Source organism: Chelmon rostratus, chromosome 7, assembly GCF_017976325.1.
Source record: "Chelmon rostratus isolate fCheRos1 chromosome 7, fCheRos1.pri, whole genome shotgun sequence".
Lineage (NCBI taxonomy): Eukaryota > Metazoa > Chordata > Actinopteri > Chaetodontiformes > Chaetodontidae > Chelmon > Chelmon rostratus.
In genome coordinates this window covers 18,757,462-18,889,198 of record NC_055664.1, presented here as the reverse complement: position 1 = coordinate 18,889,198, position 131,737 = coordinate 18,757,462, and the positions used below count along the sequence as shown (strand labels likewise).

Below are 131,737 nucleotides of genomic sequence, written 5' to 3'. Positions count from 1 at the left end.
GAAGTTAATGTGGCTGAATTCAAGTTTCAGAAGATCTAGAGAAACCAAACACATTAAGATAAGACAAGTTAACTGTGGATTTCATTCTTTGGTCCCAGTTTTATAATCTGTAAATGTTGTGACATCATTAGGGAAATAAGTATTGGGCTTGTGCATCTTCTTGTACTGGCCTTCTGGTTGATAAGACTGTATATTACATTGTATTAATTTCTGACATTTTCAATATGCTATGTCAGAAATGAAATCACTGGAAAAAATACATGAGTACAATGCAATAATTAAAAAAAAAAAAATCCAGATAGATCTCTTCTTGTAGGTCTGGTAATGAAATGGTCACGTACAATTTACAGAAGCACTAGAATGCCATTATTTTAAGCTTTCAGAATGATTTTGAGAGCCCTTCCCCATCATGTTCTTTTTTGTATTCCTCTCTGGTTTCAGTAGGATAATATAACATTTTGGGATAAAAATACAAATCAGCAGTCCAAAACTTGAAGCCAGAATAGCAAATACCTCCACAGCAACACTGAACTTCCCAGGAGAACTGACATATGCTGGAATGAAGGAGATCCATACTGCGCAGAATATCAACATGCTGAAGGTGATAAATTTGGCTTCATTGAAATTGTCAGGCAGTTTCCGAGCCAGAAAAGCAAGATTGAAACATAACATGGCCAGAAGTCCTATGTACCCAAGTACAGCCCAAAAGCCTACGGCTGAGCCCAGAGCACACTCCAAGATGATTTTGTCATTAAACGTCTTAAAATTCTTAAATAGAAAAGGAGGAGAAATTGTCAACCAGAGGATACATATGACAACTTGTATAAGAGTGAAACCCAGAACGCTGAGTTTCTGCTGTGCAGGCCCAAACCATTTCATCACATTACTACCTGGAAGTGTGGCCCTGAAGGCCATTAACACCACGATTGTTTTCCCCAGAACACAAGAGATGCACAGGACAAAGGTGATGCCGAATGCTGTGTGTCGAAGCATGCAGGACCACTCAGAAGGCTGGCCGATGAAGGTCAGAGAACACAGGAAACACAGAACCAGGGAGAAGAGCAGCAGGAAGCTCAGCTCAGAGTTGTTGGCCCTGACAATAGGAGTCTGCCTGTATCTGACGAAAATGAACGCCACAACAGCAGTCATAAATGTTCCAGAGAGGGAGGCTGCAGTGAGCAGTGCTCCCATAATCTCTTCATATGACAGAAACTCTGCCTCCTTCTTTACACAGGCATCTCTTCTTTCATTTGACCAGAACTCAGGGTCACATCTCACACATGTGATGGAATCTGAAAAATATTAAAGCAGGTGTTAGACTTTTTCATTACATTTGTCTTTTTTGTCTCCATGTTGCATCTTCTCCATGCCGACAAGATAGACAATACATTATTATCACATGAAAAATGGGTAAGCTCATGACCTGGTATCATCTTGAATGATCTGGGTCTAAACACGAGATAGAGTTTTGTGCAGTTTCAGAGAAGCAGATGTTAAAACCTCTGCATACAAGACCGAAAGCATTTTGCATGTTATTGTTGTGAACTGATTGGAGCATTTGTGGTTTGACATTAATTAGATATTTCTAATACTGTTATAATTATAATAATATAGTTATAATAGGAATGAATAATTACAGGGCACCATCTTGGAACCACAATCAAACTGTGGATGCAGGTTTACGAGGGATATTCACTTTAAATGTCAACATTTGAGGACTATTTTCGATTTCTAAAGCTTACAGTGAAGGTTTGAATCTGAGCACTGACTGTCACAACCAACTGTTATCACAATGCAAATAAACAAATAATCATAAACAACTGGTCCTTAATCGGACAATAAAGCTGTCCTATTGAGCTGAGTCATGCTAGCACGCTATCTGTGGATTTCAGGTGCGTGTGGATGAGAGCCAGCTCAGGCTGTTCAGCCATGGCACTGGTCTTTTAACCGTTAAACTGCAGCCTACTGGCTTTACATGTGGTGGAAGAAACCAACATAAGTGCAGCCCTACTGTGGGACAACACAATCAATGTAATGTATTAGGTACACAGAAACAAGCAACAAGCACAATGAATGAGGCATCTCAAACAGCAAGAACAGGACAGGAAGGCCCAGTAATTTTACAACAATACTGTGACGCTTAAACTACATTCAAGCTCACATTAGCATACTACTATTAACCTGTCAATGCTCAGACAATTGCGTCCTTGCTTCAAGGAGTGCTTCGCATGTGTTTAGTCGTTTAGTTTTAGTGTTGTCTCAATTCATTGGTGAATTCAACAGCAGGTTGGCCCTCATGTGGCAGTGGAGGAAACAGTGAGAGTTGACTTGATTGAAAGAGAGGAGGGCATAGAAGTTATCGTTATCTGTCTTAAAGAGAATGTGTTATGTGCAATGTTATTTTCCTTCTGCAGGCAAGGTGAGACCACTGGTTACACTGCAATCTTCCTGAGCATCCGAACATGTTCAGTGACTGCTACACATGCAAGGAGTTGGGGGACTGTTGCCTAGGCTCGTTGAAGAATAAATGTGCATTTAGGAACGGGACACCTCCTGTAGCAGCTTGACATTGCAGGAGTATAGTGCTGTGGACAATGGCTTGTAGATTATTGTATCCTCTGTGATGTGATGGCCATGTCACAGGAACTCCCCTGAGCTTCAGTGGGTCTTGTTTCTCTAATGGGAAACCAGGATTTTGATTCAAACTCAATCTCTCAGTAAGGTTCTTTGTTTCGCCAGTGTTAATATCAACTTTTTAGAACTTTTTACAGATGACTTTTTTTAAGTATTTTGCAATGTTGATTTAAGGATCAAGAACAATATGGCAACACATTAACTGTGTCTCTCCTGGTTCTGAAACTTTAGTTATCTGCCTATTGATAGTCCGTTTACCAGGAATAGTTTTGCTTACATATCATACAGTCAACAAGATATTTTGGACATTGTATGCCCAAGTAACTTTGTCAGCAATCTCTGGCCAGGACAGCGGAGGAACCCAAACCTGGCTCTTCTGGCTAGAAGAGCTTGCAGGTGCCAACAAGACTGTAAACAAAGACAGGGGAAGAGGTTATGGCTAAGTGTTAATCTTAACTTAAGCTCCTGGCAAACATCGGTAAACAAAAAGGATGAGCTATAGCTGTGGATCATCACTCATAAAAGGATTGTGGACTGCACCATCACGATTTTTCTGGAAATGTGGCTGAACAGCTGCATTCCTGACAGTGCCATTGCGCTAACGGGGGGCTAGACACTGCGATAATTAATAGTCACTGCTTTGCTAACCTTGAATATTAAATGGTTAAGTGTTAACTCGTGGATAAGTGTTTGTCAATGCAGGATGTATTGCACGGATGCTAATGCTAAGCTTGCAATCAAAGAACAACATGGTACCATAAGAAGAAAAGAGACTATGCATCCTGAGTCATCCCTCATTGTTGTAGGTGACTTCAACCACTCAAACCTGAAGACTTCATTCCCCAAATTCTGTTGACATGTCTCCTGTACCCGTAGAGGAGACAAGACCCTGGACCATGTTGACAACAACATGTCTCAGGCAGTAAGAACCATTCCCTTCCTGCTTATTCCAGTCCAGCCACTTCTCTTTGTTTCTACTTTGCAAGTGCACACCACTTATAAAACATGTGAAACCTTCCAGGAGAACAGTGTGGCCAGAGGCAACAGACTCAGCACAAACAGTCTGAACACAAACACTAGGATAACTTGCAGGTGGCCATCAAGGCAGACCACCAGCCCCTTACACTCTTCCCAACTGATGTGAGGGTTGCACGGAGCAGAATTAATGCACATAAGGTTGCTGGCCCTGACAGCATCCCTGGATGCATGCACAGGGCCTGTGCTGGGAAAATGACTGAGATCTTGACTGACATCTGTCACTGGCCCAAGCAAATGTCTCCATGTGCTTCAAACCCACCTTCAACATCCATCCATCCATCCATCTATTTTCTTCGGGGCCGGGTCGTATGGGCAGCAGTTCTAAGCAGGGATGCCCAGACTTCCCTCTCCCCTGACACCACCTCCAGCTCTCGACATACATGCCCCATACATACATCTCGTTCTTTTGGTCATGACCCAAAGTTCATGACCATGGGTGAGGATAGGAACATAGATTGACTGGTAAATCGAGAGCTTTGCCTTTCGGCTCAGCTCTTTCTTCTCCACGACGGACCGGTACAATGCGGTACAACTATTGCATTACTGCTGCCGCCACACCGTTCCCCCTGTCAATCTCACGCTCCATCCTTCCCTCATTCGTGAACAAGACCCATAGATACTGGAGTTCAAGAGAGTCCCACGAACCAACCATGCTCGAAAGGATTCCTTCCTCAGCTTGACGGCATCCCTTACTTACTTATCCCTTACTTATCCCTTACTACGCTGCGTTCGGCGATTGCCGCCACGACAGGCACCAGAGACCTTATGGCCACAGCTCCGAACAGCTGCATCAACAATGGAGGTGGAGAACATGGTCTATTCCGACTCAATATCTCCAACCTCCCTCGGGATCTGGTCAAAGCTCTCCCAGAGGTGCGAGTTGAAAACCCCTCTGACAGATGGTTCCGCCAGACATTCCCAACAGACCCTCACTACCCGTTTAGGCCTGCCAAGTCTGTCCAGCTTTCTCCTCCGAGAGCGGATCCAACTCACCACCAGGTGGTGATCAGTTGACAGCTTAGCCCCTCTCTTCACCCGAGTGTTCAAGACATACGGCCGAAGGTCAGATGACACGACCACGAAGTCGATCATTGACCTCCGGCCTTGAGTGACCTGGTGCCACGTGCACTGATGGACACTCTTATACTTGAACATGGTGTTCGTTATGAACAAACTGTGATGAGCACAGAAGTCCAATAACAGAACACCGCTCGGGTTCAGATCGGGGAGGCCGTTCCTCCCAATCACGCCCCTCCAGGTAACACTGTCGCTGCCGTGAGGTGACGTGAACGTTGAAGTCCCCCAGTAGAACGATGGAGTCCCCAGTCGGAGCACTTTCCAGTGCCCCTCCCACGGACTCCAAGAAGGGCGGTTACTCTACACTGTTGTTCGGCCCGTAGGCTGAAAAAATAGAGAGGCACCTGTCCCCAACCTGAAGTCGTAGGGCAGCGACCCTCTCGTTCACCGAGGAAAACACCAACACATGGCGGCTAAGGTGGGTAGCTATAAGCAAGCCCACACCAGCCCGCCGCCTCTCACCGCGGGCAACTCCAGAGTAGAAGAGAGTCCAGCCTCTCCGAGTCTAGGGATTGGGCCATTGGGGCCCCCGTCCATGACTACTACCCAAATCCCACCACATTGGCCCCTTCTGATCCCTCCTGCGGGTGATGGGCCTGCTGGATGGCGGGCCCATGCCACTCCTTCGGGCAATGTCCGGCCGGGCCCTGGCTCCAGTGTGGGGCCCCGGTAACGCCAGTCCGGGCGACGTAGTCTTCCTTGTTTTCTTTTCTTTCATCGGGGGCTATGGGACCACTCTTAGTCTGACCCATCGCCTAGGACCTGTTTGCCTTGGGAGACCCTACCAGGGGCAATAAGCCCCAGACAACATAGCTCCTAGGATCATTTGAGTATTCAAACCCCTCCACCACAATAAGGTAGCTGTTCAAGGAGGGGCAACCTTCAACATGCTGCTGCCAAAACACTCAACTGCAGCAAGCCTTAGCAACTTCTGCCTAATGAACTCACCCCCACCATTGTAAAGTGCTTTGACGAGCCAGGCTGGTCCTGGATAACCTCAAAATCTGCCACCCACAGTAGAACCCCTCCAATTCACCTACCACAACAGGTGTACAGAGAACACAATCTCCACGGATTAACACTCTACCCTACCCTCTCCCACCTGGACAATACCAAAATCTATGTGAGAATGCTGCTCATTGACTTCAGCTCAGTAGTCGACATCATCATCCCCTCCAAACTGATCGCCAAAATCTGTGACCTTGGCATCAACACCTCCCTCTTGAACTGGGTACTGGATATCCTGATCAGCAGACCCCAGTATGATGTTGTAGAACCACAGCCAGCCCATGTCAAAGAATGAATGGGCTGGCTGCAATAACCCAACTTTCCTCGCATTTTTCTCACATTTTTTGAAACAATGAAACTGGAGTTATTTTGAATACACTTGACTTGCATACATGTTTCACATTGCATCTTTAATCCTGTTGTGCATTTTGAAAACTGCATAAATTTAGACAGCTAATGTCAGACTTGTGTATCAGTATGTAAAATATGTGATCTATCTATCTTTGGTTTGCTTAAAAGATGACATAAAAACTGTGTAATCCATGCATTTGAAATTAGTTTGCAAAGTAATGCAATTGGCAGGGGCACATGACAACTTTTAGATTTTTGTTTTCTCTTGCATTTAATGTAACTACACCTGTGATGTTGCTTATTTCTCCCTCTGCACATCTTAAACAGTCATAGCAGCAGACAGGCTTTCCTTTCTGCAGAATCTTGCGAGTTCCTGGAGGACATGTCTCACTGCACAGTGATCGAGGCACCTGCATGAACAAAACGAAAAATGTACGAGCATTTACCTTTACAAAGTTTTTTTCTCTGTAACTGTTGATTATACATTTTGATGCATCAACACAATCAACACGACACAACAACTATTAACTTACACAAGTATAACAATTCAAATCGATTTTCTAAAAAATTGCAGTGATCACATGGCAGCTTACCTGTTGCGAGTTCTGTGCCCAAATTAATAACTTATTTTGCAGATTCAGCTGTTTGTCTGCAGGAAACGATGCATCATAAAGACCAACTGTGACAAAGTCCACAATGCCATTTTCTGTTGGCTGCCAGTTTATAATTTCATACTTTGCTGCTGGGTCTCCATTCTCATTGAAGTAAACATCATCTCCTTCCTTTGTTTTGAACTGAATCTTCCTTATATTTTGTAAAATCTACAATAATATGCATCAAGCTTAATGTACAGCATAATATACTGGCTGTAACAATTTACTTTTGAAACTTTAAACTATTTTTTCAATTTTTTACATGTGTTAATGTAAAAATTATAATTTAATACTCTGCTGGTCAGCTCACCGTGAATGAATCCAGCTGTACCTTGGTGTTACATGTTTGATCACAGCCGAGGATACGATGAAGTGCATGGGCCACAGCATACACTCCTTTATACACATTGTAAAAGATAGGCATGAGTGACATATCAGTGAAGCTGTTTTGTACTCCAGTCAGATCTTCATGTCCAGTACATTCACTCTGATTCACTGCTGATGACTTTGACTGCTGGAACTTACAATTAAATAATGTCTCCCAAAACTCTGTAAACAATTTGTTACTAGATGAATTGAACGGCTTCACATCCAACATGAAATCTCTCATGCCACTGACATGTGCTTTGGGGATGGACAGGCCTATGGCACCATCCAAAATGTGATGTCTATCCATGGCTGCAGTTTGGGAATCAAAGATCCAGCCTTCACTTCCTATCCACTGATACCCAGTCAAGTTGTGGTGAGACAATGCATGTATTAGCACATCCATATCCATGTGGGAGAGAAATGCAACAATCACCTTGGAAGTGGAAGCTTTGATAATGTCAACTATCTTTTTTATTTTATCTGGTGAATCTGTTCTAAAGAAAGATACAGAGTACTCCAGACAGATGCCAAGCTGCTGGGCTGTTTCTGTGAATGTGAACATGCCATTATTGCCATAATCATCATTTGTTCGAATGGCTCCAACCCAAGTCCACCCAAAGTGCTTGACCAACTGGGCCAGGGCTCTGCTCTGGTAGTAGTCACTGGGTATTGTTCTGAGGAAGGATGGGTACTTGGTTTTATCACTGAGACAAGCACAAGTGGCAAAGTGGCTGATCTAAAAGACAAAAAAAAAAAAAAAAAGAAAAAGAAAAAAGAAATAGCATCCTGGGATCAAGATGTAAATATACAACATTTACATAGAGCACTGCAATTATTTTGACACTTTGTGCTATAACCAGCTGGAATAATTCCAGACTAATATGTTTGTAAACCTTGAATTTTATATTCATCAATCTTACCCACCAGTGGGATATGAAAGGGTCCGATGACAGTAGCTATAGCCATGCAAGGAGACGAAGAGCTCTCTCCCATAATTGCCTGCACTTGGGCAGGTCTGGCACATGGTGTCTCAGAGGGTGAAGATACAACTTCATTACCGTTAGCCAAGGCCATTGCCACTCGTACTCCTCTGGAAATGGACCCACAGACATCATGAATCTTATAGCCCAGAGAGATGCCGGGCAGTAGATCAGTGCTGTTATTAATCTCCTCTATAGCAAAGAGCATAGCCTGAGCAAACTGGAACCCTCTGAAATTCAAACTTGATGTGGAAAGACACAAACAGATGAAATTAATGGTATCAATATAAACAACGTAGTTTTTTTTTTCTGATTTGAATACTTAGTTTGACTACCTTTCTTGCCTCTCTTGTATCAATACTCACTTTCTCTTGCATATTTTTCATCTATATTGATTTCCAACATATTTTTTACCTTGTACATTGCAGTGGCAGTGGTTTGTGCATGTAGGTATCCTGTCTGTCTTTCCACCTGCTGTGGAAAGAGAACATTCCCCCCAGCATAATGTCTCCATCCTTTGATAGCTGGGGGCTCTCAGGATCCACTCTCCGCCTGCAAACCAGCTCCTCAGCCTGACAGAAGGACATCACCAACATCAGCTGTAAGAGTGCCCAACCCTGCTCTGGCCAACTCTGTGTGGACGTCATACTGTCTAAGAGAGCTCAACCACTGGGTGGCATCACATGTACTTTAATGTAAATGATAAGCTGGCACTGGCATTTATACATTTTCCAGCACCGTAAAATATATTAATAGAACAGTGATGTTGGATCTCTATGGACCTACATGGTGGACAAGAGGAGGGAGGTGCCCAAACAGGAAAAAGAGTTTTAAGTCTTGGTCTATTTTCTATATCGTAACCCCCAAACTGGGACACTAATGCATACAGTTAGTTCATGCAAGTGCACACATATGCGTTTTTACACACACCATAGGGGTTTTCATCAGGATGAGGGACGGCTATTTTCATGCTGTCATGAATGGACCATTTTCTTTGCCAAGTACTTTTCAAAGGAAGGAGCAAGCATCTTGGAAAAGACAGACTTTCTCTTGGGCATGACAGCTAACCATTAGCTGGCAAGTTCCGTTGGCAAGAGCCACAAATGTCATAGCTTACTGCTTACCTATAACTCATAGGCTAGCAATTGATTGACACACATAAAGACAAATCAGTGTTGAGTCGAGACATGTTGTGAATCGTTTTTGTTTTTATGTTGGGTTAGATAAAAGTTAGTTGTTTTTTCTCGACGGGTGTGTTGAGGTGCTGTTCACTGTATGGCATCTGGTCTTTGTCATGCACTTCCTGTCTTATTGTGAAATCTAATTCTCTTTTCGTTTCAGGCCCTCGACTTCCTGGTGTTTTCGCCTGTCTGATTGTCTGCTCCGCCCTGATTGTCTCCACCTGTTCCTTGTTACCTTGTGTATATATTGTCTGTGTTTCCCCTGTCCTGTGCTGGATTGTCTTGTGTTCCCCAGTGATCCATGTCAGTCCAGCATTCTTGCCTTGCCTACCTTGCCTCAGAGAAGAGAGTCTTTTGTTTGTTATTTGAGAATACTATCCTTTGCGCTTTTTGTTTGTATTCTGCATTTTGAACACCTTGAATTATCATTTTTGTATTGAGAGATCTTTTTGTTATTGAACTGGCCTGGAGCCTTTTTGTTTTCACTCCTGTGTAAGTGTCGTGCAATTGAGTCCAGAACCTTGTGCCTGAGCGCGCGTAATATAAGTTTGACAGAACATAATAAACACCTGCATAACTGCTGAAAACAAATTTCATGATTTAAAACAGTACAGTTGCGGGTATCAAAACCAAACAACAGAAGCAGGCTTGAGTGGTGAAAGATAGAATGAAACAATATATTAATGTCTCAAATATATTACATTTATGGGCTACACATAAACCACTAAAACTATACCGGCCTATATGCCTAATATGTGCTTGTCACATTTTCATTGTTGAACTGTCTGAAATAATCCTGTCCTGTGTGACATTAAAAGTTAATTTAAACACAAGATACTTGTGCTCAAAAAGAGGATTCATTCTCAGTGAAGAACCTTGGAGCTCTAATCTGCCTCTATACATGCCAAAGAGCAGTGATTCCTAACACGTCTCTGGGGGTCATCAGGTGGAAACCTCCCTTCAACAGTGTTTCGCCTACTTAGTCCCACTACACCTCCAGGAGGTTAGGCAGTGAACTCCGGCGTCCCAGAGTCACCCCCCCTAGTGCCAGTTCACACTGCTCCTACACAATCCAAACAGCACCGCCACGTTCAACTGACCCAGAGATGCTCCAGGTAGTGGCCAGTACTGATGCTACCGTTTAACTATTGCTAATGCTAATGCTAACCGCTAGGAAGAACAGAAGAAGACAATACAGTTCCGATGCTACCATTTAGCTAATGTTACGTGCTAACCGCTACCTGCTAAGAGGAACAGAAGAAGACAATAAAGCTAGATTCACCTATACTGTTAATGTTAATTGCTAGCTACCAATACTAGATACTATCATACTCTCACCGCTTCAGCTATTGTTAGCTGCTACAATGCTACCACAGGCCTAGATGCCACATGTAACTGCCGATTGCCACACTACCATCATCTACACCTGCCTCTCACCAACTGCACCAAAAGCGGGGTGGGAATACAAACCCTGGTTTGGGTAGGGGGTAGAAAATAAAGAGGTAGAGTCAAAAGATGAAAGTAGGGATTGGATACAGACCCTTGTTCGGGTAGGGGGTGGAAAATTTAGAGGGTGCTGAAGGTGGAGGCCTAAACCTAGATTTAACAGCCTCTTCTAACATTTCCTTCAAGAAGCAACAAACCCTACCATTTCCTTCATAAAGCAAACAAAGCAGGAAAACAAACCCTAACATTTCCTTCAAGAAGCAAACAAAACAGGAAAACAACCAAAAAGATCAAAAAAACAAGCCAACTCTGTATCTTACAACGTAAACTCACCTGAACAGGCCGCATGGTCCCAAAGAGAGACTCTAGCTGGCCACACCCCCACCTTATCTAAACTTCCTCTTCCTGGTTCTCTTCCTATTGGCAGAGCGAGAAGATGGGGCGGGGAAAGCAGAGCAGAGGAGAGGTGTCTTGTTCAGACTTTAACCTCTTCTCCCGCCGGGTTAGGCATGCATGTCCTCTGCCCCCCCCCCCTCCCTCACTGTCCCTATTTCACCCCCCAACTACTATTATTTCTCCTGATCCATATCCACTGACTAGACCTAGCAGCCTCATCTGACATCTCCCTCACTGTCTTCCTTAAATTTTGCCCATGCACTCCCAGCTCCCTCAACAGTGAAACAGCTGACCCTGCAACAAAACCTCTACACCCCACTTCAACCGGACAGACCCTGGTCTTCCATCCCCTCCCCCTCCGCTCAGATTCTGTCTTTAAATCTGCATACTTAAAAAAGTCAGCTCAAAGTCACATGGCAAGGCATGTACACGTTCACTAACAAGGGGAAAGTTATCGTGGCTGAATTCAAGTTTCAAGAGACCGGGAGAAACCACACAAGTTAAGATACACATGTTTATGTGTATCACTGTGGAATTTATTCTTTGACTGTATATAACATTGTATTAATTTCTGTCATTTTCAATATGCTATATCACAAATAAAATCATTGAAAAAATACAGGGGTGCAAAGCAAGACTTTAAAACAAAAATAAAATGTAGATAGACGTCTTCTTGACAGTCTGGTAATGAAATTGTCATGTACAATTTACAGAAGCACTAGAATGCCATTATTTTAAGCTTTCAGAATTATTTTGAGAGCCCTTCCCCATCATGTTCTTTTTTGTGTTCTTCTCTGGTTTCAGTAAGATTATATAACATTTTGGAATAAAGATACAAATCAGCAGTGCAAAACTTGATGCCAGAATAGCAAACACCTCCACAGCAACACTGAACTTCCCAGGAGAACTGACATATGCTGGAATAAAGGAGAGCCATACTGCGCAGAATATCAACATGCTGAAGGTGATAAATTTGGCTTCATTGAAATTGTCAGGCAGTTTCCGAGCCAGAAAGGCAAGAATGAAACATAACATGGCCAGAAGTCCTATGTACCCAAGTACAGCCCAAAAGCCTACAGCTGAGCCCAGAGCACACTCCAAGATGATTTTGTCATTAAACGTCTTCAAATTCTTAAATGGAAAAGGAGGAGAAATTGACAACCAGAGGACACATATGACAACTTGTATAAGAGTGAATCCCAGAACGCTGAGTCTCTGCTGTGCAGGCCCAAACCATTTCATCACATTACTACCTGGAAGTGTGGCCCTGAAGGCCATTAACACCACAATTGTTTTCCCCAGAACACAAGAGATGCAGAGGACAAAGGTGATGCCGAATGCTGTGTGTCGCAGCATGCAGGACCACTCAGAGGGCCGGCCGATGAAGGTCAGAGAGCACAGGAAACACAGAGTCAAGGAGAAGAGCAGCAGGAAGCTCAGCTCAGAGTTGTTGGCCCTGACAATAGGAGTCTGCCTGTATCTGAAGAAAATGAACGCCACAACAGCAGTCATAAATGTTCCAGAGAGGGAGGCTGCAGTGAGCAGTGCTCCCATAATCTCTTCATATGACAGAAACTCTGCCTCCTTCTTTACACAGGCATCTCTTCTCTCATTTGACCAGAACTCAGGGTCACATCTCACACATGTGATGGAATCTGAAAAATATTAAGGCAGGTGTTAGACTTATTCACTACACTTATCATGTTTTTTTTTGTGTGTGTGTGTTGCATTTTTCTATGCCTGCAAGACAGACACAACACGGTTATCAGATAATAAATGGATAACCTTTTAATAATAAACTTCATTGACACAGCACTTTTCAAAACAAAGTTAATGTAACATTGTAGAACTAGGATTAAAACATATCAGGACTGAGGCAAATATATTGTTTATTTCCATTTGTTGACAGGAAGCCAAGATGTTTCCCTAAAATAGGGATGGTCTTTGAAGGACCAAAAATAATGATTTCAGATTTGTTTTCATTTCGCTGGAGAAAGTTTTGGTGCATCCGGCACTTTATTTATGACAGAGAAGAAAATAACTGACTTCTTTCATTGTTTTTACAGCCCATCCCCACCATGAAAACGACCGTATAGGTTGAGTGTGCAAATAGGTTATCACGACCCCTATTTTAATTTATTGTTCAGCGGCAACTTCTAGTTTCGAGTAATTATGACGAGAACAAAGGAGGAGGTCAGGTGACGAAGTATAAAGAGCAAGAAAGTCCGCATATGGAGCAAAGTGGGGCGGATGGGTCAAACAAACACAGCGCTTTCACCCAGGAGACGGCTTTTGGTGTCCCGTGTTGAACCCACAGTCAATTTGACCTATTTTTAACTCAAATCACATGGTTAAGTTACGTCACATATGTAACAGTAACATGTTTTTATTTTAACCCATGAGCTTTTCCAATACCTAACAAGTAGATTTTTTTATTTATATATTTATTTTTTTGCCTAACCCTGATTAATTAGTTTTAGTGCTTAAACCAAAGCAAACTGTGAATGTACTGATAGAGACTTTGGGCCTATGCATGATACCCTGTGGCAACAAGCATGCACTAAGCAACAGGGGAATGGGGATGGAGCCTTGGGGGACACCACAGGTCAGAGGGGCCACAGAAGAGCAGGCACCACCAACCACCAATGACAAAAAACTTTGTTTGAGAAATATAATTTGGACCAGTCGAGAGCCGCATCCTTCATGTCAACCCACTTTTCAAGGTGATTCAATATAAATGAAATGATCAACTGTGTGAAATGTTGAGCTGACGAGGAAAAGATTTTAAAGTGAGCAATCTCCAGAATCATCAACATAAAACATTGCTTGTAACTTTAGTCAGGGCAGTTTAGTTTAGTTTAGTTCTTAAAACTAAGCTAAAATAAACGGTATCATGCTGTTGCATTTATAAATGATCAAACTTCCTTTCATTCACTCTGAATGCATTTATTGCAGTTTGCAGAGAAAGATAAACGTCAGTAGATAAGACTAAAACTATGTGCATGCTCAGGCACCTCTAGAAAATATTGTTGCATTTATTTTTGCCACAGTGCTTCCCTTCTACCTTGGATTTGACCTAAGAAGTCTGTAATAGGCTTTTCTCATATTTATATACATGTGAAAATTTGAGTTATTTCAAATGCAATTGTGTCCATAGTATAAATATGAGTGTCCGAGAATGTGCGTGACTTTATGTCGCAGATTTCAGGATTTGCTGCAGTATTTATTGTCTGATATATTAATATTTCATGCAGAAAATTGATTTTTGGTTTCCTTAAAATACTTACTTAATATTGGCATGTGAACATGGCAAATTGTAGATTATTGTATTGTCTTGCATTTAATACTACAACACCTGTAATGTTGCTTATTTCTCCCTCTGCACATCTTAAACAGTCATAGCAGCAGACTGGCTTTCCTTTCTGCAGAACCTTGCGAGTTCCTGGTGGACATTTCTCACTGCAAAGTGACAGAGGCACCTGCATAAACAAGACAAATATGAAACAACAAATATGTTTTTGCAATCATCTTTAATTCATTTTGATGCATTGAAGCCAACATTTGGATGAACAGCAGCAACAAATAACTTTCACCGTTATAACAATCCAAACAGACTTCCATGAACAATAACAGGGATCAGATGGTAGCTTACCTGTTGTGAGTTCTGTGCCCAAGTTAAAGACTTATTTTGCAGATTTAGCTGTTTGTCTGCAGGTAAAGATGCATCATAAAGACCAACTGTGACAAAGTCCACAATGCCATTTTCTGTTGGCTGCCAGTTTATAACTTCATACTTTGCTGCTGGGTCTCCATTCTCATTGAAGTAAACATCATCTCCTTCCTTTGTTTTGAATTGAATCTTTCTTGTGTGCTGTAAAATCTGAAACGATATGCAGCAATTCAGATCATTATCTGACAAACTGTCTCTATTGTCTCAACAGCATGATAGACAAGGTGTAACAATTTATTTTTCAAAATTGATACATTTTTTGTGTTTATGTGACTTAAATTGATGTTTAACTCACCGTGAATGGGTCGAGCTGCACCTTGTTGTTACATGTTTGATTACAGCGGAGGATACGATGAAGTGCATGGGCCACAGCATACACTCCTTTATAGACATTGTAAAAAAGAGGCATGAGTGACATATCAGTGAAGCTGTTTTGTACTCCAGTCAGATCTTCATGTCCAGTACATTCACTTTGATTCACTGCTGATGACTTTGACTGCTCGAACTTACACTTAAATAATGTCTCCCAAAGCTCTGTAAACAATTTTTTGCTAGATGCCTTGAGCGGCTTCACATCCAACATGAACTCTCTCATGCCACTGACATGTGCTTTGGGGATGGACAGGCCTATGGCACCATTCAGAATATGATGTCTATCCATGGCTGCAGTGTGGGAATCAAAAATCCAGGCCTCACTGCCTACCCACTGATACCCAGTCAAGTTGTAGTGAGACAACTCGTGTATTATCAAATACAACTCCGTGGGTGAGAGGAAAGCAACAATGACCTTGGAAGTGGAAGCTTTGATAATGTCAACTATCTTTTGTATTTTGTCTGGTGGATCTGCTCTAAAGACAGACACAGAGTACTCCAGACAGATGCCAAGCTGCTGGGCAGTTTCTGTAAATATGGCCATGCCATTATTGCCGTAGTCATCATTTGTTCTAATGGCTCCAACCCAAGTCCATCCAAAGTGCTTGACCAACTGGGCCAGGGCTCTGCTCTGGTAGTAGTCACTGGGTATTGTTCTGAGGAAGGATGGGTACTTGGTTTTATCACTGAGGCAAGCACAAGTAGCAAGGTGGCTGATCTAGAAAAAAAAAGAAAAAAGGAGAAAGAATATCTTGAGATAATTTTACAGTCCACTACAATTATTTCAAAAACATATTTGCTATGAAAAATTTGAAGAATTACAGAATAATAACATTTTTTTACAAATTAATTTTTACCAATCTTACCCACCAGTGGGACATGAAAAGGTCCGATGACAGTGGATATAGCCATGCAAGGAGAGGAAAAGGTCCCTCCCAAAATGGCCTGTACTTGGGCAGGTCTGGTACATGGTGCCTCGGAGGGTGCAAATACCAGTTCATTTCCATTAGCCAAGGCCAGTGCCACTGTCAAACCTCTGGCAATGAAGACACAAGCATCATAGATCTTATAGCCCAGAGAGATGCCAGGCAGTAGGTCAGTGCTGTTATTAATCTCCTCAATGGCAAAAAGCATAGCCTGAGCATACTGGATCCCCCTGAAATTCAAACTTGATGCAGGCAGATACAAACAGTTGAAATGGCAACCACTTTGTCTTAAAATTGAAAAAATAGCAATGTCAAATCAACCATTTGATGATATTCATACACACAACATGGACTGTTTCTTATTTTAATACTTTTTTGTATCTACTTTGTAGGTGTAGATACTTCCTCTTAGATATTTGAAATCTAAATACATTGTTATGTTATAATTTACCTGATGCATTGCAGTGGCAGTGGTTTGTGCATGTAGGTGTCCTGTCTGTGTTTCCATTTGTTGTGGAAAGAGAAGATTCCCCCCAACAAAATGTCCCCATCCTTAGATAGCTGGGGGCTCTCAGGATCCCCTCTCCGCCTGCACACCAGCTCCTCAGCCTGAGAGAAAGACACCAACAACAACAACTGTAAGAGTGCCCAACCCTTCACTGGCCAACTCTGTGTGGACATCATACTAATTAAGAGAGCCAAACCACTGGGTGGCATCACACATACAGTAATAGAACCTAGATCATAGATCAAAACCTTGCACTGGTATTTGTACATTTTGGAGCACCATAAAATTAATAATTAATGTGTGTTGAGAGAAGGGAGGTGCTAAAACAGAAAAAGAGCTTGGGGTCTGACCTTATTTCATACATATGAACTGTATATTCAATTGTGCTGTACACAAAGTATCCCTTCTTGAATTCATATTGTAAGATTCTGGAACATAAATGCATTTCAGCATTTCATTCATTTCAGTCTTGTTAAAAACGGATTAACTGTTTGTTTGTTTTTTTTGTTGTTGTTTTGTTTTTTTGGGCCACTTGGGGGCAGTGCAACAATGTGTCATCACAATCATCATCACAATTAATAACATTGATTTGGTTATTAAGTAAGCAATTACGTGTGTTTGCTTATTTACACATAAGTCAGACACAGAAAAATATATTTACTTTTCTTATAGCTCTTTGTGTCTCGATGAGCTCTAGATTTACTATGTTCAGCAGCTAGTTTATCTCACTGACATTTGGTGATGGGTAGGTAGCACATACTGGGTTTTGTATTTTACATCAGCATTATATTTTCTTTGTAAATGTATGCATGTTCTGAATGTTCTCGATGCCAGCACCAGTTTTTAAACAAGTTGGGAAAACAAAAGACTGGGAAAGTTCTGGAGTACCGCTTTGACATTCTCCAGGTAAACAGGTTCATTGGTAACAGGTGATAGTATCATGATTGGGTATGAGAGGGGCATCCTCTGAAGGCTCACTTGTTCACAAGCAAGGGTGGAGTGAGGTTTACCACTTTGTTCAACACATTACTGTATAAAGGATTTTACTATGTAGGGTAAATGCTCCACTGAGTTCAAGTCGCAGACCCGTCTCAATGTCGACAGTTTGAGGCAATTGCATGAATCAGGCCTTTATGGTGGAATGGCTGAAAAAAAAAAAAAACGCAAATAAGGGAGACAAAAAGGAGAGGAGAATTGCTTGGGCCAAGAAACAAAAGGAATGGACATGAAGTCTGAAGACACCTGAGTCGAAATTTGAGATTTTTGGTTCTAACCACTCTGTCTTTATGAGACGCACAGAAGGTGAACAGATATGAATGTGCTGTTCCCTCTGAGAAGCATAGAGGGGGAGTGACGGTGTGGGGTGCTTTGTTGGTGACAATGTTCATAATTCAATGCAAACTTTACCACCATTGCCACAGCAGCATCCTGTAGCATCATGTCGTCCCAAATGGTTTGCACCATGTCGGTTTGTTTTAAACAGGACAACAACCCAAACCACATTTTCAGGCTGTGTGAGGGCCATTTGACCAAGAAGGAGAGTGACAGAGTATTGCATCAGATGACCTGGCCTCCACAATCACCCAGCCTGAACCGAAATGTGATGGCTTGGCATGAGCTGGACTGCAGAGTGAGGAAAAGCAGCCAACAAAAATTCAACATATATGGGAACTCCTTCAAGATTCCAATTCTACACTTCCAGGCGACAACCTTCTGAAGCTGGCTGAGAGGCTGGCAAGCTGACGTTAAAACAAAAGTTGGCTACTTTGAAGAATCTGAAGCACAAAAAACATTTTGCTTGGTTGACACTTTATTGTTTTCCACTTAATTCCATTTGTGTCGTGTAATAATTTTAATGTCTACAGTATTGATCAACAAAGCAGAAAGTAATAAAAGAAAGAAAAAACAATTTAATGAGAAGGCGTGTCAGATCCTTCAACGGGTACTGGAAATTGGTTGATATGATTGTACATTACATTGGAGTAAATACAGTCATCTCAACATGCTGTGTCACAGAGAAAATGATGGATACAATGCTAAGTACCACAGTAAAACAATGCAAGTCTTGAATGAAATGAAGGCAGATATCAACTTAAGAGTCTTTTTGACAAAATTTTGAATACAAATTAAGAAGGCACTAGAATGATGTGGCAAAAATATTATTGTGAGTTTTCAGAATTATTTTAGTGCCTCCTTCCCCATCATATTCTTCTTTGTATTCCTCTCTGGTTTCAGTAGGATAATATAACATTTTGGGATAAAAATACAAATCAGCAGTCCAAAACTTGAAGCCAGAATAGCAAATATCTCCACAGCAACACTGAACTTCCCAGGAGAGCTGACATATGCTGGGATGAAAGTGATCCATACTGCGCAGAATATCAACATGCTAAAGGTGATCAATTTGGCTTCATTGAAATTGTCAGGCAGTTTCCGCGCCAGAAAAGCAAGAATGAAGCATAACATGGCCAGAAGTCCTATGTACCCAAGTACAGCCCAAAAGCCTACAGCTGAGCCCAGAGCACACTCCAAGATGATTTTGTCATTAAATGTTTCAAAATTCTTAAATGGAAAAGAAGGAGAAATTGTCAACCAGAGGACACATATGACAACTTGTATAAGAGTGAAACCCAGAACACTGAGTCTCTGCTGTGCAGGCCCAAACCATTTCATCACATTACTACCTGGAAGGGTTGCCCTGAAGGCCATTAACACCACGATTGTTTTCCCCAGAACACAAGAGATGCAGAGGACAAAGGTGATGCCGAATGCTGTGTGTCGCAGCATGCAGGACCACTCAGAGGGCCGGCCGATGAAGGTCAGAGAGCACAGGAAACACAGAGTCAAGGAGAAGAGCAGCAGGAAGCTCAGCTCAGAGTTGTTGGCTCTGACAATAGGAGTCTGTCTGTATCTGAAGAAAATGAACGCCACAACAGCAGTCATAAATGTTCCAGAGAGGGTGGCTGCAGTGAGCAGTGCTCCCATAATCTCTTCATATGACAGAAACTCTGCCTCCTTCTTTACACAGGCATCTCTTCTCTCATTTGACCAGAACTCAGGGTCACATCTCACACATGTGATGGAATCTGAAAAAATATTTTCAAGCAGGTGTGAAACTTACTCTGTACGTTTTTCTTATTTCTTGTCTATGTTGAACTTTTCTGTGCCTACAAGACATAAACTACATGATTACCAGATTTAAAAAAATAGATAATATATAATAAGCTTTATTTCTACTGCACTTTTTTAAATAAAATGATTGCACCAGGATTAGAACATATAGAAATTAGGCAAGTAAAATCAGACAAACTGAATAGTGCAAACATGAAATTGAATAAAATAACCCACAAAAAGACCAAGACAACACCAGTAATTAAAGTTGCAAACAGAGATGAGTTCAATGGAAGAGTTCAGTATCCCTTCCTCTGGCCACTATTTTGCACTAGAGAACACCCACTAGTTATACACTGTGTTCCAGTATATCAAGTTTAGACCACACCATGAAAAATGTATGTAAAGCAAATGTAGATTATCACAAAACAGAAACTTGTCTGACAGGACACATGTGTCCTTGGGTCTCTCCAAGGCTCTGAGATTACTGTTTGGTCCACCTTCCTTCTCCATACTGGCAGAAATTGATCTGCTAAGGCTGTAGCCCAGACTGTGAAAAGATGGACCAAGAACACAATGCTGGAACTACAGGCCTGCTCTGACTGTGGTGATTGGAGAGTTTTTGAGGCTGCTGCTCCAGATCAGGATGAACTCACTGACACTGTGACACCTCACACTAGTTTTTGAAAGGACTTGTGCTTGCCAGCTAAAATCTTCTGCGCATACAACAGCAATAAACCATGGGTTTCAGCTCACACAGCTCAAAAAGCAAACAAGGCAAACAACCACTCACACCCCCTGCTCCACAGCCCCTATGAAAATAAATAAAACAAGGACCATTACGTCACCCGGATTGGCGTTACTGGGGCCCCACCCTGGAGCCAGGCCTGGGGTTGAGGCTCGCAGGCGAGCACCTGGTGGCCGGGCCTTTGCTCACGGGGCCCGGCCGGGCAAAGCCCAAAGGAGTGACGTGGGCCCGCCCTCCAGTAGGCCCATCGCCCGCAGGAGGGATCAGAAGGGGTCGATGCGGTGGGATTTGGGTAGCAGTCGTGGGCGGGGGCCCCGACGGCCCAATCCCTGGACTCAGAATCTGGCAATGGGGACATGGAATGTCACCTCGCTGGGGGGGAAGGAGCCCGAGCTAGTGCGGGAGGTTGAGCGGTACCGGCTAGAGATAGTTGGGCTCACCTCCACGCACAGTCTGGGTTCTGGAACCCAACTCCTTGAGAGAGGCTGGACTCTCTTCTACTCTGGAGTTGCCCGCGGTGAGAGGCGGCAGGCTGGTGTGGGCTTGCTTATAGCTCCCCACCTTAGCCGCCATGTGTTGGAGTTTTCCCCGGTGAACGAGAGGGTTGCTGTCTTACGACTTCGGGTTGGGGACAGGTGCCTCACCATTGTTTCGGCCTACGGGCCGAACAACAGTGTAGAGTACCCACCCTTCTTGGAGTCTGTGGGAGGGGTGCTGGAAAGTGCTCCGACTGGGGACTCTGTCGTTCTACTGGGGGACTTCAACACTCACGTTAGCAGCGACAGTGTAACCTGGAGGGGAGTGATTGGGAGGAACGGCCTCCCCGATCTGAACCCGAGCGGTGTTCTGTTATTGGACTTCTGTGCTAGTCACAGTTTGTCCATAACGAACACCATGTTCAAGCATAAGAGTGTCCATCAGTGCACGTGGCACCAGGACACTCTAGGCCGAAGGTCAATGATCGACTTCGTGGTCGTGTCATCTGACCTTCGGCTGTATGTCTTGGACACTTGGGTGAAGAGAGGGGCTGAGCTGTCAACTGATCACCACCTGGTGTTGAGTTGGATCCGCTGGCAGAGGAGAAAGCTGGACAGACTTGGCAGGCCCAAATGGGTAGTGAGGGTCTGTTGGGAACGTCTGGCGGAACCCTCTGTCAGAGGGGTTTTCAACTCGCACCTCCGGGAGAGCTTTGACCAAATCCCGAGGGAGGTTGGAGACATTGAGTCCGAATGGACCATGTTCTCCACCTCCATTGTTGACGCAGCTGTTCGGAGCTGTGGCCGTAAGGTTTCTGGTGCCTGTCGTGGCGGCAGGCACCAGAAGAAGGAGTCCTATCGAGCGTGGTTGGTTCGTGGGACTCCTGAGGCAGCTGACGGGTACTGGCAGGCCAAGCGTGCTGCGGCACAGGCAGTTGTTGAAGCAAAAACTCGGGTATGGGAAAAGTTCGGGGAGGCCATGGAGGAGGACTATCGGTCGGCCACAAAGATATTCTGGAAAACCGTCCGGCACCTCAGAAGGGGGAAGCAGTACCCTGCCAACACTGTTTACAGTGGAGGTGGGGAGCTGTTGACCTCGATTGGGATATTGTCGGGCGGTGGAAAGAGTACTTTGAGGTTCTCCTCAATCCCATTGCCACGCCTTCCGTAAAGGAAGCAGGGGCTGGGGACCCAGAGGTTGGCTCATCCATCACTCAGGCTGAGGTCACCGAGGGAGCTCGGAAGCTCCTCGGTGGCAAGGCACCGGGGGTGGATGAGATCCGCCCTGCGTCCCTCAAGTCTCTGGATGTTGTCGGGCTGTCTTGGTTGACACGCCTTTGCAACATCGCGTGGCAGTTGGGGACAGTGACCCTGGACTGGCAGACCGGGGTGGTGGTCCCTCTATTCAAAAAGGGGGACCGGAGGGTGTGCTCCAACTACAGGGGGATCACACTTCTCAGCCTCCCTGGTAAAGTCTATTCCAGGGTACTGGAGAGGAGAATTCGGCCGATAGTTGAACCTCGGATTCAGGAGGAACAATGCGGTTTTCGTCCTGGCCGTGGAACACTGGACCAGCTCTACACCCTCTGCAGGGTGCTCGAGGGTTCATGGGAGTTTGCCCAAACAGTCCACATGTGTTTTGTGGACTTGGAGAAGGGGACCACAGGATCTCATCTCTGCTTTTTGCGGATAATGTTGTCCTGTTGGCTTCTTCGAACCAGGACCTCCAGCAGGTTTTGGGGCGGTTTGCAGCTGAGTGTGAAGCGGCTGGGATGAGAATTAGCACCTCCAGGTCCGAGGCCATGGTTCATGGTTTGTCCCCTCTGGGTTGGAAGAGAGCTCCTGCCTCAAGTAGAGGAGTTCAAGTATCTTGGGGTCTTGTTCACAAGTGAGGGAAGGATGGAGCGTGAGATTGACAGGCGGATTGGTGCGGCGGCAGTAGTAATGCGGTCGTTGTACCAGTCCGTCATGGTGAAGAAGGAGCTGAGCCGAAAGGCAAATCATTGGTGCCAGACCATTCAGGACATAGAAACTTCCAGACTGAGGGAACAGGCATAAAGCATCACTGCAGACCCCTCACAGCCTGGACACAGACTGTTTGACTTCTCCTTCTCCCCTCTGGCGGGGAGTTAGAGATCAATGAATGGTAAAACAACCAGACACAAAAACAATTTCTTCCCACAAGCCATCACCCTGATGACCAGTTAGTCATACAGTGTCACAAACCCTCTGACATCAACACATGCACTGACATTTATAATTCATGAATGTTTTCAATATGTACCTTCATCAATTACTGTCACTGTCAACACACATTGTCAATTGCATTGTAAACATTATTTATTGCCTCTCCATTCTTTGCATATATTGCTTATTTTATATTTTTGTAATATTTAACTGATTGTTCCGTCATTTTTATGTCTTTTTTCCTATGCAAGTTAAAGTCTGTGTGTGTACTTTCATACTTGGCCAATAAAGCTGATTATAATTATGATTCTGATTGGAATAGTTGGAGAAGATAATACACTGCTGCTGACAATGTATGCCACAATCCCTCCCTTCTCAAATAAAAGACGTGACCTAGCAAGACTGAGTGAGGATGGGCTGAGAACAACACAGACTGCTCTTGTGATTTTGTCATGTTTATATAAACAATGAAATTGGGGTAACTACCAATAACTTTGTGTCACATACAATTTTCGCACTCAAGCTTTAGCCGTGACATGTATTTCCAAGACTGTGTATGAATTTATGTGGCTGATTTTCTTCAGGATTCAGTTTTGATTGATTTGTGTAATGACGATTTGCAGAAACAACTTTCTTAAAGCTGGCATGAAAACATGGAACTGTTTAGATTTTTGTTTTGTTTTAGGTCAAATGTTACTACACCTGTGATGTTGCTTATCTCTCCATCTGCACATCTTAAACAGTCATAGCAGCAGACTGGCTTTCCTTTCTGCAGAACCTTGCGAGTTCCTGGGGGACATTTCTCACTGCAAACTGACAGAGGCACCTGCATGAACGCAACACATATGAAAAAAAATGTGGGCATTTACTTTGACAAGGTCCTGACTTTGCAATCATTAGTTTTGATGCCTCTAAACCAAAAAACTATTACGAAGACAGAATAAGCCATAACTTTTACAATTGCAACATTACAAACAGACTTCCATTAACAATAACAGTTATTACATGGCAGCTTACCTGTTGCAAGTTTTGTGCCCAAATTAATGACTTATTTTGCAGATTCATCTGTTTGTCTGCAGGTAAAGATGCATCATGAAGACCAACTGTCACAAAGTCCACAATGCCATTTTCTGTTGGCTGCCAGTTTATAATTTCATATTTTGCTGCTGGGTCTCCATTCTCATTGAAGTAAACCTCATCTCCTTCCTTTGTTTTGAACTGAATCTTTCTTATATGCTTTAAAATCTAAAAAGATATGCAGCATTGTAGCTCATTATCTGACAAACATTTTGTGTCTCTAACAGCATGATAGACAGACTGCACCAATTTATTTATCAAAATTTAAACCATTTTCTGTGTTTTTGTGACATAATGTAAAAACTACGGGTTAAGTCTTTGGTGTTCAACTCACCGTGAGTGAATCTAGCTGCATCTTGTTACATGTTTTATTACAGCTGAGAATACGATGAAGTGCATGGGCCACAGCATACACTCCTTTATAGATGTTGTAAAAGATAGGCATGAGTGACATATCAGTGAAGCTGTTTTGGACTCCAGTCAGATCTTCATGTCCAGTACATTCACTCTGATTCACTGCTGATGACTTTGACTGCTTGAACTTGCAGTGAAATAATTTCTCCCAAAACTCTGTAAACAATTTGTTACGAGATGAATTGAACGGCTTCACATCCAAAATGAACTCCGTCATGCCACTGACATGTGCCTTGGGGATGGACAGGCCTATGGCACCATCCAGAATGTGATGTCTATCCATGGCTGCAGTTTGGGAGTCAAAGATCCAGGCCTCAGTGCCTACCCACTGATACCCAGTCAAGTTGTGGAGAAACAGCTCATGTATTATCACATACAACTCCGTGGGGGAGAGGAAAGTGACAATCACCTTGGAAGTGGAAGCTTTGATGATGTCAACTATCTTTTTTATTTTGTCTGGTGGATCTGTTCTAAAGACAGACACAGAGTACTCCAGACAGATGCCAAGCTGCTGGGCAGCTTCTGTGAATGTGGCCATGCCATTATTGCCATAATCATCATTTGTTCTAATGGCTCCAACCCAAGTCCACCCAAAGTGCTTGACCAACTGGGCCAGGGCTCTGCTCTGGTAGTAGTCACTGGGTATTGTTCTGAGGAAGGATGGGTACTTGGTTTTATCACTGAGGCAAGCACAAGTAGCAAAGTGGCTGATCTAAAGGGGAAAAAAAAAAGAAATGATTTCCCGAGATAAAGATGTAAACATCTACACTATACTACACTGTGTTACAATTCTGTTAAACCCCCTTTTCTAATGATTATGTGGAATAATTACAGACTAATATGTTGACGTGTTACACATTTGATTTAATTTCTACCAATCTTACCCACCAGTGGGACCTGAAAGGGTCCGATGACAGTGGCTATAGCCATGCAAGGAGAGGAAGAGGTCTCCCCCATAATGGCCTGTACTTGGGCAGGTCTGGTACATGGTGCCTCAGAGAGTGCAGATACCAGTTCATTACCATTAGCCAAGACCAGTGCCACCTTCACACTTCTGGAAATGGAGGCACAGGCATCATAGATCTTATAGCCCAGAGAGATGCCAGGCAGTAGATCGGTGCTGTTATTAATCTCTTCTATGGCAAAGAGCATCGCCTGAGCATACTGGATCCCCCTGAAATTCAAACTTCATGCAGACAGATATAAATACTTTGAACTGCAAACAGTTAGTCCTGAAAGTACAAACAATAACACAGCACTTAGTAATAAACACAATAATAAACTTTTTTTTGTTTTGATAGTCAGAGTCATATCCATTTTTGTACCTGTACTTTGTCTTAATATTTGGAATCCAAATCAATTTGTTTGGTATAATTTACCTGATGCATTGCAGTGGCAGTGGTCTGTTTGTGTAGGTATCTTGTCTGTGTTTCCACCTGCTGTGGAAAGAGAAGATTCCCCCCAGCATTATGTCCCCATCCTTAGATAGCTGGGGGCTCTCAGGATCCCCTCTCTGCCTGCACAGCAGCTCTTCAGCCTGAGAGAAAGACACCACCAACAACAGCTGTAAGATTGCCAAACCCTGCTCTGGCCACCTCTGTGTGGACGTCATACTGTTAAAGAGAGCTCAACCACTGGGTGGCAAACAGTGATAATTTATCTCTGTAACCAAACCAGGTGTGTTCATCAGAGGGAGGTGCCCAAACAGAAAAAAGAGTTTTTGGTCGAAGCCTGGCCATCATGCTGCAAAATAAATCAATTACTTTTTGTACTGCATACTGCAATGGAAAATAAAAGGCACAAAAGGTTTCTCTTTTTCATCTACAATGGAGAATGAAGTTGATGAAAAGTTGAGAAACAAACAGTACAGCCTGTTTAGTTTATTTCGCTCTGTTTTATCTTGTGTTTCCTTACAAAGTTGATATCTGAGTCACAATTTACACACAAGCTCTGTTTTGGTCTCAACCAACTGTTTGGCTGCTAAATGCTCGGTTGTGTTCATTTGTTAACTCCTTACAAACTTAATATTTTACCCGAATGTGTTGTGTGTGTGGTTGTGCAGGACGTTGCAGGGCACACTTCTTTGACCTCCGTGACTATCATGGCCTTTGCTTTGATGCACGTTCCTTTTCCACGATGGAGGTTGAGATATATCACTTTTGTACAGACGGAATAATACAAACATACATACAATATGAGATCACTTTATTTGATGCATCCCAAGTATGAAGGTACACAGGAAACTCTTCATGTTTTTTTTCATCATTTGTATGCTCGGTCACACAACTAAGTCAATGGTAATTGATCGTGTACCTTGAAAGCCCAGTTGGGCTTGGCATCTAATGATGCAAAATACAATATTAATATCAGAATACAAAACTCCCATCTGAGTCGATTTTTGAAAATTGACATGATTTAGTCTTTACCTCTTTCATTCAAATAATGGGGATAGGGTACAAACTGTCTTGCTGTTTGGTCGTGACTTAATTGTATTTAACAATTCCTTGGCTGTTATCGGCCGATCCAGCCATTACATGTCCTCATTGGAGAATTTGGGAAAATTCAGGTGCTTAAAGAAAGCTTCAGTTTTATCAGTGTCCACCTGATCATCTGAGGAGCATAAATCTTCATAGGACTCTTTAAAAGTTAGATTGATCTCCTTGTGAGCGATGGTGATTTTTTTTTTTTTTTTAATTTATGTTGGTCTTTGAAGCCAAATTCCATGAGAAGCTTCCTTGGCCTTAAACTGACAAGCCAAGAGTGTCCCACCCTTGTCTCCTGACTCAACTGTTCTTGTTTGAGTCAAAAAGAGTGCTCAGCCTTCTTAGACAATATTTTATTAGGTACATATTTAGCTATGACTCGGTCTGACAGGCAAGAGTCGGTGGGGGTAGTCCAAAACTCTTCCTCCAGTCTTTTATTCTTATACCTATGGCTTTTTTTTTCTTTGATCAAGCTTGTTAAAAGGCAGTTTGTAGGACTAAGTCTCCTCTAAGGCACGCTTTGAAGGCATCCCGAACATAAAATTGTTTTGTGTTGTCTGCAGCGTTTTTTCAAAATGCTTTGCATGACTTGTCAAATTCGTAAGGTTTTTTTCCTTATTTGCTACGACCATGCCCCTGTTATCCAGTGCCGACCACTCCTCTTTCATGTCCCAGTTTGTCTGTGTTTGAGTGTGGGTGGGTGTGTTTGTGTGGTTCCTGTCCGACCTGAATCCTGTCTTTATGCACACCTGTGTACAATCATCAACTCACATCTTCAGCTCACATCAGCCCAGGTTTTGTTCCGCTCAGTGCCAGATTGTTGTTTCTGCAACAGTGACAGCTACAGTCAGAATCCCTCCCTGCCTGCCTGCTCGCCAGCTAAACCACTCTTCCTTGCTACGTCCACCTGCCTCACTGCCTAAAAGTGTTTTAACAACATATCTGTTTCTTCCATTTTTGTACTTGTGATATTGTCTGATTTTACATACATGTTCAGCAACAGGGAGGAGTTGTCATGGTTGAACTCGGGAGATCAGCAGAAACCAAAGAAGTGAAGACAAAGATGTGTTTTGTCATTGAAAATGTGGATTTTATTTTCCTTGCTCACAATTTCATAAACTGTTTTACATGTAAAATCATGAAGAAATCATGATATAGAGTGGGAAAGCACTACAGTAAAACAATGCAAGTCTTGTGAACAGTCGTCTTTAGATGTCTCCAAATGTTCTAAAACAATGATGGAACTTGAATGCCTTTGCCACCATATTAGTTATAGTAGAGTTTTTCAGAATGACTTTGGTGCCTCCTTCCCCATCATATTTTTCTTTGTATTCCTCTCTGGTTTCAGTAGGATAATATAACATTTTGGGATAAAAATACAAATCAACAGTCCAAAACTTGAAGCCAGAATAGCAAATATCTCCACAGCAACACTGAACTTCCCAGGAGAGCTGACATACGCTGGGATGAAAGTGATCCACACTGCGCAGAATATCAGCATGCTGAACGTGATAAATTTGGCTTCATTGAAATTGTCAGGCAGTTTCCGAGCCAGAAAAGCAAGAATGAAGCATAACATGGCCAGAAGTCCGATGTACCCAAGTACAGCCCAAAAGCCTACAGCTGAGCCCAGAGCACACTCCAAGATGATTTTGTCATTATATGTCTTAAAATTCTTAAATGGAAAAGGAGGAGAAATTGTCAACCAGAGGACACATATGAGAACTTGTATAAGAGTGAAAGCCAGAACGCTGAGTTTCTGCTGTGCAGGCCCAAACCATTTCATCACATTACTACCTGGAAGTGTGGCCCTGAAGGCCATTAACACCACAATTGTTTTCCCCAGAACACAAGAGATGCACAGGACAAAGGTGATGCCGAATGCTGTGTGTCGCAGCATGCAGGACCACTCAGAGGGCCGGCCGATGAAGGTCAGAGAGCACAGGAAACACAGAGTCAAGGAGAAGAGCAGCAGGAAGCTCAGCTCAGAGTTGTTGGCCCTGACAATAGGAGTCTGTCTGTATCTGAAGAAAATGAATGCCACAAAAGCAGTCATAAATGTTCCAGAGAGGGAGGCTGCAGTGAGCAGTGCCCCCATAATCTCTTCATATGACAGAAACTCTGCCTCCTTCTTTACACAGGCATCTCTTCTCTCATTTGACCAGAACTCAGGGTCACATCTCACACATGTGATGGAATCTGAAAAATAATTTTCAAGCAGGTGTTCAACTTATTCGATTCACTTTTCATGTTCTGTGTGTGTGTTGCATTTTCTGTGCCTGCAAGACAGACACAAAGAGTATTCTTTCAGTCTGCCTTCATCAAATTGGATGAACCTGACGGATACAACTACTTTATTGAATCTTAAAGTAATGTATTGCATGTGTCACTTTTTCTGTTGTATAAACACTTTGCCGTTTTGGTAGTCTGTCAAGTTTGGCATTACTATAAACTAATTACTTTGCTGTGGTGAAGTAGAACCACTGTCACCCTTTTTAAAGGCTGTTTGTACAGCTTTTAATTTTAATTATACTTTATTGATTAATCATAAATGTATAATGAATACTAATAACATTAATTTAAGAAAATACTTTACTACATTTATTTGTGTCACATAATATTCATACATTCATATGAATGTCCAAGACTGTACAAGACTTTTTGTTGTAGATTTCAAGGAAGTATTTGCTGCGATATTCATAGTGTGTATAATAATTTTTTGGTTTCCTTCTACTACTTTCTTAACATTGGCATGTGAACATGGGAAATTTTAGATTTTTTTATTGTCTTGCATTTAATATTACTACACCTGTAATGTTGCTTATTTCTCCCTCTGCACATCTTAAACAGTCATAGCAGCAGACAGGCTTTCCTTTCTGCAGAACCTTGCGAGTTCCTGGTGGACATTTCTCATTGCAAAGTGATACAGGCACCTGCATGAACAAGATGAATATGAAACAACAAATATGTTTCTGCAATTATCTATAATTCATTTTGATACAATAGCAGCAACTAATAACTTTCACAGTCAAAACAATCCAAACAGACTTCCATGAACAACAACATTGATCACATGGCAGCTTACCTGTTGTGAGTTCTGTGCCCAAGTTAAAGACTTATTTTGCAGATTCATCTGTTTGTCTGCAGGTAAAGATGCATCATAAAGACCAACTGTGACAAAGTCCACAATGCCATTTTCTGTTGGCTGCCAGTTTATAATTTCATACTTTGCTGCTGGGTCTCCATTCTCATTGAAGTAAACCTCATCTCCTTCCTTTGTTTTGAACTGAATATTTCTTATGTGCTGTAAAATCTAAGAAGATATGCAGCAATCTAGATCATTATCTGACAAACATTTTGTGACTCCATTGTCTCAACGGCATGACAGACAGACTGCAATTTATTTATTTTTCAAATTCTGAACCATATTCTATGTTTTTATGACCTACTGTAAGCAAGTCTTGGTATAACTCACCGTGAATGGATCCAGCGGCACCTTGTTGTTACATGTTTTATTGCAGCTGAGGATACCATGAAGTGCATGGGCCACAGCATACACTCCTTTATAGACATTGTAAAAAAGAGGCATGAGTGACATATCAGTGAAGCTGTTTTGTACTCCAGTCATATCTTCATGTCCAGTACATTCACTCTGATTTACTGCTGACAACTTTGACTGCTTGAATTTGCAGTGAAATAATGTCTCCCAAAGCTCTGTAAACAATTCGTTACTCAATGCCTTCAGTGGCTTCACATCCAAAATGAACTCTCTCATGCCACTGACATGTGCTTTGGGGATGGACAGGCCTATGGCACCATCCAGAATGTGATGTCTATCCATGGCTGCAGTTTGAGAATCAAAGATCCAGCCTTCACTGCCTACCCACTGATACCCAGTCAAGTTGTGGTGAGACAACTCGTGTATTATCAAATACAACTCTCTGGGTGAGAGGAAAGCAACAATGACCTTGGAAGTGGAAGCTTTGACAATGTCAACTATTTTTTGTATTTTGTCTGGTGGATCTGCTCTAAAGACAGATACAGAGTACTCCAGACAGATGCCGAGCTGCTGGGCAGTTTCTGTGAATATGGCCATGCCATTATTGCCATAATCATCATTTGTTCTAATGGCTCCAACCCAAGTCCACCCAAAGTGCTTGACCAACTGGGCCAGGGCTCTGCTCTGGTAGTAGTCACTGGGTATTGTTCTGAGGAAGGATGGGTACTTGGTTTTATCACTGAGGCAAGCACAAGTAGCAAGGTGGCTGATCTAAAGGAAACACACACACACACACACACACACACACACACACACACACACATATATATATATATGTATATATATATATATATGTATATATTGAGATCATTGTACAGCCCACTACAATTATTTCAAAACATCTTTGCTACGACAAGGTGGAAGATTTACAGAATAATAACATTTTTTACAAATTAATTTCTACCAATCTTACCCACCAGTGGGACATGAAAAGGTCCAATGACAGAAGATATAGCCATGCAAGGAGACGAAGAGGTCCCTCCCATAATGGCCTGTACTTGGGCAGGTCTGGTACATGGTGCCTTGGAGGGTGCAAATACCAGTTCATTACCATTAGCCAAGGCCAGTGCCACTGTCAAACCTCTGGCAATGAAAACACAGGAATCATAGATCTTATAGCCCAGAGAGATGCCAGGCAGTAGATCGGTGCTGTTATTAATCTCCTCTATGGCAAAAAGCATAGCCTGAGCATACTGGATCCCCCTGAAAGTCAAGCTTGGAGCAGGCAGACACAAACAGTAAAACTTGCAACCACTTTGTCTTCAAAAAAGAAAAAATTGCAAAGTCAATTAAACCATTTCAGGGTATTCATACACACAACATGGACTATTTCTTTTTTTAATACTTTTTTGTATCTAATTTGTAGCTGTAGACACTTCCTCTTCGATATTTGGAATCTAAATACATTTTTATGTTATAATTTACCTGATGCATTGCAGCGGCAGTGGTTTGTGCATGTAGGTGTCTGATCTCTCTTTCCAGCTGCGGTGGAAAGAGAAGATTCCCCCCAATGAAATGTCCCCATCCTTAGATAGCTGGGGGCTCTCAGGATCCCCTCTCCGCCTGCACACCAGCTCCTCAGCCTGAGAGAAAGACACCACCAACAACAGCTGTAAGAGTGCCCAACCCTTCTCTGGCCACCTCTGTGTGGACGTCATAACGTCTAAGAGGGCTAAACCACTGGGTGGCAATCAGCAATAATTTATCTCTGTGACCAAGACAGGTGTGTTCATCGGAGGGAGGTGCCCAAACAGAAAAAAAGAGTTTTGGGTCTAAGCCTGGCCATCATGCTGCAAAAAATCAATCAGCACTTTCATAGTACCTACCATGGTGAAAAATCGTATGTAGTATGTTGTCCATACTGTATGTGCTCATGCATACTGCGTTTGTCTGTAATATGTTGTAGATAGTTCTGCATACGTCCACTGTCAAACTCTATTCTATCACTGTGATGTATATGTACTTGGTATTTCCCTTGAATGGGTGTGGTTGTGCAGGACATTGCCTGGCACACTTGTCTCACCTCCATGACTATCATGGCCTTTGCTTTGATGCACATTTTCCACAATGGCGGTTGAGTTATGTCAATTTTGTACAGATGGAATTATGCACATATACAATATGAGATCAGTTAATTTGATGCATGCCAAGTATGAAGGTATACAGGAAACTTCAGTCTGTTTTTTTTTTTTTTTTTTTTTTTTTCTTATCATGACAGCCAATTTGATCGTGTTTCAACAGTCAGGTAAAAGTCAAGTGAAAGCCTGTAGGGACATCAAGTGGTGGTTGGAGATGTGCTAGCAGTGGGCTATAAGAAGCAAAAATCTAAGTGTATCTTCATAAATTGATCATCACAAAGAGATAAAAAACATCATATCTGTTTGATGTTAGAATTAGACACGAGGTCTCTTGTCAATGTTAGGGTTAAGGCAAAGATTAGGCCAATTAACAACTTTTTAGGTCACGGTTTTGCTTATCCAGTAAGTGACGGGAAAACCCAATGCGAGCTGAAAAGAATGCGCATGAGGCACACAACGCTGTGTGATGCTGGACATTAAGGGAACATCCCCAAAATATCAAGTTTCAAGGAGTCCCTGTTTCGTGGCTAGTTGTCAACTTTGTCTGTTTGGTAGTAGGTGTCAGGCAGAGTGTTATATTATATTGGGTGTTATATTTGTTATTTCCCAACGTGTCTTTTGAGGTGTTTGTTTCACTGGCGTCATGTTTTGTCTAGCACTTGTTTTATTGTGAAACCTAACTCTCCTCTCGTTTCAGAGCATTGACTTCCTGGTGTTCTTCCCGTCTGCATGATTGTCTGCCCCGCCCTGATTGTTTCCACCTGTTCCTTGATTTCTCATGTATATATTGTCTGCGTTTCCCCTGTACTGTGCCAGATTGTCTTGTGAACCCTGTGATCCTTGTCAGTCCAGCCTTGCTACCTTGTGCACCTTTCCTAGCCTTGAGAGTTTTTTGAGAGAGAATTATCCTTAGCGTCTTTTGTTAGTACTTTTAAATCGTAAGCACCCTTTGTTCCTTTTTGTATTTTGAGAGACTTCTGTCATTAAAACCGGCCTTGAGCCTTTTTGTTTTTCTGAATGAGTCGTGCATTTTAGTCCAGAACCTTGTGCCTGAGCGCTTGTGATAATATTTGTTCTGCTGAATACAACAGAGAGCTTGACACTCTTCAACTTGAGACAACATGCAACACGCTTTGAAGGCATCCCGAACATAAATTTGTTTTGTGTTGTCTGCAGCATTTTTTCAAAATGCTTTGCATAAGTTGTAAAATGCGTAAAGATATTTTCTTTATTGGTCATGGCCACAACCATGCCCCTGTCCCTCCCTCCCCTGTTATCCAGTGCCGACCACTCCTCTTTCATGTCCCCAGTTTGTCAATCTGACTCTGGGAGGGTGTGTTTGTGTGGTTCCCGTCCGACCTGAATCCTGCCTTTGTGCACACCTGTGTACTGTCATCAACTCACATCTTTAACTCACATCAGCCCAGGTTTTATTCCCACTCATTGCCAGATTGTTGTTTCTGCTGAAGTGGGAGCTATACTCAGAATCCCTGCCTGCCTGCCTGCTTGCCAGCTAACCCACTCTTCCTTGCTACCTCCACCTGCCTCACTGTCTAACTTGTGAAATTGTCTGATTTTACATACATGTTCAGCAACAGGGGGAGTTGTCATGGTCGAGATCAGAGGAAACCAAAGAAGTGAAGACAGAGATGTGCTTTGTCATTAAACATGTAGATTATATTCCTTTCTCACAATTTCATAAAGTGTTTTATATGTTGTGAAATCATTAAGGAATCATGATATTGAGTGGAAAAGCACGACAGTAAAACAATGCAAGTCTCGTGAACGGTCATCTTTAGATGTCAAAACAAAATTTAAAACAATGATGGAACTTGAATACCTTTGCCACCATATTACATCGAGTTTTCAGAATAATTTTGGTGCCTCCTTCCCCATCATATTTTTCTTTGTATTCCTCTCTGGTTTCAGTAGGATAATATAACATTTTGGGATAAAAATACAAATCAACAGTCCAAAACTTGAAGCCAGAATAGCAAATATCTCCACAGCAACACTGAACTTCCCAGGAGAGCTGACATATGCTGGGATGAAAGTGATCCATACTGCGCAGAATATCAACATGCTGAAGGTGATAAATTTGGCTTCATTGAAATTGTCAGGCAGTTTCCGAGCCAAAAAGGCAAGAATGAAACATAACATGGCCAGAAGTCCAATGTACCCAAGTACAGCCCAAAAGCCTACAGCTGAGCCCAGAGCACACTCCAAGATGATTTTGTCATTAAACGTCCTAAAATTCTTAAATGGAAAGGGAGGAGAAATTGTCAACCAGAGGACACATATGAGAACTTGTATAAGAGTGAAACCCAGAACGCTGAGTTTCTGCTGTGCAGGCCCAAACCATTTCATCACATTACTACCTGGAAGTGTGGCCCTGAAGGCCATTAACACCACAATTGTTTTCCCCAGAACACAAGAGATGCAGAGGACAAAGGTGATGCCGAATGCTGTGTGTCGCAGCATGCAGGACCACTCAGAGGGCCGGCCGATGAAGGTCAGAGAGCACAGGAAACACAGAACCAGGGAGAAGAGCAGCAGGAAGCTCAGCTCAGAGTTGTTGGCCCTGACAATAGGAGTCTGCCTGTATCTGAAGAAAATTAACGCCACAACAGCAGTTATAAATGTTCCAGAGAGGGAGGCTGCAGTGAGCAGTGCTCCCATAATCTCTTCATATGACAGAAACTCTGCCTCCTTCTTTACACAGGCATCTCTTCTCTCATTTGACCAGAACTCAGGGTCACATCTCACACATGTGATGGAATCTGAAAAACAATATTGAAGAAGATTGTCTTATTTCATGTCCATGTTGAATCTTTTCTGTGCCAACAAGACATAGACTACATGGTTACCAGATAATAAATGGATAACCAATGATACTGAAGTTTATTTATATCGCTCTTTTCAAAATGGTTGAACCAGGATTAGAATATTTCAGGACTTAGGCAAGTAAAATCAGACAAACTGAATATTGCAAAAATGACATTGAATAAATTAACCCACAAAAAGACCAAAACCACACCAGTAATTAAATTACATATTACACGCCATATTCCAGTATATCAATATTAGACCACACCACGAAAATTTCATGTAAAGCAAATGAGGATTATCATAGAACCGAAACTTGTCTGACAGGACACATGTGTCCTTGGGGCTCTCCAAGGCTCTCTGGTTACTGTTTGGTCTGTCTTCTTCCTCCATACTGGCAGAAATTGATCTGCTAAGCCTGTAGTTCAGACTGTGAAAAGATGGACCACGGACACAATGCTGGAACTACATTGGAGAGTTTTTGAGGCTGCTGCAACAGATCAGGATGAACTCACTGACACTGTGACATCTTACAATTTTTTTTGTGAGGACTTGTGTGTGCCAGCTAAAATCTTCTGCACATACAACAACAATAAACCATGGGTTTCAGCTAGAACTGCAGGTCATTAGCAACTACAGGAGATCATCCCCCACACAGCTGAGAATCATCAACTGGCCGATGACCTGAATACATTCAAGTGTAGGTTTGATAGGCCCACATCAACACCCATCACACAACACAGCTTGGGCATCAAACAGCCATTTACTCACCCTGCACCACTCTCACTTATCCCCACTGACCCAACACTAGTACTCAAGATCTGTGAAACAGGATGTGTGTCGCCTCTTCAAGAGACAGAAGATCAGGAAAGCATCAGGTTCAGAGGGCGCCCCCCTCCTGTCTGAAAGTCTGTACTGTCTGTGTAAATTTCTGTAATGCTCCAATGCCAAAATGACTCATGTGCCAAAAAATGTCCTCTCATATCAGGAAGATGATGCCCTGATGTCTGTGGTCATGAAATCCTTCGACAGGCTGGTGTTGATTCATCTCAAAGACATTATAGGCCCTTTGCTAGACACCCTGTAATTTGCCTCCCATGTAAACAGGTTGGTGGAGGACACAGTCAACATGGGACTGAACTACATCCTACAACACCTTGACCACCTAGGGACATATGCAAGAATCCTGTTTGTGGACTTCTGCTCCACGTTCAACATGATCATCCCAGAGAGTCTCCACTCAAAACCCACCCAGCTGACTGTCTCACTGAGCTGGGTGGATAACAAATGTCCTGACAGACAGAAAGTGGCAATTGAAGCTGAGGAAAATCACATCCAGCACCCTGACCATCAGCACGGGAGCCCCCCAGTCATGTGTGCTCTCCTCTCCTGCTTTTCCCCTCTATACCAACATCTGCACCTCAGGAAACCTGTCCGTTAAACTCCTGAAGTTTGCAGATGACACAATGGTCATGATGGTGACAAGTCTGCATAAAGACAGGAGGTCGAACAGCTGGTCCTCTAATGCAGTCAAAACAACCTGGAGTTGACAGTGGAGAGGAGAAGCCCCTCAATGCTGCACCCCTTTCACCATCCTCAACAAAATTGTTTCCACTGTGGAAACCTTCAGGTCAAGAAGGCACAACAGATGATGTACTTCCTGCATCACCTGAGGAAGTTCAACCAGCTGCTGATCCAGTTCCATACAGGAGTAATCCAGTTTGTTCAATTCACATCCATCATTGTCTGGTTTGGTTCTGCCACCAAACAGGACTCAAACAGACAGTGATGGACCAAACCGTCCAGCCTGCCCTCCGCTTAGGACTTCCAGGCTAAGGAAATGGGCAAGAAACATCGCTGCAGACCCCACACATCCTGGACACTGTTGCAACTTCTCCAGTCTGGTAGGCGCTAGAGATCAATGAATGTCAAAACAACCACACACAAAAATAGTTTCTTCCCACAAGCCGTCACCCTGATGACCAGTTAGTCACACAGTGTCACAAACCCTCTGACACAAAACATCCACTGACATTTAAAATCCATAAATGTTTTTCATCTGTACCTTCGTCAATCACTGTCACTGTCAACACACATTGTCAGTTGCATTGCATAAATTATTTATTGCTTTCTATTCTATTCTCCACCACAGATGTGACCCAGCATGACTGAGTGAGGATGGGCTGAGAACAACACAGACTGGTCTCTGTGATTTTGTCATGTTTATATGAACAACGTAGTTGGAGTCATTTCCAATAACTCTGTTTCACATCCAATTTTCACACTAGGACTTTAACCTTAATACATATTTCAGACATATGTATGAGCTTAACTTTCGGACATTTGATGTATTGTTTATTGATTGATTGATAAAATGTCTGCTGAAAACTTTCTTAAAGCTGGCATGAAAACATGGAACTGTTTAGATTTCTGTTTTGTTTAAAATCAAATGTCACCATACCAGTAATGTTGCTTATTTCTCCGTCTGCACATCTTAAACAGTCATAGCAGCAGACAGGCTTTCCTTTCTGCAGAACCTTACGAGTTCCCGGTGGACATTTCTCACTGCAAACTGACAGAGGCACCTGCATGAACACAACACATATGAAAAAAGTGTGGGTATTTATTTTGACAGGGTCCGGGCTTTGCAAGCATTTATTGTTACTTTTGATGCCTCTGAACCAAATATTATGATGAAGTACGGAAAACTAATAACCTACATAAGCACAACTGCCCAAATGGACATTGGGCATGAACATTGATCACATGGCAGCTTACCTGTTGTGAGTTTTGTGCCCAAATTAATGACTTATTTTGCAGATTCATCTGTTTGTCTGCAGGTAAAGATGCATCATGAAGACCAACTGTGACAAAGTCCACAATGCCATTTTCTGTTGGCTGCCAGTTTATAATTTCATACTTTGCTGCTGGGTCTCCATTCTCATTGAAGTAAACCTCATCTCCTTCCTTTGTTTTAAACTGAATCTTCCTTATATGCTTTAAAATCTAAGAGGATATGCAGCAATGTAGATCATTATCTGAAAAAAAATTTTAGTCTCCATTGTCTCAACAACATGACAGACTGCAACAATTTATTTCTCAAAATTTAAACCATTTTCTGTGTTGTTGTGACAACATGTAAAAACTACAGGTTAAGTCTGTGGTGTTTAACTCACCGTGAGTGAATCTAGCTGCATCTTGTGGTTACATGTTTTATTACAGCTGAGAAAACCATGAAGTGCATGGGCCACAGCATACACTCCTTTATAGACGTTATAAAAGATAGGCATGAGTGACATATCAGTGAAGCTGTTTTGGAGTCCAGTCAGATCTTCGTGTCCAGTACATTCACTCTGATTCACTACTGATGACTTTGACTGCTTGAACTTACAATTAAATAATGTCTCCCAAAACTCTGTAAACAATTCGTTGCGAGATGAATTGAGCGGCTTCACATCCAATATGAACTCCGTCATGCCACTGACATGTGCCTTGGGGATGGACAGGCCTATGGCACCATCCAGAATGTGATGCCTATCCATGGCTGCAGTGTAGGAATCAAAGATCCAGGCCTCAGTGCCTACCCACTGATACCCAGTCAAGTTGTGGAGAAAAAGCTGGTCTATTATCACATACAACTCCGTGGGGGAGAGGAATGTGACAATCACCTTGGAAGTGGAAGCTTTGATAATTCCAACTATCTTTTGTATTTTGTCTGGTGGATCTGCTCTAAAGACTGACACAGAGTACTCCAGACAGATGCCGAGCTGCTGGGCTGTTTCTGTGAATGTGGCCATGCCATTATTGCCGTAATCATCATTTGATCTAATAGCTCCAACCCAAGTCCATCCAAAGTGCTTGACCAACTGCGCCAGGGCTCTGCTCTGGTAGTAGTCACTGGGTATTGTTCTGAGGAAGGATGGGTACTTGGTTTTATCACTGAGACAAGCACAAGTAGCAAAGTGGCTGATCTAAAGGAAAAAAATAAATAAATGACTTCCCGAGATAAAGATGTAAAATCGACAATTCTGTGACCATTCCTTTGACCCTGATCCGCTTGAAGAATTACAGAATAAGAAATATTTTTCACTTTTCACTTTTCTACCAATCTTACCCACCAGTGGGATATGAAAGGGTCCGATGACAGTAGCTATAGCCATGCAAGGAGAGGAGAAAGTCTCTCCCATAATGGCCTGTACTTGGGCAGGTCTGGTACATGGTGCCTCAGAGAGTGCAGATACCAGTTCATTACCATTAGCCAAGGCCAGTGCCACCTTCACACCTCTGGAAATGGAGGCACAGGCATCATAGATCTTATAGCCCAGAGAGATGCCAGGCAGTAGATCGGTGCTGTTATTAATCTCTTCTATGGCAAAGAGCATCGCCTGAGCATACTGGAACCCCCTGAAATTCAAACTTCATGCAGACAGATATAAATAGTTTGAACTGCAATTAGTCCTGAAAGTACAAACAATAACACAGCACTTCATAATACACAAAATAATGAATGTTTTTTTTTTTTTTTTGTTCTGATAGTCAGAGTCATATCCATTTTTGTATCTGTATTCACTTTTTCTTAATATTTGAAATCTAAATCAATTTGCTTGGTATAATTTACCTGGTGCACTGCAATGGCAGTGGTCTATGTGTGTGGGTATCCTGTCTGTCTTTCCACCTGCTGTGGAAAGAGAAGATTCCCCCCAGCATTATGTCCCCATCCTGAGATAGCTGGGGACTCTCAGGATACCCTCTCTGCCTGCACACCAGCTCTTCAGCATGAGAGAAAGATACCACCAACAACAGCTGTAAGAGTGCCCAACCCTTCTCCGGCCACCTCTGTGTGGACGTCATACTGTCTAAGAGGGCTAAACCACTGGGTGGCAAACAGTGATAATTTATCTCTGTAACCAAACCAGGTGTGTTGAGAGGAGGGAGGTGCCCTAACAGAAAAAGAGTTTTTGGTCGAAGCCTGGCCATCAGGCTGCAAAAGAAATCAAGTTAACAGTATCATGCTGCCTAATACTATGCAAAATTGTATGTAGTATATTGTACATACTGAATGTACTCCATACTGCATACTGCATTTGCCGGTTATATGTTGTAGACAGCTGTGGATACATCCACTGTCAAATTCTATACATTACAGTGGATGTTGCCATCTTTTGCAGATGTCACTGTGATGTATATTTACTTCCTGTCTATATGTTATCAGACATTTATGTTGATTTTGTGTTGCACACAAAGTTTCTCTTTTGTATTTATCATGAAAAATGAAGATTATGAAAAGTTGAGAAAAAAACAGGACAGTATTGTTCATAATGCATGAACCATTTTTTTCACTGTGTTTCAACTTGTTTTCAGGGCAACATTTTATCACCTGACGAAGATCATATAGCTACTGTTTTAGCAATTACAAGGGCTAGCGTATTTATACATCAAGCAGACGGCAATATTACGCTCATTTGGAGTCAATATTTACACACCAGCTCTTTTTTGGTTTCCACCAACTGTTTGGCTGCTTAATGCTCTCCTGTGTTCACCAGTTAACTCCTTCAAATTCGGTATTTCACCCAAATGTGTGTGGTTGTGCAGGACATTGCATGGCACACTTCTTTGACCTCCATGACTGTCTCAGCCTGTGCTTTGATGCACGTTCATCATCTTTTTCGTGTTCTTGTCAATTTTCTGTTTCTTCATCTTGGCTTGCAGTACATGCTTTCATCTTCATCCATCCATCCATTGTCTTCCGCTTATCCAGGGCCGGGTCGCGGGGGCAGCAGTCTAAGCAGGGATGCCCAGACTTTCCGTCTATAAAAATAATGAACAGAACCGGTGGCAAAGGGCAGCCCTGCCGGACTCCAACATGAACTGTGAACAGGTCTAACTTACTGCCGGCAATGTAAACCAAGCTCCTACAGAGACCGAACAGCCCATAGTAAAGGGCCCCAGACTCCATACTCCCAAAGCACCTCCCACAGAATGCCACGAGGTACATGGTCGAAGGCCTTCTCCAAGTCCACAAAACACATGTGGACTGGTTGGGCAAACTCCCACGAACCCTCGAGCACCCTGCAGAGGGTGTAGAGCTGGTCCAGTGTTCCACGACCAGGACGAAAACCGCATTGCTCCTCCTGAATCGCAGGTTTGCCGAATTCTCCTTTCCAGTCACCTGGAATAGACTTTACCAGGGAGGCTGAGGAGTGTGATCCCCCTGTAGTTGGGGCACACCCTCCGGTCCCCCTTCTTAAAAAGAGGGACCACCACCCCGGTCTGCCAGTCCAGGGGCACTGTCCCCAACTACCGCGCAATGTTACAGAGGCATGTCAGCCAAGACAGCCCTACAACATCCAGAGACTTGAGGTACTCAGGGCTGATCTCATTCCTCCACGGTGCCTTGCCACTGAGGAGCTTCTGAACTACCTCGGTGACGTCAGCCTGAGTGATGAATGAGCCAACTGGGTCTGGGTCCCCAGCCCCTGCTTCCTCGACGGAAGGCGTGACAGTGGGAATGAGGAGATCCTCAAAGTATTCTTTTCACCGCCCGACAATATCCCCAGTCGCAGCACGCTTGGCCTGCTGGTACCCGTCAGCTGCCTCAGGAGTCCCACAGACCAACCAAGCTCAATCGGACTCCTCCTAGAGCTTGACGGTATCCCTTACTTCCGGTGTCCACCACCGGGTTTGTGGATTACCGCCACAACAGGCTCCAGAGGGGAAAACTCAAACACGTGGCGGCTAAGGTGGGGAGCTATAAGCAAGCCCACACCAGCCCACCGCCTCTCACCGCGGGCAACTCCAGAGTAGAAGAGAGTCCAGCCTCTCTCGAGGAGTTGGGTTCCAGAACCCAGACTGTACGTGGAGGTGAGCCCGACTATCTAGGTGACATTTCATGCCCCATTTGCCAGATTCAGAGACCAGGGATTGGGCCGTCGGGGCCCCTGCCCACGACTGCCACCCAAATCCGCTCGTATCAGCCCCTTCTGATCCCTCCTGCGGGTGATGGGCCTACTGGAGGGCGGGCCCACATCGCTCTTTCGGGCAATGCCTGACTGGGACCACACACAATTGTGCTCATAAGTTTACATACCCTGGCAGAATTTATGATTTCTTGGCCATATTTCAGACAATATGAATGATCACACAAAAACCTTTCTTTCACTCATGGTTAGTGTTGTGCTGTAGTTATTTATTATCAAACAACTGTGTTTATTCTTTTTTAAATTATAATGACAATAGAAAGTACCTAAATGGCCCTGATCAAAAGTTCACATACCATGGAGGTTTGGCCTGATAACAGGCACACAACTTGACACAAACGGGTTTTACGGCTACTAAAGGTAACCATCCTCACCTGTGATCTATTTGCTTGTAATCAGTGTGTGTGTATAAAAGGTCAGTGAGTTTCTGGACTCTTGACAGACCCTTCATCTTTCATCCAGTGCTGCACTGACATTTCTGGCTTCTAAATCATGGGTAAAGCAAAAGAATTGTCAGGCAGCCCAATAATTTACAGGAGCTGGAGGCTTTTTGCCAAGAAGAATGGGCAGCTTTAACATCTGACAAAATAAAGACCCTCATCTACAACTACCACAAAAGACTTCAAGCTGTCATTGATGTTAAAGGGGGGAATACACGGTATTAAGAACTGGGGTATGTAAACTTTTGATAAGGGTCATTTAAGTAGTTTCTGTTTTCAATATGATTTAAAAGAGTAAATACAGTTGTGAGAAAATAAATGGCTTCACCCAACCACTTGCCATGCGTGAGAGAAAAGTTTTTATGTCATCATATTCTATGAAAAATGACCAAGAAATCATAAATTCTGCCAGGGTATGTAAACTTATGAGCATGTGTGTGTATATATATATATATATATATATATATATATATATATATATGTATGTGAATATTTATTGCATGTTGTAAAATCATTAATAAATCATGATATAGAGTGGAAAAACACAACATTAGAACAAGGGAAGTCTTCAATGACAAAAAGAAGTCAACAAATCTTTATTGAAGAATTATGATGGAACTTGAATGCCTGTGAGTTTTCTAAATTATTTTTGTACCTCCTTCCCCATCATGTTCTTTTTTGTATTCCTCTCTGGTTTCAGTAGGATAATATAACATTTTGGAATAAAAATACAAATCAGCAGTCCAAAACTTGATGCCAGAATAGCAAACACCTCCACAGCAACACTGAACTTCCCAGGAGAGCTGACATACGCTGGGATGAAAGTGATCCATACTGCGCAGAATATCAGCATGCTGAAGGTGATAAATTTGGCTTCATTGAAATTGTCAGGCAGTTTCCGCGCCAGAAAAGCAAGAATGAAACATAACATGGCCAGAAGTCCTATGTACCCAAGTACAGCCCAAAAGCCTACAGCTGAGCCCAGAGCACACTCCAAGATGATTTTGTCATTATACGTCTTAAAATTCTTAAATGGAAAAGGAGGAGAAATTGTCAACCAGAGGACACATATGACAACTTGTATAAGAGTGAAAGCCAGAACGCTGAGTTTCTGCTGTGCAGGCCCAAACCATTTCATCACATTACTACCTGGAAGTGTGGCCCTGAAGGCCATTAACACCACGATTGTTTTCCCCAGAACACAAGAGATGCAGAGGACAAAGGTGATGCCGAATGCTGTGTGTCGCAGCATGCAGGACCACTCAGAGGGCCGGCCGATGAAGGTCAGAGAGCACAGGAAACACAGAGTCAAGGAGAAGAGCAGCAGGAAGCTCAGCTCAGAGTTGTTGGCCCTGACAATAGGAGTCTGCCTGTATCTGAAGAAAATGAACGCCACAACAGCAGTCATAAATGTTCCAGAGAGGGAGGCTGCAGTGAGCAGTGCTCCCATAATCTCTTCATATGACAGAAAAACTGCCTCCTTCTTTACACAGGCATCTCTTCTCTCATTTGACCAGAACTCAGGGTCACATCTCACACATGTGATGGAATCTGAAAAATAATATTGAAGCAGGTGTTGAGCTCACTCGGTACATTTGTCTTGTTTTGTGTCTATGTTGCATTCTTCTATGCCTACGAGACAGAAACTGTATGATTACCAGATAGTAAATCGCTGACCTTATAATGAGAAGCTTTATTTCTACCGTACTTTTTAAAACACAATGGTTGAACCACGATTAGAATATTTCAGGACTTATGCAAGTAAAATCAGACAAATATAATAATACAAAAATGAAATTGAATAAAATACTCCACAAAAACAACAACAAAAAAAATCACAATTATTAAAGTTGCAAGCAGAGATGAGTCCACTGAAAGAGTTTGATGTCCCTTCATGTGACCACTATTTGGCACAAGAGATCCCCAAAGCAAATGTAGATTATCACAGAACAAAAATGTCTGACAGGACATGTGTCCTTGGGGCTCTCCAAGGCTCTCTGATCACTGTTTGGTCTGTCTTCTTCCTCAATACTGGCAGAAATTGATCTGCTAAGCCTGTAGTTCAGACTGTGAAAAGATGGACCACGGACACAATGCTGGAGCTACAGGTCTGCTCTGACTGTGGTGATTGGAGACTTTCTTAGGCTTCTGCAACAGATCAGGATAAACTCACTGACACTGTGAAAACTCACACTAGTTTTTGTGAGGACTTGTGTGTGCCAGCTAAAATCTTCTGCACATACAACAACAATAAACCATGGGTTTCAGCTAGAACTGCAGGTCAGTGCCAACTACAGGACATCATCCCCCACACAGCTGAGAATCATCAACTGGCCGATGACCTGAATACATTCAAGTGTAGGTTTGATAGGCCCACATCAACACCCATCACACAACACAGCTCAGGCATCAAACAACCATTTACACCCCCTGCACCACTCTCACTTATCCCCACTGACCCCCCACTAGTACTCAAGATCTGTGAACAGGATGTGTGTCGCCTTTTCATAGACAGCAGATCAGGAAAGCATTAGGTCAGAGGGCATCCCCCTCCTGTCTGAAAATCTGTACTCTCACTGGAACTGTGTGAATTTCTGTCATACCTCAAAAGCTCACTATCTCAGGCTTCACCTGTTGGTGGATAACAATTGAAGCTGTGGAGAATCGCATCCAGCAACCAGACCACCCAGACCATGAGCACTGGAGCCCCCCAGGCATGTGTGCTCTCCTCTCCTGCTCTTCCCCCTCTATACCAACATCTGCACCTCCTGAAGTTTGCAGATGACACAATGGTCATCGGCCTCATCTGAGATGATGACAAATCAAACAGGAGGTCAGCTGGTCCTCTAATGCAGTCAAAACAACCTGGAGTTTACAGTGGAGAGGAGAAGCCCCTTAATGCTGCCCCCCTTTCATCATCCTCAACAAAATTGTTTCCACTGTGGAAACCTTCAGGTCAAGAAGGCACAACAGATGATGTACTTCCTGCGTCACCTGAGGAAGTTCAACCTGCCTCAACAGCTGCTGATCCAGTTCCATACAGGAGTAATCCAGTCTGTTCTATTCACATCCATCATTGTCTGGTTTGGTTCTGGCACCAAACAGGGCACAAACAGAGAGTGATGGACCAAAAGGACTGCAGAGAAATCACTGGAAATGGGCAAGAAGCATCACTGCAGACCCCTCACATCCTGGACACAAACTGTTGCAACTTCTCCCCTCTGGTTGGTGTTAGAGGTCAATGAATGTCAAAACAACCAGACACAAAAATAGTTTCGTTCCACAAGCCGTCACCCTGATGACCAGTTAGTCATACAGTGTCACAAACCCTCTGACATCAAAACATCCACTGACATTTAAAATCATTAATGTTTTTCGTCTGTACCTTCATCAATCACTGTCACTGTCAAAACACATTGTCAATAGCATTGCATAAATTATTTATTGCTTTCTATTCTATTCTCCACTATAGATGTGACCGAGCATGACTGAGTAAGGATGGGCTGAGAACAACACAGACTGGTCACTGTGATTTTGTCATGTTCATATAAACAATGAAGTTGGTGTCATTTCCAATAACTCTGTGTCACATCCAATTTTCACACTAGGACTTCAACCTTGATACCTATTTTAGACATATGTATGAGTTTTTCTTTCATGTTAAATGTATTGAATAATTGATTGATTTATATAATGATACTTTGCTGAAAAGACATTCTTAAAACTGGCATGAAAACATGGATACGTTTAGATTTTGGTTAGTTTAAAATCAAATGTTACGATACCAGTAATGTTGCTTATTTCTCCGTCTGCACATTTTAAACAGTCATAGCAGCAGACAGGCTTTCCTTTCTGCAGAACCTTGTGAGTTCCTGGGGGACATTTCTCACTGCAAAATGACAGAGGCACCTGCATGAACACAGAAAAAAAAAAAAAAGTGGGGGCATTTACTTTGATAAGGTCCTGACTTTGCAAACATTTATTTTTAGTTTTGATGCCTCAAAACCAAAAACTATTACGAATAAAAAATAAATCATAACATATACAACTGCAATAATCCAAATTGACTTTGATTAACAATTACAGTGGTCATACAGTAGCTTACCTGTTGCGAGTTTTGTGCCCAAATTAAAGACTTGTCTTGCATGTTCAGCTGTTTGTCTGCAGGTAAAGATGCATCATGAAGACCAACTGTGACAAAGTCCACAATGCCATTTTTTGTTGGCTGCCAGTTTACAATTTCATACATTGCTGCTGGGTCTCCATTCTCATTGAAGTAAACCTCATCTCCTTCCTTTGTTTTGAACCAAATCTTTCTTATGTTCTGTAAAATCTAAGAAGATATGCAGCAAATCAGATCATTATCTGAAAAACATTTTCTGGCTCTATTGTCTGAACAACATCATGGACAGAGTGCAGCAATTTATTTGTCAAAATTTAAACCATTTTCTGTGTTTATTTGACATAATGTAAAAACGATAGGTCAAGTCTTTGGTGTTCAACTCACCGTGAATGAATCCAGCTGCACCTTGTTGTTACATGTTTTATCACAGCCGAGGATACCATGAAGTGCATGGGCCACAGCATACACTCCTTTATAGATGTTGTAAAAGATAGGCATGAGTGACATATCAGTGAAGCTGTTTTGGACTCCAGTCAAATCTTCATGTCCAGTACATTCACTCTGATTCACTGCTGATGACTTTGACTGCTTGAACTTACAGTTAAATAATTTCTCCCAAAACTTTGTAAACAGTTTGTTCCTAGATTCCTTGAACGGCTTCACATCCAACATGAACTCTCTCATGCCACTGACATGTGCCTTGGGAATGGACAGGCCTATGGCACCATCCAGAATGTGATGTCTATCCATGGCTGCAGTTTGGGAGTCAAAGATCCAGGCCTCAGTGCCTACCCACTGATACCCAGTCAAGTTGTGGAGAAACAGCTCGTCTATTATTACATACAACTCCGTGGGGGAGAGGAAAGTGACAATCACCTTGGAAGTGGAAGCTTTGATAATTTCAACTATCTTTTGTATTTTGTCTGGTGGATCTGCTCTAAAGACAGACACAGAGTACTCCAGACAGATGCCAAGCTGCTGGGCAGTTTCTGTAAATGTGGCCATGCCATTATTGCCATAATCATCATTTGTTCTAATGGCTCCAACCCAAGTCCACCCAAAGTGCTTGACCAACTGGGCCAGGGCTCTGCTCTGGTAGTAGTCACTGGGTATTGTTCTGAGGAAGGATGGGTACTTGGTTTTATCACTGAGACAAGCACAAGTAGCAAGGTGGCTGATCTAAAAAAAAAAAAAAAGAAAAAAAAAGAGCATCCCAAGATGAATTTGTGAATCTTACATTTACAATTCTTTTACAATCCCTTTTCCTGTGACCAACTTGAAGAATTACAGACCAAGAAATATTTTTCACAAATATGCAATTTCGACCAATCATACCCACCAGTGGCATATCAAAGGGTCCGATGACAGTAGCTATAGCCATGCAAGGAGAGGAGAAAGTCTCTCCCATAATGGCCTGTACTTGGGCAGGTCTGGTACATGGTGCCTCAGAGAGTGCAGATACCAGTTCATTTCCATTAGCCAAGGCCAGTGCCACCTTCACACTTCTGGAAATGGAGGCACAGGCATCATAGATCTTATAGCCCAGAGAGATGCCAGGCAGTAGATCAGTGCTGTTATTAATCTCTTCTATGGCAAAGAGCATCGCCTGAGCATACTGGAACCCCCTGAAATTCAAACTTCGTGCAGACAGATATAAATAGTTTGAACTGCGAACAATTAGTCCTGGAAGCACAAAAAACAACACAGTACTTGGTAATACACACAATAATTAATGTTTTTTTGTTTTGATAGTCATCCATTTTTGTATCGGTATTCACTTTGTCTAAATATTTGGAATCTAAATAAATTCGTTTGGTATAATTTACCTGGTGCACTGTAATGGCAGTGGTCTATGTGTGTGGGTATCCTGTCTGTCTTTCCACTTGTTGTGGAAAGAGAAGATTCCCCCCAGCATTATGTCCCCATCCTTAGATAGCTGGGGACTCTCAGGATCCACTCTCCGCCTGCACACCAGCTCTTCAGCCTGAGAGAAAGACACCACCAACAACAGTTGTAAGAGTGCCCAACCCTGCTCTGGCCACCTCTGTGGAGACGTCATACTGTCTAAGAGGGCTAAACCACTGGGTGGCAAACAGTGATAATTTATGTCTGTAACCAAACAGATGTGTTGATAGGAGGGAGGTGCCCAAACAGAAAAAGAGTTGTTGGTCGAAGCCTGGCCATCATGCTGCAAAATAAATCAATTTAGTGGTTTCATACTGCCTACTACTATGAAAAATAGTACGTAGTATATTGTACATGCTGAATGTACTCCCTACTGCATACTGCATTTGTTGGTATTATGTAGTAGTCAAATTCTATACATTACAGTAGATGTTGCCATCTTTGTCAGATGTCACTGTGACGTATATTTACTTTCTTTTTTCTCTATATGTTATCAGAGATGAACATTCATTTTGTGTTGCATAAATGCTTTTTCTTTTTTATTTACAATGTAGAATAAAGGTGATGAAAAGTTGAGAAAAATGCATTAACCATTTTTTTATTGTGTTTCATCCTTTTTTGGGGCGACACATTATCACCTGACAGTTGATATGGCTATTTTTTTTTAGCAATTACAAGGGTTAGCTTACTTATACATCAAGCAGACAGCAATATTACATTCATTTCAAGTCAATATTCACACACCAGCTCCGTTTTGTTCTCCACCAACTGTTTGGCTGCTAAATGCTCTCCTGTGTTCAAACTTGGTATTTCCCCCAAATGTATGTAGCTGTGTGGGATGTTGCAGGGCACACTTCTTCGACCTCCATAACTATCTTGGCCTGTGCTTTGATGCACATTTCATCTTCAGTGACAAAAAGAAGTCAACATATTTTTATCTAAGAATTCTGATTACTTGAATGCCTTTGCCACCATATTATAATGAATTTTCAGAATGATTTTGGTGCCTCCTTCCCCATCATGTTCTTTTTTGTATTCTTCTCTGGTTTCAGTAAGATAATGTAACATTTTGGCATGAAAATACAAATCAGCAGTCCAAAACTTGAAGCCAGAATTGCAAATACCTCCACAGCAACACTGAACTTCCCAGGAGAACTGACATATGCTGGAATAAAGGAGATCCATACTGCGCAGAATATCAGCATGCTGAAGGTGATAAATTTGGCTTCATTGAAATTGTCAGGCAGTTTCCGAGCCAGAAAAGCAAGAATGAAACATAACATGGCCAGAAGTCCTATGTACCCAAGTACAGCCCAAAAGCCTACAGCTGAGCCCAGAGCACACTCTAAAATGATTTTGTCATTAAACTCCTTAAAATTCTTAAATGGAAAAGGAGGAGAAATTGTCAACCAGAGGATACATATGACAACTTGTATAAGAGTGAAACCCAGAACGCTTAGTTTCTGCTGTGCAGGCCCAAACCATTTCATCACATTACTACCTGGAAGTGTGGCCCTGAAGGCCATTAACACCACGATTGTTTTCCCCAGAACACAAGAGATGCAGAGGACAAAGGTGATGCCGAATGCTGTGTGTCGCAGCATGCAGGACCACTCAGAGGGCCGGCCGATGAAGGTCAGAGAGCACAGAAAACACAGAGTCAAGGAGAAGAGCAGCAGGAAGCTCAGCTCAGAGTTGTTGGCCCTGACAATAGGAGTCTGTCTGTATCTGAAGAAAATGAACGCCACAACAGCAGTCATAAATGTTCCAGAGAGGGAGGCTGCAGTGAGCAGTGCTCCCATAATCTCTTCATATGACAGAAACTCTGCCTCCTTCTTTACACAGGCATCTCTTCTCTCATTTGACCAGAACTCAGGATGGCATCTCACACATGTGATGGAATCTGAAAAATAATATTAAAGCAGGTGTTTAACTTACTTTTACTTTTGTGTCTATGTTGCATTTTTCTATGCCTGCAAGACAGAAACTACATGATTACCAGATAATAAATCCATCATCTTGTAATGACAAACTTTATTTCAAGCATTTTTCAACGAAATTGCGTGTTGATTTAGTGTTTTGCATGTTTGAACCAGAATTAGAACATTTCAGGACTAACCCAAGATTTCCACCGGGTGCTTATCCGTGACGCTGTATGTGCAAGCGTCACGTAGTGTAGTGTATTTTTTTCAATTGTTTATTTTTTGGTCTGTTTTCATTGTGTTCATTGTTGATGTATGACCGGGAGTTTGCACAGGGTGTTTTATTTAGATAATTTACTGGACTCTCTACACCGTTCCTGTATCGGACTTCATCTGGGTCGATCTACTCAGTGCAGACTGACTCACAGACTGACACATTGTCTGTCAAAGACAAAGACTTTGCTGACCACATATGAGGCCGAGCTGGGTAACCTGCTAGGAGTGGCAGTATCAGGCCTGTAACTTCCTGTTGCCAGTAGGTAACGCTGTGACTATGACTGAATATAAGCCTGTAAATTTCATTCCAAATGGACATTTGGGAAATTTCTTTTAATGTGGATTTAAAACAGTTTCTTTTTTCACATTGAGACTGTAATGCTGCTGTTCATTGAAAATTCACAAGCGTCATCATGTCTTTCATCTTTTCTGACCAAATTTGAGGTGAATCTGGTGAACTTGCCACAAGAAGTACATCAAAGCAGAGAAACTGTCATTTCCTCTTATTCATGAATATTGGCATGTAGACATCATCAGGCTGGCCTCTTATCAAATGTGAAGTTTAGTGCAGATTGGACATACTATGATATATTTCAACTTCCTGTTTCATGGTGAAACATCTCCATTCCCTGTGCCACCAGGTCAACACCATGTGATAAAATATCTTAAGATCATCAATGTCTTAAGGCTTTTCTGAACACATTTGAGGTGGATCCGCTAGGAGGAGTAAACTAAAGTGTACAACATGAATTTCCTGTTGCCAGTAGGTGGTGCTTTTACTATAATTCAACAGTGGCATGCACATTCCTGGAAAAAAATATGACCACTATATCAGCATCTCTGCATGTATGACAGCCATTCCATTCTAGTGTCTGTTGAATTCCGACACATACACATTGATGTGTAATGAGGTACTGATCAGGTCATCAACTGGACCAAATCCTATTAACAAGGAAAAGTATAAAAACCACTGTGGTAATCACTCTCCCCTTGCAATAGGACCAGCTGGATGGCAAAAACAGTGCTAGTAGTATCTCAAAAGTAATTGGAATCAAAAAAAACCAAACAAAAAAAAAAAACTGTTGACCATGCCTAACGAGTTGAAAAGAAAAGCTCTGAGTGAGGAAAAGAAGGGTTCAATTCTGGCTTTACTGGCAAAGGGATACAGTGACTGTCAGGTTGTGGCGGTTCATAAGAACAAGGTCAAGAAGCAGAGATTGGGAACAACAAAGCTACAGACCGGCAGAGGGCGAAAAAGACTCTCCGCTGACCGGGATGACCGTCATCTCATTCAAATGTCACTCAGCAACTGTAGGATGACATCACGTGACCTCCTAAAAGAAGTGCAGTGAAGTGAAGTGCATGGAGAGAACTGTTTGAAACAGGCAGGGCTCAAGTTGTGTGTAGCTAGAAATAAGCCCTCCATCAATGAGAAGCAAAGAAGAGCCAGACTGAGGTTTGCAAAAGACCATGAGGATTGGACCATGGAGGACTGGAGTAAAGTCATCTTCTCTGATGAGTCCAATTTTCAGCTAGCCCAACACCTGGTCGTCCCACCTGGAGAGGCCTACAAGCCACAGTGTCTCGAACCCACTGTGAAATTTGTTGGAGGATTGGTGATGATCTGGGGTTGCTTCAGCAAGGCTAGAATCAGACAGATTCGTCTTTGCAAAGGACGCATGAATCAAGCCACGTACAAGGTTAACCTGATGCTTCCTTCTGTTCTGACAATGTTCCCCAACTCTGAGGATTGATTTTCTCCAGCAGGACAATGCTCATGCAACACTGCTAGGGCAATCAAGGTGTGACTGAAGGACCACCAGATCAAGACCCTGTCATGGCCAGCCCAATCCCCAGACCCGAACCCCATTGTAAACCTCTGGAATGTGGTCAAGAGGAAGATGGTGGGTCACAAGCCATCAAACAAAGCTGAGCTGCTTAAATTTCTATACCAGGAGTGGCAAAGTCACCCAACAGCAATTGACAGACTGGTGGAGAGCATGCTGAGATGCATGAAGGCTGTGATTAAAACCCAGGGTTATTCCACCAAATATTGGTTCCTGAATCTTCCTAAGTTTAAACATTAGTATTAGCATATATATATATATATATATATATATATATATATATATATATATGCAATATTTGCAGTATTTGAGGTCTGAAAACACTGCATCTTCTTTGTTATTTTGACCATTTGTCATTTTCTGCAAATAAATGCTCTAAATGACAATGTTTTTATTTGGAATTTGGCAAAATGTCGTCAGTAGTTTATAGAATGAAACAAAAATGTTCTTTTTACTCACACACACCTATAAAAAGTAACATCAGAGAAACTGTTAACTTTGTAGTAGCCTCTTAATTTTTTCCAGAACTGTAGATGTCTTTAGGCCAGGACCCTTATTAAAGATGCTAGGTTTTGGGGCACATTGGCCATATGCAGTCGATTAAAAAAAAAAAAAAAAAACCTCTTTCTGATTTGTGGTGGAAATTTCATGCCTGACCTCGGACACACCAAGGTCTTCAGATTGCTTGACATGATTAATTGTCTGGGAGGAGTTTGGTAGCACCTGAAAATGGCAAAAACTGCACAAAAAATGGCACAGTAAATTCAAGTAAGTGCCTTCCTGTTAAGTGTAGGGTATGGCTCCAGGAGGCTTTTCTTGTATGTATTGGGATGTTCCACGAAGCTAATGAATTTCATACAGGTATACGAAATGTATGGCAAGAGTTTGTTAAAATTTTGTCAGCGGCGATATCAAAACATTTTTCAAAAACCCATGTGCAAGGCCCATATCAGATGTAGATTTTTGCCACTTCTGATTCATGGGCCATGTTTCTCGAGTTTTCGAGCATCGGTTCTAAAAATGACTGAGCGGGGAAAATATGATCTTCAACCAGCATCACTAATGCCAACCCACTTTTCAAGGCAAACGAAGAATAAAATGATCAACTGTTTCAAATGCCTGGTTGAGATTGTGAATAATGATACGTAATCACCCAATCTCCAGATTCATTGTTAAAAATGTTCACTGTAATAAGGGCAGATGCAGTGCTATAAAACCTGATTGGAGTTTGTCAATGAGATGATGATGATTCACAAAAGAAACCTACTCTCAGCCTTCCAGAGGCATTGTTTCAGCAAAAGCCGAGGTATGGCAATGTGACAAGACCTCACAAAAATAATGACAATGATGGGACCATGCAGTGTCCCATGATTAGTTTCAGTATGTGCTCCCTTAAGTCCAAGGGACCTCTCAGGAAGGTCTCTCCTTTCTATGGGGCACCGCACCCAAAGTCATTCGATTTACTGCTGCAACAGCACACAATGAAACAGGCAGTCCGTATTCTGAAAAACAAAAAATAACCTAATTCCCCGTTTCATCTCTTGTTCAGTGCTTGTTAAATGCAAACAACCTAACGTAATGCATATATATTGCATTGAAATTATTGTTTAGTCTTTTTTTCCCCTGTGCATTTCTGCTGACAATGCATGTGACAATCTCTCCCTTCTCTTACCACAGACCCAAGATGACTGAGAATTAATAGACAGAAAACAACAAGAACTGTTCCAACTGATTTTTTTGTCTCATATTTGTAAAAACAATGAAATTTGAGTAATTTCGAAAAACTTTGTGTCACATAAAATGTTTACACTAGGATTTTTAACCTTGACATTTCCAAATGCATGAGTTTTGTGGCTGATTTCAGACTGATGTACGTTGTGTTTTTCTTGAAGATATTTGATAAACTGATTGTTTTGGAATGATGATACTGCTTTTTGGTATGCTGAGAAGACTTTCTCAAAATTGACGTGTAAACATGTAAACGTTGAGATTTTTGTTTCGTCTTGCTTCAGATGTTACCATACCTGTAATGTTGCTTATTTCTCCCTCTGCACATCTTAAACAGTCATAGCAGCAGACAGGCTTCCCTTTCTGCAGAACCTTGCGAGTTCCTGGTGGACATTTCTCATTGCAAACTGACAGAGGCACCTGTATGAACACAACACATATGAAAAAAAAAAAAGTGTGGGCATTTTCTTTGGCAAGGTGCTGGCTTTGCAAGCATCCCTTTTTAGTTTTGATGCCTCTAAATCAAACATTATGACACAGTAACAACAACTAATTAACAACTAAACCTTCATTAACAACTACATTGATCATTTGGTAGGCTACCTGTTGTGAGTTTTGCGTCCAAATTATGGACTTATTTTGCACATTCAGCTGTTTTTCTGCAGGTAAAGATGCATCATGAAGACCAACTGTCACAAAGTCCACAATGCCATTTTCTGTTGGCTGCCAGTTTATAATTTCATACTTTGCTGCTGGGTCTCCATTCTCATTGAAGTAAACCTCATCTCCTTCCTTTGTTTTGAACTGAATCTTTTTTATGTGCTTTAAAACCTAAGAAGATATGCAGCAATACAGATCAATATGTGACAAACTTTTTTGGCTCTGTTGTCTCAACAGCATGATAGACAGACTGCAACAATTTATTTATCCAAATGTAAACAGTTTTCTTTGTGAACGTGACTTAATATAAAAACCAAGTCTGTGGTGTTCAACTCACCGTGAATGAATCGAGCTGCACCTTGTTGTTACATGTTTTATTGCAGCCGAGAATACCATGAAGTGCATGGGCCACAGCATACACTCCTTTATAGATATTGTAAAAGATAGGCATGAGTGACATTTCAGTGAAGCTGTTTTGTACTCCAGTCACATCTTCATGTCCAGTACATTCACTCTGATTCACTGCTGATGACTTTGACTGCTTGAACTTACAGCTAAATAATTTCTCCCAAAACTCTGTAAACAATTCGTTACTGGATGTATTGAGCGGCTTCACATCCAATATGAACTCTCTCATGCCACTGACATGTGCTTTGGGGATGGACAGGCCTATGGCACCATCCAGAATGTGATGTCTATCCATGGCTGCAGTTTGGGAGTCAAAGATCCAGGCCTCAGTGCCTACCCACTGATACCCAGTCAAGTTGTGGAGAAACAGCTTGTGTATTATCACATGCAACTCCGTGGGGGAGAGGAAAGTGACAATGACCTTGGAAGTGGAAGCTTTGATAATTTCAACTATCTTTTGTATTTTGTCTGGTGGATCTGCTCTAAAGACAGACACAGAGTACTCCAGACAGATGCCGAGCTGCTGGGCAGTTTCTGTGAATGTGGCCATGCCATTATTGCCATAATCATCATTTGTTCTAATGGCCCCAACCCAAGTCCACCCAAAGTGCTTGACCAACTGGGCCAGGGCTCTGCTCTGATAGTAGTCACTGGGTATTGTTCTGAGGAAGGATGGGTACTTGGTTTTATCACTGAGACAAGCACAAGTAGCAAAGTGGCTGATCTGAATGAAGGGAAAAAAGAAATTACATCCTGAGATAAAGATGTAAAATCTACATTTACAATTCTGTTACAATCCCTTTTGCTCTGACCAGCTTGAAGAATGAAAGACTTAGGAATATTTTTCACAAATATGCAATTTCTACCAATCATACCCACCAGTGGGATATGAAAAGGTCCGATGACAGTAGCTATAGCCATGCAAGGAGAGGAGAAAGTCTCTCCCATAATGGCCTGTACTTGGGCAGGTCTGGTACATGGTGCCTCAGATAGTGCAGATACCAGTTCATTACCATTAGCCAAAGCCAGTGCCACCTTCACACCTCTGGCAATGAAGACACAAGCATCATAGATCTTATAGCCCAGAGAGATGCCAGGCAGTAGGTCAGTGCTGTTATTAATCTCCTCAATGGCAAAGAGCATAGCCTGAGCAGACTGGAACCCCCTAAAATTCAAACTTGATGCCAACACAAACAGATGAAATTGCAGCATATTTGTTCTTAAAATGGAAACAATACCAAAGTTCTTGAAAACATTTGATTATGTTTTTATGCATACCAAGGACTTTTTATTGTTTTCATAATCACATTCTTCACCTTTGTACTCACAGCCTCTTTGATAATTGAAAGTGAAATATTAATAACTTTATAATTTACCTGGTGCATTGCAGTGGCAGTGGTTTGTGCATGTAGGTGTCCTGTCTGTGTTTCCACTTGTTGTGGAAAGAGAAGATTCCCCCCAACATAATGTCTCCATCCTGAGATAGCTGGGGGCTCTCAGGATCCCCTCTCCGCCTGCACACGAGCTCCTCAGCCTGTGAGAAAGACACCACCAACAACAGCTGTAAGAGTGCCCAACCCTTCTCTGGCCAACTCTGTGTGGACGTCATACTGTCTAAGAGGGCTAAACCACTGGGTGGCATCACACAGATATCAACATAAATCAAAACCTTGCACTGGTATATATATATATATTTTGGAGCACCATAAAATTAATAATTAAACAGTGATTGTTTTTCTCTCAAATGCAGGCGTGTTGATAGCTTGGGGTCTGACCTTATTTCATATATCTTAACTGTATATTCAACTGTGCTGTACACAAAGAATTTATGAATTTATTTTTTAAGATTCTGGAAGCTTAATTTGCAATTGAATCTATCAACACAATTCAGGTACTGCAAAATACTGCAGCATGGTGCATAATTATTCACTATATATGATTAACTTATATATTAATTATTAACTATATTAATTATTAACTATATATATATATGTATTTCTTCTATTTTGTGTATTTGGGCCACTTGGGGCAGTGTAACAAGCTATAATCACAACATTATCACCTTGATAACATTGGTTAAAAAGTTAAAAAGTTAGACAAAAAAAAAGGGAAAAAGGTAAAGCAATGCTCAATGAAAACAATAAACAGGTTAAAATCAGTTCATGATCAACATTCATAGGCCTTTCTGAATAAAAAAGTTTTAGGCCTGATTTAAAAGAGTCTAGGCTCTGAATAGCCCTCAGCTGGGTTGGGAGGCTGTTCCAGAGGCGTTGTGCGGCTCGGTCTCCCATGGTGGAGAGCCTGGTGCTGGGGACTTGGAGGAGCAGGGTGTTAGTGGATCTGAGAGTGTGGGTGGTGGACTGTAGGGTCAGGAGTTCTTGGAGGTAAGTGGGTGCAAGTCCATGGATGCATTTATAGGTGAGTAGCAGTAGTAGTGCAGTGATTTAAGGATGGGGGTGATGTGCTCATATTTATGGGCTCTCATCAGGACCCTGGCAGCGCTGTTTTGGATGTACTGCAGCTTCTGGATGGTTTTGCCAGGTATCCCGATGAAGAGCCTGTTACAGTAGTCCAGCCTTGTGGGGATGAATGCATGGACCAGTTGTTCTGCTGCTGGGAGGGAGAGAGTGGGACGGAGTTTTGAAATATTGCGGAGATGGTGGAATGAGGTTTTGCACAGATGTTTTATGTGGTCATTAAAGGTCAGATGGGGGTCAAACCGAACTCCCAGGTTTGTTGCTGAGGAGGAGAGAGGAATGATCTGTCCGTCAAAGGTAAGTTGGGATATGGGTGAGGAGTGAACCTGATGTGGGTGCCAATGAGGAGTGCTTCCGTTTTATTGCTGTTTAGCTTAAGACAGTTGTTATTCATCCATGCCTTGATTTCCTCAAGGCAGGAAGTGAGAGATGACAGAGCTGTGGAGGAGTTAGGGGCGGTTTTGATGTACAGTTGTGTGTCATCAGGATAACAATGGAAGGAGAGTCCGTGTTTGCTGATGACTTGACCGAGGGGAAGCATGTCGATGGAGAATAGGATGGGGGCAAGGACTGACCCCTGGGGAACGCCACAGGTGACACGGAGCTTCCTGGACTCTGGAAGGCCCTTGAGGAGGATGGTGTGGTCAACGGTGTCGAAAGCTGCTGGCAGGTCCAAAAGGATGAGGAGTGATGGTGACCCTGAGTCAGCGGCCATCAGAAGGTCATTCATCACCCTGAGTAGAGCTGTCTCGGTGCTATGGGCTGAACGAAAGCCTGACTGGAATTTTTCAAACAGGTTGTTATGTGTGAGATGGTCCTGGAGCTGTGTGGCAACTGTTTTCTCAAGTACTTTGGATAGAAAGGGGAGGTTTGAAATAGGCCTGTAGTTTGCAAGATTGTCCAGAACAACAGCTGGGCAACAGAGAGCGGATGTTATTGACTTTAGATCTAAAAAAGTCAATGATGCTGTTGCATCACTCAACTATAGCTTCAGTCAGTGAGGGTGATTGTGGCTTCAAAAGCTGATTTATTGTGGAGAAGAGCTTCTTGGAGTTGCCAGTGTTCCGGTTGATGAGGTTGGAATAAAATGTTGAGCGAGCATCTTTCAGGGCCTGGCATTAGACTTTTTGATGTGAGCCCAGTGTGTCTGAGTTGACGTTCCAGTGCACGGCCAGCTGTTTTAATTGTCCGTAGTTCCTGTGTGTACCAGGGAGCAGAGCGTTCGAATGTGACTTCATGTGTCTTAACTGGGGCATGAATGTCAAGAACACTGCTCAGGAAAGTGTTGTAATGCTCCACTAGCTCATCCACAGTGTCAGAGTCTGAGCAGGTGATGTACTGGAGGTCTGTGGCCAGGTCCACTAGGTCAATACGTTTCAGATTTCTGAAAGCTATCTGGCGCTTGGGTCTGGGAGGGGGCAGCAGAGATGTCAAAGTCATTGAGACCACCTTGTGGTCAGACACCCTAAGATCGAAGACCCCGAGATTCTTGATGGAGGCTGAGTTGGTGATGGCCAGATCCAAGGTGTGGCCTTTGTTGTGAGTGGGAGCCTTGACATGTTGCTGCAGACCAATACAATCCAGCAGGCTTAGAAATTCTGCTGCCAGAGGACAGGAAGGGTTGTCGACGTGAATGTTGATGTCACCTATAATTACAATATTGTTTGACATAGTGCAGAGTGATGTGAGGAGATCATGTATTTCAGGGAGAATTTAAGAGTTTGGTTTTGGGGAACGGTAGATTAAACGCACTGTCATGGAGTATGGAGGTTTGCATTTAAAAGCTAAGCACTCCATAGAGGTGAGGACAGGCAACGGAAGAGGTGAGAGTTCCAGTTCAGCCCGGTGGATAATGAGTAGACCACCACCTCTGCCTGAAGTACACACTCTCTCCATGTAGTTGTAGCCAGGGAGGCAGACTTCATTCAGCAGAAGGTGATCCCCGGGTTTGTGCCACTTGCAAGTCTAATATTTGCTCTTCTTTTTGTTCTTTTGGTCTCTATGAACTCTTCAGATGTGAAAAGCTGTACTCTGTTCACCAAATCGTTGCAAATGTTTTTGATCATCAACTGCGTTGATTTTTGTAATTGTTCTGAAGTTGATGCCAGCAACACTTTTCAAACAAGTTGGGACGGGGCAACAAAAGACTGGGAAAGTTGTGGAATACCTCTTTGGAGCATTCCACAGATAAACAGGTTCAATGGTACCAGGCGATAGTATCATGTTTGGGTATGAGAGGGGCATCCTCTGAAGGCTCAATTGTTCACAAGCAAGAAAATCACTTCCAGGATTTCTTGTTCTTCTTTACACTGAAGATAGTTCGAGATGACATTGGCTGTATGTTTGGAGTTGTCGTCCTGCTGCAGAATAAATTTGGGGCCAATCATACTCCTCCCTGGTGGTATTGCATGATAGATAAGTATCTGCCTGTATTTGTCAGCACTGAGGACACCATTAATCTTGACCAAATCTCCAACTCCATTTGCAGAAATGCAGTCCCAAATTTGCAAGGAACCTCCACCAAACTTCACTGTTGCCTGCAAACACTCTCCAGCCCTTCAGCGAACACACTGCTTTCTGCTCCAGTCAAATTTGGACACAGCAGTCCAGAGCACCTGCCAGCATTTTTCTGCAGCCCAGTTCCTATGTTTTCATGCATAGTTGAGTCACTTGGCCTTGTTTGGCTTTTTGGCTGCAACTCTTCAATGAAGATCACTACTGGCCAGACCTCTCCTGACAGTAGATGGGCGTACCTTGCTCCCACTGGTTTCTGCCAGTTCTGAGCTGATGGCTCTGCTGGACATCTTCCGATTTCTGAGGGAAATAAGCTTGATGTGTATTTTTTCATTTGCTGCACTAAGTTTCCTTGTCCGACCATTGCGTCTACAAACCTCAACGTTGCCCTACAGTATAACTACCTCGTATGTTGTTGCTGTGCTCAGTCTTACCATGGTGTATGACCTGTGAAACTTACTTCCACAACCTCACCTTGGGTACAAAGTTTGACTGTTCCTCACACAGTTTTAAGCCCCCTACACAGCTGTTTCTGCATCAGTTTATGACTGTGTTTCATAAAAATAAACAATTATTATTAATATTTGAAAGCATTCTTAGTTTACAGCATTTTTTCACACCTGCCTAAAACTTTTGCATAGTACTGTATCTTCAAGTGCAACGCAATGGGCTTTGTAAGGGCTATTTGACAAAGAGGGACAGTGATGGAGTGTTGTATCACTTGAAACATGACCTGGCCTCCATAATCACCAAGCCTGAACCAAAACAAGATGGTCTGGCATGAGCTGGACTGCAGAGTGAGGGCCAAAGAAAAAGTTCAGCATATATGAGAACTCCTTCAAGACTGCTGATCAACCATTCCAGGTGAAAACCTCATGAAGCTGGCTGAGAGAATGGCAACATGTGCAAAGTAGACATCAATACAAAAGTTGGCTACTTTGAAGAATTTAAAGTATAAAAAATATTTTGCTTGGTTTACACTTTATTGTTTATCACATACTTCATTGTGTCTTGTCATAATTTTGATGTCTTCAGTATTCATTGACAATGCAGAAGGTAATAAACAGAAAAACAATTCAGTCAGAGGGTGTGTCAAATTCTTTAACAGGTAGTTTGTATTAAATACGGTCATCTCAAAATGATATACAATGGAAAATGCAACAGGAAAACAATGCAAGTCTTCAGTGAAATGAAGGTCGATATCTGGTTAAAAGCCTTTTAAACAAATTATTGGGTGCAAAATTTGATTACTCTTGCAAACACATTATTTAAGTTTTCAGAATGATTTTGGTGGTACCTTCCCCATCATATTCTTCTTTGTATTCCTCTCTGGTTTCAGTAGGATAATATAACATTTTGGAATAAAAATACAAATCAGCAGTCCAAAACTTGAAGCCAGAATAGCAAATATCTCCACAGCAACACTGAACTTCCCAGGAGAGCTGACATACGCTGGGATGAAAGTGATCCATACTGCGCAGAATATCAACATGCTGAAGGTGATAAATGTGGCTTCATTGAAATTGTCAGGCAGTTTCCGAGCCAGAAAAGCAAGAATGAAACATAACATGGCCAGAAGTCCTATGTATCCAAGTACAGCCCAAAAGCCGACAGCTGAGCCCAGAGCACACTCCAAGATGATTTTGTCATTAAACGTCTTAAAATTCTTAAATGGAAAAGGAGGAGAAATTGTCAACCAGAGGATACATATGACAACTTGTATAAGAGTGAAACCCAGAACACTGAGTTTCTGCTGTGCAGGCCCAAACCATTTCATCACATTACTACCTGGAAGTGTGGCCCTGAAGGCCATTAACACCACAATTGTTTTCCCCAGAACACAAGAGATGCAGAGGACAAAGGTGATGCCGAATGCTGTGTGTCGCAGCATGCAGGACCACTCAGAGGGCCGGCCGATGAAGGTCAGAGAGCACAGGAAACACAGAGCCAGGGAGAAGAGCAACAGGAAGCTCAGCTCAGAGTTGTTGACCCTGACAATAGGAGTCTGTCTGTATCTGAAGAAAATGAACGCCACAACAGCAGTCATAAATGTTCCAGAGAGGGAGGCTGCAGTGAGCAGGGCTCCCATAATCTCTTCATATGACAGAAACTCTGCCTCCTTCTTTACACAGGCATCTCTTCTCTCATTTGACCAGAACTCAGGGTCACATCTCACACATGTGATGGAATCTGAAAAACAATATTAAAGTAGGTGTGAAACTTACTCAGTACATTTGTCTTGTTTTGTGTATATTTTGCATGTTTTCTATGCCTACAAGCCATAAACTAGATGATTACCAGATAATAAATCAACAGTGTGTAATAATAAACTTTATTTCTGCCGCATTTTTAATACAAAGTTGTTGAACCAGGATTAGAATTTTTCAGGACTTACGCAAGTAAAATCAGACAAATAGAATAATACAAAAATGAAATTGAATAAAATACTTCACAAAAAGACAAAAACAATCACAATTATTAAAGTTGCAAGTAGAGAGGAGTCCATTGGAAGAGTTTGATGTGTGACCACTATTTGGCACAAGAGAACCCCAAAGCAAATGTAGATTATCACAGAACAGAAACCTTGGGGCTCTCCAAGGCTCTCTGATCACTGTTTGCTCTGTCTTCTTCCTCTATACTGGCAGAAATTGATCTGCTAAGCCTGTAGCTCAGACTGTGAAAAGATGGACCACAAACATAATGCTGGAACTACAGGCCTGCTCTGACTGTGGTGATTGGAGAGATTTTGAGGCTGCTGCAACAGATCAGGATGAACTCACTGACACTGTGACATCTTACAATTTTTTGGGGGGGGACTTGTGTGTGCCAGCTAAAATCTTCTGCACATACAACAACAATAAACCATGGGTTTCAGCTAGAACTGCAGGTCAGTGCCAACTACAGGACATCATCCCCCACACAGCTGAGAATCATCAACTGGCCGATGACCTGAATACATTCAAGTGTAGGTTTGACAGGCCCACATCAACACCCATCACACAACACAGCTCGGGCATCAAACAACCATTTACACCCCCTGCACCACTCTCACTTATCCCCACTGACCCCCCACTAGTACTAAGGATCTGTGAACAGGATGTGTGTCGCCTCTTCAAGAGACAGAAGATCAGGAAAGCATCAGGTTAAGTGGGCGCCCCCCTGCTGTCTGAAAGTCTGTACTCTCACTGGAGCTGTGTGAATTTCTGTCATACTCCCAACGCTCCACAGTAACTCCTGTGCCAAAAAAGCTCCAACATCAGGATGACACGTCATCGCCCTGACTACTGTGGTCATGAAATCCTTTGACAGGCTGGTGTTGACTCACCTCAAAGACATTACAGGCCCCCTGCTGGACCCCCTGTAATTTGCCTCCCATGCAAACAGGTTGGTGGAGGACACAGTCAACAGGGACTGAACTACATCCTACAACACCTCGACCACTGAGGGACATATGCAAGAATCCTTTTTGTGGACTTCAGCTCAGCGTTCAACATGATCATTCTAGAAATTCTCCACTCAAAACCCACCCAGCTCATTGTCTCAGCCTTCACCTGTCAGTGGATAACAAACTTCCTGACAGACAGGAAGCGGCAGGTGAAGCTGAGGAAAATCACATCCAGCACCCAGACCATGAGCACTGGAGCCCCCCAGGCATGTGTGCTCTCCTCTCCTGCTCTTCCCCCTCTATACCAACATCTGCATCTCAGGAAACTCCTGAAGTTTGCAGATGACACAATGGTCATCAGCCTCATCTGAGATGGTGACACATTTGCAGAAGGATCGGAGGTCGAACAGCTGGTCCTCTAATGCAGTCAAACAACCTGGAGTTGACAGTGGAGAGGAGAAGCCCCCCAATGCTGCCCCCCTTGTGCCTCCTGGTTTAGAAATGGTCTTTGTATTTTGTACTTGAAAGTTGTTCTTATTTTGCATGCCCTTGTGTTGCCACCCTTTGAGCTACTTCCTGCATCACCTGAGGAAGTTCAACCTGCCCCAACAGCTGCTGATCCATTCCTATACGGGAATAATCCAGTCTTTTCTGTGCACATCCATCATTGTCTGGTTTGGTTCTGGCAGGGCACAAAACAGAGAGTGATGGACCAAAACGACTGCGGAGAAGATCACTGGTGCCAGCCTGCCCTCTGTTCAGGACTTCCAGACTAAGGAAATGGGCAAGAAGCATCACTGCAGACCCATCACATCCTGGACACAAACTGTTTGACTTCTCCCCTCTCATACGCGCTAGAGATCAATGAATGTCAAAACAACCAGACACAAATATAATAGTTTCTTCCCACAAGCCATCACCCTGATGACCAGTTAGTCATACAGTGTCACAAACCCTCTGACATTTAAAGTCCAGAAATGTTTTTTATCTGTACCTTCGTCAATCACTGTCACTGTCAACACACATTGTCAATTGCATTGTGTAAATTATTTATTGCTTTCTATTCTATTCTCCACCATAGATGTGACCGAGCATGACTGGGTGAGGATGGGCTGAGACAACACAGACTGGTCCCTGTGATTTTGTCATGTTAAACAATGCAGTTGGAGTCATTTCCGTCATTTTCAATCACTCTGTGTCACATCCAATTTTCACAATAAGACTTCAACCTTGGTATCTATTTTAGACAAATGTATGAGTTTTTCTTTCGGATATTTGATGTATTGATTATTGATTGATTTATGTAATGATGCTTTGCAGAAACGATTTTCTGCAAACTGGCATGAAAACATTAAAATGTTCGATTTTTTAGTTTAAAATCAAATGTTACTATACCAGTAATGTTGCTTATTTCTCCGTCTGCACATCTTAAACAGTCATAGCAGCAGACAGGCTTTCCTTTCTGCAGAACCTTGCGAGTTCCTGGAGGACATTTCTCACTGCAAACTGACAGAGGCACCTGTATGAACACAACACATGAAAAAAAGTTTGGGCATTTACTTTGACAAGGTCCTGACTTTGCAAACATTTATTTTTAGTTTTGATGCCCTAAAAAACTAAAACCATAACGAAGACAGAATAAATCATAGCGTATACAATTGCAATAATCCAAATCGACTTTGATTAACAATTACAGTGGTCACATGTTAGGTTACCTGTTGTGAGTTTTGTGCCCAAATTAAAGATTTGTTTTGCAGATTCAGCTGTTCGTCTGCAGGTAAAGATGCATCATGAAGACCAACTGTGACAAAGTCCACAATGCCATTTTTTGTTGGCTGCCAGTTTATAATTTCATACTTTGCTGCTGGGTCTCCATTCTCATGAAAGTAAACCTCATCTCCTTCCTTTGTTTTGAACCGAATATTTCTTATGTTCTGTAAAATCTAAGAAGATATGCAGCAGTGTAGATCATTATCTGAAAAACATTTTGTGTCTCCATTGTCTCAACAGCATGATAGACAGAGTGCAACAATTTATTTTTTCAGAATTTAAACTATTTTTTGTGTTTTTGTGACAAAATGTAAAAACTACAGGTTAAGTCTGTGGTGTTCAACTCACCGTGAATGAATCCAGCTGCACCTTGTTGTTACATGTTTTATTGCAGCTGAGGATACCATGAAGTGCATGGGCTGCAGCATACACTCCTTTATAGATGTTGTAAAAGATAGGCATGAGTGACATATCAGTGAAGCTGTTTTGTACTCCAGTCACATCTTCATGTCCAGTACATTCACTCTGATTCACTGCTGATGACTTTGACTGCTTGAACTTACAGTTAAATAATTTCTCCCAAAACTTTGTAAACAGTTTGTTCCTAGATGCCTTCACATCCAACATGAACTCTCTCATGCCACTGACATGTGCTTTGGGGATGGACAGGCCTATGGCACCATCCAGAATGTGATGTCTATCCATGGCTGCAGTTTGGGAGTCAAAGATCCAGGCCTCAGTGCCTACCCACTGATACCCAGTCAAGTTGTGGAGAAAAAGCTGGTCTATTATCACATACAACTCTGTGGTGGAGAGGAAAGTGACAATGACCTTGGAAGTGGAAGCTTTGATAATGTCAACTATCTTTTGTATTTTGTCTGGTGGATCTGTTCTAAAGACAGACACAGAGTACTCCAGACAGATGCCGAGCTGCTGGGCAGTTTCTGTAAATGTGGCCATGCCATTATTGCCATAATCATCATTTGTTCTAATGGCTCCAACCCAAGTCCACCCGAAGTGCTTGACCAACTGGGCCAGGGCTCTGCTCTGGTAGTAGTCACTGGGTATTGTTCTGAGGAATGATGGGTACCTGGTTTTATCACTGAGGCAAGCACAACTAGCAAGGTGGCTGATCTAAAAAAAAAAAAAAAAAAAAGAAAAAGAGCATCCCAAGATGAAGATGTGAAACTTACATTTCCAATTCTGTTACAATCTCTTTTCCTCTGACCAGCGTGAAGAATTGCAGACAAAGAAATATTTTTCACGAATGTGGATATTCTACCAATCTTACCCACCATTGGGATATGAAAGGGTCCGATGACAGTAGCTATAGCCATGGAAAGAGAGGAGAAAGTCTCTCCCATAATGGCCTGTACTTGGGCAGATCTGGTACATGGTGCCTCAGAGAGTGCAGATACCAGTTCATTACCATTAGCCAAGGCCAGTGCCACCTTCACACTTCTGGAAATGGAGGCACATGAATCATATATCTTATAGCCCAGAGAGATGCCAGGCAGTAGATTGGTGCTGTTATTAATCTCCTCAATGGCAAAGAGCATAGCCTGAGCATACTGGATCCCCCTAAAATGCAAACTTCATGCACACAGATATAAATAGTTTGAACTGCAAACAACTAGTCCTGAAAGTACAAACAATAAACCAGCACTTACAATAATGAACATTTTTCTGTTCTGATAGTCAGAGTCATATCCATTTTTGTATCTGTATTCACTTTGTCTTGATATTTGAAATCTTAATCGATTTGCTTGGTATAATTTACCTGGTGCACTGCAATGGCAGTGGTCTATCTGTGTGGGTATCCTGTCTGTCTTTCCACTTGTTGTGGAAAGAGAAGATTCCCCCCAGTATAATGTCTCCATCCTTAGATAGCTGGGGACTCTCAGGATCCCCTCTCCTCCTGCACACCAGCTCTTCAGCCTGAGAGAAAGACACCACCAACAACAGCTGTAAGAGTGCCCAACCCTTCTCCGGCCACCTCTGTGTGGACGTCATACTGTCTAAGAGGGCTAAACCACTGGGTGGCAAACAGTGATAATTTATCTCTGTGACCAAGAAAGGTGTGTTCATTGGAGGGAGCTGCCCAAACAGAAAAAGAGTTTTTGGTCAAAGCCTGGCCATCAGGCTGCAAAATACATCAATTTAGCTGTTTCATACTGCCCACTACGATGAAAAAGAGTACATAGTATATTGTACATGCTGAATGTACTCCATACTGCATACTGCATTTGTCGGTAATACGTATGATGTCAAATCCTATACATGCCAGTAGATGTTGCCATCTTTTGCAGATGTCACTGTGATGTATATTTACTTCCTGGCTATATGTTATCAGAGATGAACATTCATTTTGTGTTGCACAAATGCTTTCTCTTTTTTATTTACAATGCAGAATAAAGGTGATTAAAAGTTGAGAAAAAATGGATAAATATGGCGATTTAGCAATTACAAGGGTGAGCTTACTTATACATCAAGCAGACAGCAATATTACGTTCATTTAGAGTCAATATTTACACACCACCGACTGTTCACTAGTTAACTCGTTCCAATTTTTGTATTTCACCCAAATGTGTGTGGTTGTGCAGGACGTTGCATGACACACTTCGTTGACCTCCATGACTGTCTCGGCCTGTGCTTTGATGCACATTTGATTTCATGATTTTTTTTTGTGTGTGTGTTATTGTCAGTTTTCTATTTCTTCATCTTGGCTTGCAGTACATGCTCTCATCTTTGTTTCTTAATTTTTTTTTTTTTTGTGTGTGTTAAGTTTATTGTTGTGTACCAATATACCCAGGTATATTCTTTGTATGTGAAAACATGCTTCACAATAAATGTAATTCTGACATTCTTGTGTATATATGTGTCTTCTTAATTCATGTAATTGCTGCCTCAGTCATTGAAGGTGGGAGGTCTACTTCTTTAATGGCTGCATCAAAAGACTTCAGCAGTTCAGGGGAGAGTTCCTAAGTAGACATTTTACAAAATTTGCAAGTTATTTATAACAGGAGTTTTGTTGTTTGGTTGTGACTTAATCATACATAACAATTGCTGGGCTGTTATCGGCCAAACAAGCCATTGCATGTCCTCATTGGAAAATTGGGGAAAATTCAAGTGTATATACTGTATATATATATATATATACACACAAACACACCTGAATGAATGTATGTATGTGAATATGTATTGCTGACAATTTCATAAACTGTATTACATGTTGTATAATCAGTAAGGAATCATGATATACAGTGGAAAAACACGGAAGTACAAGTCTTCAGTGACAAAAAGAAGTCAATATATTTTTATCTAAGAATTATGATTACTTGAATGCCTTTGCCACCATAATACATTGAGTTTTCAGAATGATTTTAGTGCCTCCTTCCCCATCATATTTTTCTTTGTATTCTTCTCTGGTTTCAGTAGGATAATATAACATTTTGGGATAAAAATACAAATCAACAGTCCAAAACTTGAAGCCAGAATAGCAAATATCTCCACAGCAACACTGAACTTCCCAGGAGAGCTGACATATGCTGGGATGAAAGTGATCCATACTGCGCAGAATATCAACATGCTGAAGGTGATAAATTTGGCTTCATTGAAATTGTCAGGCAGTTTCCGAGCCAGAAAAGCAAGAATGAAACATAACATGGCCAGAAGTCCTATGTATCCAAGTACAGCCCAAAAGCCTACAGCTGAGCCCAGAGCACACTCCAAGATGATTTTTCATTAAACGTCTTAAAATTCTTAAATGGAAAAGGAGGAGAAATTGTCAACCAGAGGACACATATGAGAACTTGGATAAGAGTGAAACCCAGAACGCTGAGTTTCTGCTGTGCAGGCCCAAACCATTTCATCACATTACTACCTGGAAGTGTGGCCCTGAAGGCCATTAACACCACAAATGTTTTCCCCAGAACACAAGAGATGCAGAGGACAAAGGTGATGCCGAATGCTGTGTGTCGCAGCATGCAGGACCACTCAGAGGGCCGGCCGATGAAGGTCAGAGAGCACAGGAAACACAGAGCCAGGGAGAAGAGCAACAGGAAGCTCAGCTCAGAGTTGCTGACCCTGACAATAGGAGTCTGTCTGTATCTGAAGAAAATGAACGCCACAACAGCTGTCATAAATGTTCCAGAGAGGGAGGCTGCAGTGAGCAGTGCTCCCATAATCTCTTCATATGACAGAAACTCTGCCTCCTTCTTTACACAGACATCTCTTCTCTCATTTGACCAGAACTCAGGGTCACATCTCACACATGTGATGGAATCTGAAAAACAATATTAAAGTAGGTGTGAAACTTACTCAGTACATTTGTCTTGTTTTGTGTATATTTTGCATGTTTTCTATGCCTACAAGCCATAAACTAGATGATTACCAGATAATAAATCAACAGTGTGTAATAATAAACTTTATTTCTGCCACATGTTTTAATACAAAATGCTTGAACCACGATTAAAATATTTCAGGACTTACACAAGTAAAATCAGACAAATAGAATAATAGAAAAATGAAATTGAATAAAATACTCCACAAAAAGACAAAACCAATCACAATTATTAAAGTTGCAAGTAGAGAGGAGTCCATTGGAAGAGTTTGATGTGTGACCACTATTTGCTCCGTCTTCTTCCTCTATACTGGCAGAAATTGATCTGCTATGCCTGTAGCTTAGACTATGAAAAGATGGACCACAAACATAATGCTGGAACTACAGGCCTGCTCTGACTGTGGTGATTGGAGAGTTTTTGAGGCTGCTGCAACAGATCAGGATGAACTCACTGACACTGTGACATCTTACAATTTTTTTTTGTGAGAACTTGTGTGTGCCAGCTAAAATCTTCTGCACATTCAACAACAATAAACCAAGGGTTTCAGCTAGAACTGCAGGTCAGTGCCAACTACAGGACATCATCCCCCACACAGCTGAGAAACATCAACTGGCCGATTACCTGAATACATTCAAGTGTAGGTTTGATAGGCCCACATCAACACCCATCACACAACACAGCTCGGGCTTCAAACAACCATTTACACCCCCTGCACAACTCTCACTTATCCCCACTGACCCCCCACTAGTACTAAGGATCTGTGAACAGGATGTGTGTCGCCTCTTCAAGAGACAGAAGATCAGGAAAGCATCAGGTGAAGTGGGCGCCCCCCTGCTGTCTGAAAGTCTGTACTCTCACTGGAGCTGTGTGAATTTCTGTCATACTCCCAACGCTCCACAGTAACTCCTGTGCCAAAAAAGCTCCAACATCAGGATGACACGTCATCGCCCTGACTACTGTGGTCATGAAATTCTTTGACAGGCTGGTGTTGACTCACCTCAAAGACATTACAGGCCCCCTGCTGGACCCCCTGTAATTTGCCTCCCATGCAAACAGATTGGTGGAGGACACAGTCAACAGGGACTGAACTACATCCTACAACACCTCGACCACTGAGGGACATATGCAAGAATCCTTTTTGTGGACTTCAGCTTCGCATTCAACATGATAATCCTCGAAATTCTCCACTCAAAACCCACCCAGCTCACTGTCTCAGCCTTCACCTGTCAGTGGATAACAAACTTCAATGCCTGGTGTACAGCCACACGCACCGTCAGCACGTTCTGCTCTCCTGATTTGGAATACCTGGTGGTGAAATGCCGACCGTTCAAGCTGGTTAGAGAACTCTCGTCTATTGTTATTGTGGCCGCTTACATCCCACCGCGGGCTAATGCTAAGTTAGCATTAGAGGAGCTGTACTGCCTGATCAGCGGGCAGATGAACGACAACCCGGAGGCGGCCGTGATTGTGGCGGGGGACTTTAATCACGTTGAACTGAAGGCGGTGTTTCCCAAATTTCATAAGTACATAAAGTTTCCTACCAGAGACAGTAACATTTTGGATCAAGTTTACTGCAACATCCCTGCTGCTTACAAGGCTGTAGCAGCTCCACACCTGGGCATGTCAGACCACATCTCCGTGAAACTCATTCCTGCCTACAAGCCTCTGGCCTGCAGAACAAAGCCGACCACCAGGACAGTACAGATATGGACTGAGGAGGCCTCCTCTGCACTTCAGGACTGCTTCGAACTGACAGACTGGACTGTGTTCAGAGAAGAGGCAGACCTTGAGGAGTACACATCATCTGTATTGTCTTATGTTCAGTTCTGCACTGATGCTGTCCTCCCTGTTAAGACCATCACAGTGTTTCCCAACCAGAAACCATGGCTGGACAGCACAGTGCGGTCCCTGCTGAAAGCCCGGGATACTGCCTACAGATCTGGAGACAGGCTGGCTTATAGCAGGGCTCGAGCAGAGCTGAAGAAAGGAATCAAGCAGGCCAAGCTCCAGTACAAAAACAAAATTGAAGATCACTTCAAGAACAACAACCCACAGAGCATGTGGAGAGGCATCAGAACCATAACGGACTACAAGCCGAACACTCAGCTCACCAGCCACGACCCCGCCCTGCCTGACACCTTGAACAGCTTCTTTGCCCGCTTCGACACATCAGGCAGCAGAGAAGTCACACACCTACCCCGGCTGGAGGAGCAGCACCAGCCCCTCGTCCTGCAGCAGCACCAGGTGTCATCCACCCTGAGGAGGATCAACACCCGCAGAGCTGCAGGACCGGATAAGGTGTCAGGCAAGACTTTGAGGACATGCGCTGACCAGCTAGCAGGAGTGTTCCTGGACATTTTCAACCTGTCCCTGCAGCTGTCCACGGTTCCTGAGTGCCTCAAGTTCTCCACCATCATTCCGGTACCGAAGAAGACATCCATCACCTGCCTGAATGACTACCGGCCTGTTGCACTGACCCCGGTAATCATGAAGTGCTTTGAGCGGATTATTCTCAGGTACATCAGAGACTTCATCCCCTCGGACCTAGACAGCCTTCAGTTTGCTTACAGAGGGAATCGGTCCACAGAGGATGCTGTCTCCATCACCCTGCACACAGCCCTGACCCACCTGCAGCAGCCCAACACCTACGTCAGGATGCTATTTGTAGACTTTAGCTCAGCTTTTAACACCGTCATCCCAGACAAGCTGGCGCTGAAGCTACACACGGTGGGTCTGCCTGCGTCTCTGTGCCACTGGATCAGAGACTTTCTCACCAACAGGCCTCAGGTGGTGAGAATAGGGAACATCACATCATCCCCTCTGGTCCTCAGCACGGGCACGCCACAGGGTTGTGTGCTCAGCCCAGCCCTCTTCACCCTGTTTACTCACGACTGTGCTGCCATCCACCCCACCAACACAGTCGTGAAGTTTGCGGACGACACTACAGTAGTGGGTCTCATCTCAGATAACAACGAGACCCACTACAGAGAGGAGATACACCAGCTCACCCAGTGGTGTTCAGCCAACAACCTGGTGCTGAACACAGGGAAAACCAAGGAGGTCATTGTGGACTTCAGGAGGTCCAGGAAGACGGATCACGCCCCCCTCCTCATGGACGGAGAAGTGGTGGAGCGTGTGGACAACATCAGGTTCCTGGGCATCCACATCACATCTGACCTCTCCTGGTCCATGAACACCTCCCGCCTGGTGAAGAAGGCACAACAAAGGCTCTTCTTCCTCAGGAAGCTGAAACGGGCTGGACTCTCCTCTCGGTTGCTCGTTAACTTCTACAGGGCCACAATTGAAAGCATCCTCTGCCTCAGTGTGACAGTGTGGTATGGCAGCTGCACGGCACAGGAGAGGAAACAACTGGCACGGGTGGTTAAAACTGCACAGGGCATCGTGGGCTGCCCCCTCCCTGACCTAGACTCTATATATGAAGGTCGGGTCAGAAAGAGGGCGAGATCCATCGCCACGGACCCCAGCCACCCGGGCCACAGACTGTTTGTACCGCTTCCATCAGGAAAGCGGTACAGGAACATCCGCACCACCACTAACAGACTGAGGGACAGCTTCTTCCCCAGAGCTGTTAGAGCTATCACCCCCAGCAGCCCCTCACTGCAGTGAGAGACTGTGTGAACTGTGAACACTGCACACCGCACTTTACACCTACACCTACACCTCTACCTCCACCTGCACCTTCTGTGTACTTGACTTTTATGTACACACATATACTATAATTATATACATCTTAGTATATCAGCACATTTCAGTTTCATTGGCATATTTTATTCTGTCGGTACATTTCACTGTGTATATTTTATATTTTATTCTGCTTGTATATTTTATTCTGTTTGCACATTTCACTTCCATATTTTATTGTTTATTGTTTAGTATATTTTATTGCCTAAGTATATTTTCATTCTGTTATATTTTTAATTGCTTCACGAATATTTTTTTTTTATTGCATGTTGGTTTATTTTATTTTATTGTAGTTATCTTAATTTTATTCACTCTTTCTAGTCTTATCTTTCTTACCATCTAACATGGGGGTTGCAATGAAAATTTCATTGACATGTGCAATGACAATAAAGACTCTTGAATCTTGAATCTTGAAAAAAAACTTCCTGACAGACAGGAAGCCACAGGTGAAGCTGAGAAAAATCACATCCAGCACCCAGACCATGAGCATTGGAGCCCCCTCTCCTCTCCTGCTCTTCCCCCTCTATACCAACATCTGCATCTCAGGAAACCCGTCTGTTAAACTCCTGAAGTTTGCAGATGACAAAATGGTCATCGGCCTCATCTGAGATGGTGACACATTTGCAGAAAGATAGGAGGTCGAACAGCTGGTCCTCTAATGCGGTCAAAACAACCTGGACTTGACAGTGCAGAGGAGAAGCCCCCCAATGCTGCCCCCTTCTGCCTCCTGGTTTATAAATTTACCTCCTGGTTTATAAATGGTCTTTGTATTTTATACTTGAAAGTTGTTCTTATTTTGCATGCTCTTGTGTTGCCACCGTTTGAGCTGCTGGAACTGTTAATTTATCTTTGGAGATTAATAAAGTATCTATCTATCTATTCTCAGGCCAGAAAAGCAAGAATGAAACACAACATGGCCAGAAGTCCTATGTACCCAAGTACAGCCCAAAAGCCTACAGCTGAGCCCAGAGCACACTCCAAGAGGATTTTGTCATGAAACGTCTTAAAATTCTTAAATGGAAAAGGAGGAGAAATTGTCAACCAGAGTCAATTGTCAATCACTTCTCCCCTCTCATACGCGCTAGAGATCAATGAATGTCAAAATAACCAGACACAAATATTAGTTTCAAATAGTTTCTTCCCACAAGCCATCACCCTGATGACCAGTTAGTCATACAGTGTCACAAACCCTCTGACACAAAGCATCCACTGACATTTAAAATCCATAAATGGTTTTCATCTGTACCTTCATCCATCACTGTCACTGTCAACACACATTGTCAGTTGCATTGTGTAAATTATTTATTGCTTTCTATTCTATTCTCCACCATAGATGTGGCCCAGCATGACTGAGTGAGGATGGGCTGAGACAACACAGACTGCTCCCTGTGATTTTGTCATGTTCAACAATGCAGTTGGAGTCATTTCCAATAACTCTGTGTCACATCCAATTTTCACAATAGGACTTCAACCTTGATACCTATTTTAGACAAATGTATGAGTTTTTCTTTCGGATATTTGATGTATTGATTATTGATTGATTTGTGTAATGATGCTTTGCAGAAACACATTTTTTAAAACTGGCATGAAAACATGAAAATGTTCAATTTTTTGGTTTAAAATCAAATGTTGCTATAACAGTATTGTTGCTTATTTCTCCGTCTGCACATCTTAAACAGTCATAGCAGCAGACAGGCTTTCCTTTCTGCAGAACCTTGCGAGTTCCTGGGGGACATTTCTCACTGCAAACTGACAGAGGCACCTGTATGAACACAACACATACGAAAAAAAGTTTGGGCATTTACTTTGACAAGGTCCTGACTTTGCAAACATTTGTTTTTAGTTTTGATGCCCTAAAAAACTAAAACTATAACGAAGACAGAATAAATCTTAGCATATACAACTGCAATAATCCAAATCGACTTTGATTAACAATTACAGTGGTCACATGTTAGGTTACCTGTTGTGAGTTTTGTGCCCAAATTAAATATTTGTTTTGTAGATTCATCTGTTCGTCTGCAGGTAAAGATGCATCATGAAGACCAACTGTGACAAAGTCCACAATGCCATTTTCTGTTGGCTGCCAGTTTATAATTTCATACTTCGCTGCTGGGTCTCCATTCTCATTGAAGTAAACTTCATCTCCTTCCTTTGTTTTAAACCGAATATTTCTTATGTTCTGTAAAATCTAAGAAGATATGCAGCAGTGTAGATCATTATCTGAAAAACATTTTTTGTCTCCATTGTCTCAACAGCATGATAGACAAAGTGCAACAATTTATTTTTTCAGAATTTAAACTATTTTCTGTGTTGTTGCGACAAAATGTAAAAACTACAGGTTAAGATTGTGGTGTTCAACTCACCGTGAATGAATCCAGCTGCACCTTGTTGTTACATGTTTTATTGCAGCTGAGGATACCATGAAGTGCATGGGCCACAGCATACACTCCTTTATAGACGTTGTAAAAGATAGGCATGAGTGACATATCAGTGAAGCTGTTTTGTACTCCAGTCACATCTTCATGTCCAGTACATTCACTCTGATTCACTGCTGATGACTTTGACTGCTGGAACTTACAGTTAAATAATTTCTCCCAAAACTTTGTAAACAGTTTGTTCCTAGATGCCTTGAGAGGCTTCACATTCAACATGAACTCTCTCATGCCACTGACATGTGCTTTGGGGATGGACAGGCCTATGGCACCATCCAGAATGTGATGTCTATCCATGGCTGCATTTTGGGAGTCAAAGATCCAGGCCTCAGTGCCTACCTACTGATACCCAGTCAAGTTGTGGAGAAAAAGCTCCTCTATTATTACATACAACTCTGTGGTGGAGAGGAAAGTGACAATGACCTTGGAAGTGGAAGCTTTGATAATGTCAACTATCTTTTGTATTTTGTCTGGTGGATCTGTTCTAAAGACAGACACAGAGTACTCCAGACAGATGCCGAGCTGCTGGGCAGTTTCTGTAAATGTGGCCATGCCATTATTGCCATAATCATCATTTGTTCTAATGGCTCCAACCCAAGTCCACCCAAAGTGCTTGACCAACTGGGCCAGGGCTCTGCTCTGGTGGTAGTCACTGGGTATTGTTCTGAGGAAGGATGGGTACTTGGTTTTATCACTGAGACAAGCACAAGTAGCAAGGTGGCTGATCTATAGAAAAAAAAAAAAAGATTAATATGTGAAACTTACATTTACAATTCTGTTACAATCTCTTTTCTCTGACCAACTTGAAGAATTACAGACTAAGAAATGTTTTTCACAAATGTGTAATTTCTACCAATCTTACCCACCAGTGGGATATGAAAGGGTCCGATGACAGTAGCTATAGCCATGCAAGGAGAGGAGAAAGTCTCTCCCATAATGGCCTGTACTTGGGCAGGTCTGGTACATGGTGCCTCAGAGAGTGCAGATACCAGTTCATTTCCATTAGCCAAGGCCAGTGCCACCTTCACACTTCTGGAAATGGAGGCACAGGCATCATATATCTTATAGCCCAGAGAGATGCCAGGCAGTAGGTCAGTGCTGTTATTAATCTCCTCAATGGCAAAGAGCATAGCCTGAGCAAACTGGAACCCCCTAAAATGCAAACTTCATGCACACAGATATAAATAGTTTGAACTGCAAACAACTTGTCCTGAAAGTACAAACAATAAACCAGCACTTACAATAATGAACATTTTTCTGTTCTGGTAGTCAGAGTCATATCCATTTTTGTATCTGTATTCACTTTGTCTTGATATTTGAAATCTTAATCGATTTGCTTGGTATAATTTACCTGGTGCACTGCAATGGCAGTGGTCTATCTGTGTGGGTATCCTGTCTGTCTTTCCACTTGTTGTGGAAAGAGAAGATTCCCCCCAGTATAATGTCTCCATCCTTAGATAGCTGGGGACTCTCAGGATCCCCTCTCCTCCTGCACACCAGCTCTTCAGCCTGAGAGAAAGACACCACCAACAACAGCTGTAAGAGTGCCCAACCCTTCTCCGGCCACCTCTGTGTGGACGTCATACTGTCTAAGAGGGCTAAACCACTGGGTGGCAAACAGTGATAATTTATCTCTGTGACCAAGAAAGGTGTGTTCATTGGAGGGAGGTGCCCAAACAGAAAAAGAGTTTTTGGTCAAAGCCATGGCCATCAGGCTGCAAAATACATCAATTTAGCTGTTTCATACTGCCCACTACGATGAAAAAGAGTACATAGTATATTGTACATGCTGAATGTACTCCATACTGCATACTGCATTTGTCGGTAATACGTATGATGTCAAATCCTATACATGCCAGTAGATGTTGCCATCTTTTGCAGATGTCACTGTGATGTATATTTACTTCCTGGCTATATGTTATCAGAGATGAACATTCATTTTGTGTTGCACAAATGCTTTCTCTTTTTTATTTACAATGCAGAATAAAGGTGATTAAAAGTTGAGAAAAAATTGATAAATATGGCGATTTAGCAATTACAAGGGTGAGCTTACTTATACATCAAGCAGACAGCAATATTACGTTCATTTAGAGTCAATATTTACACACCACCGACTTTGTTCACGAGTTAACTGGTTCCAATTTTTGTATTTCACCCAAATGTGTGTGGTTGTGCAGGACGTTGCATGACACACTTCTTTGACCTCCATGACTGTCTCGGCCTGTGCTTTGATGCACATTTGATTTCATGATTTTTTTTGTGTGTGTGTTATTGTCAGTTTTCTATTTCTTCATCTTGGCTTGCAGTACATGCTCTCATCTTTGTTTCTTAATTTTTTTTTGTGTGTGTTATGTTTATTGTTGTATACCAATATACCCAGGTATATTCTTTGTATGTGAAAACATACTTCACAATAAATGTAATTCTGACTTTCTTGTGTATATATGTGTCTTCTTAATTCATGTAATTGCTGCCTCAGTCATTGAAGGTGGGAGGTCTACTTCTTTAATGGCTGCATCAAAAGACTTCAGCAGTTCAGGGGAGAGTTCCTCAGTAGACATTTTGCAAAATTTGCAAGTTATTTATAACAGGAGTTTTGTTGTTTGGTTGTGACTTAATCACACATAAAAATTGCCGGACTGTTATCGGCCAAACAAGCCATTGCATGTCCTCATTGGAAAATTGGGGAAAATTCAAGTGTATATACTGTATATATATATATATACACACACACACACCTGAATGAATGTATGTATGTGAATATTTTTTTATTTTATTGAGTTAACAGTCCCTTGGGAAAATTCAGTGGAGGCAGCTTATGAAAGGAAGAAGACTAAGTATGCAGATTTAAAGACAGAATCTGAGCAGAGGGGATGGAAGACCAGGGTCTGTCCGGTTGAAGTGGGGTGTAGAGGTTTTGTTGCAGGGTCAGCTGTTTCACTGTTTAGGGAGCTGGGAGTGCATGGGCAAAATTTAAGGAAGACAGTGAGGGAGATGTCAGATGAGGCTGCTAGGTCTCGTCAGTGGATATGGATCAGGAGAAATAATAGTAGTTGGGGGGTGAAATAGGGACAGTGGGGGGGGGCAGAGGACATGCATGCCTAACCCGGCGGGAGTAGAGGTTAAAGTCTGAACAAGACACCTCTCCTCTGCTCTGCTTTCCCCGCCCCATCTTCTCGCTCTGCCAATAGGAAGAGAACCAGGAAGAGGAAGGTTAGATAAGGTGGGGGTGTGGCCAGCTAGAGTCTCTCTTTGGGACCATGCGGCCTGTTCAGGTGAGTTTGCGTGGTAAGATACAGAGTTGGCTTGTCTTTTGATCTTTTTGGTTGTTTTCCTGTTTTGTTTGCTTCTTGAAGGAAATGTTAGGGTTTGTTTTCCTGCTTTGTTTGCTTTTTGAAGGAAATGGTAGGGTTTGTTGCTTCTTGAAGGAAATGTTAGAAGAGGCTGTTAAATCTAGTCTGTGGTTTAGGCCTCCACCTTCAGCACCCTCTAAATTTTCCACCCCCTACCCGAACAAGGGTCTGTATCCAATCCCTACTTTCATCTTTTGACTCTACCTCTTCATTTTCTATCCCCTACCCGAACCAGGGTTTGTATTCCCACCCCGCTTTTTTTTTTGGTGCAGTTGGTGAGAGGCAGGTGTAGATGATGGTAGTGTGGCAATCGGCAGTTACATGTGGCATCTAGGCCTGTGGTAGCATTGTAGCAGCTAACAATAGCTAAAGCGGTGAGAGTATGATAGTATCTTAGCAGTTAGTATTGGTAGCTAGCAATTAACATTAACAGTATAGGTGAATCTAGCTTTATTGTCTTCTTCTGTTCCTCTTAGCAGGTAGCGGTTAGCACGTAACATTAGCTAAATGGTAGCATCGGAACTGTATTGTCTTCTTCTGTTCTTCCTAGCGGTTAGTGTTAGCATTAGCAATAGTTAAATGGTAGCATCGGTACTGGCCACGACCTGGAGCATCTCTGGGTCAGTTGAACGTGGCGGTGCTGTTTGGATTGTGTAGGAGCAGTGTGAACTGGCACTAGGGGGGGTGACTCTGGGACGCCAGAGTTCACTGCCTAACCTCCTGGAGGTGTAGTGGGACTAAGTAGGCGAAACACTGTTGAAGGGAGGTTTCCACCTGATGACCCCCAGAGACGTGTTAGGAATCACTGCTCTTTGGCAGGTATAGAGGCAGATTAGGGCTCCAAGGTTCTTCACTGAGAATGAATCCTCTTTTTGAGCACAAGTATCTTGTGTTTAAATTAACTTTATTGCTCACAATTTCATAAACTGTATTACATGTTGTATAATCAGTAAGGAATCATGATATACAGTGGAAAAACACGGCAGTACAAGTCTTCAGTGACAAAAAGAAGTCAACATATTTTTATCTAAGAATTATGATTACTTGAATGCCTTTGCCACCATATTATAATGAGCTTTCAGAATGATTTTTGTGCCTCCTTCCCCATCATGTTCTTTTTTGTGTTCTTCTCTGGTTTCAGTAAGATTATATAACATTTTGGCATAAAAATACAAATCAGCAGTCCAAAACTTGAAGCCAGAATAGCAAATATCTCCACAGCAACACTGAACTTCCCAGGAGAGCTGACATATGCTGGGATGAAAGTGATCCATACTGCGCAGAATATCAACATGCTGAAGGTGATAAATTTGGCTTCATTGAAATTGTCAGGCAGTTTCCGAGCCAGAAAAGCAAGAATGAAACATAACATGGCCAGAAGTCCTATGTACCCAAGTACAGCCCAAAAGCCAACAGCTGAGCCCAGAGCACACTCCAAGATGATTTTTTCATTAAACGTCTTAAAATTCTTAAATGGAAAAGGAGGAGAAATTGTCAACCAGAGGACACATATGACAACTTGTATAAGAGTGAAACCCAGAACGCTGAGTTTCTGCTGTGCAGGCCCAAACCATTTCATCACATTACTACCTGGAAGTGTGGCCCTGAAGGCCATTAACACCACAATTGTTTTCCCCAGAACACAAGAGATGCAGAGGACAAAGGTGATGCCGAATGCTGTGTGTCGCAGCATGCAGGACCACTCAGAGGGCCGGCCGATGAAGGTCAGAGAGCACAGGAAACACAGAGTCAAGGAGAAGAGCAGCAGAAAGCTCAGCTCAGAGTTGTTGGCCCTGACAATAGGAGTCTGTCTGTATCTGAAGAAAATGAACGCCACAACAGCAGTCATAAATGTTCCAGAGAGGGAGGCTGCAGTGAGCAGTGCTCCCATAATCTCTTCATATGACAGAAACTCTGCCTCCTTCTTTACACAGGCATCTCTTCTCTCATTTGACCAGAACTCAGGGTCACATCTCACACATGTGATGGAATCTGAAAAAAAATATTTAAGCAGGTGTTAAACTTGCTTGGTATATTTGTCTTGTTTTGTGTCTATGTTGCATTTTCTATGTCTACAAGACAGAAACTATATTATTACCAGATAATAAATCTATCATCTTATAACAACAAACTTTATTTCAAGCATTTTTCAAAAATAAATTCCGTGTTATTTTAGTGTTTTGCATGTTTGAATCAGGATTAGAACATCTCAGGACGAACCCAAGATGCTGCGTGTGCAACACATATTTGGTCTGTCCTCCAAGGGTCTCCAATACCCACCGGTCGTGTTTCAGAAGCAGTGGTTCTTGCACACAGAGCTTTGTTGACTTGCAGAGATAACTTCCTATTGCCAGTAGGTAGCGTTGTGAATGTGACTGAATATTAGCCTATAGATTTCCTTAGAACATTCTACAATGTGAAATTTGGAGAAGATCTGACAATGTGGATTCAAAACAGATTCTGTTTTCATGTTGAGATATCAGAACTCACTGCCTGGCCACTGTACTGCCGTTCAATGAAAATTCACAAGCGTTTATTCTTTTCTGACCAAATTTGAGGTGAATCTGGTCAACCTGCCACGAGAAGTACATCAAAGCAGAGAAACTGTCATTTCCTGTTGTCAGGATGCTATTATTGGCGTGAAGATGTCATCAGGCTAGCCTCTTATCAAATGTGAAGTTTAGTGCAGATTGGACACATTATAATTGATATATTTCAACTTCCTGTTTCATGGTGAAACATCTCGATCCCTGTGCCACCAGGGCAACACCATTTGATGAAATATCTTAAGATCATCGAGGTCTTAAGTCTTTTCTGAACACATTTGAGGTGGATCCGCTAGGAGGAGTAAATTAAAGTGTAAAACATGAATTTCCTGTTACCAGTAGGTGGTGCTATGACTATAATTGAACAGTGGCATATATCAATGTCTTTAGGCCAGGACCCTTATTAAAGATGCTCGGTTAGGGGCACATTTGACCATATGAAGTGGATTAAAAAAAAAAAAAAAAACTCTTTCTTTTTTGTGGTGGAAGTTTCATGCCTGACCTCGGACACACCAAGGTCTTCAAATTGCTTGATATGATTAATTCTCTGTAAGCAGTTTGGTAACACCTGAAAATGGCAAAAACTGCACAAAAAATTGACCAGTAAATTCAAATGGGATGCCGCCCTGTTGAGTGAAGGGTATGGCTCCCTGAGGCTTTTTTGTATGTCTTGGGATGTTCCACGAACTTAATGAATTTCATATAGGAATACGAAATATATTGCAAGAGCTCATTAAAAATTTTTAGGGGGTGATATCGAGAACTATTTGAAAACCCATGTGCAAGTCCCGTATCAGATGTAGATTTTCGACACCTCTGATTCATGGGCCATGTTTCTCGAGTTTTTGAGCATCGGTTCTAAAAATGACTGAGCGGGGAATACATGATCTTCAACCAGAATCACTAATGCCAACCCACTTTTAAAGGCAAACTAATAGAATAAAATGATCAACTGTGTCAAATGCTCAACCAAGCATTTGACATAGTTTGAAACATTGTTAATGTTTAAATTTTTGTTTTGTCTTTCTTCAAATGTCACTATACCAGTAATGTTGCTTATTTCTCCCTCTGCACATCGGAAACAGTCATAGCAGCAGACAGGCTTTCCTTTCTGCAGAACCTTGCGAGTTCCTGGGGGACATTTCTCACTGCAAACTGACAGAGGCACCTGTATGAACACAACACATACGAAAAAAGTGTGGGGGCATTTTCTTTGGCAAGGTGCTGGCTTTGCAAGCATCTACGATTAGTTTCGATGCCTCTAAATCAAACATTATGACACAGTAACAACTAATGATCAACTAAACTTTCATCAACAATTGCATTGATCATTTGGTAGGCTACCTGTTGTGAGTTTTGTGCCCAAATTAAAGACTTATTTTGCAGATTCATCTGTTTGTCTGCAGGTAAAGATGCATCATGAAGACCAACTGTCACAAAGTCCACAATGCCATTTTCTGTTGGCTGCCAGTTTATAATTTCATACTTTGCTGCTGGGTCTCCATTCTCATTGAAGTAAACCTCATCTCCTTCCTTTGTTTTGAACTGAATCTTTTTTATGCGCTGTAAAACCTAAGAAGATATGCAGCAATACAGATCAATATGTGACAAACTTTTCTTTGGCTCTGTTGTCTCAACAGCATGATAGACAGACTGCAACAATTTATTTATCCAAATTGAAACAATTTTCTTTGTTAACATGACTTAAAAAAAAAAAAAAAAACAAGTCTGTGGTGTTCAACTCACCGTGAATGAATCGAGCTGCACCTTGTTGTTACATGTTTTATTGCAGCTGAGGATACCATGAAGTGCATGGGCCACAGCATACACTCCTTTATAGACGTTGTAAAAGATAGGCATGAGTGACATATCAGTGAAGCTGTTTTGTACTCCAGTCACATCTTCATGTCCAGTACATTCACTCTGATTCACTGCTGATGACTTTGACTGCTTGAACTTACAGTTAAATAATTTCTCCCAAAACTTTGTAAACAGTTTGTTCCTAGATGCCTTGAGCGGCTTCACGTCCAACATGAACTCTCTCATGCCACTGACATGTGCTTTGGGGATGGACAGGCCTATGGCACCATCCAAAATGTGATGTCTATCCATGGCTGCGGTGTGGGAATCAAAGATCCAGGCCTCAGTGCCTACCCACTGATACCCAGTCAAATTGTGGAGAAACAGCTCGTGTATTATCACATACAACTCCGTGGGGGAGAGGAACGTGACAATGACCTTGGAAGTGGAAGCTTTGATAATTTCAACTATCTTTTGTATTTTGTCTGGTGGATCTGTTCTAAAGAAAGACACAGAGTACTCCAGACAGATGCCGAGCTGCTGGGCTGTTTCTGTGAATGTGGCCATGCCATTATTGCCATAATCATCATTTGTTCTAATGGCTCCAACCCAAGTCCACCCAAAGTGCTTGACCAACTGGGCCAGGGCTCTGCTCTGGTAGTAGTCACTGGGTATTGTTCTGAGGAAGGATGGGTACTTGGTTTTATCACTGAGACAAGCACAAGTAGCAAAGTGGCTGATCTGAAGAGGAAAAGAAAAAAAGAAATAACATCCCGAGATGAATTTGTGAATCTTACATTTACATATTCTTTTACAATCCCTTTCGCTCTGACCATCTTGAAGAATTACAGACTAAGGAATATTTTTCACAAATATGTAATTTCTACCAATCATACCCACCAGTGGGATATGAAAGGGTCCGATGACAGTTGCTATAGCCATGCAAGGAGAGGAGAAAGTCTCTCCCATAATGGCCTGTACTTGGGCAGGTCTGGTACATGGTGCCTCAGAGAGTGCAGATACCAGTTCATTACCATTAGCCAAGGCCAGTGCCACCTTCACACTTCTGGCAATGAAGACACAAGCATCATAGATCTTATAGCCCAGAGAGATGCCAGGCAGTAGGTCAGTGCTGTTATTAATCTCCTCTATAGCAAAGAGCATAGCCTGAGCAAACTGGAACCCCCTGAAATTCAAACTTGGTGCCAACACAAACAGATGAAATTGCAGCAAATTTGTCCTTAAAATGGAAACAATGCCAAAGTTCTTGAAAACATTTGATGATATTTTTATGTATACCAAGGACTATTTATTGTTTTAACAATCAGTTTCATCATCTTCATCTTTGTACTCACAGCCTTTTTGATAATTGAAATCAACATTTTTAGAATTTCATAATTTACCTGGTGCACTGCATTGGCAGTGGTTTGTGCATGTAGGTATCCTGTCTGTGTTCCCACTTGTTGTGGAAAGAGAAGATTCCCCCCAACAATATGTCCCCATCCTTAGATAGCTGGGGACTCTCAGGATCCCCTCTCCGCCTGCACACCAGCTCCTCAGCCTGAGAGAATGACACCACCAACAACAGCTGTAAGAGTGCCCAACCCTTCTCTGGCCACCTCTGTGTGGACGTCATACTGTCTAAGAGGGCTAAACCACCGGGTGGCATCACACATACAGTAATAGAAATCAAAACCTTGCACTGGTATATATACATTTTGGAGCACCATAAAATTAATAATTAAATATTGAGTTTTGTTTTCTCTCAAATGCAGGCATGTTGATAGAAGGGAGGTGCTCAAAGAAAAAAAAGAGCTTGTGGTCTGACCTTATTTCATACATTTTTACTGTATATTCAATTGTGCTGTACACAAAGTTTCTCGTGTTGAATTTATATTTTATGATTCTGGAAGCTTAATTTGCAATTGAATATATCAACACAATTCAGGTACTGTAAAATACTGCAGTTTGATGTAAAGCTGAGAAAAAATATTTATTAGGTCCACTGCAAGGCCACAACAGTTCAGTCTTGGTAAAAATTGATTAATTGTTTGTTTCTTTTTGCTGTTTTATATTTTTCGACCACTTGGGGGCAGTGTAACAAGCTGTAATCACAACATCATCACCTTAATAACACTGATCTGGTTATCAAGTAAGCAATTACATGTGTTTGATTGTCAGTCAGACACAGAGAAATATTAGTAATGATTGTGAGTAGTTTTTTTGTCCATCTGATGAATGCAAGTCTAATATTTGCTCTTCTTTTTGTTCTTTTGGTCTCTAAGAACTCTTCAGATGTGAAAAGCTGTACTCTGTTCACCAGCTTGTTGCAAATGTTTTTGATCATCAACTGCGTTGATTTTTGTAATTATGTGCTTGTTCTGAATTTGATGCCAGCAACACTTTTCGAGCAAGTTGGGACGGGGCAACAAAAGACTATGAAAGTTGTGGAATACCTCTTTGGAACATCCCACAGGTATGATACCAGGTGAAAGTATCATGATTGGGTATGAGAGGGGCATCTTCTGAAGGCTCAGTCGTTCACAAGCAAGAATGGTTCACCCATTTGTTAAACAGATTTTTGTTTACTACATGGGTTTGGGAAAACTTCATAAAACAGTCTGTTTGTGAAAGATTGCATTCTGTGTTCATTTACATATCACACCATATTGTCGGGTGGGTTGTATATCTTTATGTTAGTGTCTCAAATATCATTCAAAACATCAAATGACTCACAAAAAATGTGCCTCCAACAACAAAGTTGCCATCTTTGGATGGTGCCTGGTTGAATGAGCCCTGCATTTGGCGCACAGAGTTTCCCTTCTTGAACCACGAGCTACAGTTGCATAGCTGTGCTCTGCTCTTTCGGAAACAAATCAGCTGTGAAGCTCATGGCAGGGCTTTATACACGTCTAAGGAGATAGCTGTCATTGTTGAGCTCAAGCCTCATGAGACAAGAGGAAACTAAACAAACAAACATTAAATGACGTGTGTCCAAACTTTTTATGGTCACTAAGTACTAATGAATGCACATGTCCAGTGCCTAATTTCTTCTTAAATTCACAACATTTAACACAGTTTAGAAGCTGGAATCAAAGAGGAAATCCCATAGTTTCGCAGACAGACATCTGTGCTTTATTACTTTTTACATTGTAAATTAATCATTGGTGACATCAAAACTATGAAATAACATGTGGAATTAGGGGGTGAACAGTAAAGAGTAAACAACGGAAAATATATTTTAGATTCTTCAAAGTAGCCTCCTTTTGCTTTCTACACTTTTCTCTCTATGGTTGAATGGCTGCATTAAAGAAATGCAAATGAGGGAGACTAACAAGGAGAAGAGAATTGCTTGGGCTGTGAAACACAAGGAATGGACATCTGAGTCTGAATCTGGGATTTTTGATTCCAACCACTGTGTCTTTATGAGACGCACAGAAGCTAAACAGATATGAATGTGTGGTTCCCTTCACGAAGCACGGAGGAGGAGTGATGGTGTGGGGGTGCTTTGTTGGTGACAATGTTCATAATTCAATGCAAACTTTACCAATGGCTACAGCAACATCCTGTAGCATCATGTCGTCCCAAATGGTTTGCACCGAGTTTGGACTGTCAGTTGTTTTTAAACAGGACAATAACCCAAACCACATTTTCAGGTTGTGTGAGGGCTATTTGACCAAGACGGAGAGTGATGGAGTGCTGCATCACTTGACACATGACCTGGCCTCCACAATCACCAAGCCTGAACCAAATGAGATGGTTTGGCATGAGCTGGACAGCATATCTGAAAACTAAGACTGCTGGTGAACTATTCCGGCTCACATCAATACAAATGTTGGCAACACTGAAGAATCTAAAGTATAAAAAATATTTAGCTTGGCTTACACTTTACTGTTTACCACTTGATTCCATTGGTGTTGTGTAATAATGTTGATGTCCACCGTGTTCATTGATGAAGCAGGAAGTAATAAAAATAAAGAAGAACAATTCAAAGGGTACTGTATATTGGTTGATATGAGTGTATATTATGTTGCATTAAATAGGGTAATCTCAAAATGATATACAATGGAAAATACAACAGTAAAACAATGCAAGTCCTGAGTGAAGTGAAGGTCGATATCTACTCAACAGTCTTTTAAACGAATTATTGGGTGCAAATTATGATTACTCTTGCCAACATATTATTTAAGTTTTCAGAATGATTTTGGTGGTACCTTCCCCATCATATTCTTTTTTGTATTCTTCTCTGGTTTCAGTAGGATAATATAACATTTTGGCATAAAAATACAAATCAACAGTCCAAAACTTGAAGCCAGAATAGCAAACACCTCCACAGCAACACTGAACTTCCCAGGAGAGCTGACATACGCTGGGATGAAAGTGATCCATACTGCACAGAATATCAACATGCTGAAGGTGATAAATTTGGCTTCATTGAAATTGTCAGGCAGTTTCCGAGCCAGAAAAGCAAGAATGAAACATAACATGGCCAGAAGTCCTATGTACCCAAGTACAGCCCAAAAGCCAACAGCTGAGCCCAGAGCACACTCCAAGATGATTTTGTCCTTAAATTCCTTAAAATTCTTAAATGGGAAAGGAGGAGAAATTGTCAACCAGAGGATACATATGACAACTTGTATAAGAGTGAAACCCAGAACGCTGAGTTTCTGCTGTGCAGGCCCAAACCATTTCATCACATTACTACCTGGAAGTGTGGCCCTGAAGGCCATTAACACCACGATTGTTTTCCCCAGAACACAAGAGATGCAGAGGACAAAGGTGATGCCGAATGCTGTGTGTCGCAGCATGCAGGACCACTCAGAGGGCCGGCCGATGAAGGTCAGAGAGCACAGGAAACACAGAGTCAAGGAGAAGAGCAGCAGGAAGCTCAGCTCAGAGTTGTTGGCCCTGACAATAGGAGTCTGTCTGTATCTGAAGAAAATGAACGCCACAACAGCAGTCATAAATGTTCCAGAGAGGGAGGCTGCAGTGAGCAGTGCTCCCATGCTCTCTTCATATGACAGAAACTCTGCCTCCTTCTTTACACAGGCATCTCTTCTCTCATTTGACCAGAACTCAGGGTCACATCTCACACATGTGATGGAATCTGAAAAATAATATTAAAGTAGGTGTGAAACTTTCTCAGTACATTTGGTTATTTCATATCTATGTTGGATCTTTTCTGTACCTACAAGACACATATTTACCAAATAATACATGGACAACCTTACAACAAGGTATCATCATGTATGATTTGGATCCTTATGAAGATGAATTATTCTTTTTTTATTTTTTTATTTCATAATACCGAACAATACCTTTTACTCTCTCTATATTTATCTATCTGTCTGTATACGTCAAAATATCATGCTGCTACATTTTTCAAATGTTAAACGCAATTTTATTTAAACCTCAGCTACACTCAGATACCATGAAAAGCTGAGAAAATTTTCTCATCATTTGAGTGTGCAGACCCTTCAAACATAATTCTTCTGACTTTTAATGTTAGCTTTTTTTTAATAGTTTTATCACAACATTTATTTCAGAAAGTTTTACATTACAATCAAACATTTCTGACCTTTTGAGTCATAGTTGCTGTACCAAATAGGACACACTGGTGCAGACAATGCATAACAAAATCCCTCCCTTCTCTCACCGTGGATGTGATTTAAGAACTCTGAGAATAAATGAGCTGAAAACAATACAGACTGTCCTAATCTTTCCTATTATTTAAATACACTTGAGTTAAATCAATTTTTTTACATTATGGATTTAATCTAGAAATGCATCTTCCAAATAAATTTGTAAAGCTCATTTTGAACTTATGCTTCAGTGTTTATTTAGGATATTCATTCTCTGATGTATTCTTTTTTGATGGAATCATATTGATTTTCATTTGTCTTGAAAGACTTAATTGAAATTTCCATGTGAACATGACGACTTTGAGATTTTTGTCTTGTTTTGTTTTGTCATTCATTGAATTTAACTCAACCTGTAATGTTGCTTATTTCTCCCTCTGCACATCTTAAACAGTCATAGCAGCAGACAGGCTTTCCTTTCTGCAGAACCTTGCGAGTTCCTGGGGGACATTTCTCACTGCAAACTGACAGAGGCACCTGCATGAACACAACCGACAATGAGAAAAACATGGTGTTTTCTTTGCAACCATCTTTTATTAATGTAGATGCAGCAAAACAAAATTATCCAGTGACAATAATGACTAACTTATATAATTATAACCATCAAAATCAATTACATTGATCACATGGTAGCTTACCATCTTTGAGTTTTGTGCCCAAATTAATGACTTATTTTGCAGATTTAACTGTCTGTCTGCAGGCAAAGATGCATCATGAAGACCAACCGGGACAAAGTCCACAATGCCATTTTCTGTTGGCTGCCAGTTTATAATTTCATACTTTGCTGCTGGGTCTCCATTCTCATTGAAGTAAACATCATCTCCTTCCTTAGTTTTGAACTGAATCCTTCTTATGTGTTGTAAAATCTAAGAAGATATGCAGCAGTGTAGATCATTATCTGACAAACATTTTATGGCTCTATTGCCTCAACTGCATGATAGACAGACTGCAATTTATTCATCAAAATTTATACCATTTTCTGTGTTTATTTGACATAATGTAAAAACTATAGGTCAGGTTTTTGGTGTTTAACTTACCGTGAATGAATCGAGCTGCACCTTGTTGTTACATGTTTTATTGCAGCTGAGGATACCATGAAGTGCATGGGCCACAGCATACACTCCTTTATAGACGTTGTAAAAGATAGGCATGAGTGACATATCAGTGAAGCTGTTTTGTACTTCAGTCAGATCTTCATGTCCAGTACATTCACTCTGATTCACTGCTGATGACTTTGACTGCTTGAACTTGCAATTAAATAATGTCTCCCAAAACTCTTTAAAAATTTCATTACTAGATGCCTTGAGCAGCTTCACATCCAACATGAAATCTCTCATGCCACTGACATGTGCTTTGGGGATGAACAGGCCTATGGCACCATCCAGAATGTGATGTCTATCCATGGCTGCAGTGTGGGAATCAAAGATCCAGCTCTCACTGCCTACCCACTGATACCCAGTCAAGTTATGGTGAGACAATGCATGTATCAGCACATCCATATCCATGTGGGAGAGGAAAGCAACAATCACCTTGGAAGTGGAAGCCTTGATGATGTCAACTATCTTTTGTATTTTGTCTGGTGGATCTGTTCTAAAGAAAGACACAGAGTACTCCAGACAGATGCCGAGCTGCTGGGCTGTTTCTGTGAATGTGGCCATGCCATTATTGCCGTAATCATCATTTGTTCTAATGGCTCCAACCCAAGTCCACCCGAAGTGCTTGACCAACTGGGCCAGGGCTCTGCTCTGGTAGTAGTCACTGGGTATTGTTCTGAGGAAGGATGGGTACTTGGTTTTATCACTGAGACAAGCACAAGTAGCAAAGTGGCTGATCTAAAGGGGAAAAAATGACATCCTGAGATAACAACGTTTACACAGTGTATTACAATTATTTGAAACCCCCTTTTTCTATGACCAGCTGGAAAAATGACAGAATAATCTTTTTTTCACAGATATCATTTCATTTCTACCAATCTTACCCACCAGTGGGATATTAAAGGGTCCAATGACAGTGGCTATAGCCATGCAAGGAGAGGAAGAGGTCTCCCCCATAATGGCCTGTACTTGGGCAGGTCTGGTACATGGTGCCTCAGAGGGTGAAGATACAACTTCATTACCATTAGCCAAAGCCAGTGCCACTCGTACTCCTCTCGAAATGGACCCACAGACATCATAGATCTTATAGCCCAGAGAGATGCCAGGCAGTAGATCAGTGCTGTTATTAATCTCTTCTATAGCAAAGAGCATAGCCTGAGCAAACTGGAACTCTCTGAAATTCAAACTTAATGCAGACAGTTATAAATAGTTAGATTGCAAACAATTTGTATTTGAGGAAGACACAATCGTAAATGACAGCATTTGATGGTATTAATACACATGACAAAGGAAATGTTGAATGCTCCCCTTGATTACCTTTTTTTTAAAACTCTATTTAACTGTACTTACTTCCTTTGAGATATTTTAAATATATGTTGATTTCTAGGATATAATTTACCTGATGCATTGCAGTGGCAGTGGTTTGTGCATGTAGGTGTCTGATCTCTCTTTCCAGCTGCTGTGTAAAGAGAAGATTCCCCCCAACAAAATGTCTCCATCCTTAGATAGCTGGGGGCTCTCGGGATCCCCTCTCCGCCTGCACACCGGCTCCTCAGCCTGAGAGAAAGACACCACCAACAACAGCTGTAAGAGCGCCCAACCCTGCTCTGGCCACCTCTGTGTGGATGTCATACTGTCTAAGAGAGCTAAACCACTGGGTGGCATCACATGTACCTTTATGTAAATCAAAAGCTTGAACTGGTATTTATGCACTTTGGAACAGCACAAAAAAAATATGAACAGAAGGAGGTATCATGTGGGGCGGGGGGCAAACAGAGAAAGAGGTTTGGACCTTTGTATATTTTAAATATATTACGGTATATTCCAAATAGCTGTATTAAATTCTGCTGTAAAACAGGTTTCACTCTTCAGCATCCTTATTTGTTCATATTTACAATTGCAATTTTAAATTTACACTCCTTTGCACCAACTTGTGGTAGCTTGTCATAAAAACTGTGATCACTGGAAAGTGTTTTCTCAGTGGTCAGTTCAGGTCATGTGAGGTTGGAAGACAGCAAGGAAAATCTATTGTGCAAGAATTTTTCAATGTGATCAAACAGAAAGCTCCTCTCTCTTTTTTCTTTCTTGGAGAACCTTTGCTTGTCAATATTGTTACTTTTTCTGTGTTTTGTGCAAAATGTGTTATTTGGAATACATATAACATACCTGCTACATTGCAACAATTTCCATTTCTCTTTCATTTGTTATTTTCTTTCTTTGTATGTTGTATGAGTGTCGTTGAAGAACAAGAATTTCGTTGCTATTGAGTGCTTCAACGTGGTTGACATGTTGTGAATTCTGTCATGCTGTCTGGTAACTCTTGATGGACAGAATACTGCAATTGTGCAATTGAACCCAAATCATTCCCCTGTTTGATTGCCAATTGCAAACAGGTGTGCTTCAAGCCACTATATAAGGCCCTCATCTGCCTGCCATTTGTTCCTGAGAATTGTGTTGTGTTGATCTGTTTGTATTTCCATTTGCTTTCAAAAGCTTAAAATGACAAATAAGCACTTGGGACTTAAAACTTATAAAATTCAAATGGCTTTTGGCAATTACATATGTTAGCTTACTTGCACATCAAACAAACACGCAGCACTATAAGTATTAATTTGAAGTTGTTTGTGTTTTGCTGATGAATCAAAGTCTCACATTCACTCTCTTTTTAGCTCATATTTGGTGTCTATCAGCTCAACAATGTACCTCTGCTCTTTAGGTCAGACCAATCAGCTCATGGCAGGGCTTTTTACATTGTTGCATAAATGCTTTAGGCATTAAAACTACATAGCATTGACAAATTATTTGGAAAAAAGGGCACCACCCTCAGAAAAGGGAAAATTATAGTCGATTCAATCCTGGCCTTGTAGACAATACAATACTTGATACACACAAACCACATAATCAGCTTCTCTCCAAATTAAATTTTTATTGAGCTACTAATTAAACACACAGCTAATAACTACTGACCTTAGAAATTAATGAATAAATGCAGTAATGAATGAAGCAAGGGCATAGTGATTCCACCGTATACCAGATTAAGAAGTGACTGATGTCTTGGTAATGATATCAGGGTCATGTGGCCAAAGAGATGAAGAATAGAGGACTGGACAGGGGCAGAGTAGGAGCCCACAGGCGGGCAGCCTGGGGGCTGGACAGGAGGGCAGAGCAGGTCTGGAGGATAAGCATAAGGACAGCCAAGAGGTCGGGGTCACAGCTGGAAACTGAGCAGAGAGTCAAGACAGTATTGCAGTATTCTGTCCATCGAGAGTTACCATCCAGACAGCATGACAGAATTCACAACATGTCAACCACGTTGAAGCACTTGTTGGCAACGGAATTCTTGGACAGCCAGGCAGTAGGCTGGCAATGAAGGTGGAACCATTCTGGAGGTTGGGTTGCAGGCCATCAGAAAAGGCAGAAGCCCCCTGGAGGTTGGGCTTGAGGCTGGCAACAAGGGCAGAACCCTTTTGGAAGTCACACTGGAGGCCAGCAATGTAGGGCAGCAGGGCTGGAGGCCTGTGACTGAGAAACTGTCAGGGGAGCTGGTGAAGCCGGGGACATGGGAGGCTAATGAAACACCACAGTGGACTGCTGCAGTTCTTTAGCATGACACTAGACACATGGGAAAAATACAGCACTGTAGTACAAGTCTGGCAAAAAAGTAAAGATCTGTCTACCTGACAGTCTGGTTAACAAATTATTACATAAAACTTTTAGTGGCACTAAAATACCTTTACCACCATATTATTTTAAGTGTTCAGGAAGATTTTGGTGGCCCCTTCCCCATCATGTTCTTTTTTGTATTCTTCTCTGGTTTCAGTAGGATAATATAACATTTTGGAATAAAAATACAAATGAGTAGTCCAAAACTTGAAGCCAGAATAGCAAATATCTCCACAGCAACACTGAACTTCCCAGGAGAGCTGACATACGCTGGGATGAAAGTGATCCATACTGCGCAGAATATCAACATGCTGAAGGTGATAAATTTGGCTTCATTGAAATTGTCAGGCAGTTTCCGAGCCAGAAAAGCAAGAATGAAACATAACATGGCCAGAAGTCCTATGTACCCAAGTACAGCCCAAAAGCCAACAGATGAGCCCAGAGCACACTCCAAGATGATTTTGTCCTTAAATTCCTTAAAATTTTTAAATGGAAAAGGAGGAGAAATTGTCAACCAGAGGACACATATGACAACTTGTATAAAAGTGAAACCCAGAACGCTGAGTTTCTGCTGTGCCGGCCCAAACCATTTCATCACATTACTACCTGGAAGTGTGGCCCTGAAGGCCATTAACACCACGATTGTTTTCCCCAGAACACAAGAGATGCAGAGGACAAAGGTGATGCCGAATGCTGTGTGTCGCAGCATGCAGGACCACTCAGAGGGCCGGCCGATGAAGGTCAGAGAGCACAGGAAACACAGAGTCAAGGAGAAGAGCAGCAGGAAGCTCAGCTCAGAGTTGTTGGCCCTGACAATAGGAGTATGTCTGTATCTGAAGAAAATGAACGCCACAACAGCAGTCATAAATGTTCCAAACACAGAGGTCGCAGTGAGCAGTGCTCCCATAATCTCTTCATATGACAGAAAAACTGCCTCCTTCTTTACACAGGCATCTCTTCTCTCATTTGACCAGAACTCAGGTTGGCATCGGACACAGGTGACAGAATCTGAAAAAAATAGTTAGAATCATAATAATTAAAGCAGGTGTTAGACTTCCTCAGTACTATTTGTCTTGTTTTGTGTTTATGTTGGATTGTTTCTATGCCTACAAGACACATAATTATTCATTTGGAATCTTTTGTTTTTTCTGAATTACTATGCCTTTATATATAACATCTTGAAAGGTATCATCTTCTTGTATTTTTCAAATTTCTATCTTCCATGCTCTAACAAAATTATGACATACATTCTCTGTCGTATCAGTCCACTCTGTTACATATTCCATGTGTGCGGGGTAATTCTTTAAGACCCCTGTGAGGAGATAGTGCAGCCCACCAGCAAGACCAACCCAAGGATTACAGATAAGGCCTGTGTGAGACTGAACCTGTGAAAGGAGTGAGCACTCAGGTCAGCCAGCAAGTAACTCAGGGAGGCAGCCAAATGGTGGAGAATCTGTAGCCTGCACGGCCTAGTCGTCTACCAATGAATTACACTTCTGAGTTCCCGCTCGCTGGAGACAGCAGGTCCCTCCAATTGCAGGAGGTCCCATGGCGTTCCATCCAAGAGAGATAGAACTGCTGAAAACCATGGCATGTGGGGCCAAAGAGGAGCCACCAAAATCATTTCACCCTATCACCTGAAGAGTGAACAGAGAGATGGCATGAAGCAGACCCCGAGGCTGCAGTTGTGCCTGAGCATCCCACCCCAGAAGCGAATTGTGGTTTCTCAGGGACAAGAGTCAACAGTTCGTCAGTTGCAAAGTGGACAGGTCAACTTCTTTACCTCTACCAGTCGGGGATGGAGTCTCCATCCTCTTGAGTTGATATCCAATGCCATGTTCAACAACCCGAGTCCATGTATAGCTTGAGAGAGCACTCCTTTTTGTTAGATTGACTGAGTTCCTATATGAATTCTGTGAAACCTCTGAATAAACCATACCTTGGTCTAGTGGGACCCTTGTTGACAAAAGCCCAAGCTCAGCAGGCCCTTTTGGACAGGTCACAAGTACAGGAAGGCAAGGAGGACTACTTATACTATGGCTGTCATTAAGCCCTCGAAGGCCTCGAAGGACAGCTGCCTCTCTGGATTCAGAACAATGGTGTCCCTATTGGAATCCTGGACTGTGTCCAGAAATGTTGTCCCCTGGAATGGCTTGAGCTCTCTAGTGTCCCTAACCTCAGCCTTCACTACATACTTCAGCTGGACGCACCCAGCACCTATTACAGAGCTCTGTTTGTGGACTTCAGTTCAACCTTGAACACTATCCTCTGCACGGCAAACTGCTGCAGCCCATCTGCAAGTGGATTACAGACTTTCTAACCAACAAGAAGCAACTGGTGCTCACCAGCTCTCGACACAAATATCGAAGCTCCACAAAGTTGCGTCCTCTCCCCGTATCTGTTCACTCTGCACATCATCTGCCCCTCCCACCACCCTTCCATCAAGCTGAAACCACTGTCCAAGGCCTCATCAAGGACAATGATGAGTTGGCCTGCAGGGACATTGTGCCACAGTTGGCAGCATGGTAAACAGATAATAACCTGGAGCTTAGTATCAGGAAAACAATGCAGATGGTCATGGACTTCTGGGAAAACCCATCTTCACATCCCCCACGACTCATCAACAATGCAGCTGCAAAGGTGGTGGAGTCTGTCACCACAATCACTAGCAACCTGAAATGGGGGACAAGCAAGCTCACCAGAAGATGTTACTCCTCAGACTGCTCCTCATCTCAAAAATTTGCACCCTGTTCTACAGAGCCACCATTGAAAATATCTTCACCTCCTCTATCACTGTGTGCTGCTCCAAAGTGGCAGACCAATCCCACCTGGTTCACAGTTCAGCTTTATTCTGGCCACAGGTTCGATCCCCTCAGCACCAGGACCACCAGACACCTGAATAGTTTTCCCTAAAGCCATCACTCTCCTAGCTTCCTCCCTTATCCCCCATCTGCCACACATTCAAGCCAATGCCCCCCACCCCGCACACAGAGACGCCCCCATACACACACACACACACACACATACATGCAGGCATGAACGCATGCATGCACACACACTTACACTGTTTGTGACAGTACAACCCCCAACTATGGACCATTTAATGCATTAAATAATTGCTAGGACTGTACAAATGATATTTCAGCATACATGTATCTACTGTATTATTCCTAACTTACAAACTAATGCCAAATCATTTAGGTAGCATAGCGTAGCATACAAAATATGCTATTCTCTACGGTATATAAGCTTTCTTCGTAACTTTCTTTAACTTTTTAACTTGATCTTTTAACTTTTAATGTTTATGTGTTTACTGTGGTCCATCACAAAGTCAAAATCCTGTGAACATTGTACATTTGGCAAATAAAGCAATTGTGAGTCTGATGTAATCATATTGATTTTTGGTTAAGTAACCACTATATCTGCAGGAATTTCCCACATATTTTTTTAAAATAAAGATTACAAATCTACAGTGAAGATGATAGCTTTTATACTTTTGTTTTGCAATTAATATTACTACACCTGTGAGGTTGCTGATTTCCCCTTCTGCACATCTTAAACAGTCATAGCAGCAGACAGGCTTCCCTTTCTGCAGAACCTTGCGAGTTCCTGGTGGACATGTCTCACTGCAAACTGACAGAGGCACCTGCATGAACAAAACGACTGTGAGAGACTGAAAGGAGTTATCTTTTGCAAGCATATCTGATCAAATTTGATGCATTGAAACTAAACATTCAACCACAGTAACAACAACTAATACCTCATATGACTACAGCAATTCCAATATTCTTCAGCTTACCTGTTGTGAGTTTTGTGCCCAAATTAGAGACTTATTTTGCAGATTCAGCTGTTTGTCTGCAGGTAAAGATGCATCATGAAGACCAACTGTGACAAAGTCCACAATGCCATTTTCTGTTGGCTGCCAGTTTATAATTTCATATTTTGCTGCTGGGTCTCCATTCTCATTGAAGTAAACATCATCTCCTTCCTTTGTTTTGAACTGAATCTTTCTTATGTGCTTTAATATCTAAGAAGATATGCAGCAATTCAGATCATTATCTGACAAACATTTTGTAGGTCTCAACAGAATGATAGACAGACTGCACCAATTTATGTTTTAAAATTTAAACCATTTTCTTTGTGAATGTGACTTAATATAAAAACCAGTCTTTGGTGTTCAACTCACCGTGAGTGAATCCAGCTGCACCTTGTTGTTACATGTTTTATTGCAGCTGAGAATACCATGAAGTGCATGGGCCGCAGCATACACTCCTTTATAGATATTGTAAAAGATAGGCATGAGTGACATATCAGTGAAGCTGTTTTGTACTCCAGTCAGATCTTCATGTCCAGTACATTCACTCTGATTCACTGCTGATGACTTTGGCTGCTTGAACTTGCAGTGAAATAATGTCTCCCAAAACTCTGTAAACAATTCGTTACTGGATGAATTGAGCGGCTTCACATCCAACATGAACCCTCTCATGCCACTGACATGTGCTTTGGGGATGGACAGGCCTATGGCACCATCCAGAATGTGATGTCTATCCATGGCTGCAGTTTGGGAATCAAAGATCCAGGCCTCAGTGCCTACCCACTGATACCCAGTCAAGTTATGAAGAGACAGCTCGTGTATTAATATATCTATATCCATGTGAGAGAGGAAAGTGACAATCACCTTGGAAGTGGAAGCTTTGATAATTTCAACTATCTTTTGTATTTTGTCTGGTGGATCTGTTCTAAAGAAAGACACAGAGTACTCCAGACAGATGCCGAGCTGCTGGGCTGTTTCTGTAAATATGGCCATGCCATTATTGCCATAATCATCATTTGTTCTAATGGCTCCAACCCAAGTCCACCCAAAGTGCTTGACCAACTGGGCCAGGGCTCTGCTCTGGTAGTAGTCACTGGGTATTGTTCTGAGGAAGGATGGGTACTTGGTTTTATCACTGAGGCAAGCACAAGTGGCAAAGTGGCTGATCTACAAGGACAAAAATATATATATATATATATAACAAGATAAAAAGGTGAAGTATATATTCATGCGCAGCACAACAATTGTTGTAAAAACCATTTACACACATAATAATAACTACTTTCCACAAATGGAATTTAATTTCTACCAATCTTACCCACCAGTGGGATATTAAAGGGTCCGATGACAGTAGCTATAGCCATGCAAGGAGACGAAGAGGTCTCCCCCATAATGGCCTGTACTTGGGCAGGTCTGGTACATGGTGTCTCAGAGGGTGAAGATACAACTTCATTACCATTAGCCAAGGCCAGTGCCACCCTCACACCTCTGGAAATGGCGCCACAGACATCATAGATCTTATAGCCCAGAGAGATGCCAGGCAGTAGATCGGTGCTGTTATTAATCTCTTCTATGGCAAAGAGCATAGCCTGAGCATACTGGATCCCTCTGAAATTGAAACTTGATGCGAACATTTGTAAATATTTCAAATTACAAAAGTAAACAAGAGTAAATTAAAGCATTCAATTGTATTAAATCATTCAATAATTAATATTTCTTATTTTTTGCTGTATGTTCAGTTTGTTAACTATTTTTGCACCACTTGTGTGTCTATACTTACTTTACCTTGGATATTGTCATCTAAATACATTTCTACAGCATTATCTACCTGGTGCACTGCAGTGGCAGCGGTTTGTGCATGTAGGTGTCCTGTCTGTCTTTCCAGCTGCTGTGGAAAGAGAAAACTCCCCCCAACATAATGTCTCCATCCTTAGATAGCTGGGGGCTCTCAGGATCCCCTCTCCGCCTGCACACCGGCTCGTCAGCCTGAGAAACAGATGCCACCAACAACAGTTGTAAGAGTGCCCAACCCTGCTCTGACCACCTCTGTGTGGACGTCATACTGTCTAAGAGAGCTAAACCACTGGGTGCATCACACGTCCCTTAATGTAAATCAGAAGCTTGCACTGATATTTATACATTTTGGAGCAGCATGAAAATGGAATAGAACAGTGTTTTTTTTTTTTTTTATGTATCTGTGGATCTGCACAGTCGTGCTAGAGGAAGGAGATTCCTTAACAGTAGAAGTTTTGGTCTTTAATAATATCTTAATTTATATGTTTTCAGTTCAGAATATTCAGTTGGGCTGTGAAAGAGGTTTCCCTTTTTGAGTTATCACATTACAACATTATGGAGGCAGAATTTACACTTAAATCTATCATCATCAAGACAGTCTTCTGATCCCACTGCTCCTATTTTCAGTGTATTGTATTCAATGTAAGATGGTGCCTAACTAATCATCCATTCCTTATTTATGTACAGGGTTTAGCACTCTGACTGTACATGCCATTGTGGACTTCACACTCGCACTACGATCAGCCTTCAATTGGATCTCTTGGTGTCTGTGTTCACAGTATTGGCTTTTTTTGGTTGCTCATAAGTAAGGGAGATAAACCCATGTATACAGATGTGCGATGAATTAAGCAAACAAAAATACTGGTGTATGAGCCAACAAAATGTAGAAACTTGTGATGCTAACTGAGATTCTCTGAATGATCTGTTGTGTTGAAATATCATAGGATTTAAATAAACGGTATGATACGATATTATCACGTTGAAGAGTTTATGATTTTCGGGAACTTTTTTTTTATTGTTATGTAGTTCACTCATGTATGTATGGATGTAAGGTTTTGTACTTTAATGTAAAACCACAGTGAATATTTTGTCATGGCTGAAAGAAAACACAAAAAAGAGTGCACATTTCATGGAAGAGTTAATTTTATTTTAAAGCATTAAAAAATTTAACATGTGGTTCATTCGTGACCTTGGGAACAGATATAATTTCAAAGTTAAAAGGCTTTCTGAGCCTGTTACATGAGAAAGCCTGCCACAACACAGGTTTTATTTGTAACTATCTATTTGTTCCTTTTGTAAACCTTAGTGCAGCTACAGTGTGATCTGAAAATGCATCGTCCCTCAGAAATGACTATATTTAAAGTAGGTCTACCGATGTATAAACTAATTGCAGACAGAAAAAATGTAAAAAAATAAATCTACTGCTGTGATTTAACAAATAACTCAAAGGGCCCTTGGCGTAATTTTACCCATCAAATGTTTCTTTGTATTGTTCTCAGGCTTTAATAAAATTATGTAGCACTTGGGCAAAAAAATACAAAACAGCATTCCATAACTTGATGCCAGAATGGCAAATATCTCGACAGCCACAGTGAACTTCCCAGGAGAGCTGGCATAAGCTGGGATAAAGGTGATCCAGACTGCACAGAATATCAGCATGCTGAACGTTATAAATTTGGCTTCATTGAAATTATCAGGCAGCTTTCGAGCCAAAAAAGCGAGTACGAAACAGAGGACAGCTAAGAGTCCGATGTATCCTAACACAGCCCAGAACCCCACAGGTGATCCAAGGGCACACTCAAGAATGATCTTCTCTTTGTAGAGTTTCATGTTTTTGAAGGGATAGGGAGGGTTGATGGTCAGCCAAAGTATGCAAATTACAACCTGTATGAGAGTGAAAGCCAGAACACTAAGTCTCTGCTGTGCAGGCCCGAACCATTTCATCACATTGCTTCCTGGAAGTGTGGCCCTGAAGGCCATTAACACCACGATTGTTTTCCCCAGAACACAAGAGATGCAGAGGACAAAGGTGATGCCGAACGCTGTGTGTCGCAGCATGCAGGACCACTCAGAGGGCCGGCCGATGAAGGTCAGAGAGCACAGGAAACACAGAGTCAAGGAGAAGAGCAGCAGGAAGCTCAGCTCAGAGTTGTTGGCCCTGACAATAGGAGTCTGCCTGAAGTGAAAAAATATCAGGGCTATAGTCATCGCCAGGCAGGCACCAAAGACAGAAAAGGTGACCAACAGTATACCCATTAATTCCCTGAAGGTGAGGAACTCAATCACTTTCAAGTCACAGTTATTCCTCTCTTCGTTTGACTTGTACTCAGGTGGGCATTTGTCACATTTCACTGCATCTGAAAGCATAAATATGTTTAGGCTGTACAGCACACACATCTTCAGATAGACCAGTAACGTGCTGACAGTGATTTTGCCCAACACAAACATGACCAGTGCTAAAGTAAAGGCTAGGAATCCTGCTGTCTCACTTTTACTGTTGCTGAACTCCCCGTCAGCACAGGTGATGCAATCAAAACAGCAGATGGGCTTGCCCTTGACAAAAGCCCGGCGGGTCCCCGGCAAACAGCTCTCACTGCAAACAGACCTTGGCACCTGCAGTGACATATGGTCATGAAATCAGCAAATTATTACTTTTGGAATTATGTACTTCATGATCAAGATTGTCAACATTCACGTTTTTAATGCTAAAAAAGAATAATGTCAGATTTAAAAAAATCCTACATTTTCTTACCTCAATATTCTCACCTGCCCAGATGGCTCTCACACCTTCTTTCATTTCAAACTGCTGACCCTCAGGCCGGGAGGCATCGTAGTAACCGATGGTCTCAAAGAGTATGTAACCCGTTTCATCGATCTGCCAGTTTACCAGCGCATAACGTGCCACGGGGTCACCCAACTCATCAAAGAACACATTTTCACCAATCTTAGTGGTGAAATTGACCTGTGTTAGGTAGTGCAGCACCTGCAGGGAAACAGTGATGTTGGTATTAAACTACATAATCATTAACATATGCAGCAGTTTTCATTGAGGCACAGCATATTGCTTTTATGTTTACCTGCCATGGTTGTATATTTTCCCTATCAGCACAAGTATTGTTCTCAAAAGGCCCCTGTCCATCTTTGCAATTAAATAGCATGTGCAACGCATGAGCGACGGCATATGTGGCCTTGTAAACATTATTCAGCAGACTGGCATCTGAAACATCTGTGAAGCGTGTGTCTGTGTCCCACAGAGACTCCTTCCCGGTGCAGGCTGTGACTGAACCTTGAGCTTGAGTCTCTGCTTGGGGAGTCGGGGTGCAGCTGAACACTGTCTCCCACAGCTCCACCAGCCCCTGGTCTCCCGGTGTGGTGGAGGGCCTGCTGTTTGCCAAGAACTCCTGAAGTCCAGGAATGTGAGCATTTAGTGCTGCAAAGCCCACTGCCCCCTGGACCACAGCGTAGTTTACTGGAGAGGCAATATAGCGATATGTGATCCAGCCCTCGCTGCCCACCCACTGCAGGCCTGTCACATTCTGAGCATGAAGCTCCTTAATAAGTATGTCAAGGTCTGTGCCATCAGCGAATGCCACTATTACCTTCGAGGTGGATTTCTTAATCATGTCCACCACCTCTAAGAACCACTTCCTGGGATCAGTTCTGTAAATAGCCACTGAGTACTCAACACACACACCTTCCCTTTCTGCTGCTTCCAGGAAAGTTGCCATTCCACCGTTCCCGTAGTCACTATTAGTTCTGATAGCTCCTACCCATGTCCAGCCAAAGTGTTTCACCAGCTTTGCCAGGGCTTGGCTCTGGTAAATGTCACTGGGTATGGTTCTGAAGAAAGAGGGATAGTCTTTTCTGTTGCTAAGACATGCACAAGTGGCTGAATGGCTGATCTGAAACAGAGAAACAACACATTTTCAGATGTCTTAGATGCCTAAAAAGACATTTTCACAAATATTACTGCACATTCAACAACATAAATATACTTAACGGTGGATGTGTGCAGCGAGTGTGCATGCCCCCCCCCAACACTCACCACAGGGATATGGAAGGGTCCCATGGTCCGTGCAATACCTATTGTAGAGGTGGATGTGGTTTCCCCTATGACTGCATGCACATTGGAAAGTTTGTTACAGCTGTCTTCTCCGCTCTCATACCTATTCATCAGGTTTAGCGATGCCCTGATGGACAGAGGGATACTGGGGCAGGAGTCAAAGATCCTGTAACCCAGTGTCACACCTGGCAGCAGCTCTGAGCTGTTGTTGATCTCCTGAATGGCAAACATCATAGTGTACGCGTACTGAAGCTCTCCTGGGTCCAGTCTGAAGAAAGCAGAGGGACCAAACTGAACAATTTGTGAAAAGTAAGAAACTGTGGATACATGAGGATTTCCACCTAAAACATGAAAAAAACACAACACATATTGTCACTGTAAAAAGATTTACACAGCACCCTTCTCTTACCCTTCACACTGGATTGTTCCCGGGTTGACCTGGAGAGCTGGATCAACTGTGACTGGATTCTGATGGAAGGAGAAAATGCCTCCGATATTGATGTCTCCCTCCTTAGAAAATTGAGACTGTTCTTTTGTACCATATGTTTGACACATGGGCTTCCCTCCTCTGATTGCCAGAAGGGAAAGAAGTAGAACATCTGCTATCAGCAGCATGGCTGCTCACCTCTATGTTTACCACCCAAGGCCCAAAGATAATACCTCAACTCTGAGCATTTTATAGGGTTTTCTTTTAACTATCACAAAGCCGTAGGGGCTTGGGTGCACTCTATGTGAATATTGCTTATCTCTCCACCAATTACATTGCTTGTGGTGTGACAGACAGATGGATCGGCCTATTAGAGGGCCTACTACATTTGTTTGTCATCTTTGTTTTTATCATAACTAATTCTACTTTCAGACACCTGAGCCTGCCTTTGTAGATTTCTGAGCTTTTGAGCTTCAAATGTTAATTTCAAGCTAAATGACAAAGAAAACTAACATTTCGGATGCTGGGCAAGAGATATGCTGGAGATAGAGATAGAGATGCTGGAGCAAGAGATGTATGTTTTCATGCAAACATGTGTGTTTCCCTTTCAAATCTTCCATAAGTACTTTGTAAATCTAATGCAAATATTATTATTTCCTTTTAAAGGCATTAAAAAAAAATGCAATTCTTGAAATTCAGTTAGGAATTCAGTTTCAGGGAAGCCAGTGCTCTGAAATTGTTTATTGCATTCAATAGTCTTTACAAAACTGCTCAGAGAAAAAATAAAAAATAAAAATTAGACGTCCAGTGCCTCAGTGCAGTTAGGCACATTGTTTACAATGACCAAATAACTACATGTGAACAAGCTAGTAATCTGTATATTCCTTTATGTCCAAATAATAACATTTTAATAAATGAAAGAACATTTAAATAGCAATATTTAATATTCTGCATACTCCTTTATGGTAAGTTTGACTGGGTTCTCGCCATCATGTGTTTTTTAGTGTTTTGTTCTGGTTTTAACAGTAAAATATAACATTTTGGTGCAAATATACAGAAAAGTAGCCCAAAGCTGGAGGCCAGAATAGCAAATATCTCTACAGCTACAGTGAACTTCCCTGGAGAGCTGACATAAGCTGGGATAAAAGTGACCCAGACTGCACAGAATATCAGCATGCTGAAAGTGATGAATTTGGCTTCATTGAAATTATCCGGCAGCTTTCGAGCCAGAAAAGCAAGGATGTAGCATAGCACAGCCAGGAGTCCTATGTACCCCAAGACAGCCCAGAACCCTACAGGTGAACCTAAATCACACTCTAGAATAATCCTTTCAGTGGCATGAGCAGTATTTTTGTAGGGGGATGGAGGGGCAAGAGTTAACCACACCACGCAAAGTAAAACCTGCAGTAAAGTACAGCTGAGAACACTTGTTCTCTGAAGCGGCGCAGAACACTGAGGGACTGTGTTTGCTGGCCTTTTCGCCTTGAAAGCAATCACCACTGCTATGTTTTTAGCCAAGATACAAGACATGCACAAGGCAAAGGCAATGCCAAAAGCTGTGTGTCGCAGCATGCAGGACCACTCAGTGGGTCGGCCGATGAAGGTGAGAGAGCACAGGAAACACAGAGTCAAGGAGAAGAGCAGCAGGAAGCTCAGCTCAGAGTTACTAGCTTTGACGAGAGGTGTGTGACGAAACTGAAAGAAGATACATGACGCCGCCAGAGTTAAACTTGCTCCGAACAATGAGAAAGCAGTGAGGAGGGCCCCCATGGTTTCTCCATAAGACAGGAACTCGATCACCTTTGGAACGCACTGGCTGTGATCTTCATTTGACCAGTACCCCAGTGGACATGAGGAACACTCTGCAGAATCTGAACGGAAAACATGAAACACTAATATGCTCGAAATTCATTCAGTAAGATGCAAGCTATGAGCTCCAATTTAAATGAGCACTGGCTATATTTAGTGGCTTTGAGGTGAGATACCAGAAAGCATTCATTTTGTGCATAAAAAAACACAATAAATCAGAGTTAGGAAGGCTTCCACTCACTGCTGGAATTGCTGATCTCTCCAGCAGCACAGGCGATGCAGGAGAAACAGCAGATAGGTTTGCCTTTAATCACGGCCTGCCGGAAACCTGGCAGACAACTCTCACTACAGACGGACTGCGGCCTCTGTCACAACACCGCAAGTCATCTGTCATTCATCGGTTATGATAATATCTAATTCAAATACTTAAATTATGGTCACTGGTTTAATCAGCAATTAGGATAATATATAAAAACACTATATATAAAACATACATACACGTCACATTTGTTACCTTTGGGGATTCGGCAGCCCATGTTATGTTTATTCCGTTCATGGTGAACTGCTTCCCACTTGGTAGTGAAGCATCGTAGCTCCCTACAGCCACAAACATGATATCTCCTGCTGGGTTTCTCTGCCAGTTCACCAGCTCATAAGTTGCTGCAGGGTCTCCATTGCCATCAAAATAGACTCTTTCTCCTGACTGAAGAGTGAAATTCACATCTTGGAGGTGTTTTACGACCTTGCAATAGAGAACAGTGGTGAAAAACTTAACTGTATCCAAATTATCTACATAATTCATGAAGACAACGTCTTACCTGTTTTGGCTCAAAATCATCTTTCCAGATGCACGACTGATTCACCACTTCACCACTTTGTCCACATTCTAACATGTTATGCATGGCATGAGCCACAGCATACACAGCCTTATACACATTGTTAGATATCCGTAGCTCTGACACATCTGTGAAAGGATTGTCAATGTCCTGTAGTCTCTCCGAGCCAGAGCACTGGGTCTGACCATGCAGACTGGACTGGAAACTACAACCAAATGTGGCTTCCCAGAACTCTCTCAGCAGATTATTCTGTGGGTCTTGACTTGGGTTCACCTGCAAAAGAAAGTCCCGCAGGCCTGTGATTTTTGTCTTTTTGATAGTGAAGCCCAGAGACCCTGTCAGGATTCCTGAGTAGCTCTTAGTAGCAAGATGACCTGCTGTAATCCAGGACTCACTGCCCACCCACTGCAGCCCTGTCAAGTTCTGTTTCAGAGCTTCCTCAAGCAGAATGTCCATCTCACTCTGGGCGAGGAAGGCCACTAAAACCCTTGCACTGCCGCTTTGGATCACTCTGACCACCCTGGAAACCTGCTCGCTGGGGTCAGTCCTTGAGATGGCCTCTGAGTACTCAATGCAGACCCCCTCCTGACTTGCAGCTGTGATAAATGTTGCAAGGCCATTGTTACCGTAATCATTGTCACTTCTAACCGCCCCAACCCACGTCCAGCCAAAGTGTTTGACCAGTTTTGCCAAGGCTCTGCTCTGATAGTAGTCACTGGGGATGGTTCTGAAGAAGGAGGGGTACTCCTTTCTGTTACTCAGACAAGCACAAGTTGCAAAGTGGCTGATCTGACACAAAAGACAAGGAGGAGAAAAAACATTTCAGTGGCAAGAGACTGATATGTCAGCATTAAGTTACTAAATGGGTACAAAATGTTTATGCAGCATTGGCGTAAAATTAACCATATTAATACCATCTGCTGCTAGTCTACTGGAGGTTTCCAGCAACAGTCGATAGAAAATTGCAGATGCAGCCTTTGTCCATTAAGCCCCAAAGCTTTGGAACACACTACCTGTAGATATCAGGGAAGCCTGACTTTAGCCTTTCGGTAGCTTTGACTTCCTGATACAGGTCTGAAACTTTTGCTCTTTGCCTCGCACTTATGCACTGCTGCACTTATTTTAAAATGTTGTATTTTACTTGATTTTATCAATCATATGTCGTCTTATTTTACCTATACTTACTATATTTTATGCTGTGATTTGATGCTTTATCCATATTTTTTATTTTCATCCTTATTCTACTCTTTTTTAATCTAGATTTTAATATTTCATTGTGTGGTTTTATGCATTTATTTTCATTTTCATCCTTATTATCATTATCAAGTGGGTTTTATTATCCATCTTATTTCACGTTATTTTTTTTATCTGTTTTTATGTGCATTCTGTCTTTTCAACGTGAAGCACTTACTTGGTGCATGTGGTTTATTTCTTGTAAAGCACTTTGCAATTCCTGTATGAAAGGTGCTATACAAATAAATTTTATTGGTAGATTATTGTTATTATTATTACCAGAATTCAGTCTTTGTTGGCAGTCATTGTAAAGTAAGTTGATCGTTAAGACTGGAGTGTCTTTAAGCGTTATCAGGCCTTTTTAGAAAGTAAGTAAATCATTAAATAAGTTTTTTTAAAAAAGGGTAAAAGAGAATTACCACTGGTATTTGGAAAATCCCTGAAATTTGTAGCATCACAATGGTTGAGGAGGACTCAGAGGCTCCAATGATGGCATGAACAGATGACTGGCTGGAGCAGGTTTTTCCCAAACTCCTTTCTTGTCCATTCATTAGACCCATCACAGCTCGCATTGAAGGCAGTGTTGAACCGCAGCTGTCAAACACCTTATAACCAATTGAGATATTAGGCAACAGAGAGCTGCTGTTGTTGATCTCCTCAATGGCAAACATCATTGTTTGGGCAAAACGAAATTCTCTGAAATTTATCCTGAAAAGAGTGAGAACAGTTTCAGACTTTTTGGCTGTTTAGAAACCAACAAACGAGAACAGAGACAACAAGCAGTACCTGGAGCATGTGAGATGTTGTGGAGTATCTGTGAAGGAGAGTGGAGTCTTTGACATTTGGCTATGGATGGAAAAAGCTCCTCCAATAGTGATATCTCCTTCCTTCTGTAACAGAGGAGACTCTGGGCTACCGAGCATTTCACAGAGCAAAGTGTCTTCTTCTGCTCCAAAGGCTCCCATGAAAAGCACAAACAGAAACATCACACAGACGCAGTCACACATCTGGTTCAAACAGACACACGTAAACCTGCACTCTGAGACCAGTTCTTCTATCGCTGAACAAAGCGTGAATCCCCTTTGATGGGCAGAGCTTTTCACTTGTGCGGATGACGATGATGATTGAAGTCATCTTATCGAATCACTGAGTGATGATGTCAGATCGCTTTGCTGTTTGTCAGCAGTTGTAAATAAAATTAAGCAAGCATGCTAACATGCTAATGAGTCTGATTAAATATAGCCAATAAACTGCTGTAATTTTAGACAAGCAGAGTTGAGCCTGACAAGCTTGATTCGTAATATCTTTTTTTTTCATTTTTTACTGACCACAAATATGGTCTATAAATAGCAAATTAGTCAATTTTTCATCCAACCATATTATTTATTTATTTATTTATTTGATCAATTGTTTTGTTTGTTTGTTTTTGTTTTGTTTTTGTTTATTCCTGGTGTGTTCAGAGCAACACAGACTTAATTGTAGTCTTGCTATTGGAAAGAAACCCTGGGAATAAGTGCTAATTAAAATTAAAGAGAGAAGCAGTCATGGATAGTTTTAAATGTTATTTTTATTTATATGAAAAAACAACAACACAGATTAATACTGTACATCTTTAGTTTAATTATAAACCAAAATTTATTGTAAAAGACAATCATCACTGATACCAGTCTTAAAAAAAATGTCAAATTTAAGCAGTTTTCAGTTGTCTGTAGACAACAATATTAATATATAGAATTCAATTCATCATGAAATTATTTAAATAGACTTTAAATGCAAGTCACAATGTTGAATTGACTATGAAAGAAATATTGTTGCTTTGTAACAATTGTCTAGATTTTGATGCAGAAAAAAAAGATTTTTAGGTGTAAATGAATAGTGTTCACAGCCACAAGCTGTTTAATGAAAAAGTTAAAGACATATTGTCATTTCCTTTAGACTGATGTCCAGATTTAATAAGGTTAGATTTTACCCATCATATGTTTCTTTGTGTTTAGTTCAGGCTTGAGCACAATGATAAAGCATTTTGGTACAAATATACAGAAAAGAAGTCCGTAACTGGAGGCTAAAATAGCAAATATCTCCACAGCCACAGTGAACTTCCCAGGAGAGCTGACATACGCTGGGATAAAGGTGATCCAGACTGCGCAGAATATCAGCATGCTGAAGGTGATGAATTTAGCTTCATTGAAATTATCAGGCAGCTTTCGAGCCAAAAAAGCAAGTACGAAACAGAGGACAGCTAAGAGTCCGATGTATCCTAACACAGCCCAGAACCCCACAGGTGATCCGAGACTGCACTCAAGAATGATCTTCTCTTTGTAGAGTTTCATGTTTTTGAAGGGAAAAGGAGGATTTATGGTCAGCCAAAGTATGCAAATTACAACCTGTGCGAGAGTGAAAGCCAGAACACTGAGTCTCTGCTGTGCAGGCCCAAACCATTTCATCACATTACTACCTGGAAGTGTGGCCCTGAAGGCCATTAACACCACGATTGTTTTCCCCAGAACACAAGAGATGCAGAGGACAAAGGTGATGCCGAACGCTGTGTGTCGCAGCATGCAGGACCACTCAGAGGGCCGGCCGATGAAGGTCAGAGAGCACAGGAAACACAGAGTCAAGGAGAAGAGCAGCAGGAAGCTCAGCTCAGAGTTGTTTGCCTTCACCAAGGGAGTATCCTTATTGATCAGGAATAGAGTGGCCACAATTAAAGTAAGGAGAACACCAAACAAAGTGAAAAATACAAGTATTATACCCATAACCTCAGTGAAGTAGAGGAACTCAACATTTTTCAGTATACATGCATCTCTGTTTTGATTGGACCAATACTCCTCAGGACACTTTTTGCAGTCATTAGAATCTGTAACAGAAATATTGTCTCTATTATTGTAATTTAATCAGTTACATCCTGAGAACATAAAGGAGAGCCTGCACCATAGCGAACTTTAACATGATACACAGAGTGTGGCAAGCAAACAGTCTATGCAAATTGCCATATCCCCAGTCTGTTGTACATGTACCTGTGCTGTTGCTGATTTCTCCCTCTGCACATGGTATACAGTCATAGCAGCAGACTGGCTTTCCTTTCTGAAGGACTTTATGAGTTCCTGGACGACAGCTCTCACTGCACACCGACACAGGCAACTTTGAATGAAAGAAAATGACAGATGTTACATTTTTCAAACAATAATTCAAGATGAAATATCATCGAACTGCATGGCTATGATGAACACTAGCATTACTTAAATGTAGGTTTTACTGTCAATTTTGATATTTGCCTCTGTCTTTCCTCCGGGCCACACTATGGCTCTGGTCTTGAGGACAAACTTCTGTCCAGGAGGAAGGGAGGCATCATAGTAGCCAACAGGCTTAAACTGGACCGAGCCGTCTGATCCATGCTGCCAGTTCACCACTTCATACCGAGCCACCGCTGCTCCAGTGCCGTCAAACCACACCTGGTCCCCGTTCTTAATGGTAAAATTCACCTGCTTCAAAGACTCCACTACCTAAATAGCAATGAGACAATATGTTAACATATTAATTTACAGAGATAAGAAATGAACAGTTTAGTGATCAGTTCTTTTTACCTGCCAGGGGGGAATCTGTACAGTCTTGTCGCACCCCTGATTTTTGGAGCACGTGAGGATGCTGTGCAGAGAGTGAGCCACAGCAAAGATGGCTTTGTAGATGTTTGTGGAGTATCTCAGTTCTGCAACATCATCATCATAATCTTTAAGGTCAATTAGATCCTGGTTTTCTCTGCAATTTGCTGTTTTTGTCGTTGGGTCTCTGTTTGTGTTCTTGCACTCAAACTCTGTCTCCCAGAAATCTCTGATTAAAAAATCATCCAGGCCACTGATGTTGGCCTTTTGCACAGCAAAACCCAGTGACCCTCCCAGCACACTAAAGCTGGTGGGAGTCACAAGGCTGTCAGCAGTGATCCAGGCCTCCACCCCAATAAACTGCAGGCCTGTGATGTTGTGCAGACTCAACTGCTGTAGAAGGTTATTCATCTCTACGTGGGCCAGGAAACCAACAATGACCCGGGCAGTGCTCTTCCTGATCACTTCGACCACTTTCAGAAGTTTTTCTGGCTCTGCCCTGTGAAATTTCTCTGTATACTCCACACACACTCCTTCCTGCTGAGCTGCGGCGAGGAAGATGGCCATGCCGTTGTTGCCATAGTCGCTGTCGCTGTTGACTGCCCCGACCCAAGTCCAGCCGAAGTGCTTGACCAGCTGTGCGAGGGCACGGCTTTGGTAGAGGTCGCTGGCAATGGTTCGAAAGAAAGAAGGATACTCCTTCCTGTTGCTCAAACACTCACACGTAGCTGAATGACTTATCTGAGAATGAACAAAGAGAGAGACATAATAAGAAGAGTTTGTACATATGTATATGATACACACAGTGATACACATAGACACCCCTCTTACCACTGGTATTTTGAATGGTCCAGTAGTGCGTGACAAAACAATGGTTGAAGAGGATTCAGACTCCCCAATAATAGCGTGAACAGCTGATTGACCAGAGCAGCTGTTTCCTACACTCCACTCATCACCGTTCATCAGGGCCATCACTGCACGCATTGAGGATAATGTCGAGCCACAGTTGTCATAAATACGGTATCCGATGGAAACATTGGGAAGAAGATATTCACTTTTGTTTATTTCCTCGATCGCAAAGATCATGGTTTGCGCAAATCGAAACTCCCTGAGGTTGACACTGAGACAAGAAGAGCAAAATGCAAGCTTGTGTTAACTGTGACAAAACGCATGAGAAACAGTCGTAAGCAGTGCTCAGAATTACCTGGAACAAGTCAGACGTGTTGGTTTCTCTGTAAATGAAAGTGGAGGCTGTGTGATTTTGCTGTGGATGGAAAAGGCTCCCCCAATCAAGACATCTCCCTCTTTAGACAACAGGGGGAACTCTGGACTCCCCAGTATCTGACAGAAAGCAGCTTCCTCCTCCGCTGCTCCGAATGCCAACAGGAGCACAATGAAAACCGGCCCTGTTATCACTTGTGACATTTTCCACTCCCGGTCGCTGACGAGGCAGAGCCACCCAGTCGGAGTCAAAGTGATCTTAAATGTGACATTTTATAATGTTAGCTCACAGCAGAGCTCATTCACCTCTTATTAACCAATCAGCGATAAGTAAGATATTGATTGTGTCCTGACTGTGTCTTATTTTTTCAAATTATTGCATCATGGCAGATATAGTTACTAGTTACTTTGCAAATTAAGGCCATTGTACAGTATAGTACAGTATATGATAAGTTATCAAATGTGATGAACAGTATATAAAATAGGGGAAAAAAATTATACTCTCACAGTAACCACCTGCAACATTTATTACATACAATGCCTCAATAATAACAATCCAATATAATTTGTATTATAATATAGCATCATGAAAACGGGAATTCTGCATTTTTTTTTAACTTCTGTCCTTTAATTTAAATAGAATTGTATTAATACATTCAGCTACAGTGCAGTTCTACTTTTGCCTGAAAGGGATAGTTCATGTTTTTTGAAGTGGGGTTGTAGGAGGTACTTATGCATAGTCAGTGTGTTACCCTGTGTCAGCACACCCTCAGTTTGGACCTGCACAGAAGCTAAATGTACTGCTGTGGACAGGGTCAGCAAAAAAAAAAAACAAAATAAACAAAACACACATTTTATCCACCTAAAAAAGGCAGACATAAAATAATGAATATCAGTGTATACGTACACTATATTATGAATATTTTCACCGCTTTACCTTGCCACCAGAAAGCCCTTTCCCTTGGCACTATAGTTTCTCAACACTCCAGGCACTGATCCTGACCACTGCAAAGTAAGCCTGATAGGTGCTTGCTGATGAGCACTGTTGTACCCGACCATCAAGTAAGAAAGTGTTTTATTCCTACAAACAAATGTAATGGCACACCAAACAATCAGCAAAGAAATGCAGCTGGTGCAGAAGTTCCCCTCTCCGTCTCTTTTGATCATTCAGTGACCGTCTGTAAAAGCTCTTCCGTATATTCTGGTACATTAAAGTATCCTCTTATCTCCACAGTGACCGGCATTATGTCATTGCTGTCTTAATCCTTAGTTTTTATATTCTTGTATTTGTCATCCCTTTTATAAACTGATGAAACTCTGACCGTTATCTGAGGGATTATACGGTCTGCGGCACACATAGGAATAGCCTCCACTTAAACTGGTATTGATTCACCTGACACAACCTGACTTTGAAAATCCTATCCCTAACTATCCCTTTAAGGTCCAGTGTGTATTTGGAGGTGAGGGTGCAGATCACGGCCAGCTGAATACCCCTCCGCTCACCGTTCCCCTCCAAGCGTGGAGGAGACCCTACAGTGGCCACGATACTCGCAAGAAAGCATGAAAGCCCAATCCTAAGGCCAGTGTTTGGTTTGGGTACCCTGAGCTGCTGTAGAAACATGGCAGACTCTCTCTGTAGATATAAAGGCCTCACTCTTAGGTGACAAAAAACACAATGAGTCTTACTGTCAGTTATTCACTAATGAAAACATATTATAGTCCAATTTCATTTGATTATGTCTTCCATGACGGACTGCCATAGGCTTGAAAATAGAGGTCTTAAAAGTCAGTCAACAGGGGAAGGACTTTAATGCTTTTGTTTATGAAAAACAACAGCTACACGGTGTCCTTCCCTTTATTCAAAATTATATTTACTTGCAATTTTCTTTCCCATGGTGCAGTGAACTTTAAAAGCAAAGTATCAGGCAATAGGGTCAGTCATATAAGAAACAGTTAAACCCAACAGCTCTGGTCCTGCTTATTATGCTCCAAAATGTGGAGATGAAAAAGTTCCCCGTGCCTTCAGCCAGAAACTCATTTCAAAGCTCATATTTGGCTTCTCTTTCTGTAACTCACAAATTAGTATTTTACAGTCCTGACAGTTTTTAACAGAAGTGCTCTAAGCCGCAGTTCCAAAGGTGTGTTAATTATACACATGCATCTTATTGATGAATATATTCAGCTACTCCCAATTTTACTGAAAATGGAGATGACTAAGTGATAAAATTCTAAGAAAAATCTTTAATTATGGTTGTTTGACAGCAGTTTTTAGATGTACTCATTAATTTCTTCTGTGTTTGATGCAAACTGTAAGGAATTATTGCGCTGTGTGTGTATCTGTTAATCAATCACTATGTATAAATATTATCTACAAATAACACCTACCAGTAGATCCTAGTTTTAAAGCTATGCTTAATATAGTTGACTAGACTAGAAGAAAAAGAAGACCACAGACTTCCGCTGCTGAACATTTGATGCCGTTTTATGCAGTCTGGCCTTAAAGGTTGCACTCCACAACATCTATTCCCAACGACACCTTTGTCATGTACTTTTAATGCAGCAAAAGGAGATTTCAGACATCAGCACATAAAATCATCAAACATTTTTAATATCATCTATAGGCTTTTCTTTTATTCTCTTGTTTTTTTTTAATATATATGTACATGTCAGCACGATTTAGCTGTATAAATAATAATAAAAGCTGTAAATGTGGAAAAAAAACATATTTGTGTGTTTACGCAATGATTATCCTCAACCATCAAATAATCGGTTAAATTATTTTAGCACCTTTACATTTTTCTGTTGTTTTGTCCTACATGTCACAACCGATCAAAATAAACGATTCAACACACCTGATTTAATGAGGCATTGGACCATGTGATATTTAATTTGGTGTTCTTGTTATATTTCACCCACAGGGGTGCTTAATAGTCAGCTGATACGCCTCTTGGGCCCCCTTTAATTAAAAGGAAATTGTTGTTTGTGTGTTTGTACAGATGACCATGACCTACACCTCAGGCACTTCCCAGTCACAAACACTGTAACAGACTAACAAACTCCCTCCTGAGTTCTACAACCTGCCTCCAAACCCCCCCTCTAAGATTATACTGGAAACATCCCTTCAGGGCTGTTGCATCATGATCCCCTGAAGATCTCGACTTGAGGCCTTTGTTAAAACTTTGCCCTGGAGCCCAAAATCTGAACTTCTGTTTGGCCATGATGTTGTCTTTTAAACTCAAAAACCTCAAGAACATAAGAAATAAATAGATAGATTTAAATGTATGTGCTTTTTTTATGTGGGAAGAGGAATCAGCCACAAGCTGTGAAATTAAAAAGTATATCAGACGCCATTTTCCCCATCGGATGCTTCTTTGTGTTCAGGTCAGAGAATAAAGGTAAAGCAAAAAAGGTAAATATAAAACATTTCGGTGCAAATATACAGAAAAGTAGACCATAACTGGAGGCTAAAATAGCAAATATCTCCACAGCCACCGTGAACTTACGAGGGGATCATACATGACATATGCTGGGATAAAAGTGATCCAGACTACACAGAATATCAGCAAGCTGAAGGTGATAAATTTAGCTTCATTGAAATTATCAGGAAACGTTTGAGACAAAAAAGCAAATACAAAACAGAGGACAGCTAAGAATACAAGGTATTTGCTTTAAGTTGCACTTTGTCTTCTTATATTTTTGAAGGGGGAGACGATTAATGTATGCAAATTACGACCAGTATAAGAGTGAAGGCCAGAACGCTGAGTCTCTGCTGTGCAGGCCCGAATCATTTCATCACATTGCTGCCTGGAAGTGTCGCTTTAAAGGCCATTAGCATTACAATAGTTTTCCCCAGAACACAAGAGATGCAGAGGACAAAGGTGATGCCGAATGCTGTGTGTCGCAGCATGCAGGACCACTCAGAGGGCCGGCCGATGAAGGTCAGAGAGCACAGGAAACACAGAGTCAAGGAGAAGAGCAGCAGGAAGCTCAGCTCAGAGTTGTTGGCCCTCGCCAAGCTAGTGTCCTTATTGATCAAGAATAGACTGGCCATAAGTAATGTAAGCAGAACACGCCTCTCCTAAAAATATGATACAGTGTTGTGCAATCTGTTCTTTACTTTGTACAAAATGGTTTTAAAGGTTGCATTGCATAACACATAATGAGGCACACAACACCGTAGTCAAACGCTTTGTCAGTAAGTCAGTAAATGGACATTTGAAATAATGCGATCACAAATATTAAAACACTGATCAGACATCTTAAATCAACTCATGTCGGATGATTTGTCATTCTGTAATTTTTTTTCTTCAAATATACAGTATCTGTACCAGCATGTAAGATTCAACTGTGATTATTTACACAGAAGCTTTAAATAAGAGTATAGAGAATATATTATCATAAAATAATGATTGTTATTTTAGCACATTTACATTTTTATATTGCTTTGTCCTTCATGCCACATGTCATCATTTTCAGGGAATTCTGTATTTGGATGAGGCAATTAAAGTTACACTTTTGACAGCCGAGCAAAATAAACAATTCAACACACCTGATTTAATAAGGCATTGGACCATGTGATATTTAATTTGGTGTTATTGTTACTTTTCACCCACAGGGGTGTTTAATAGTCAGCTGATATGCCTCTTAAGCCTCCTTTAATTAAAAAAAGAAATTGTTGCGAGTGTGTTTGTCATGACCATGACCTACACCTCAGGCACTTCCCACTCACAAACATAACACACTCTAAACTCCCTCTGGAGTTTCCAGTCTCCAGCCTGCCTTCACACCTCTCCTCTCAGATTACACTGGAAACTTTCCTTCAGGGCTGTTGCATCATGATGCCCTTAACATCTCTACTGGAAGACTTGGGGCCTTTGTTGAGACTGTACCCTGGAGCCCAAAATCTGACATAATTTGGCCAAGATGTTGCCTTTTGAGTTTAATAAACTTCAATAACAAATCAAAGAAACACATAGAATTTAACTTTGTCTGTTTTTGTTTTTTTTTAAAGGGGAATCAAATCTTAAGGTGATGTGCAGAATGGTAGACAGAGTACTTGCAGTCAGGTGTCAAGTTAGATCAATGAACAATGAATGAACAGTGAGCCAAAAATGAACAACCAATGAAAAATGTATGTTGCAAAACATTTCACAATGTTTTAGTTACGCAATTTAAGACAACTGATAAAATAGGTGACTATTACAAGAAGGAATACGTTCTGGATGCACAAAATTCAACTTTCGTTCTCAAAGAAAAGAGATTTTTTTGCATTTTGAAGCACAGAAAGTGTGCAAACACGAATGGCGAGTACAAATAAATACTTATAGATAAAAAGCACTGTTTGTCATGTGGGTGGCACAATGGCTGAGTGGTTAGAGCTGTCACCTCACATCAAGGAGAACAAACCAAGTTCAAAAAGCACTGAATGTTAAACACCAGCATGCTTCAGTGGTTGGTTGAGTGCATGTTAACGTGTCAAGTGTAAGCATGCTAACATCAGCACACTAGCATGCTATCAATATCTCAAGGCACAGCTGACTGTAAATATATGTGAGCCTAATGAATTAGTATTGTGTATTAGTATTCCTGAGGCGAAATACAGCTTCGACTGCAGACATTTGAGACAAGCTTGATCTGTAATATTACAACTGTAATAAGATTTCTCTCAATTTTTCATCCAACCAACTCCTTTTATTTATTTAATCTTTTTCTCATCTCAACTGAACATCGCAGATTTAATTCTAACCTTTCTATAATGGAATGAAAGCCTGGAAATATGCTCACTAAATATCATATATCTTGTGATATATCTTATGTTTGCTGTGACTTGTCGATCCACAGACCACTGATGTGATCAAGACTAAGGCCTTCAAGTCCCGTCCTGCTTTCAGTAGACACAGAGTCTCTTAAAATATGGAAACAGGTAATGATGCATAGATTTAAATAATTTGTGTCCAAACCTTTTCTCTCTGGGGGCCAAAACTGAAACTTAATGGAGGGCCAAAAGCAAACACCTATTGTACAGATACAAAATTCTACAAAGTTCTCCTAAAGAACCAGGGTGTAGGAAAATCAGAATCGTTGGCTTTCATACATATGTCTACATATATTCATATCTACAGAGGGAAAGAGACGTCGTTCCACTGAGCCCGCCATGTTCCTACAGTAGCCAAAGGACAAACCAAACACTGGCTCTAGAGAAGGCCTCTCATGTTTTTACACCAGCAGAATTGCACCGTAGGTTCTCCTTCATGCTTGGAAAGCAAGAGGTGAGGTGAGGGGTATTCAGCTGGTTGCAATCTGCAACAGCACTGGTAGACGACACTAAGTCCTTCTCACTGGTCCTTTCATAATCGACTGACATCCTGTGCAAAGTGTCACTCTGCCTGCCGTGATTAGATCATGAAAAAAAAGAATAGTTACAGATCCCATATATTTAAAGAGCAGTTATACATACAGAAATACAGCAATTAATATTGATAATTGCTATTTATTTATTCATGTTTGATAGAAACATCAACCTATGGGCCACACCTTGGGCAACATTGGTTTATATGAAATGAAGCAAAGATGAAAACTGTGCTTCTGCAGTTCAATTACCAACAAAATATATATAAAAAAATGAATAAATCAAATTTAAGTGGGTCACTGTCTATATTGTAGTGCCAGACAGGCAGGATTCAGATTATTTAAGATTATTTAAAATAAAAATATTTTTTTGTGTGTCTACGCCATGATCATCCTCATTTCCATTTCATTTTCCATTCATTTGTCCTCCATGTCACATCATTTTCGTGGGATTCTGTAATTGGACGAGGGAATTAAAGTTACACTTTTGACAGCTGATCCAAATAAACAACTCAACACACCTGATTTAGCAGGGCATTGATTCATGTGATATTTAATTTGGTGTTATTGTTATTTTTCAGCCAAAAGGATGTTTAATAGTCATCTGATATGCCTCTTAAGCCCTTGTTAATTAAAAAAGATTTTTTGTTTGTGTGTTTGTAGAGATGCCTGTTAGTTTATGAAACACTCTGCAGCTCAGAGGGTGAGTCTTATGGGGGTGGTTTCAGTTGGGTTGTGGTGAACTGCTGGTGCCTCCATGTCTGACACCCCAGGCTCTACCCACTCACAAACATAACACACTGTAATGAACTAACAAACTCCCTCTAGAGTTCACAGCACCTCCACCCTGCCTTCACACCTCTCCTCTCAGCCTACACTGGAAACTTTCCTTCAGGGCTGTTGCATCACAATCCCCTTAACATCTCTATGGGAGGAAGTGAAGACTGTGCCCTGGAGCCCAAAATCTGACACTTTTATTTGACCATGATGTGGCCTTTTGAACTCAACAAACTTCAATAAAGAAAGACATCCAATTTAAGTTTCTGTGCTTTTTATTTCAAAATATGAGAACAGGAATCAAATCTTAACATTGAAATATTGTTAAGGTTTGACAGGAACATGTCCAAAATGTTATGAAAGATTTCACAATAATCATTCGTCATGTGGGTCAGCTCAAATGAAAACAGAGGATAGGACCCAACCCAGTGACCTTGGTGTTTGCATGGTCTCCCTGTATTGTATCCTGTTTTCCCTTTAACAGTGTTTTAGCATGTTAATGGTTACCTTACTTCTCACCCCTATATGACTGTTGAACATCTTCTTCCAAAACCATGGACGTTAATATGTGGCTACAACAGCCCTCTCATTCACGCACTGCAGCATTAGTGAGGCTGGGCACTGACGCTGGGTGATGCGGCCTGGCCCACAGTCATCCCAGAGTTGTCTGATGGGGCTAAGGTCAATTATCTGTGCAGTTCTTCCATACCAAGCTCCCACTCTGGTGCACCCGGCTTCATGCAAGACAACATGTTGTCCTGAAAGAGGGAAGGGCCTTCACCAAACTGCCGCCTAAAACAGTGATTCCAAACCAGGGCCACTACCTTGTGTGGTCATACTTGGAAAGAGCTAATGAAAGAGCAAAAAGAGAGGAACTTGTTTGGAGTAAATGCTTCTGTTTAAAAGGAAAGTCAACACATACAAGGATAAAGGCATGAGGCTTATTTTTAGTATGTATATTATCACAACAACCACGAACCCTCCAGTTACAACAGGCCCACTGCAGAGGACACATCTGAGTGCTGTGTAACACCTGACCACCACAAATTGTTGAAATCCAGTTGAAGTCCAGTCCAAAGTAGTAGTAGTAGTAGTTAACCTCAAAAGTAACGGTTAACCTTGTAAACACATTTTTCATCCCCTCAGCACAATCAATGCAAGTATACTCACACAGAGACCCAGACAGTAGTCTTTGCTTTGTCAACTGAGCATAGCCATACCATGGACAATGTTGCCATCTGCTGGCAGTATTGTGCAATTGCTGAAAATGTGTAATAATGATACAGATGATGTTGATGTGATGCTGATGTTGATGCTGATGATGAAGATGATTGTTGTTATTATTATTTAAGAAGAAGAAAAAGAAACTGCTTATAAAGTGGCTGATAAGTACACAAGTACAATACTCAAATCAATAACATAGGACAATGAAACAATCACCAGAGACAAGCATGTATATGAATGCATCCATAAATGCAAAACAAGAGACAGAAATAGAAATGCTTAAATGGAAAAACATACAAAGTTCAATCAAAGTCAATGAAAGGATACAACTAGACTCAACTAGATACAAGTTACAAGGATGCAAAGGACTCACTATGATCTAAGGATGCACACTGGCTCGTAGTGGGTTAACATGGGTAATACATAGATAGGACTTTTAACTAAACTTGCAATTAGAGTATTTAATTAATCCTAAAATAAATGATAAAGCTTAGCTGGCAGCAGTAAAAAGAAAGGTAAGTTTGGGTTCATGTGATGCTCTCAGTTGAAACCAGTAAGGAGCCTTGCTGTTCCATTTTGAACCACTTGGGGCAAGAGAGTAAACTTATCACAATGCATCATGGGAACAAAGTTCTGCTGAGGGTTGATTGCTGAGATTTCAGTAGGTGAGTGCGAGTGAGTCAGCTCTACCAGCATCTGCCATCCAGTCAGAACAGTTCAGAGCTTTGAGCTAGTTTTCATTCAGGGTTGTCTAGCTCTATTTTGACTTTTTACTCGAGCCTCGTGTTGCTCTGTGTTCAAACAGCTGCTTTATTGTAGGTACAACTACTTCATAATCTTGTTGTGGCCTTGATAATAACCCAGGTGTTAAGACAGTTCATTTGACACGGTATAGTGTTAATGGCTGCACTTCTTCAAATTAGACTGATTGGTTTCCCCAATAAGATGGTGAAATAAAGGTTACTTTATAGCACAGGACAGCTCCCACGCCATTCACAGCCTTTCAACTTAATTAAAAATGTTCAGAAATCTGACAGTGCTTCAAAGCATGACATTACATGACCTTCAGAAACACAGAGAAACACCAACTGATGTGAAGTACCACTGCAAACTCCCGGAAGGACTGAATTCTTAAAAAGCACTCGAATGCTTTGTTTGCCAAAGACCAGCAGAGCCGTCAGGACTCACATAAGGTCATCTTTTGTTATGAGTCTTTTCACTCTGACCAAAACCCAGCTGTCTGATGACTACGTGAACACCTTGTGAGGCCCACAAACCTGAGTGTCTCCTACCAAATATGCATTAGGCAGAGGATTTGGGAGCTTTTGCAAAGGGTGCACTAAGGCAAATTAATTGTCTGAAGGGTGTATGAATTTAGCAACATGAAGGTGCATGTAGAGGAAAACCTGTCCAGACCATGCTTCCTGACTCTGGCGCCCAGACATCACCGCAGAACAACTAATGTATGCCATACAGTCAAATTAAACCACATCCAAAGTATGGATAGAACCACACCCAGACCGTGTTTGGTCGGCCCAGATCTAATGTACACCCAGCTGAACTGTAATGTTGTCCAGCACACAGTTACAACTCAATGAAAAAAGCCACATCGCTTAAATTTGTGGGCCAGAAATGTACGAAAGTCAGCAAAAAGAGCCTGGGAGGGGCGGTAGCTTCCCCAAAATATGTATTTAAATCTAACTAAGCCTTATACTGCTATTTTTAAATTATGACACACATTACACATTCTACACAACATGTAATGTCACTAAGGTTTATTTGGCCTGCACTTACAGCAGATGAGTGTGGTGTTTCAAAGCTAGATTACAAGATAACTGTCAGAAGAACCATTTGGAGCTTTGTTTCTATTTTTTGCTGAGGGAAACACTTTGTGTTTCAATTAGCACCTTGTGATTGCTCTGAGAATCATAATATAAGACAAAAAGCATATAAATGAGAATGAGATTGTTTTAAATCGGCTATAAAAGACAGGACATAAAGATTATATTTTATTCCCTCCATTATCATACTAATTAGTGCAGCTGGCACTGAATAATGATTCTGTCGTAATCTTGTTAATTAATGTGAATGGCTTGTTTTGAGAGCGGCGAGATCATCGTCTATTAAAACTCAAAATTAATTAATTTCGAACACAACACCTGGTTAGCTCCCGTTTCAAAGCCTCAGGCCAGGTGTCATCAGTCTTGTCGGAAACGCTTACATGTTTTCGCTTGCCCACCTGGCCCCTCGTTCCCCTCCTCAACTCCCTCGGTAAAAGGTAATTGGCAGGTTGGGGATGATGCCATGACGCCGCCTCCCCTCCAGAATATGAACAATAACAAGTTTTCCCAAGTGTGTGTGTGTGTGTGTGTGTGTGTGTGTGTTACGCTTCGCTGGATATTGTTATTCATGACTGATTAAAATTGAAACAACACTTCATGCTCATATGTTATTCCTGATGTGTAAGTTCACAAACAAGTCACCCCCCAAAACACACCACTCAAAGACACACACACACACACACACACACAACCACACACACACAAATACCTCCTCTCCATAAATCTTTTGTTGTTTTTATCTGTGCCTACCCCACTAAAATATTATAAGATTAAAGCAGGCCTGCAGTTATGTTCTGGCAGATATCTATTCAATAATAGATATTTAATATCTAATAATACATACATAATACATCTGCTCCATCGAGCGATGGTTAAACTGCTTGCCAGATTAGTCCTGAAAGTCCACTTTTGTCATTGGCTTTTATGAACTAATATTTGTCTGTAGGACAGATTTCTCCTCATTTCTCCTCTGTTTCTCATAATTCTCTTTATTAAAATTAGCCTTTAAGATTCACCTCATTTCAAAAAATTAAAGCAACATTTCTTGACGGAGATGCTTTTTATGGTGGCCTGTTTTGTTCTGGCACACTTCAGGAACCCTCTAAGCAGGTACATGAACTTTGTATGGTGCATCTTTAAAACACCGGGTTATGTAGGCCATCGCTGAATCTCTTTACCATCCACTTAATCTGTCTGCCTGCTCAAACTTTTAAACCTGAACATCAATACATCAACACTGTTAAACTCACACAACACTGAAATAATGATGGAGGTTGTTTAAACATGATGTTTCAAAAATTAATGTATTTCAAGGCACTTGAGGAAACTTGTCAATGTGTTTTGGGGAACTGTTTACGTCCACAGAGCACACAAGTCATGAATGAATGAATAATAAGTGATAAGGCAAGCTTGATCAGACAAACAGATTCAGCTGTGTGGTCCTCTCTGCTGCAATGAACATAGAGTAAGGGTCAGCATATGCCATACCAACATGTCTTTGAGGGATTATAAGCCTGTTTGCCTTAACTGATGATGGCAATAGAGACACATACAGGAAACATGGGCAGGGAGCCATATGACATACAAGAAATTGAATCAGGGTTGTTGCATGGTATGTGAGTTAAGCCACAGACCACGAGAATTCTGCTTTTAAGGGAATTATGGCAATAAACAGTTGTTCTTAAGGGGTACCATGGCGTCAGACTCAGAGTCGCTGACCCTCATCCATGCTGATTCACATTCAGTTGCAAACTAGTGTACATTGGAGATCACATCTGATCTGATGAAGTCAACTGAACCGCATCTCTGCAAAAACGAGATGCGATCATAGACCATGATACATGGGCACTATTCACACCTTGGCAGAAGAATGGGTGACAAGGTACAAACCTAAAGCCTACGGAGAATGTACTTGACTTCTTGCTCAAGATGTGGTCACGGCTCTCGCTACAGTTATGCAAGAACAGAGATAAGATAGACTGAACATGGTCTTAAGTCTTCTCCAAGTCCACAGAACATGTGTAGACTGGATGGGCAAACTGATCCCTCCAGTATCTTTGCAAGGGTAAACAGCTCGTCCACTCTTCCACCAGGGGGATGGAATCCTGAGGGATCCGTTGGACAACAGAAAGATGGAAGTTTCCTTTTCCATCACACTGGCATAAGCTTTTCTCGGGGAGGCTGAGCAATGTCATATCCCAGTGGTTGGAGTCAATCACAAACCCAGGCTCAGTTGACATTGCCAAGAGCCTTCAGCCTCTCAGGATGAATCTCTTCGAACTTTGGCTTGGCTACCTCACTGACCTCGACCAGAGAAATGCACAAGGATTCGATGGTTGATCCGTCAGCTGTGCTCAGGAGTTCCTCAAAAGGTTCCTTCCAACAACATCTTCAGTCCGGGTCAGCAGTTCTTCTCCCCTAATGAAACTGGGCTATGCCTTGCCTCCCCTTCCTAGGTTGTCTGATGATTTGCTAGAATCTCTTTGAGGGCAGATGAAAATCCTTCTCCATGGCCTCCCAATACCTGTCTGCTGCTACCACAGCAGGCACAGATGACCCTCTGGCCATGACTCCAAGCAGCCACCTTCAAACCCTCTCAGAATCCATGTGCTCAGCCCCCACCCACACAAAAGTGTGAACATGTTTCAGATTCAATTATGTGTTGTGAGTTCTGGGGATTGGAGACATTTTGGAAAAGTTATTTTTTCTTTAATCAAAGCAGATAATCTCATAATAAGAGTTTTGATGTTGGAATCTGGCTGCGAAATATAAGCATAACAAATTTTCCAACAACACTGAAACTAAGGAATCAAATTTGAGCAGACTTGACATTAACTTCTTTCAGAAACATTTCAATGTACAAAATGTATTTGATTAAAATGACTCATACCATTCCTTCTTTGTTCCACTCTCTTTATCTCTACATATTCTCAGCAGTGCAGCCAGACAGTTTTCACAGGGGGGCAGCCGGGCTAAGGTCAGCAGGCACTGCTCACTACATATGTAGCAATAATTTCACCCACGCAGAAACAGCGAATCAAACACCCGCAATCCTTCCATCCAAAGCTGCTGTGTCATGTTTCAAACTTAATAACTACTGACAGCTACAAAGTGCCACAATATAAAACATAATGTAGAACCTAATATTTGTCATATTGATCACGTAGACTGCCAGACATTATACAGCAACAAACAAGCTATAAACAAGAACGAACGCGGTTTGATTGAGCTGTTCGCTTTCGTCTCTGCACACACACCCACCATGTTATTAGAATTCAAAGCTATCCGAGGCTTATTTTCTTTGTCTTGTCTTTGCTCCCAGACTGAGTTCATTCTTCCTACATCCCAACATGAAAACTAGCACTGCTCTTCAGTCTGAGTGTCCAGTGTTTTCAGACTCGCTGGATTAGAATAATACGTGTGTGTGCACTGAGCTGAGACTCACTTAGAGACCAGCTGACATTCTCTGCTCTGTGTGACGCTGAAGTTAGAGAGGGACCCAGGAGCAGAAACGGAGAAGGTGTAACAAAGGTTTATTGCAAAACACAAAGGCAAAATGGTGCGTGAGATCCAAACAACGAAAAGAGGCTTCTGAGAGTGCTGGGCTGTGTGGGCACGGGAGGCACTGGAAGAAAACAGAGGAGAGACACAAATTACTACACACGAGCAGTTCACTGGAGAGGTAGTCTTAAATAGTTACCACGAGAGAAAACTGGAAGCCACTGGTACCACGGAAGGTAGTAGTATACTCTGGCGTCGAGGAGCGTCACCGCAGGGTCTAAGTAGCCGTCTTGATTCGGAAGTGAATCCAGGTGCGTCCAATCACTCCTCGACGCCGCAGGGGGGGGAGGGGAGCCTCAGAAACAAGGTAAGGTTAGCGCACACAGTCACGAACACAGGAAGTGGAATGTCACAATAAAAGCACCGGAAGACCAACCATCACAGTACCCCCCCCTCAACGAACGCCTCCAGGCGTTCTACCTGGCTTGTCCGGGTGGGCAGCGTAGAAGTCCCGGAGGAGAGAGTTGTCCAAAATAAGTCCTCTGGAGACCCAGGAGCGTTCCTCCGGGCCGTAACCCTCCCAGTCCACCAGGTACTGGAACCCCCGGCCGCGCGGCCGGACATCCAGAATCCGAGACACCGTGTAGGCGGGATGACCGTCAATGAGGCGGGGGGGAGGTGGGGCGACGGTCGGAGGGCTGAGGTCGCTGGAACACACCGGCTTAAGCAGAGACACGTGAAAGGTGGGATGGACCTTCATAGAGTCCGGTAGCTTAAGCCTCACTGCGGTAGGATTAACAACCCTCAGGATCTCGAAGGGACCAACAAAACGGGGAGAGAGTTTACGTGACTCGACATCCAGAGGAAGGTCCCGAGAGGACAGCCATACCTTTTGGCCCGGCTGATACTCCGGGGCGGAGACACGGTGCGCATCGGCCAGCCGCTTGTTTCTCTCGGTCGAGCGAGTCAGGGCGGCCCTGGCAGACCGCCACACCGCCCTAATGTTCCGGAGGTGCTCTTGCACCGAAGGGACAGCCACAGCGGCCTCCTGTTCGGGAAACAAGGGGGGTTGATAACCAAAACAGCACTCAAAGGGCGACATACCTGTGGCCGCGCAGGAGAGAGAGTTGTGAGCGTACTCCACCCAGGGAAGCTGGGAACTCCAGGAGACGGGGTGATGTGCAGCCATGCAGCGGAGAGCGGACTCCAAATGCTGGTTAGCTCGCTCCGTCTGGCCATTAGTCTGGGGATGATAGCCGGAAGACAAGCTCGCCGTGGCGCCCACTGCCTTGCAGAACTCCCTCCAAACCTGTGATGCAAACTGGGGACCCCGATCGGAAACCACATCGAGGGGAATCCCGTGGAGCTTAAACACATGTTTAACCAAGAGATTGGCAGTCTCAAGTGCAGAAGGCAATTTAGGCAGAGGAACATAATGAACTGATTTCGAGAAACGATCAACAATCGTCAAAATCACAGTGTTACCTTCCGAGGGGGGAAGTCCAGTGACAAAGTCCACGGCAATGTGCGACCACGGGCGGCTAGGAATGGGTAAGGGGCGTAACAGCCCCGCAGGGGGCTGATGAGAAGCCTTACCGCGGGCACAGACGGAGCAAGCAGCGATGAACTCGCGAGTGTCTCGGTACATTTTGGGCCACCAGAAACTCTGGCGGAGAAACTGGAGAGTCCGATGAAAGCCCGGGTGACAAGTTAGCTTGGAGGAATGAGCCCACTGGAGGACCTGGGATCGGACGGAGTCTGGAACGAACTTACGATTGGGGGGACCAGATCCAGGGTCTGGCTGTTGCGCCTGTGCTCTAAGCACGGCTGACTCGATCTCCCACGTCACTGAACCTACGAAGCACGTAGGAAGGAGAATCGGGTCCGGAGACTCCGTATCCGAGGGGGAGGCGTACAGGCGTGACAGGGCATCCGGCTTGGTGTTCCGAGATCCCGGGCGAAAGGAGAGAGAGAAGTTGAACCTGCTCAGGAACAGCGCCCACCTGGCTTGACGGGGGTTCAGTCTCTTGGCGGACCGCAGGTAAGCAAGGTTTTTGTGATCGGTCCAGATCAAAAAAGGGATGGTAGCGCCCTCCAGCCAGTGCCTCCACTCCTGCAGGGCCCAAATCACAGCCAGCAACTCTCTATTACCTACATCGTAATTTTGTTCTGCCTGGGATAGTCGTCGGGAGAAAAACGCACACGGTTGCAGCTTGTGCGTGTGTGGATCACGTTGAGACAAAACAGCACCAGCACCCGTATCGGAAGCATCCACTTCGACCACGAACTGGAGAGCGGGGTCCGGATGTCTCAGCACCGGAGCGGAGGTGAACAGCGTCTTAAGCTGGACGAAAGCTTGTTGCGCTTCGGGGGACCACTGAAAGGAGGTTTTGACTGAAGTGAGCCGGGTAAGAGGGATAGCTACCTTGCTGTAGTTGCGGATGAATCGCCGGTAGAAATTGGCGAAGCCCAGAAACCTCTGCAGCTCCTTCCGGGTGGTGGGGATGGGCCATTCCGTGACAGCCCGAACCTTCGCCGGGTCTGGTTTTAGCTGGCCCTTAGCTATGACGTAGCCCAGGAAGCTGACAGAGTCGGCGTGGAACTCACACTTCTCTGCCTTCACAAAGAGCTTGTTCTCGAGAAGTCGCTGGAGCACCAGTCTGACGTGCTGCTTGTGTTCAGCTAGGTCACGAGAAAAAAATCAAAATATCATCTAAATAAACAAACACAAAACGGTTTAACATATCTCTCAGCACATCGTTAATTAAAGCCTGAAACACTGCGGGGGCATTAGTGAGACCAAAGGGCATTACCAGGTATTCGAAGTGACCAAGGTGTGTGTTGAAAGCGGTTTTCCACTCGTCACCCTCCTTTATCCGGACTAGGTGGTAAGCGTTGCGCAGGTCCAACTTGGAGAAGACGGTGGCGGAACAGAGTGGCTCGAAGGAGGGGTCGATGAGTGGGAGGGAGTACTTATTTTTAATGGTAATGTCGTTGAGACCTCGAAAGTCAATGCAGGGGCGAAGGGTGGAATCTTTCTTTTTGACAAAGAAGAAGCCCGCCCCTACAGGCGAGGAGGAAGGGCGGATGAGACCAGAAGCGAGGGAATCTTGAATGTATGATTCCATCGCCTCCTTCTCAGGGCGTGACAAATTATAAAGGCGGCTGGAGGGGAGAGGGGCGCCGGGAAGGAGGTCGATGGAGCAGTCATAAGGACGGTGAGGAGGCAGGGTGAGAGCCAACTCTTTGCTGAACACTGGGGCGAGATCGTGATACTCGGGAGGCACAGAGGCAAGCGCCGGAGGAGTGGGGGCTGGAACAGGAGCGCGAGAGGTAAAGGGGTTGGCAGACCGGAGACAATGGGCATGGCAGTGGGGGCTCCAGGTGGTAATGCGGGAGGTCTTCCAGTCGATCTGGGGATTATGTTTGAGCAGCCAGGGAAGACCCAATACCAGGGGAACATGAGGAGAAGGGATGACCACGAGCTGAATGTCCTCCCTGTGGTTGCCAGAAATAATAAGTGTGACAGGGGTTGTGCGTTGTCGCACATGGGCGATGAGCCGGCCGTCTAGGGCGGTGACATTTCTAGGGTGGGACAGTGGCTCTAAGGGCAAGTTGAGTTGAGCGGCTAGCTCCTCGTGGATGAAGCTTTCATCCGCTCCAGAGTCAATCAGGGCTTTGAGGGGGAGGGAGTCACGGCCCCAGAGTAAACAGGAGGGAACCGTGAGCCGGGAGGGAGAGCTGGACATGGGGGAAGTCTGGCTCACCAGCGCGCTCTCCGTCACGGGTGAGCCTGCCCTTTTTGGGGTCTGCGGACAGTTCGCTAGATAGTGACCTCCCTGACCACAGTATATGCAGAGTCGTTGGATAAAGCGCCGCTGCCGCTCACTAGGATGTAACCGAGTGCGCCCCAGCTGCATCGGCTCCACGGGGGGAGAAATGGGGGTGGCCTTGGCAGTAACTGGAACTGGTGAACTGGGGCCGGGGCTGCAACTAGCTGGAGGGAGTGCACCGGAGGTAGGCTCGTAAATACGCGCAGGGTGACCCTGAGTCTTCTCTCTGTGTCTTTCTCGTAAGCGATTGTCTATGCGAATAGCTAGGGAAATTAACTCTATTAACTCTAGGGAATCAGGTTCGTCTCGAGAGGCCAACTCGTCTTTTAACTCACTGGAAAGGTTACGTAGGAATACTCCCCTTAGCTCTAGCTCCCCCCACCCGCTCTCTGCAGCTGCGATATCAATGGAAAAATCTGCTACCGATCTGGAGCCCTGACAGAGGGAAAACAATCGTTTGGCTACTTCCTGTCCCTGTCGGGGATGATCGAAAATTCTACCAAGTTCCCTGGAAAAACTCTCAAATGACAAGAGAATAGCTGACTGTTGTTCCCACAGGGCGGTAGCCCACTGCGCTGCCCTACCTCGTAACAAATTCACTGCGTAAGCAATCTTAGATCTATCAGAAGGGTAACTAGATGGCTGTTGGTCAAAAACTAACGAACAACGCAAAATAAACCCTCCGGCACTCCCAACCTCACCTGAAAATGGCTCGGGGGCCGGGACATGGGGTTCTCGCTGTGGGGCAGACTGAGGGGCAGGCAGGGCTGAGGCAGGCGCTGGGG

The 131,737-nt window shown here is 42.4% G+C and overlaps 14 protein-coding genes and 1 pseudogene across 14 annotated transcripts; all 15 read right to left on the bottom strand.

Moving 5' to 3' along the window:
* Window positions 1–366: 366 nt before the first annotated feature.
* LOC121609397 (extracellular calcium-sensing receptor-like) lies at window positions 367–8,715 on the bottom strand. Its single transcript, XM_041941017.1, has 6 exons — window positions 8,525–8,715; window positions 8,055–8,352; window positions 7,072–7,866; window positions 6,702–6,929; window positions 6,395–6,518; window positions 367–1,292 (listed from the first exon to the last, which is right to left on the bottom strand). The coding sequence occupies exons 1-6, from the start codon at window positions 8,704–8,706 to the stop codon at window positions 367–369; spliced, it is 2,553 nt and encodes an 850-aa protein (XP_041796951.1). The 5' UTR covers window positions 8,707–8,715.
* A 3,147-nt stretch (window positions 8,716–11,862) lies between these two features.
* Window positions 11,863–16,806, bottom strand: LOC121609396 (extracellular calcium-sensing receptor-like). The gene is made up of 6 exons (XM_041941016.1): window positions 16,613–16,806; window positions 16,106–16,403; window positions 15,159–15,953; window positions 14,786–15,013; window positions 14,489–14,612; window positions 11,863–12,788 (listed from the first exon to the last, which is right to left on the bottom strand). Exons 1-6 carry the CDS (start codon window positions 16,642–16,644, stop codon window positions 11,863–11,865), a joined length of 2,403 nt encoding a protein of 800 aa, XP_041796950.1. The 5' UTR covers window positions 16,645–16,806.
* Window positions 16,807–18,847: 2,041 nt separating this feature from the next.
* On the bottom strand, window positions 18,848–26,294 carry LOC121609224 (extracellular calcium-sensing receptor-like). Its single transcript, XM_041940802.1, has 6 exons — window positions 26,062–26,294; window positions 25,571–25,868; window positions 24,603–25,394; window positions 24,209–24,436; window positions 23,894–24,017; window positions 18,848–19,755 (listed from the first exon to the last, which is right to left on the bottom strand). The coding sequence occupies exons 1-6, from the start codon at window positions 26,292–26,294 to the stop codon at window positions 18,848–18,850; spliced, it is 2,583 nt and encodes an 860-aa protein (XP_041796736.1).
* Window positions 26,295–28,450: 2,156 nt separating this feature from the next.
* On the bottom strand, window positions 28,451–32,343 carry LOC121608821 (extracellular calcium-sensing receptor-like). The gene is made up of 6 exons (XM_041940205.1): window positions 32,150–32,343; window positions 31,642–31,939; window positions 30,641–31,435; window positions 30,251–30,478; window positions 29,975–30,098; window positions 28,451–29,364 (listed from the first exon to the last, which is right to left on the bottom strand). Exons 1-6 carry the CDS (start codon window positions 32,179–32,181, stop codon window positions 28,451–28,453), a joined length of 2,391 nt encoding a protein of 796 aa, XP_041796139.1. The 5' UTR covers window positions 32,182–32,343.
* Window positions 32,344–34,668: 2,325 nt separating this feature from the next.
* LOC121608839 (extracellular calcium-sensing receptor-like) lies at window positions 34,669–40,440 on the bottom strand. Its single transcript, XM_041940230.1, has 6 exons — window positions 40,247–40,440; window positions 39,747–40,044; window positions 38,805–39,599; window positions 38,407–38,634; window positions 38,090–38,213; window positions 34,669–35,582 (listed from the first exon to the last, which is right to left on the bottom strand). Exons 1-6 carry the CDS (start codon window positions 40,333–40,335, stop codon window positions 34,669–34,671), a joined length of 2,448 nt encoding a protein of 815 aa, XP_041796164.1. The 5' UTR covers window positions 40,336–40,440.
* A 3,248-nt stretch (window positions 40,441–43,688) lies between these two features.
* On the bottom strand, window positions 43,689–49,188 carry LOC121608817 (extracellular calcium-sensing receptor-like). Its single transcript, XM_041940201.1, has 6 exons — window positions 48,995–49,188; window positions 48,508–48,805; window positions 47,553–48,347; window positions 47,151–47,378; window positions 46,831–46,954; window positions 43,689–44,596 (listed from the first exon to the last, which is right to left on the bottom strand). The coding sequence occupies exons 1-6, from the start codon at window positions 49,081–49,083 to the stop codon at window positions 43,689–43,691; spliced, it is 2,442 nt and encodes an 813-aa protein (XP_041796135.1). The 5' UTR covers window positions 49,084–49,188.
* An 874-nt stretch (window positions 49,189–50,062) lies between these two features.
* On the bottom strand, window positions 50,063–57,484 carry LOC121608784 (extracellular calcium-sensing receptor-like). Its single transcript, XM_041940150.1, has 6 exons — window positions 57,291–57,484; window positions 56,794–57,091; window positions 55,844–56,638; window positions 55,450–55,677; window positions 55,143–55,266; window positions 50,063–50,976 (listed from the first exon to the last, which is right to left on the bottom strand). The coding sequence occupies exons 1-6, from the start codon at window positions 57,377–57,379 to the stop codon at window positions 50,063–50,065; spliced, it is 2,448 nt and encodes an 815-aa protein (XP_041796084.1). The 5' UTR covers window positions 57,380–57,484.
* Window positions 57,485–62,181: 4,697 nt separating this feature from the next.
* LOC121608808 (extracellular calcium-sensing receptor-like) lies at window positions 62,182–68,034 on the bottom strand. The gene is made up of 6 exons (XM_041940186.1): window positions 67,841–68,034; window positions 67,356–67,653; window positions 66,409–67,194; window positions 66,006–66,233; window positions 65,686–65,809; window positions 62,182–63,095 (listed from the first exon to the last, which is right to left on the bottom strand). The coding sequence occupies exons 2-6, from the start codon at window positions 67,617–67,619 to the stop codon at window positions 62,182–62,184; spliced, it is 2,316 nt and encodes a 771-aa protein (XP_041796120.1). The 5' UTR covers window positions 67,620–67,653; window positions 67,841–68,034.
* A 1,398-nt stretch (window positions 68,035–69,432) lies between these two features.
* Window positions 69,433–78,082, bottom strand: LOC121608803 (annotated as a pseudogene).
* Window positions 78,083–80,968: 2,886 nt separating this feature from the next.
* On the bottom strand, window positions 80,969–85,833 carry LOC121608818 (extracellular calcium-sensing receptor-like). The gene is made up of 6 exons (XM_041940202.1): window positions 85,640–85,833; window positions 85,137–85,434; window positions 84,183–84,977; window positions 83,781–84,008; window positions 83,481–83,604; window positions 80,969–81,882 (listed from the first exon to the last, which is right to left on the bottom strand). The coding sequence occupies exons 1-6, from the start codon at window positions 85,669–85,671 to the stop codon at window positions 80,969–80,971; spliced, it is 2,391 nt and encodes a 796-aa protein (XP_041796136.1). The 5' UTR covers window positions 85,672–85,833.
* A 2,596-nt stretch (window positions 85,834–88,429) lies between these two features.
* On the bottom strand, window positions 88,430–92,562 carry LOC121608909 (extracellular calcium-sensing receptor-like). The gene is made up of 6 exons (XM_041940336.1): window positions 92,369–92,562; window positions 91,858–92,155; window positions 90,913–91,707; window positions 90,514–90,741; window positions 90,229–90,352; window positions 88,430–89,343 (listed from the first exon to the last, which is right to left on the bottom strand). Exons 1-6 carry the CDS (start codon window positions 92,398–92,400, stop codon window positions 88,430–88,432), a joined length of 2,391 nt encoding a protein of 796 aa, XP_041796270.1. The 5' UTR covers window positions 92,401–92,562.
* A 2,164-nt stretch (window positions 92,563–94,726) lies between these two features.
* Window positions 94,727–100,468, bottom strand: LOC121609223 (extracellular calcium-sensing receptor-like). The gene is made up of 6 exons (XM_041940801.1): window positions 100,275–100,468; window positions 99,769–100,066; window positions 98,819–99,613; window positions 98,432–98,659; window positions 98,155–98,278; window positions 94,727–95,640 (listed from the first exon to the last, which is right to left on the bottom strand). Exons 1-6 carry the CDS (start codon window positions 100,361–100,363, stop codon window positions 94,727–94,729), a joined length of 2,448 nt encoding a protein of 815 aa, XP_041796735.1. The 5' UTR covers window positions 100,364–100,468.
* Window positions 100,469–101,683: 1,215 nt separating this feature from the next.
* On the bottom strand, window positions 101,684–104,816 carry LOC121608829 (extracellular calcium-sensing receptor-like). The gene is made up of 6 exons (XM_041940217.1): window positions 104,713–104,816; window positions 104,286–104,571; window positions 103,318–104,142; window positions 102,993–103,223; window positions 102,730–102,853; window positions 101,684–102,597 (listed from the first exon to the last, which is right to left on the bottom strand). The coding sequence occupies exons 2-6, from the start codon at window positions 104,535–104,537 to the stop codon at window positions 101,684–101,686; spliced, it is 2,346 nt and encodes a 781-aa protein (XP_041796151.1). The 5' UTR covers window positions 104,538–104,571; window positions 104,713–104,816.
* Window positions 104,817–105,690: 874 nt separating this feature from the next.
* LOC121609221 (extracellular calcium-sensing receptor-like) lies at window positions 105,691–109,615 on the bottom strand. Its single transcript, XM_041940799.1, has 6 exons — window positions 109,395–109,615; window positions 109,028–109,316; window positions 107,358–108,164; window positions 107,054–107,281; window positions 106,781–106,904; window positions 105,691–106,601 (listed from the first exon to the last, which is right to left on the bottom strand). The coding sequence occupies exons 1-6, from the start codon at window positions 109,613–109,615 to the stop codon at window positions 105,691–105,693; spliced, it is 2,580 nt and encodes an 859-aa protein (XP_041796733.1).
* Window positions 109,616–110,566: 951 nt separating this feature from the next.
* LOC121609220 (extracellular calcium-sensing receptor-like) lies at window positions 110,567–113,632 on the bottom strand. Its single transcript, XM_041940798.1, has 6 exons — window positions 113,412–113,632; window positions 113,039–113,327; window positions 112,193–112,948; window positions 111,884–112,111; window positions 111,626–111,749; window positions 110,567–111,465 (listed from the first exon to the last, which is right to left on the bottom strand). Exons 1-6 carry the CDS (start codon window positions 113,630–113,632, stop codon window positions 110,567–110,569), a joined length of 2,517 nt encoding a protein of 838 aa, XP_041796732.1.
* Window positions 113,633–131,737: the final 18,105 nt, after the last annotated feature.

What these genes read in the sequence shown, in the direction of transcription:
- LOC121609223 (XM_041940801.1), bottom strand. Translation starts at nt 100,363, where the DNA reads ATGTTGGGGGGAGTTTTCTCTTTCCACAGCAGCTGGAAAGACAGACAG. An exon ending in GACCCTTTAATATCCCACTG is followed by an intron (nt 99,614 to 99,768) that starts GTGGGTAAGATT and finishes TTGTCCTTGTAG; the next exon opens with ATCAGCCACTTTGCCACTTG. An exon ending in TGCAGCTGGATTCACTCACG is followed by an intron (nt 98,660 to 98,818) that starts GTGAGTTGAACA and finishes ATATCTTCTTAG; the next exon opens with ATATTAAAGCACATAAGAAA.
- LOC121608821 (XM_041940205.1), bottom strand. Translation starts at nt 32,181, where the DNA reads ATGCACAAACCACTGCCGCTGCAATGCATCAG. An exon ending in CTGCCGCTGCAATGCATCAG is followed by an intron (nt 31,940 to 32,149) that starts GTAAATTATAAC and finishes GCCTGCTCCAAG; the next exon opens with CTTGACTTTCAGGGGGATCC. An exon ending in GGGCACAGAACTCACAACAG is followed by an intron (nt 30,099 to 30,250) that starts GTAAGCTGCCAT and finishes TTGTTCATGCAG; the next exon opens with GTGCCTGTATCACTTTGCAA.
- LOC121609224 (XM_041940802.1), bottom strand. Translation starts at nt 26,294, where the DNA reads ATGACGTCCACACAGAGGTGGCCAGAGCAGGGTTTGGCAATCTTACAG. An exon ending in TGCAGCTAGATTCACTCACG is followed by an intron (nt 24,437 to 24,602) that starts GTGAGTTGAACA and finishes ATATCTTTTTAG; the next exon opens with ATTTTAAAGCATATAAGAAA. An exon ending in GGGCACAAAACTTGCAACAG is followed by an intron (nt 24,018 to 24,208) that starts GTAAGCTGCCAT and finishes GCGTTCATGCAG; the next exon opens with GTGCCTCTGTCAGTTTGCAG.
- LOC121609397 (XM_041941017.1), bottom strand. Translation starts at nt 8,706, where the DNA reads ATGTTGGTGATGTCCTTCTGTCAGGCTGAGGAGCTGGTTTGCAGGCGG. An exon ending in CTGCCACTGCAATGTACAAG is followed by an intron (nt 8,353 to 8,524) that starts GTAAAAAATATG and finishes TTCCACATCAAG; the next exon opens with TTTGAATTTCAGAGGGTTCC. An exon ending in GGGCACAGAACTCGCAACAG is followed by an intron (nt 6,519 to 6,701) that starts GTAAGCTGCCAT and finishes TTGTTCATGCAG; the next exon opens with GTGCCTCGATCACTGTGCAG.
- LOC121608808 (XM_041940186.1), bottom strand. Translation starts at nt 67,619, where the DNA reads ATGCTCTTTGCCATTGAGGAGATTAATAACAGCACCAATCTACTGCCT. An exon ending in TGCAGCTGGATTCATTCACG is followed by an intron (nt 66,234 to 66,408) that starts GTGAGTTGAACA and finishes ATATCTTCTTAG; the next exon opens with ATTTTACAGAACATAAGAAA. An exon ending in AGAAATAAGCAACATTACTG is followed by an intron (nt 63,096 to 65,685) that starts GTATAGTAACAT and finishes ATTGTTTTTCAG; the next exon opens with ATTCCATCACATGTGTGAGA.
- LOC121608818 (XM_041940202.1), bottom strand. Translation starts at nt 85,671, where the DNA reads ATGCACAAACCACTGCCAATGCAGTGCACCAG. An exon ending in CTGCCAATGCAGTGCACCAG is followed by an intron (nt 85,435 to 85,639) that starts GTAAATTATGAA and finishes GTTGGCACCAAG; the next exon opens with TTTGAATTTCAGGGGGTTCC. An exon ending in AGAAATAAGCAACATTACTG is followed by an intron (nt 81,883 to 83,480) that starts GTATAGTGACAT and finishes ATTTTTTTTCAG; the next exon opens with ATTCCATCACATGTGTGAGA.
- LOC121609221 (XM_041940799.1), bottom strand. Translation starts at nt 109,615, where the DNA reads ATGTGTGACTGCGTCTGTGTGATGTTTCTGTTTGTGCTTTTCATGGGA. An exon ending in CAACATCTCACATGCTCCAG is followed by an intron (nt 109,317 to 109,394) that starts GTACTGCTTGTT and finishes CACTCTTTTCAG; the next exon opens with GATAAATTTCAGAGAATTTC. An exon ending in GGGCTGCCGAATCCCCAAAG is followed by an intron (nt 106,905 to 107,053) that starts GTAACAAATGTG and finishes GTGTTGTGACAG; the next exon opens with AGGCCGCAGTCCGTCTGTAG.
- LOC121608784 (XM_041940150.1), bottom strand. Translation starts at nt 57,379, where the DNA reads ATGTTGGGGGGAATCTTCTCTTTCCACAACAAGTGGAAACACAGACAG. An exon ending in CTGCCACTGCAATGCACCAG is followed by an intron (nt 57,092 to 57,290) that starts GTAAATTATAAA and finishes GTTGGCATCAAG; the next exon opens with TTTGAATTTTAGGGGGTTCC. An exon ending in AGAAATAAGCAACATTACAG is followed by an intron (nt 50,977 to 55,142) that starts GTATGGTAACAT and finishes ATTATTTTTCAG; the next exon opens with ATTCCATCACATGTGTGAGA.
- LOC121609396 (XM_041941016.1), bottom strand. Translation starts at nt 16,644, where the DNA reads ATGCACAAACCACTGCCACTGCAATGCATCAG. An exon ending in TGCAGCTCGACCCATTCACG is followed by an intron (nt 15,014 to 15,158) that starts GTGAGTTAAACA and finishes ATATCGTTTCAG; the next exon opens with ATTTTACAGCACACAAGAAA. An exon ending in GGGCACAGAACTCACAACAG is followed by an intron (nt 14,613 to 14,785) that starts GTAAGCTACCAT and finishes TTGTTTATGCAG; the next exon opens with GTGCCTCTGTCACTTTGCAG.
- LOC121608839 (XM_041940230.1), bottom strand. Translation starts at nt 40,335, where the DNA reads ATGCTGGGGGGAATCTTCTCTTTCCACAGCAGGTGGAAAGACAGACAG. An exon ending in GACCCTTTCATATCCCACTG is followed by an intron (nt 39,600 to 39,746) that starts GTGGGTAAGATT and finishes TTTTTCCTTTAG; the next exon opens with ATCAGCCACTTTGCTACTTG. An exon ending in TGCAGCTAGATTCACTCACG is followed by an intron (nt 38,635 to 38,804) that starts GTGAGTTAAACA and finishes ATATCCTCTTAG; the next exon opens with ATTTTAAAGCATATAAGGAA.
- LOC121608909 (XM_041940336.1), bottom strand. Translation starts at nt 92,400, where the DNA reads ATGCACAAACCACTGCCACTGCAATGCATCAG. An exon ending in GACCCTTTAATATCCCACTG is followed by an intron (nt 91,708 to 91,857) that starts GTGGGTAAGATT and finishes TTTCCCCTTTAG; the next exon opens with ATCAGCCACTTTGCTACTTG. An exon ending in GGGCACAAAACTCAAAGATG is followed by an intron (nt 90,353 to 90,513) that starts GTAAGCTACCAT and finishes GTGTTCATGCAG; the next exon opens with GTGCCTCTGTCAGTTTGCAG.
- LOC121609220 (XM_041940798.1), bottom strand. Translation starts at nt 113,632, where the DNA reads ATGTCACAAGTGATAACAGGGCCGGTTTTCATTGTGCTCCTGTTGGCA. An exon ending in GACCATTCAAAATACCAGTG is followed by an intron (nt 112,949 to 113,038) that starts GTAAGAGGGGTG and finishes GTTCATTCTCAG; the next exon opens with ATAAGTCATTCAGCTACGTG. An exon ending in AGAAATCAGCAACAGCACAG is followed by an intron (nt 111,466 to 111,625) that starts GTACATGTACAA and finishes TTTCTGTTACAG; the next exon opens with ATTCTAATGACTGCAAAAAG.
- LOC121608829 (XM_041940217.1), bottom strand. Translation starts at nt 104,537, where the DNA reads ATGATGTTTGCCATTCAGGAGATCAACAACAGCTCAGAGCTGCTGCCA. An exon ending in GGGCAGGTGAGAATATTGAG is followed by an intron (nt 102,854 to 102,992) that starts GTAAGAAAATGT and finishes ATGTCACTGCAG; the next exon opens with GTGCCAAGGTCTGTTTGCAG. An exon ending in GGAGTTCAGCAACAGTAAAA is followed by an intron (nt 102,598 to 102,729) that starts GTGAGACAGCAG and finishes TTATGCTTTCAG; the next exon opens with ATGCAGTGAAATGTGACAAA.
- LOC121608817 (XM_041940201.1), bottom strand. Translation starts at nt 49,083, where the DNA reads ATGCTGGGGGGAATCTTCTCTTTCCACAACAAGTGGAAAGACAGACAG. An exon ending in CTGCCATTACAGTGCACCAG is followed by an intron (nt 48,806 to 48,994) that starts GTAAATTATACC and finishes GTCTGCACGAAG; the next exon opens with TTTGAATTTCAGGGGGTTCC. An exon ending in TGCAGCTGGATTCATTCACG is followed by an intron (nt 47,379 to 47,552) that starts GTGAGTTGAACA and finishes ATATCTTCTTAG; the next exon opens with ATTTTACAGAACATAAGAAA.